The 126,599-nt window shown below is 41.3% G+C and overlaps 4 protein-coding genes across 6 annotated transcripts; 3 read left to right on the top strand and 1 right to left on the bottom strand.

Moving 5' to 3' along the window:
- Positions 1-14,405: 14,405 nt before the first annotated feature.
- LOC124465556 (matrix metalloproteinase-16-like) lies at positions 14,406-77,606 on the bottom strand. Of its 3 annotated transcripts, XM_047017409.1 has the most exons (5): positions 76,957-77,603; positions 27,070-27,195; positions 20,306-20,362; positions 19,947-20,095; positions 14,415-14,689 (listed from the first exon to the last, which is right to left on the bottom strand). In XM_047017409.1, exons 1-5 carry the CDS (start codon positions 77,077-77,079, stop codon positions 14,563-14,565), a joined length of 582 nt encoding a protein of 193 aa, XP_046873365.1. In that variant the 5' UTR covers positions 77,080-77,603; the 3' UTR covers positions 14,415-14,562. The 3 variants fall into 3 exon arrangements, with proteins under 3 accessions (XP_046873367.1, XP_046873365.1, XP_046873366.1); XM_047017411.1 differs by lacking the exon at positions 27,070-27,195 and having other exon boundaries at positions 14,406-14,689; positions 76,957-77,606; XM_047017410.1 differs by lacking the exon at positions 20,306-20,362 and having other exon boundaries at positions 14,418-14,689; positions 76,957-77,602.
- On the top strand, positions 45,339-47,863 carry LOC124465555. The gene is made up of 2 exons (XM_047017408.1): positions 45,339-45,875; positions 46,002-47,863. Exon 2 carries the CDS (start codon positions 47,008-47,010, stop codon positions 47,758-47,760), a length of 753 nt encoding a protein of 250 aa, XP_046873364.1. The 5' UTR covers positions 45,339-45,875; positions 46,002-47,007; the 3' UTR covers positions 47,761-47,863.
- Positions 77,607-83,593: 5,987 nt separating the features above from the next.
- On the top strand, positions 83,594-87,880 carry LOC124465562 (the record flags this gene model as incomplete). Its single annotated transcript, XM_047017424.1, is given in 4 exon segments — positions 83,594-83,607; positions 83,991-85,419; positions 86,386-86,684; positions 86,686-87,880. Coding segments are annotated over 4 exon segments (2,937 nt in total), but the record flags the coding sequence as incomplete, so codon positions are not given.
- A 1,024-nt stretch (positions 87,881-88,904) lies between these two features.
- Positions 88,905-97,907, top strand: LOC124465561 (the record flags this gene model as incomplete). The annotated part of the gene is given in 4 exon segments (XM_047017423.1): positions 88,905-88,918; positions 94,018-95,446; positions 96,413-96,711; positions 96,713-97,907. Coding segments are annotated over 4 exon segments (2,937 nt in total), but the record flags the coding sequence as incomplete, so codon positions are not given.
- Between the last annotated feature and the right edge of the window lie 28,692 nt (positions 97,908-126,599).

Genomic DNA, 126,599 nt, shown 5'->3' with positions numbered 1-126,599 from the left:
CATAATGCTACAAAACATCTCACCTGTCTCTCTATTCAGACTCTGCTGTCAGACTTTCTTCTCTGCCAGACAGATTAATCTCTTGGTTAAGATGGAGTCGCATGGATGACTAAAAAAGATGTATCCAACCCTCAAGTATGTTCTTGTTTAGTGTAAATTCAAAATGAACAGTAAGATGTAACTGCAAGTCTGCGTCTCATAAAGACTATTACTGTATGAGGCTTAAAGTTAAAATCACATATTGTTATCACCCAAGGGGCTGATTAAAAGGTAGTCCCTGCACATACAATTGTGTGTGTGTCTGTATACATGTACAGTACCAGTCAAAAGTTTGGACACATTGAATGGGAAAATGTGTCCAAACTAGTGCTGTCAGTTTAACGCGTTATTAACGGCGTTAACGCGAACCCAAATTAACGGCATCAATTTTTTTATCGGGCGATTAACGTTCTTTTTGGCCTTGCAAACTTTAGTTTTTTTCACATGCTGTTGCAACAACTACTGACGTTGGAAAAACTACAACACCACACCGGATCTAGCTAGACCGGAAAAAAAACTACAGGCACGCCACACACACTTGCTTTAGCGAGCCGGTTAAAGAGTAGTAGGCTAACTTTACGTTTTGAGTGGATGGCCAACGCGAGACGCCGAAATGGATGCCAACTAAATTCTAAATGGAAAGTTTACTTTTAAAAAGTTGCCAAATGGTTCCATTGACAAGACCAAAGTGGTCTATGTGTTTTGTCGTTGTGAACTGAGCTATCATCGCAGCACGTCCAGTCTGAAATACCATTTGATGGCCAAGCACACAGCTGATGCGAATTCTCCGCCCCCTCGTCAAAGCCAGGCGATTGCAATGTTGTTTTCAATAAGATGCCAACAAAATTCTGAATGGAAAGTTTACTTTTAAAAAGTTGCCAAATGGTTCCATTGACAAGACCAAAGTGGTCTATGTGTTTTGTCGTTGTGAACTGAGCTATCATCGCAGCACGTCCAGTCTGAAATACCATTTGATGGCCAAGCACACAGCTGATGCGAATTCTCCGCCCCCTCGTCAAAACCAGGCGATTGTAATGTTGTTTTCAATAAAAAAAGATAGATTGCACTAAGCAATCCAATCCACTTTTCCATGTGCATTAAAACGAGGAAAAGTAGCGGGACAAAAAGAAATCAAGGGACATTTAGAATAGATAAAAATGTTAGATTAATTGTGATTAATCGCGAGTTAACTATGACATTAATGCGATTAATCGCGATTAAATATTTTAATCGTTTGACAGCACTAGTCCAAACTTTTGACTGGTACGTGATGTGAACAACGTGATACTTTGCCAACCTGTGTTTTGCTTGTGTGTGTGTGCATGTGTATCTGTGTGTGTGTATCTGTTCGTGTATCTGTGTGTGTGTGTGTGTGTGTGTATATGTGTGTAGATGTGTGTGCGTGTATCTGTATGTGTGCTTGTATGTGTATCTGTGTGTGTGTGTGTACAGTACCAGTCAAAAGTTAGGACACATGGGAAAATGTGTTCAAACTTTTGATTGGTACTGTATGTGTAAGTGAGTATAGGAACTTAGGGGGGGAAGTTTTAAGGCATTAATGATTTCTGGCCACTATAATGTATGCTACAAGGTGTTATCCTACTGACATGGCGATGGGGACGCTATTGTTAATCAGCAACTGCCTACTGAAAGCATGTACCTTTGCAAACACGAACACATGGTTTGGCAATGGCTTGATAAACAATATCTTCCAAATGCAAACAGAATACAGTCAGTCTTAAACATACAGTAAATACTCCAGAACTTCCGATGCATGCAGTAGCCAAAACACTTATTCAGGTTTGTGGTTTGGAAACAGGGCCTGCTATTCACTAAATATACTGAAAGTATGTGACTTTGGTTTGATTTTTAATCAAGATCAGATAATCTTTTCGGTTGGTTCTGCAAAATCTTGAAGCACCTAAAAAGTTAGGAGCACCAGTGCTACCAGGTAAAAAAGTTTATTTCAAGCCCTGCATATTCTTTGTCACGTTTAATTCGCACTGTGACAATGTGTTCACCTTTCTACTTAATCTTCCTCGTATCTTTTTAAGTAATCCGTGATCTTGCTGTAGTGGGGTTTGCTCATTTAAGAATAAATATACTTGATCTATGATCAGATATTTAGTGAGAAGGGGGCACCACCCTGATAGAGTTAGGACATCAGGGAAACCTAGGTTTAATATGTCATAATCAGTCTTGTCTGAAGGAATTAATTTGTTCGACATGTAGAGCGGATCAAATAACATGAGGGATCAGAATACTTGAGCTAAAATTATACACAATGATTTATTGAAATAAATGGAAATATAATGAAGATATGTTGTTGGCTTCATTAAGAGTTTAAGGCCTTTGTCTAATAACGGGAATGTCTAGTGGTATTCTAACGGGAGTTAGTTTTACACACACAATATAAATTACTTCATGCCAATGTTACAAGTAAGAAATATAGCTAGTCGCCTTTACGTGCGCCGGTGTGATGAAGTTTTGGTTCGAAAGCAGAGTCTGTTTAAATCTTGGCAGTAGTAAACAAATGTGTAATCCGATCAAAAGGTTCTTTCGAGAAAGTATTGCTTTTATTCCGCGGTGAGACTGAGTTTGGTTATCTCAGTGTCGCAATTAGAGTTTGCGTTTGGTTACTTCTGCAGAATCGTCCAGAAAGTGTTGCAATCACCACTATAATGTTGAATGTCAAGACCTTGGCAAGATCCTTTTTGAATGCCTATCCGTTGTCTGGACTTGCTGTATCAATGGATTTAGCAAGTGATTATTTGATAATAATTAATGCACCCTTATTGTAAAGTGTTACCTATAATCTGAATAAAGGGGAAGTGTCGAGGCAGGTAAAGCAGTTAATCGGTCAGGTCCTTGGCCTGGGTGGAGTCCAAACTGGTTCACAGATAAGTTTGAAGAGGATGTAACTTTTGGCTGATGTCCTTAAAAATGTTCATACCTTGCCTATACTTCCTAATATTTCTTCACAACATTGATAAATGGTTTGGTTCGTATAGTACAATAAATTTGATAGCAAGGTTGTTGATCATAACAGGAAAGGAAGTTACATTAAAACATCAAATTAAATCAACACAGCATTAACGGGAAAGCATAAATTGTCACACATAAATTCCAATAATCATTCTAGTGTCCACAAACAGTGTAGTCCTTGAGAAATGTTGTTACATCCATTAAAAGTTAGTTTTGATGGATGCCTTTGTTTGATCCAGTCTTTCTGGAGTAAGGAGAGGCTGAGGAAGGTGAGGCATTTGGCTGGCCCTTCTCCCTTCCAAGGGTAGAAGGAGACACACGGTGTGATGTATACAAATTAACTTGACGTGAGAATGTGCGGGCCGTCCGCCAAGTCTTGTTTGGCTATGTAACGTGGCAAATTTTTACTGAAAAGTGCAGAAACTCACCAAACATAAAAAAATTAATTAAAAAAAAATACTATATTAAAACATTAGCCAGAAATCCCAAGATTCAGTCTTGAAGATAATTGACATGGAAAAACTTATAAATTACAGCAATAGACAGGGCCAGGGAGTTTTCAGGCGATCTTTATGAGGATGGATCAATACTTTTTTGTTAAGTCTGTCAACATTTAATCGACCATATTCGTGAACGTCAAACTGTTGTGGAGCATCTTTGATCCCTCAGACATAACAAAAGGAAGGCTAGCGGAATTCTGCAGATTTTCAGTCTGAATAACCGCAGAAAAGTTGAAAAAAAATTGTAGATTTTGTTTGGGTTTGCTAATACCTGATGACAGGCCTGCCAAACAGGACACATTTCCTCGCCTCCACCTCAATTGTTAAAACCTGGATCACACAGCCTGTGAAATATAAAATGTTTACATGTTTAGCGATTTTAATTCAGACAAAGAAATGACCTCAGGGGGCATTTATAGGCCATCTGCATATTCATTGGGCAAGGCGGGGTTAACGGCTCGTTCACGTGCGGTCAATCCCACGTTGATTATGATTTATAACGGAAAGATTTATAACATTTCACTGTGTCTTGCAGCTGTGTGTTTAGCAAATCGCAGTATTTCCAAGCCCTGATAATTTAACTGCTCAGTTATCTCAAGATGACGCAGTAGATACGACGTGCATATATGTGCTAGACTGGATAGAACTAGCACTATGTGGGATAGACTGTTGCACAGTACTAGTAGTTTAAGTACTATCTATCGTGCCGTGGTGTACTGGCAGCATCATATATTTAAGCAATTCAAGACTTGCATGTGCAGTAAGTATTGTCACATTAAATAATGTTTTTAAACTAGTGCTGTCAAACGATTTTAATATTTTATCGCGATTAATCGCACATTTGTATCTATTCTAAATGTCCCTTGATTTATTTTTGATCCATTCTCAAATTTTCAAATTGTAATGTTCTTATCAACATGGAAAAGTGGTTTGGATTGCTTTGTGCAAATGTTTTTTTTAAATTGAAAACAACATTTCAATCGCCTGGCTTTGACGAGGGGGCGAAGAATTTGCATCAGCTGTGTGCTTGGCCTTCAAATTGGTATTTTAGACTGGACGACGTGCTGCGATGATAGCTCAGTTCACAACGAAAGAACACATTGATCACTTTGGTCTTGTCAATGGAACCATTTGGCAACTTTTTAAAAGTAAACTTTCCATTCAGAATCTTATTGGCATCCATTTCGGAGTCTTGCGCTCGCAATCCACTCAAAACGTAACGTTAGCCTACTACCAGAGAATGTCTAATATCCGTAAACGGGCTCTGCTACTACTCTTTAGCTGGCTCGCAAGCCCAAACAAGTGTGTGTGGCGTGCCTGTTGTTTTGTTTCCGGTATAGCTAGATCCAGTGTGGTATTGTAGTTTTCCAACGTCAGTAGTTGTTGCAACAGCATTTGAAAAAAACGAAAAAGTTTGCGAGGTCAAAAAGAGCGTTAATCGCGCAAAAAAAAATTGACGCTGTTAATTTGGGTTTGCGTTAACGCCGATAATAACGCGTTTAACTGACAGCACTAATTTAAACTCAAGCTTGTGTGGGGTCGTTGTCTTCAATGCCACAGGCTAAACTAGGTTATGTCAAAAGAAACGTTTTTCATTTCCGGCTCATTCAGTGAAGTTTGCTAGCAACATCAGCTAGGCTAGCTGGCTCGTAGCTTCTTCATACAGCTTCTCCATGCAGGGCTCTAGACTGAGACCAAATGGTCGGCTTTTTTTACTGACAATGCATTAAATTAGCTGCATGGTCTGTAGAGATCTTGGGACGAAGCTGCAATAGCATACATAACAGAAAGTGTTTCATTCTGGAAAAATTTTGTAAATAATTTATGTAGTTAGATGGTCCGAGGAGAATGCGTGAAGTTGGTGAAGCGCCCTGGTGAGTTGCAGTCATTTGCCATAGTTTTAGTACTAATCTGAGGCTAGTCTCCATAGATATTTATATTATGTCTGTGGATATCTATGCCTAGTCTCCACGTCTACCCAACGTGACGTCATTACCAAATTGCGCTAATATGCTAATGCTAACACCAAAAACTGGTCTTTAACACCATTTAGAGACACCATTTGGAGATTTTGTTTGACAATTTATCAACAGTGATGTTTAACCTGCAATATGGGCTTTAAGTCACGCTCAGAAATGTGTCATTTGCATATTGAAATCACAAAACAATCTAGCCGGGGGCACGCCTCCCCCACCCCCCGCGACACTGTCACCTTTTTTACTCTAAGGAGTTTGCAGGTCTGTATACAAGTGAATATTTCTGTGCGTAGGTACTTTTCAAGTTTTGGCCGTACGCCATCTTCTGGTATGTAAACGGTGCAATCTTTTATACGTGAGGCCCCGGGTCTACTATCAACCCTTTGAAAGATAGTAGCATTTCATGAGGCATCATAAAATGCTAAGTCGGGGGTTCTTGTGCTCATGTGGTCGACAGTACTGTGTCTTACCTGGGCCGATTGACAATTTTCTGTGCCCTGGGCAACAAGGCTGAAGGCCCCCCCCCCCCTGTGTTTGATGTGATGCTAGTTACGGATTTCAAAAATTAATGCAAGCGTGCAAAGCGAGCGTGCAAATCGAGCGCGCAAAGCGAGCAATTTTTTGGGCCTTTATTTGAGTGCAAAATAGTTTTTTGAGCTTTCTGTCAAATAAACATTTTACAAGCCGTTTTTCAATTGGTAAAATCTTGTCAGACAGTAGGTACCCAGCTAACAAGGGACATCCTGGGGACGTTCGGTGACGTTCCTATTTGGTCCCCTATAGGTTATACTGTGACGTTATCCTTAGGACGTCCCAAACTAACTGATATTTTTGTTTGTGTGTTATTCTGTGATGTGGATTGCTCAAGCTATAGCCTACTGTCACACTGGAAACGGTACAGTATTAAATCAATTGTTTATGTATGGTACCAATAACTTGCATTTGAGGGAAGAAATACATTATAGTCATAAATTATTTGGGGATGTACCATCAATGAAACAAAACATCTAAGCTGGATCCAGCCTATCCAAGCACCAGCTGCGTCTCTAGAAATGTTCCATACTAACCTATTACAGCACATCTCTCGCAGACGTCACAGCTCTTGACGTGAACCCTGTTGTTGAGTGAAGAAGTCGTTGAGAGACAGCAAAACGTTTTGATCCCGCATCCTTCATTTATAGCTATAGCGTTTGATAATCAATTCGTGTAAATATATCTTTAACTTAAGTTTTAGTGTTGATAGTTTAGTACTTTGTTATTGTGTTTTTAATAGTGTTTTATGTGTAGTTGGCTAGTTAAGAGTAATTTAGTGCACTCCTGTGAAGGTGGGCCACCTGAAGGACAGAATTTGAGGTACATATGTTTTAAAGGTCACATGATATGCTGTTTTTGGATGCTTTTATATAGGTCTTAGTGGTTCCCTATTGTACCCTACTGTATCTGAAGTATCTTTCCCGAAATTCAGCCTTGGTGCATAATTACAGCCACTACGAGCAGTCCCTCAATGAGCTTTCCTCAAAACGTGCTGTTTCTGTTTCTGTAGCTTTAAATGCTAATGAGGAGGAGAGGGGCGGCAACATGCGCTAATGTTGACAACGGATGTATCGCAGTGGCTCGTAGCCCCCGTTGCTGTAAGATGCCTCGAATTTAGCCATTCTCATCTGATCACCCTGGTTTGCAAAGGTGCACACGAATAGTCATTTCAATGAGGAGAAAGGCGGATATTGCGAGCCATAACACCAACAACAGAACGGTTATCCCAATAACAAAGAAGTATACAACACTGGCGTTATAACGTTTGTATTCACACACACACTTGATGCCATCTACCTTTACATTAGCAACAGTAACTCAGCTGTTAGCTGCAGAGCTAATGTTACAGCCACATTCTAAGGGTAGCAAGCTAGGTAACCATATACAGTAAAGCAACAAAATGATATAGCATTAGTTAACTTACTTGTCCTAGGTTTGTAGCTTGACCAAGGAGTGTTAGTAATGATTCAGAATTTAATTTCAGCAAGGCCAGCTTTGTGTTGGCTCAAGTTGAGGAAACAGTAGTGGCTGAAATGTTTGGCGCAGACATACAAAACTTTGGGAAGTTGTGTCGGCGCATTTCCAGCGAAAATAAAATTAAGATACTGGTTGTCGAGAGGCTTGGATGAAGGAACAAAAAAAATACTTTTGTTTCGATATGTACATCCATGCTTCGTTCGTTTGCTAGCCATGATGTCTCTCAAGGAAAAACCGATATCTAAGGGGGCATGTAGACGCCGACCAGTATGAATGAAGCAAACTCACGTGGCGGGTAAAAAGGTTTACAGTTAATTAAAAAAAAATGCAGATCAGGAGAACAATGAACAATTTTGGCAGTAATTAAGGTTACACCTTTAGTAACAAAAAAAGATTCAATGTGCAATGCATAATAGATTTTCATAGACATGAATAATTAGAATGAGATGGATCTAAAAAATATTACCTGGAATGTACTAAAATGTACTGAAAATAAATTTGACTGCTTTTGCTGAATAATAATAGAAAACGTACATCTTACCCCAGAGGAAATGTATACAATTTTCTGTTTCTAAGCATACTTCTTAAAAGTGTATCAAAGTGAACTATTTTCAAAGCATACTTAAAAGTACATCAAAAGTTAACTTTTTTCTTAGTACACTTCTTACAAAAGTGAACTATTTTCAAAGCATACTTAAAAGTATATCAAAAGTGAACTAAAAGTGTACTATCCATATTTGTGTATATTTATAGTATACTTTAATATACTTATTTTTTGTAAGGGTAGTTACTGTTGCTGCGTCGGACAAGCTCTAAATCGGATGCCTACACACTACTAGTGTCACTAGTGATGTTGTGTCTTTAAGGATACAGAAAATACAAAACGGCCGAAGCTACTTTTGGACAGGTGAAGGCTACAGCTCTAGCAAGTCAAGTAGCGTTAGCTCTACTGTAGAGTAGCAAGATACCTTTGGACAGTTATCTATAGACTAGAGCTACAATAAACCAAGACATTTTGCAAGGAAAGTATCATAATGATATGCCACGTTGCTACGTCAGACAAATGTTCACGATGAGTAGATGAAGGAAAGTTGATTAGCACTAGCTAGATGGTTGTAAATATCTGGATACTGAAGGTCAGGGAAGCTTTCCGTTTCACTTATTACGGTCCTAAAAATAACTCCAGGAGCATATGGATAAAATACACTTCCACTGAATGTTCATTGCATTTGATCTGCTGTCTAACTGTAGCTAATTCATGTTGCAGGTGTTGATTCCGGATGAACTGGTGGAGGACGAGGAGGCGGAGTAGGGAGAGGATGAGGAGGGGTTGACACAATTAAAATATAAGAAAAATTAATTCAGGCTTTTAAAATGCATTTGAATAAAATGTTTGTTTATACTGTAAATCGTGTTTTTTCTTCTACAAACATAATAAGTTACAATACACAATACTTAGCAGCAGCCTGTTATACTTAAAGTTGATAAAAACAAATAAAGAAGTTAAATTACATTGTTGAATTTAAGTGAACACATTCAGTTTAGGTTTTCACTATAGGCTAATATGCATTTTATACTTTGTATACAAAAAATATCCATTAAATGCATAAATGTGACTATAAATTAAGGTTGAGAAATTGATTCTGCATTTGGTATGCGAAAGTTATCAGGACGTCGCAAAGGAACATTCCCATGACGTCGCAGACAAACGTCCCCTGAACGTCCCCTAAATGTTATGAGGACGTTACATGGACGTCCCAGGGAAGTTTGTCTGCGACGTCCCCGGGACTTTCAGGGGACCCTACAAAAAACATCATGGGGATGTTCCCTTACGACGTCCTGATAACATTCGGTGACGTTCAGGGGACGTCCTGGGGATGTCATCTTGTTAGCTGGGTAAGAAAGTAACAGCTAGCTGGCGTCAGTTACTTGTAAAATGCAGAGATAATGTTTAACAGTAAAATCGTAACTTAGCTTGCACCTAGGTTAAAACATATTTAGTGTGCTAACATAAGCAATAACGTCAGCAAGTTTGAGGTGTATGCATAGGCTAACATTTTGATCGAACGAGTTGCAAAAAAGTACTCACATTAAGGAAAGTTAGGACTGCGTTCATAACATGATATAACATTTTAGTTGACATTATCCAGGGCCCCTTAGATGTCATGTGCCCCTGGGCAAGTGCCCAGTTGCCCAAATGGTTAATCCGGCCTTGTGTATTACTGAGATAATCAGATTATGACCGTGTTGAAGGTTTGACTCTGTGCTACATTGCCTTTTCTCTTGTCCATGAAATGTCAATGGACAAGAACAATCACCTATTCAAACAATCTTTTGGTGGCTAATTGATTTCTTTAGTATTATTGCTGTTGTGGTACATGTTGGCTAGCAGCTTATGCCATCAAATAGCATTACCTTTAGCGTCTTCTTCGTCTCCCACAGTTATTGCATATAACCAGTGTTGGGGGAAGTTAAGAAAAGTAATATATTAGTTATTCCTTATTACTGTTCAGTAAAAGTACTGTGATTAAGTTACATTATTACTTTCTGTACAAAGTAATGTTATTACTTATTATGTTACTTATTATATAACTTTTACTCAGTGTGCAAATTACGGGGGTTTGACCCCCCTAATTATGACTTGGACCCCCCCAAAAGAGGTAAACACAACAGGTCGGGTAGGGTCGATACATTTATATATTGTGCTTACCTGCAATCGTAAATATTCGTTTACGCACTGGAGAAGAAGTTGACCCCCCCGATTGTCATTATATAATTCGCATTGTCATTGTATAATTCGCACTCTGCTCTATTATTACTTTTAGTAGCGAGTTGTGGAAACGGGTCGCCATCTCTCTTATGGTTTAAAGTGGATTTTTCGCTATCTTCCAGCTTTGTTTCTCTGTAGACACTTTCGAGAAGTTTAAAGTGCTGTTTTTTACAGTAGATAATATTTTGTTGGGGCACAGTTTGCATTTAACTTGAATGTTTCTTCCAATATCTTCAATGAAAGCGAAATAGTGTGAATATTTCCATGCCAAAAACGTAACACATTCTGTGAACATGATTGCTGTTGTGTTTGCCTTCAGCGTGAGTCAAAGGCAAACTGTCAGGCTACTGCGCCCAGGGAGTGTCGTTTAGGCAACAATCTGTATTTATGAGGCTATTTAAGTCAATTGTTGAATTAATGCAGTAACTTGGACAAGTAACTCAAGTTACTTAAATAAGTAACTGTAATAATATTACTCAATGTCAAAAAGTAACGCGTTATATTACTTTGTTACTCAGTTAAGTAATAATATTATGTAACGTGTTATATTATAGCGTTACAGCAATAAATACATGGACAATAGTTGATTTTTTTGCAGGGGCGGTTCTACACGGGGGCTTACAGGGGCACTGGCCCCTGTAAAAATGTCCCTGCCCCCCCCCCCCCCAGCTGACTGAAGAATAAAATACAAAATAAAATAAAAAATCTACACTTTTTTCTTCTTCTAGTAGTCATCATAAAACGAGGAAGGGACATTGCAGCCTTTTTGGCCCCAGTAAATAAAAAATTGAGCGAAACATATCAAGGTATTGAGAGAGCTGAGGAGCTGAAAGAGGGAGACACAGAGATGTTTGTATGATTTTAATGTAAAGCAAAATGTAAGTAATTAGTTGTAGAAGCCATCTGTACCTTTGTTGGATTTTCTTTGAACTGAAGGTTAAGCCTATGACCCTGCTGGCAGAACTGTGTATTGAAACATGATTGATTGGTTTCACCTCAGTGTACAGTGTCTAGAACCGCCACTGTTTATTTGCGCAATCTCTTCTAGAAGGCTTACTTCTGGGACCCACTGGTGTAAGTGTGTCCCGCAAATAGCTGCAAAGACCCTGAAAGAGCAGCATTTTTCCTTTAGGCGCCCTTGTCATCAAATTGGACCGGCCACACAGGCTGCACAGAGCCGAGATCAACTCGCGCCACGATCAGCTCACTCTCTGCAGCAATAGTTTCGGCAGCTGGTCAAATGTTTTCGATAGTCTCTTGCAAATTTGGCTGCAAGATGACATACCCAACTTAACTACTCTAGTAACTAACAGCCAACCATGTGTTTACCCCGATAATAACCATATCCAATCAATTCTAAACATTGAAAAATAAAAAACCCTGATTGATGATTGCATTTCCTGTCCAACCGACATAGTAGTCAGTTGTTTCAAACAGTAGACTGTGTCTATTAACAAAGAGCGAGACAGACGAGCTGGCATACACTCAAGCAGAAGAGACACCAAAACCTTACATCACAAAACTAGTAGAGACATTTTGAAAAAGATTGACAAAGCAAAGTTAATCATCAAAGTTGAGAGGTAGCCTAGGCCTACATGGAGTTGTATGACCCACAGGACGTATTTTTCAAAGACTATGGCAAAAAAGTTGCCTATATATAGCCTATGTCATGTTTATGTCCCATCTCAGCTTTCAATGTGAAAAAGTAAAGCTCAGAGGAGGTGAAAGGCTTGATGGCCGGCGCAGAGAAATGTGCGTATAGTGTGAACAGCCTTGCGCCATTTGTGGCGCTTTGCAGCCAGTGTGTCCCAGGTGTTAGGTGGACCACCTGAACATTTTCAAAGCAGGAAAAACCCTGGATTATCTTTCTGTATCATGTTGGTTGGTGGTGCTGTGATAGAATTTTAGGACATAATTATAAAGTATGTGTTTCATAAGCGGTAATCTGTAAGCTCCTTTGTTCATTGATAAAGGATAAACAGTGAATGTATATTTTCCTCTAGTGAATGGGTGTAGAATCTTATATGACTATCTTGTAAGGAAAGAAGTCAGATTGTTTTAAGGTATTTATGATCTGTTGTTTTATGATACTTAACTAAGGAGTCAGAGGCATGGAGGTTGGGGGATTTGAGTTCTCGTGACCTGAGGGATTAGTTTTAGATAGATCAGTTGATCCAGCTGCTCTGATCTTTTGGCTAAGGAGATTGTGTCCTGTCTTCTGTGTTTGTACTATCTCCTCATTTAGAGAGGGAGCTGCGACATCAAAGGACTTTGGGACACTTGGCCTGGGGTTATATTGTCTTAACTGTCACTGACTATTGCTATCCAATCACAGAGACCGCTGCATTGATTGACTGACCATCTACATTTAGACATTTAGTCATTTAGCAAACGCTCTTATCCAGAGCAACTTAAAGTAAGTACAGGGACATTCTCCCCGAGACAAGTAGGGTAGGGATGTCACGAGAACCGATACTTACGATACCTTTCAATGCTAAAATAACAAAACACAAACGATGCCCATTTTTTTGAAGCACAATAAGCACTGTGAGCGCCGATGCCAGATGTTATCATCAGTGTTGCGCCTCTTCTGGAACTGATGTGTTCAGGTGTTTTCCCAATTGACGTTTACATTCAGAAAACCAAGATAGCAACTGCAGCGATCGCCCCAGCTCGACTTGTTAACAAGATAGGCACAAAAAGTTGTGTTTGGAAATACTTTGCGTTTGAGGCAGATGACCGTGGCGTTATAATAAATCCGCAGAAGCCATTATGCAAAAAATGCTACCGTGGTTTTCAGACCAAGAGAGGTAATACTTCCAATTTAGCAAAGCACCTGAAAGATCCTTATCCGGATTTGTATAAAGAATTCAAGGTGAATTCTGATTCAGTTCCAGAAAAGGCGCAGCACTGATGCTAACATCTGGCATCATACAAAATAAATCAATGTTCGTTGTGATCGCGGCGAATTTCTGAATACATCCAAAGAATGCACTTTTTCTGTTTTTTTTAATCTGTCATAGTGAAATACGTTACATGATGTTTGAGATGGTGGGCACGAGTGTTAACACGTGTGCCCACCATATCCATATGTACATAACATATGTACATAGTTTAGGTTAGCTATGCTGTAGTTTTAACGTTAGCCTATCCTACCTAGGTTAGAAGGTAAACTCATGTTAATCGTGTTAGCTGAATGGCTTAATTACACTTTATTATGTTGTGCTATGCTCTATTGCACATGTTTTGTATGTCTTATGACATTTGGCTATTTTTCAAATATTTTAATAAAGAAGTTCATGTTTCAAGTTTAAGGACATGGAATCTTAAAACATCCTTTCTTTTTTTACCGTGGTATCGAAATTGGCATTGAGAATCGTGTTATTTTACTGGTATTGGCACCGACTACTGAATTTTGGGTATCTGACACCCCTAAAGTAGGGTGAAGTGCCTTGCCCAAGGACACAACGTCATTTGGCTCGAACCAACAACCTTCTGATTAATAGCCCGACTCCCTAACCGCTCAGCCATCTGACCCCCAGTAGGGGGTGCAATCTAGAAGACCATTTGTTATAAGTTTATATAAGCAAGTGTGTGTGTGTTGTTCTGGGCCACTCTTCTGAACGACCTGTAGCTTATACATGTCCTTCGTTATGACGGGTCACAGAGTACTCTGTTTTTTTATGTTTTGTACAAACTAAATAAATTGTATTTGAACCGCCATCTTGACTATTCAAACTACACAGCACCGTCAGAATTTTCCATCACAGTGCCCACAAATTAAATCTGAACATCTCTGTAGGTTGACGTACACCTTGAAATAGATGAAGCAACATGATAGCAATAAACTGAGGAAGAGGTTGAAAAATGCATACAAATTTATGGACGAATGAGAGACACCAAGATTTTTTTGTTTCTTGTCAGTTGAACACCAATTGAAGTCAAAATGTGTGAATAAAGGGAAGGAATGTGATTGCTATAACCTGTGTGATTATTATGTGATTTCATAATGTTGTTGCTTATCTGTGTGTGTGCATGTGTTGTTGTGCATATTTAGAGAACACACTCCATGATGGTGTGAGGCTTACTACAGACCCGATGTTTTCCTTGGTGTACAGTAAGATGAGTAATCTCTTTTAGATCTGTGTGCTAGTCTCGTTAAATTGGAGAAGTTAAATCAAACCCAATTCAAGTATCTGAAAAGTACCTGAAAATACTGCATGTACTGTATTTCTCTCTGGGTCTGACACATGCACATTACAGTCCGGCTCAACCTACCCACCTACCTGTATGTGATATGCTTGTGCTGCCACTTCTGCCCTGTGAGGGCGTACCGCCTTTTCCGGACATTGAATTTGGACACCTCCCCTAGCTGGTCTGGGACCCCACACCGGGGCTTCTTCATCCAGCTGGAAAAACAGAATGCCATTTGCTAAGATTTTGGACTGCAACAGGTGCTATGATGAGGACATCATTGTACTATTTACAGCTAATGTACCTATAAAGTTGGTACGGATGGTATGGAAAAATACATTTATAATGTGAGTATGTGATAGACTAATGCAATATAATCACTCAATGAATGTTTTCACACAAGTATACTAATACACACACCAGGTATAATAAAAGATTGCTTTACCTTATCGTGTTATCACTACATCATTATCGATAAGAAGCACAAGGAAACAGAAAAAAAGTGGTATTTTACAGACAATGGTAACAGATTGTAAGCACGGAACCAGACGTTGTAAATATTCTAGCCCAAACCTAGGACATATGGGTTTGATGTGATGCAGATAGGGATTTCCATACAAAATGTTTGACCATTATTTGAGCGCAAAATAGCTTTTGGGGATTTATGTAAAATAAAAAGCCGTTTTTCAATTGGTAAAACCTTGTCTAGTGATGCCATCACTCCGGCCCTGCTCCCATCCATCCTCCCTGACGCGTATCGTTACGGTTGGGCCGCCCGGCCCAGCAATCGGTAGCCTATCTGAGAAAACTTTTTAGAAAAGACGGGCTATGGACCCAACCAACTCAATTTGGGGGAGGAGAACTCCCTCACATTGTACAACCAGAGAGGCTCTGGTACAACCCATGCAGAGGCTGCGATGTCAGAATGCGGAAAGTGTGTAGTCCATTTTAATAGGCTATAACTGACTGTGTTTTCTTCTTTCTGAGTTGTATGTTAGAAATTTCACAAAAATGTATTTGTGGCCGTCGCGGACCACTACAGGGGCACGGACCACACTTTGATAACGACTGGTGTAGACTATCAGATACTTTTTTACTTTGCTTAAGGCTGACAGTTCACAACAGTATGGCATTTACTCCCCTATGATCCAGCTGCTGAGGTCTGCCCCCTTGTAAAGACTCCTTTTATCTAGTAAAAATGCCTAACTTGAATTCTGTCAGGGAGGATCTGTCTCAAATGGGTCGATTTTTTCTTTCTGTTGCAACAAGGCCAAGAAGAAAATTGGGACTGTGTCTGGAATAGCCACTATTGTTTAGGGTTAGAAGGCTTGTGGCCATCCGTGCTGCATAATAACATATAAAGAAAATGGTTTTCTAATGCTCTTAAGGATTGTTTTGCTGATACAGATTCTACCAAACATGTCAAGAGTGATCCTCCTGTAGTGTGGTTTGCACGGTTAAGATTAGCAATACTTAGTTTATAATAAAGTATAGTAGTTCTTGGGGGCACCACCTCTGATTCGTGAAAGGGACAGAGGAAACCTTGTTTAATAATATTGAATAATAGCACTCGTAATAATCAGTCTAATCTTAAGTAGGGAATTCTATGAAAGTAGAGCAGATCATATAACGTGAGAGATACGCGAGTATTATACACAATGATTTATTTAAGAGAATGTAATTATAGTGAACACATACCAGATAAGTTATGGGTTAGTTGGGCTAAAGCAGTACAGTAGGCCTAAATTCTAATGAAAGCGCACTACACAATGGCTGCGTAGAGCGCGTGTGGAGGGGGAGGGGAGAGAGAGAGTGAGGAAGAGGTAGAGAGGAAGAGGCTTCTATAGTAACAATGGACGATCAATAGCAACTGACCTAACGATGGTCAAGTTAAATCATTTGTAAAATACAATCAAACATCGACAATTCAATCACAACATGCCAATATGTCACAAGTAAGAAATATTGCAAATCGCAGTTACTTTTGTCGGTTTAAAGAACGGAGTCAATGGTTCGTTATATCCAACGAATAGGAAACGGAATCTCTCGTCAAAGTTCCGGGCGCAAAGTGAATAGGTGCAGGTTATGAGGTAAAGGTTAGAGAGTGACGCGTTCACCCCAAGTTAATCCTACGAACAAGCGGGGGTGAACGTACGTTTGGGGGTTTTATACTCCAAAGAACAGGGGGTCATCCGTGTGAAGGTGACCTCTCTCACTGGTCAGTTACTTCCACCTGGGCGTCGTCTTGAGATCTGCCCAGAGGTGTGAAGTGGCTGATAGTTTAAATTCCATTATCTCAAATGTCCATGAAATGCTTAAACTTCAGAATAGAGCAATACAACGTTCATAACTGGTTTTGTTAGTATGATACAATTATTTTGATATCAAGATTGACTGATTTAACTATATCTGAAGGGGAGTTATAATCAAACATCAATTAAACACGTTCTAGGTAAATGAGAAAACACACATTATAACACATCGACTACTGTCATTGAATTAGTGTCCATGAGCCACGTAGTCCTTGAGAAACATGTTTGTAAATCCACGAAAGAAAGTTCTCCCTTATACTCCATTGTCTGATACTGTGTGACCATGTGGTCTCTGTTCCTGACCCCATGCTGGGTCAGGGCTTTGAAGCATCTACTTCTGGGAGATAAGGACAAAGGGGAAAGGACCCTTCCCCCTTTTCGGGGGTAGGAGAAAGGTGTGGATGGTACCAAGCTTTGTCTGTTGACTCTCTGCTACACTCCATTGAATGTGATTGTTGGTCCTATACTATGCTTAATCTGAATCCTGGAAAACCTTGGTTACATGAAGAGTAAGGGGCGGATGGTTTTAACGGCATACAAATATACATGTATGAATTTGCCCTGTGGTACAGATATTGACTATACCGTGCTGACCATGGTAGAGCCTTCAGGAAAGAAGATTTGCCACAGCCCCATTCTCACCAGGCAGGGCATAAAAGTATACTTTAACTCAACTTTAACGCAAACATTGCAAACAATCTACGCAAGCAACCTTCCGCATCCTCATTACAAGGATTGCAAAAATTGAGGAGAGAGGGTGTTTAATTACCCAGCTTTAAATTCAGATGCTTACAGAACGTCACAAAAAGCAGCATGGAATAGTGTCACCATGTAAATAAAAGATACCAAAAGAGTTAAATATATGCTTCTGCGTCTCCGTTTACGGATGGGCGGGCGCACGGATACGCACGGATATGGACGGACAGACTGCGTTTATGGTTCTCCGTAGGCTGTGGGTGCTGAAAACAATTCACCGCCAGAAGAGTAGGTGGCGCAACGGTTTTGTGTTTAGACGTTGTTGAGTGTTTATTTACCTAGAAGTCAGAGCAAATTTTAAAATTAGCCGTTTCATCAATAAAATATGCACATTTTCAGCAACTACACTGCCCATTTCTCGTCACATTTTAATTCAGATGCTGATTTACATGTACCGTTAGCTGAAATATGAATTGTAAAAACTTTACAAGCAATGGCGGTCAAAGGATTCTGTTCGTCCTACTATCACGGCAGACCCGCCCCTGATGCAAGCGGTATTTAATACTGACCAATCACAGCCAAGGGGGTCTCCGTAGCTACAACGGATAAATTCAGGAGGTGCACGTCAAGCTCTCCGAGGCTCTCCGAGGGCTGACGGAGAGCTCGTAGAGGGCCTTCCACGGACACGAGGGCTTTCCCATGTGTCCGTTTTTCGAAAAACGCAGAAGCATATATCGGCCTTTAGAATTGTGAAATGTTTAATGTCAGCCTACATAATCAAGTATTCAGCCATGTGATCATTTATTATACCTAGCCATCTACAAATATTGTTTTCTGTCGATCCCATAAAAGTACTGTTGAAAGCTACATATTAGCTCTCATTCGGTGGTAGATCAACTTCCGTTTCTGATGGTGATAGGAATTTGGATCATTTTACTGACTAGGTTCTTAGAATCTTGTTCAGTGAAATTAAAATATATATTTTTGCGTAATTTTGAAATTTTTGTTTCCCACGATTTTCTCGAGAACCGCACACTCTGCAAAGTTCATATTTTGCAGATGTCCTTTTTAAATCCAACAGAGTGCAGTGCCTCGATTGCCGTTGTTTGGATAAGCATTTCGACATTTCCCAAAAATAATTTGCTGAAAGTTTCACAACAGATCTTGTTCAGCCATGTTCAGTTCGCACCATACGCTTCACTAGCACGTGCACTAGGAGGCTGTATATGAAGCTGTATGATAACTTCAGTGAATTTTGTTTAGTTAATGAACTAATGCAATCAGGAATGGCATTCACAATAAAATTCAAGTTCGTAGTAAGGAAAATAGGGAAATTAAGTTACATTAGAAGCAAATTTGCTTATACAACCGATATGGCCAGATTAGTGCTGACTGCTGGCATAACATTGAATCAGCTGCTTTCATAGGGGTTTCTTTATGGATGAAATGCTGGCTAGCTAACATAATTACAATATAAAGTGAATATAGCCTACTTATATATAGTATAGATCTGTTAATTTTGTTCAATAAATTAATGTGTCTACTGATGTCAAAAATACCTGCACATTGCAAATCTGCTGCATCCCGGGCATGGGCACTATTCCTACCACTTTAGCCTCCTTGGTTGTTTTCTTGAGGCACGGATATAGCAATCCACAAATGGCATACGACAGGAACAATGTTCGTATGAACACATAATGCGTGATCATTGTCAGCTGGCAATAGAATGTTGATAATGTTGGGCTACACATTTAAAGACCAACTGCAGTCTAACCCTCAACGAGTGTGACATCCTTTATAATAAATACAATTTTGCTGAATTATTGAAGGGCTACACAACAATCATTGAAATAGTGATGAAAGTAAAAAAAGTCACGAACTATCAACATGGAAATAAATGACAGATTGACGAAGGCCACTTCAATTTCCAACCTTGCCTTGGCAAGGATCACCATCTAGCGATCGTTAGGGGACCATTGACCCCCTATTCACGCAACAAGTAGCCTAGGGAAAACCGGCTCCACCGTGATGCAAATCAAATAACATCATGCATGACATACCCAACTGGAAGCTTAGCATGTGGTAAACAAAACTAAAATTATGAGAATTTTGTTATTTTGTGATGCCAAACATGTGTTTGTTTATATAGATTGACTTGTTCAACACTTTAACTTTTGAAATATGCAAGAAAAGGAAAACTGTAAAATAAAAAAAATACAATGCCAACAACACATTGCGTTGTATACAATGCTTTTCATCAGATTGTGTCACGTGTACTTGTAATACAGTTTCCATACCAGTGCTTTACCCCTTCAGATGCATTTATATAGAAATATTAAGAAAAACAAATATAGCGATACCGTCTGTGCTTTAAACTATACCGTGATATACATTTTAGGCCATATCGCCCAGCCTTAATGAACCTATTAACTGAAGGGCATAGTGATGTGTTTGACAGACTCACTCTACAGTGTTCCTGTCCAGTGAACCTGTGACGTTGAGCCCATAAAGGCGCTGCATGGCAGCGATAGCAGACTGCATGGCCTGGGACGAGCGCAAAACCGACATTCGGGGGTCTGTGGGAGGAAGGTAGCCATACCTCTGGAGCCATGTCTGCAGAAACGAGGGAGAAAAGAAAAAAGGGTTAGAGGTACAAAAACTTTTACAGTGTTCAGAGAGGTTTTCAACCACTCATGGCATATTGTACATCAACAGAGCTCTCTCTTATGGCGTGAAAACCAGTGCCAGGAGAGGAAGCTCTGTAAAAAAGATGTGTGCACTTGCAAAAAAGATTTGTGTCTATGTAGAAAAAGATTTGTGTACCTGCAAAAAAAGATGCGTCTCTGTAGAAGGAGGCGGGAACACCGCTCCCAAAACCATCTAAAACAATCAAATATAGCAATTTCTGTGTCCAGTCAGCAAATAAGAAGAAAACTACAATGCTGATGATTTCAATCGCAAGTCATTTGGTAAGTAGTAAAATATATATGGGTATGTATCTTTAATGCAACATTTAAACATTATTCGGTTAATACACTCTTAATAGTATACATTTATGGATAAGGATCATAATGAGTGGAATCGTTTGTCATCGTATGTTAATATGTATATGGATATTTAAATAGACAACCAGTCATTAACACAATTGAGCACTACATGAACACCACCTTATGCCTATATCCATGAGAATCAACTAATTTACACGATTTGACAACACACATTGTCCACCTAGTGCTAGGTTTAATGGCTGGTTGTCTAATTAAATATCCGTATACATGTTTACATTAAAAAACAAGAAGAAGTTTTGGAATTGTTTGGACCAAGCGTGTCAACGGAGGACAATGGACAGCAATGGTGAGCAAAGCTACGCAGTTGAATGGTATGTGGTTTAAGGACTTAAAATGTTACAATACTGACGGATCTCCAAACTGTTGGGTATTATTTTGTTAGTAATTGGGTTAAGCCCAATTTAGGACCACTATTGAAGTGGATTTGACAACTGAGCCGCATGAATTGTTTGAATAGCCACAGCTTAATGCATTAATTACTAAGTAGAGCTCCTTGGAGCGTATCTAAAATATATCTGTGCATTATGGCTAATGGGGCAACGGACTATGATTGGAGCCTTCCACTGGAGCCATAAACGAAGAGAACACCAGGGAACACATTTTAGAAGAAAATGTTTGTAAAATGCACTTATCCAGAAAAGCTAAGCTCGGGACAGTTAACACTAGCCTGGCTGCCAGCCCAACTTCTCCCCGCCCCCAAAAAAATTTGGTTGGGAAGTTGGGTCTGGAGGGTCTCGTATTGGGGACCAACTACAGAAAACCAGAATCTGGGCGAACCAATGAAATTGCCAGGGCGGGCTTTATACGATGATGGACCAACAGATGGATCAACAGTAGCGTAATCACCCACGACACAAAAGAGCGCTTAAGTTGAATTCGTTTTGAACAAACATGGCTACCGCTGGAGATCTGGGATGTTATGATTCTGCCATCGAGTCTGTTTTAGAAGACATCGACAGCGCATTAATTTTGAAAGAGGAACAGAGACGCAATCAAGGCATTTGTCGATGGAAAATATATTTTTGCCGTCCTTCCTTCGTGATTCGGTAAAAGTTTAATTTATCAGCTGGCCCCGATGGTCGCGAAGAAGATGGGACACAATGAAAACCCAGTGGCCATTGTGGTTTCTCCTTTTCTTTTGTGGAGTTGTAATCCTAAACGGAGAACTTGTTCGTATATGCATTGCCCTTTATTGTTTCGCTCAAAAAGGTTGACCGTGTGAACAAGTACTCCCCCTGCCCTTGCAATTAATTTTACAACACAGGCAAAAATCGTTTGTATTCATTCTTCAAGCATACTTCAAGTCTGCTTGCAGTTTAGTCAGTAAAGATTTAGCTGCCTCTCAGTTTAGTTCTGTTGACAACAACTATGCGGCGCTTAACATACGTCACATACTCTGTTGCTCTGATTGGTTGTGGATCTATCCAATTGAGCGAAGAGGCATTTGTTTTCCAGGCTCATTTGAAACAGGCCCCGTAGTCAAAGCCCAACGGAGAGTTCTCAGACTCATATTCTGACTAGAATTATGAGTATGACAACGTCAGGCTAAGTTAACACGTAGGAAGAATGTAAATCTGGAATTGATGAGGGACAGTATGTAGACGACGAAAAGGACAACATGCACAAATATCATGTTTTGTTGGGAGAATTTATGGACAGGCACATTTACTATCGAATGCTGTTAAATGCAGAGGATTGCAAAGAGGATAATGACACTTGGTTTAAACCTAAAATGGCCCGCATCAATGAGTTTATTGTTGATGTATCCAAATGGTTGTCTGATTCCACAAACAGAACTGTTCCTGAAGTCGCTCCTGGAGACTGAAGTCGCTCCTGGAGAGTGTTTCCTCTGTCTCTGACAGGTCCAATAGGTCAACTGTTTCATCCACTGCCTCTGCTGGCATCCTTGCAGAGGCAGTGAAGGATGCTCTTGAGTCAAGACTAATTGCACTACAGGAAAAAACATGCATTGGAGGAGGAGGACGAAGGACTCAATAAGCAAAAAGAGCTGATAAGGAAACCAAAGGAAGCACTGGAACTTGAATCCGAGTTGGATGCTGCCACAGCTTAAATTACTGTGTTACACGGTATGGAAACCCAAACGAAAGCTTCGCGTGAGGATGCAATGAATGAATACTATGAGGAAATGGTTAAGAAATATGAGACCTATGGAATGAAGACCAGAAAGAGTTTCACACAAAAGGAACCAGTGCAAAGGACATACAAACTGTGGGTCCAAAGGAAGGATCTTGTCTATTATCACTGCATTGCACAGCACCAGGAGAGACACAACACATGAAAAACACCATTCATACATACATTCATAAAGAAAACACCATTAATTTCTTGGCCGTATCAGAGACCCATCTGGATGATACTGTTCTTGACACAGAGATTTCCATTGATGGCTATAATATTTTTAGAAGGGACAGGAATAAGCATGGGGTGGCATAGCATTATATATCAGAAATAACTTTCTGGCAACACTGTGCTCTGGGTTTATCTCAGATAATTTAGAATGTCTATGGGTTAAAGTGCATCTTCCTCACCTTAAGCCGGTGTTGGTTGGCTGCTGCTATAGACCTCCTGGGACTGATGTGCAATATCTGAATGGTTTATGTGTGTTAATTGACAGAGTTACAGATGTGAATGGTGATCTTTTTTTACTTGGGGATGTGAACATAGACTGGTTTGTGAATCAATGTCCAATGAAACAAAATATAGTTTCATTGATTAATGCTTGTAATCTGTCTCAGATGATCTCTCAACCAACCAGAGTCTTTACTAACAGTGCTGGCCATATTTCTGCCACTTGCATAGACCATATTTACACAAATATTCCTGAATGCTGCACTAAACCAGTTTCTTGATCTGTGGGTTATAAGTAAATGCAGCTTTGAATCCATCAAAGATTTGCTGAGATACGACCCAACTTCCTGTTTGCCGGCTTTGCTGCAGATTTTGATTGGCTGTACCGATCAAACCATTTTGAAAATCAAAAATAATTTTGATAGTTTTTGTGAGGATTAGGGATGAGATAAGATCTTAACAATTCCGATTCCTCATCAATTTCTGCTTATCAATTTGATTCCTTATTGATTCTTATTGGGCAGGGGGGGGAAAAAAGAGCATAAACAGGTTTATTGTTGGAATGCTGCAGTTCAGCAATGTTTTCCAATTGAGTTTTTTTTCAAATACTCTCAATCCTCTTAAACTTCTTCAACTTTCAAATCCTTCTTCCTCAATATTTTAGCTACAGCCACCATTTAAACCTTAAAATGTTGACAAGACCCTAAACGATTTTTTTTATTCGGCTTTTTGATATCTACTAAACTTTTTTCAATATCACTGATTATGTTTCATGAGTTTTTCAAATCGTTTCTGAGATTTACAGGGGTGTGTATGTGGAGAGCCTAGAGTGCTGACTGAACCGCTTAGAGCTTCGAAATCTGTTTCAAAAAGTATTTCTAGTTTGCCAGCATTGCAACAATTTTCACTCTTCATGCTTCATTTTTGGATCAATAGATTTTGTGTTGGTCGTACACAGTTGTCTGTGGAATCCAACCGACTTACACATTTTGTCAGAGCCCCACGAAAGCGAGACAAAGTCCAACTCTCGCCCCATAGAGCCCAATGCAAATCTGGTGACAAATTCGTCAGAGAAATCAGAAGGAACACGTTTTTAAAACTGCCGGTAGACTACTATTTCTGTTTCTATAATTTCAGCTACTAAAACGAATATTCTACTTCTTCTACTACTACAGTTTAACAGTTCAGCTTTCAGCTTCTCCCGCATTGTATTTCAGCTCTTAGCATTGTTAGATGATGCAGTTCAGCTTCCACACTGCCTCTTTTGTTTGACTCACACATTTTTACAAAATTCATTTCAGCTTGTGGGTATTTTCTCATTTCTGTATTTTCAGAATTTTTTTAAAATAATTTTAAATTAATTTCAGCTTTCAGCATTCCAACGCATTTTCTACAGGAAATGCACTTTCTAGTTTACATAAATTATAATACTGCCCACCATATACAGTATGTATACATACACATTTAAATTTTCCGTTGCTCTTCTTCTACACTTTTATTACCTACGCTAGCTTAGCTATAGAATCTTCCATTTTCAGCCAAGGTCAAATCATATAATATGACGGTGTCAAACATCGGCCATTCTGTTAAACAATTAAAATGCTAAGTTTAATAATGGAATAAAAATCGATATGCTCAGTTTAATAACGGGTTAACACGACAACGTGAACGTTTGCTGATAACACACGCCCTCCGATAATTAACGTGAAGTGATCAATAATGGGAGCATATACCGGAGCTAAAATGTATGCTTCAAACAACGGGAAAGAAGATAACTTGATCGACCATACACAATAAAGGCAAATTGTTTCACACAGTGACAAGTGGTTGTGATCACTTTTGAAGAGTTTAGCTCTACCTTTGATAGTTAGAGACGATGCGCAAACGCTATGTAGTCAAATTAGGGTCAATAATAGTTTGCAGGAGCAGAAAACGATTAGCAGGAGCAGAAAATGATTAGCAGGAGCTGAAATCGATTAACAGGAGCAGAAAACGATTAGCAGGAGCAGAAAACAATTTGTAGGAGCAGAAAGTTTTGCATCCGTAAAAAAAGTGTTGTATTATGCGAATTATTTAATAGTTTTCTGCTCCTGCTAATCGTTTTCTGCTCCTGCTAATCTTTTGCAGTGTCAAAATCGGGTCAAAAAGGTGTCCTATCAGCACGTTGCTTGTTGAGTAGCCAATCAGAATGCTGATCACCGACCGCAGCAGATATGGACACACAAAGGTTGACTAAACGCTTTGAGATCTTCCTCACACTAACAACGTTTGTAAGATTGCGGAAAATCATTCTCAATGTTACCCACAGTCAAAAATGCAGCCTAATTTCATAATCTAAATTTGCTTTCAAGAATGTACTGAGTTCAAACTTTAAATTGTACACGCAAACCTGTAAAACTGTGCATTTCATGTTGGAAAATGTATGTATTGATGGCTAACGTGCTAACAGGGTTCCTAGAGGTCTCACCAAAGAAGCGTAATGAAATTCATAATGTAAAAAAAATGCTAGAATACCAACAGGTAAAGATGCCTTTTTATTTCGATGTGATACTGTGTTGTGAGCCTAATTTTTGAACAATAGTATCTGAGTTGGTAGACAGTCACTGTCAGGGTGCAGTGTTACTTGTCCATGAAGTACACACTTTTTGCAGATTACTATACCTGTTCAGGATGGACAGGAGACAAAGCTGTGGTACGGTACGGTGTGGTAATTGGTGGTATGGTTGTAGCAGGCATAGTAGCCGAACCGCAGCTTTGGAGCTGCTTAGTGGCGTGTGTGAGCACTATATGGGAATTGTTGCCACACTAACTTAAGTAGGCCTAATGATTGATGTACATCTATTTAAATCTTCACCTTTTAACAAGACATCAGAAAATAAAGTGCATTATTTTCGTACGCCGTCTCCTTCTTCATTAATTTCATTGAATAACCCATAGCGGGGAATACCGAGTCCATGACCCCTTTGTCCAAGCTACCTCTGATTCTTAGCCAAGCTTCAGACTGATCTAGATTACATCAATAAGATCAAACGTTTGATTTGAGTAACTTATTTAGTCAATTCATAACCTTCACATTGCTTTTGTGCTCTGAGAGTGTGTGTTTGTGTGAGTAATACGTTTCTCCTCTTACATACTGGTTATGCAGCATGGATATTGCAAACAATTTCACATAATGCTAACCTTACTCTGTCAAGTAAGACTTGCCCATTAAATGTACGGCCTAGACTGCAATGTTTAAAATTAGACTAGTGATTAATATAGCACCATCTTAAGAGGATTAGTATCGTGTAGTATATAGTATAGTGATTAGTACTGTTATTTCCGTGATTGACCAAATGTTGTTGTCTACTGTTGTTCAAGTTCAAGTCTTTTATTGTCAGATGCACTGAACAACACAGGGTCATACTGGGCACTGAAAAACCTGGCATAACATTACATGAGTACTCAGAACAAAGATTGCACTTATGATAAGCCAAAATATAAAATAAACCTAATATACAAAATAATATACAAAACGGTATACCAGACTTCTAATATACATACAATATAAATCTAATATACAACCTGAGCTAACCTAAGACAAGTGTTACCTACAATTAGTGCAATATTGCTGATGCAACCAGTAGCTGAAAGAGCAACAAGTGACTGAAAGTGACAGTGTGAAAAGTGACTAGTGAGAAGTGTTGACAGTGTATCAATGTCCATATCAATGTTCATTCAAAAGCCAGATGGCCCTTGTTATAAGTGATCAGTGTAGGGGGTGGCACACTTCCGACATTAATTACAGCTATATTTACTTAAAAGGAAAGACATGGTTAGGTTAACATGCTAATCCTTGATTGTCTGAAAGTGGGTTGGTTTAAAGTGTTGTATATATATGCAATGCTATGGTATTATCAAGCCACATGGAACAAAGACCATGAAATCTACCTCAGGTGAGGTTATCAGAGTCATTTCACTTGAACAAATGAACTCCAAATAGTCCAGATCCATGGGCTGTCGTTGAAAGGCCTGCTCCAATCTCGACTGCAGTCGGTTGAGAAGATGACTTCCCACCTGACAAAGTTGTAAAGAAAATACATACCATAACTAGAAAGCATACAATTTCTGGGGAAATTGTGAGGGTGTGCTTGCGGCTGCCCCAGCTGCCCATAGTCTCCTGGTGTTTACATATTTCAAAAAGCATTTAAGCGTATGAATGCAGTTCTAACCATTATGTTACCTTGATAATAATTTTGTAAAAAGTACATGTATCACTCAGATGAAGGAGTGGTGTTACTAGTTGGTTGGAAGAGAAGGAGGCCAAATGTAGTTCATGAAGATGCACTGCCATAAGAAACTTAGAAAGTAAATTGTAATCAGATATAAACAACTTGTTGGTTGCCCAACAAGAGGAAGACATGGCATCTGCTTCTTCAACTCCTTAGCACCTGTTGCACCTGGTTATGAGGTTGTAGGCTATGGGACGTCTAATATTGCATTTGTCTAATTATGTGTAGGACCGTGTTTCTCGGGTGGTAGGACATATTGATTTAGTCTGGCTTCCAGACCAATTTAGCCCCGCCCACAAAAAAAATTGGTCGGGAAGTTGGGTCTGGAGGGGCTCGTATTGGGGACAAACTATATAAAACCAGGAGCTGGGCGGACCAATGAAATTGCCAGGGCGGGCTTTATACGATGATGGACAGATGATCAAGAGTAACTGTTGTATGTGAAAACCATAGATATATATATAAACACTAGATGTCTCGTCCGCTTTGCCGGACAACGGAGTCGAACGTCCGCACATGGCGGCCATCTTGCTACAGGGAACTCGCTCACCCATTACATTGGGTTGGTGCTTCATGTACTTTTTAAATAACCATTACTTGCTAAATTTTCAATTGGTTATTTAAAAAGTTGTTATGTTACGTTATGGGTGAGCGAGTTCCCTGTAGCAAGATGGTCGCCATGTGCGAACGTTCTAGACTCCGCCGTAAGACATCTAGTGTTTATGTATATATCTATGGTGAAAACACTACACGAAACAGGAGAGCCGCATCAATTCAGCCGTTTACTCAAACTCATTCCAACTGACACACCGACCGGAAACACGTCATCGGCTACATCAAAATACAGGCATGTTATCAAAATAAGAGCATGCCGTGAAACCCTGTCATGGAGACATAACAGTAACGTAATCAACAACGTCACGAAAGAGCGCTTGGGTTGAATTCGTTTTCAACAAACAACATATTACGTTGCTCTGATTGGTTGTAGGTCTACCCAATTGAGCAAAGAGGCATTTGTTTTACGAGTTCGGTTGAAACACGCCACATAGTCACAGCCCAACGGAGAGTTATCAGACTCATATTCTGACTAGAATTATGAGTATGACAACGTCAGGCTAATATTGATTCATAAAAGCATCTAAATGTATCAACGTCAGTATATTCATGTTTTCTTTTATTTTAAAGCAAGCTCAGAGACATATGAATGTAGAGTTGCTTGCTATATAGAGTAGCCTACCGGACACCGTGAGCTGAGCTCGCAATGTAGCCTACGTGACCGGGCTTTTTATGACACACTTCACAGATGTAAAGATGGTACCATTTAACCCTGTAAGACCCCATGGTTGTAAAATTACAACGGCACTTTTAACGGTCTAATTGCTTTCTTTTACATTTTGGGTGGCTATTAAAAGAGCAGTTGTTGTGTGTGCTGTGGCTAGCACAGGAGTCGGAGACCGTCTTGGATGTTTCCCAAGAACACATTGTTTCCAACGTGATCGAGGTGGACACCGTCGGGTCGGTACATCCACACGAAACCGTGTAGTATTTGGAGGTGTTGAATGCTCCCCATCCCACGGTCGGCCAGGAAGCTAGACACCGCTGCGTTGACTCGACGTCTTGCCCTGTCAATACCAGAAGCGCTGGCGCTCCTCTGATACCTCCAGACACAGCGTTCCAGGATATCCGAAAACACCAGCAGAGTGTTTGGGAACATCTCCATGATGGCCCCCAGGTCTCGCTTCATCCGCCTCGTCAGGTCTAGCCCGGCCACTTGGCTGAGGTCGTTTACCCTGACATGAAGCACCATTATGTCCGGGCTGGGAAGCATGCCACGCTTCTCACACATGGTCTGCCCACCTCATGCTCCTCACCCCTACCCATTCAATATGGCACTCCAGTGCAAGGTCGGGGTACAGTCCGACCTCCTCCGCGTGTTGCGCAAGCCAGTATACCAACGAGCTGCCAACGATCCAGACGTGCGGACGACTTTGGTTTTCCATGGTGTGATATGATCCAACATCCAACATCTGCCTCTTATATACTAGATGGCTTCCTGCTTCTTCTTTTTCAAACAATGCAAGGCTAACATCTGCCTGTTTATTTGCCATCTGTGTCTGTGTTGTTTTTATTCATAATATTCTCATTGGTTGGCCTTGAAGACAAATAGCTCTATATTATTTCTGAGACACTCGCGTCCTATTTTGTAATTTTACCGCCCTGATCGGCATCATTTGAGTAATGAGGGCAAGCGCAGGCTTAATGATTACTTAAAAAACGTAATGTTTCATCATGCAAGATAGAGAAGCCTAGTTAGAGAAGGATTTAGCAGTTTTATTATTACATTAGCTTATTGTATTAATAATTTTCAGAGTAACCTGAAACCTTTCTTTTGTTTCTTTGACCATACATTTTCTTGAGGGCTTAGTGGTATCGGTTTAACATCATTATTTATAGCGACATCATTATTGATAGCGAAGAAGCCTACCGGACATTGTTAGCTCGCAATGTACAAAGAATGCTCCTGCAACAAAGTTGTTACTTAGTAACAATTAGCCAGCTAGACCATATGCTAAACGCCCAGCAGAAGTTTGTAGTAACAAAGAATACTCGTGCAACAAAGTTGTTACTTCCCCTGCAAGAGGGAATGGTGATCAGCAACCTCATAGGTGATCAGCAACCTCATAGTTGAATCAAAACGAATACATTTGGCAGACCGGTGTAAAAATTGACCTAATCTCTATGACTTAAATGTCATTGGCCAGGATTCCCAGATTCGTTAAGAAGCTCATAAGAACTTCTTAAGAACGTTCGAACGCTCTTAAGAAGCTCTTAACATTAAGCCAATAAACATCATTGTAGGTTTTTCCCTTCTCGTGATATTTTCAGGCATTTAGCTTACTCATATTGCATTCATTTATTAATAAAGAACCCCCTTTGAAGCTTATTTTAACAACGACGTTACCAGCAGTAGCTATCTCAGATGGAATCGCGATTCAAATAATACCATAGGCTAACTGAAAATATGCCCCCCAAAACGTAAATAAGCTTGACATTTATTTAGGGGAAAATCACTCATTCATAAAAATGTCAGTGGTTGCGATCATTGTCAGTAAAAAGGCAAAATGCGATAAAGCCCTGCTGTGTAGAGAAGCTGCCCCGGTAAATTGTAGCATTCTACTACTAGCTAGAATGTCTTGGTAGCGATTGCGTTGGTTGAATTGGATTTAACGTTACTCCCATTGTACGGTCTAGGCTGAAACGAATTATTTTCATGAACAGATTGACAAAGTTTAGGCTGTGGCAATGGAGTTCAGGTGAGTAGTCACTAGTCAGATAGTTTCACCTATTGAAAGACTTTTGATTTAAGTAAGGGTACTACGTAGTGCCAAACATGTGCCACCGTTTGACTTTTACAGTACTGTAACAGCTGTGGAGATGTTTTTGTTAGCTACAGTAATACTGTAGACTAGGCTACAGCGTTGCAGTGAGCTACACTGGTTTGAAACCACAGGTAATCATAATTTCACCCACAAATCGTTTACTTGTAATCAAATGTCATAATAAATCCTACAACGAAAATGTATTTGTGAGGAATGTTTATTTTAACGATTGAAAACAGATGCATCATAGACCGCTGTAGTATGTGTTGCCCGGGCAACAGAGGTTAATGTCATGATGCTAATGCTTCAGCGAAATAGTAGACTACTGTTTCCGAAAGTAAATGTACTTCCTTAATAATATTACCTTATATTGTACACTACACATCACAATTGTGTGTCATATCACGAAGTAAAACTAATGTTAAACTAATGCTAAACTAATGTTCTGCTAGAGATAGTCACGCGAGTTTTCATGACGTTAGTGACGTTAGTGGCGTCAGAGACTGGGGCTAGCAAGTTAGCCACTGTTAGCTTCACTTTTCGCAACAAAAACGTAATTTCTACTAAACCATGCAACGGAACGTAAATCCCAATACAAGCATCTCAATCTCTACCAAGAAGAAACTTTTGACATCTAGGTTGTCTATGTAGTCCAAAGAAAAAAGAAAGTGTGTTTGCTGAGAACAGTTGAAAAGATAAATAGTGAAGGTTTTTAAAAGTTAGTAAAAAAGGTATGTGCTTTTAAAACAAAACTGTGAAAAAGTGTTAAAAGTATGTCTGTCATTGTTATACATTGCAATAATTTCTTACTGTTGAAAAAGGAGAAAAAAAGAGTTATGAATACAGTATCTTATTGACTTTCATACATGTTTAAGCATGAAAAGTATTAAAGAATGAACGACTGAGTAACAGAAAGAAGTTTGGAGTCAGAAAAATTGACAAATATAGTGATTAAGATGTATATTGCATAACAGTTATCGATATCATAGCAGAAAAAAGTATGTCAGCAGTATGACGGTGAAAAAAAAGTGTTGCTTTGAAACCAAAATGGTGAGACAGTGTTAAAAGTATATCTGTCATTGTTGTGCATTGCAATATTTTCTTACGGTTGACAAAGGAGAAAAAATAGTGAAATGAAAAGGGTATCTTATTTAATTTCGTAATTGTTAAAGCGTTATGTTAGAGCTCAATGCTCTTAAGACAGTCACCCCCATTACCCTGTGCAACCCCAGTCAACACTGAGTCCTTCCGCGATTGGGAACTAAACATCAGCTGCCTCAACAAGAAAGCACAACAGAGGATGTACTTCCTACGGCAACTGAAGAAATACAACCTGGCAAAGACAATGATGGTGCACCTCTACGTCTGTTTGAAGTTTCTTGGCGAATAAAACCCATTCAAAAAACGTGTCCGGAATGTTATTTTTTTTAATAATAAGTATGCAGAATAACAATAGTGTTTTTGCTTGCAGCAAACACACTAATAATAAGTATGCAGAATAACAATAGTGTTTTTGCTTGCAGCAAACACACTAATAATAAATATATATGTGAGATAACAAAGGTTGCGCTCTTGCCGAAGGCAAGGCCCCTAAATATAGCTGCAAGCAGCAACGAAGGGGCCAAGCAGCATTCGATATGGAAATTCAGTAGCTAAAGAAACAAAGAAAACCTTGTAATAAAATATTAGCTTTAAAAAACTCGCATTATACTTTTCGGCAATTTGGTGGCGCTACCCTGAAACTTTTGATTACCTTCATGGCTCTGCGCAAAACACATATGCCGAGTTTTGTAACGATGAGCCGATCAGTGTGCTGAATTTCAAAACTCCGCACCAATCGGTTCTATGGGCTGCCATAGCCTTCTAGTCCTAAGTATATATATAAATCCCGACAATGAAACGTTCTCGTTACTATTATGATTATACTGCTGGACAGTTACTGTGGCATAACTGGCTTCGCTAAACAAATAATCCAGTGTCACGACATGCTTTGATTCTGGCTGCTGGGAAATGCCGTGTTTGGTTACTTTATAAAAAAAGGAAGCCGTTTCTCCCGTGGCAAGCTTTGTCAGATTTGACCAAAGAATAAACTGCTATAATTCAGTCATATTTTGACATATCAAGGTGATTGTGCTAGGGAGATGATTAGATGACATTCTCGTGATGACATTATAAAAATGTTGTCTCCATATGGTAAACTGTCGCAGAGACATGGCCTCACGTCCGCTTTGGCGTGCTCTTTGTCAAAATCGTTTGCGCGTTACTCATGAACGGTTTGACTCATCAATAAAATGTTGATAACTTTCTGTTGGCATGGTTTGAAGATGATCTGTTGCAATTTTCATGAAAATCGGAGCAACGGCCTAGGAGTTCGAAAAAGTTGGCATTTCTTAAAATACAAATGACGGAAAAACTTTCGGGACGACAATGACGCCATAGGGTTCAGTCGAATCTTTGCATCCAAGAAATCCACACAAACCTCACATAAGAGAAACGGTCCCAGGATTCAAAAGTTATGGCCGTAAACGCACCTCCAACTTTGACGCTTTGGTGGCGCTACAGTGCTTCAGGGATCGACATGCAACTTGGTGACGATAATCAGGAGACCGTTCCAAATCAGTGTGCCAAATTTCAAAACGTCGCACCAATCGGTTCTATGGGCTGCCATAGACTCCTAGTCCTAAAAATAATAATAAATATAGCTGCAAGCAGCAATGAAGGGGCCAAGCATCATTCGATATGGAAATTTAGTAGCTAAAGAAGCAGCGCAAAACTTTCCATAAAAAACTTTCATGTCATTTTGAGACAAAATGCGCTGGCCAAAAGTTGTGGGCGTAAACGCACCTCCAATTTTGACGCCTTGGTGGCGCTATAGAGCTTCAGGGACCGACATGAAACTTTGCTGACGATAATCAGGAGACTGTTCCAAATCACTGTGCCAAATTTCAAAACTTCGCATAATAAGTTTAATAATAATAATAAATATAGCTGCAAGCAGCAATGCGGGTTCCTCCGCAAAATGGCAAAATATTATAAAAATGTACATTGTAGAAGGTCAAGAGATGGACAACAAGAGAGCAAAACTACTTCATGATGGGCCAACTACATTAGGCTGAATGGGGATTTGAACTCATGAGCATAAGGTTACAAGGCAGCCTCTCTAACCTCTCTGCTACACACCAACTGTTGAGATTGTAAGAGTAGAAAGGGTAACATATTAGCTTTGGTCAGCTTTGGGACAAAGGTTAAGAAGCAGTTGACATTTCAAAGTGGAATTGCGTGAAATTGCGCATGGTATTTCATAATGATGTCATCCTGTTTAACTAAACAGATTTTCCAATTTAAGACAGGCTAAAAGACTGTGGCTGGATTCAAACGTACAATCTTATACTTTGCAGGTCACTGTCCCTGTCCATTGAGTTATTCTTAGTGTTGAATATTGTCATGTTCAGTTACTGCATAAAAAAGTAAACAGTTTCTGTGGTAAGAGTTGTTAGATTCAGCCAAAGGCCCTTTCCTGCCGGACCATTCAAATATGGGTCGAAAAAGACCCATAGATCCCGCCTTAATAACTTTGCCATCCAATAACCGATTTTATTTCTGAAAACTGCCAGATACTCATGACAACTTAAGCTCAAAGCACATATCATTGGTTAAGGGGTTAGTGGGAGGGGGAAATAAATCTATCGTCTGCAACGGCAGCCATTGTTTTCTGAGGCGGAGCCAGAGCGGAGACCATGGGAGATTGCCTACAGTGTTAGATTTACAGCTTCGAATTGAAATCGGAGACAATATTATGAGTAAAGACAAGTTCCTTAATATGTGTTGTCAATATTGTCAATTAAAAGTCTCAACTTTTTACTTACGAAGAATTTGTTTGTGGGAGTGATGCAAGTGTTTTCAGGAAAGAATGACGTGTCCGGCTTGGCCGTTTGTGACAGGCAGCAATGACGGTAGTAGCACTGTTTAGCTTCGATTTGAGCAGATTTCTAAAAAACTTCGAAAAACAACATTAACTAGGTAGATTATGTATACTGTAAGCTAAATGTACATGTCTTGTTTGGCCAATTCAGTCGATTGTGGAAGAAACTCGAACGTTTTTTACTTATCGAGAGGAGTATCCAGCCATAGCGCTAGCTACTTTTGGGACAGGATAATTCCGATTTCCCCCATGTCTCCACTAGTCACAAGAATGGTCATAACTTTTAATCAAAATATGGTATTTCTAATCTGTCTTCTGTTCTACATTGCCCAGACTTGTGGATATTCCACCTACTCAAAGTATTTCTCTATCTTGTAATTAAAGTGGTGACAAATTCAGTTGTCTGATGAGGTATGGTGGATGGAGAAGTTTTTGTAAAAAATGGCTACCTGAAACCACTTTGATAAAATATGATTTGCCTTAAGTAGTCATATATTTATTGACATGATAAAAAAATCCCCTAGTTCTCCTCTTCAAGATGGTATAAACAGTTAAGGTGTATGATTTTATATGAAAATCCATAAAATATGAATATTAATATGAATATCACATTCAATATCATATTCAACAGCATATGGAATGTTCGGAATTTTGTCTTAGGCAGTAAAGGGTTAAACTACTCAAATTCAATCATATTTTGACATACCAAGGTGAAATTGTTGATGGTACTTCAGAGTGATGTCATCCTGAACCCAATAAGGTTTGAAAACCATCAGTCAAAATGATATTTGATTTATTGACACAAATATATTGAGGCAATGTGGACATTTACATAAAAACACCCATTTCAGACATTTTGTATTACATTTCTCATTCCATTTCACCCTATATACAAATACACCTGCCCGCACACTGTCCCAATCCATGCCGTTTACTTCCCTCCCAGCGCAAGTCACGCCAAAGCAGAAATGCTGTAGCGGACGCATGAGGCTTAGATGACGACCAAAAATGGCCTCTTACAGGCAAAACACATTGGTCACAACACTGTTTCCAGAATTTCTCAAAGATGGCTTGAAGACTGCTTTCCAGAACCACAGTAAACTTACTATCAAGAATAGCCTCATTGGCAAAAGGTTTATGGCACAGCCCATGATCATCTCCTTCCCAACATTAACAAACAATGGCCCACTCTCACTTCCCATTAAACCACACAACATGCACTCTTAGGGTGACCAACAAGATTATTTTAACTAACAAACAATAATATTACAAACATCTAACTGAACGAACACAACAACTGAAATCCCTTGCATAGCTGTTGTAACCAAACCATTTTCGACATGCTACACTGCATGCTGGGTACCCAAGAGCGCTGATGCTGATGATCTAGCTGTGCTCCGACTGTGTGATATGACTAGATGCTACTGACGCGCTAAGGTCCCGGCGTCTCCTGAAATGTAACGCGTCTTTCTGCCTAGACTCACGGTGTTCCGTGCACAACTTTTACTCACGGTATTCTGTACACATCACATAAAACATGCCATACAATAAATATTACTGCCGGGATAATTGAGTAATCAATGTTAATTTTCTCCCGCTTCCAGCTAAATCAAATTGACATCAGTTGGACTTCTGCTGTCAACAAGAGCACAGTAAATAGCGTCGAATCAAAATGGTGCCGGGAGAGGAATTTGCATAGCAGTTAGCTAGCCGGAGCCATATTTTCGTAAGGGAAACTGCTCTCTAAGCCTTGTTTTATCAACTTACAAATGTCTACATTAAACAAAAACATAATGAAGTATGTTTTTACGTATCATTTCATGCCATTTTGTTGTTTTAAAATGACTTGTTACAGTCTTGATTACGCGATGGTGTAATGCTAGAATCACCGCCAGAAAATTTACTTTCATGACGCGTCCTTTTGAGTGAAACCAATATAAATCTATTATTATGTATAGAATTACGTCAAACTAATGTTATTTTATTTGATGCCGATGTATTCCTTTACAATCGTTATCAAAACTATCCAATAAGACCATTTATTTAAAAAAATTACCTCAGGAAACGTTAACATAATGGGTGACTGGAAAGTACACCGATGGGCCCCACACCAACCTGACCATCGGAGTGATGGTCAGGTTGGTGTGGGGAGTACATAGGGGGAGTATGAGGAGAAGGAGCTCATCAAGTATGCCCTGTGGATGGCAGACCATGGTTGGCCATCGAGCCGGGCCACCATGAAGGTTTACGCACTGGAGATGGTCAGAGCCTCAGGGAGGGACATAAAGCATATTAACCATTCACTGCACGTGATCGCTAATAAACATATTACACTTGCTCTGCCTGTCTATGTTAGATAGCTTTTAGTGCATTTAAAATGCCTAAGCGAAGCGGTCGAGAGTGTGGCTGTATTTCACAGTCTTGCAGAATGCAAAAAAAAATCTAAACGATTACCTGCAAGCACGTCGAATGTATTGAGACATGCTGCGACACACCGAATACTTCTTAAAGTAGAGAGATGCACCGTGTTCGACAGCTTGCGGACATCAGTCCCTGGTCCCGGGACAGCCTCCCCAATTTGTCTGCCCTTTCAAATTCATACCTGTGTGTACAGGCCTCTTCGACACTATCTGAGCGAGTTTTCTCCTGTGCAGGACATGCCATAAGTCAGGAGAGGTATCTTGCAAGAGAAGGCAAATATGGTCATTTTTCTGCAAAATAACTACTGAAGTTTGAAGCTGGTTTAGTTAGCATACCAATTCAACATGTATTTTGTTGTTACATGTTAATAGTGTAACTGTTATTTATTGTTAAATTATTGTAGTTGTGTGTTTGGTGACTTAGGTTTACTCATTATAGGCTACTTCAAAACGTTAATATATTGTTACATTTAAATCATTTTCCATTTAATACAAAACTATAAAAGAGCCTTTCTTTGATAAATTTTTCAGTTTTTCAAGAATCGGTTTAGGAATCGTGTAGGAATCGAAATAGTTTTAAAAGTACCGGTTCGGCATCGGAATCGTATAAATCCAAACCATACCCAACCCTATCTATTGCAGGTCAGAAAAGGGCTATATGGACAGTGGCCAGTGGTTGAAGTGGCTAGGCCACTTTATCAAACATGCCCCCCCAGAGAGGCCTCTGCTCCTTGTGGTGGACCGGGCGGAACCCCACAAGAACAGGGAAGCCATCCACACAACCACCTCCATGTTCTCCTTGCCTACACCACTCACGTGATACAGCCACTGGATGTGGGGGTGTTTTGTCCTCTGAAGAGGATTTTTGACCGATATGCTGTCCGCCTTGGCCTGGTGAGGGGGGAAACTTAAAAGCCTCCTTAAAAAGGCTTGGCCTAAGGCTGCCAATTCCTGAGAACATCAAGGCAGCCTTCAGGAGGACAGGCCTCTTCCCCTGCAACAGGGAAGTCTATGATAAGACCCAGCTGACCAAAGTCAGACCTGCACCCACCACTGCAACCAACACCGGCCCAGCCCCCGGCCCAGCCCCCACCACGGCGAACACCACCGGCCTTGCCCCCCCTGCAGCAACCCCTTGCTGCCCAACCTGCACCTGCCATCGACCTGCTCAATCCAAACCTTTGGTGCGAGCAGGTCTGGTCTCAGCCAAGTGGGGAGACATTTTAATGCCCCCAGTGATGGCCAACCGCCAAGACCAGCGGCTACCAGTGGTGAGGAGGAGGCCACCACTTGGTGCTCGGGTCGTCACCAGCGACCAGTACAACGAGCTGCTGGTCTGACAGGAGGAAGAGGAGGAGGAAGCTCAGCTTCAGAGGCTGGCAGAAGTGCAGAGGAAGAGGGAGAAGGCACAGAGGAAGAGGGAGGAGGCCCAGAGGAAGAGTGATAGGCAGATTTTCTGTGCACAGAGAAGCTTGAGTCTCTTGCTGTGGTCAAGAGGTCACGCAGCAGGTCTCGGACAATACACATATAGAAAGGAGAATGTGCACTTTAACCTTTGGACAGAGCAACATGCAGAAAATAGTATAAACGATGAGTGATGACTGCACCACCTGTGTGTTGTTCTTCCTATGCCTTAAGTTGTTGAATGTCTACCGTTTAAGGATATGTTTTAGTGGTTACTATATTTGTATGGTCCAGCTCATATATAATGTCTACCTGAGAGACATGTTTGTCAGTCATGCCAACCACTTTGCCTGTCGTGGTGACCTGATCCGAGCAGCTCGATTAATAAACGAAGTCAACTCTTTTTCATTGTGGTGCGTTCCTTGGCTCATCCTCCGACAGAATATCATCATAACAAAGAGGGAGGAAAAGGAGAGGAAGAGGGCAGAGAAGGAGAGACAGATGGCAGTAGTGGAGGAGCTTGGCGTACACTGCGCTGTCTGCCGCGGCCTATCCCCTCCCTAGGGGGATAAAAAAGAGTATAGATGCCATCCACGACTGGGTCCAGTGCAGACTTTGTGAGCTCTGGTTCTACTTCACTTGTTTGGGGATTGTAAGTGTGCCAGCACTAGTACCAGGACTGGTACTAACCCAAGTGCTTCCTCAGTGAGATACAGCACTTTGTATATATGTTTGCTATCTTTGTATATACGTTTGCTATGTTTGTTATATATGTTGGCTATTTTACCCAGTTCTGTTTAATGTTTTTAAATATGTTCCGCGTTTCAACAGTTTAATATTTAATCAGTTTAATCTTTTAGAATCAAGGCATATGGATCAGTGTTCTCGTTGTGCCTCCTGTCAGTACCTGTTCTAATGCAGGGAAGCTAATGGTCCTAATATATTTCTAAACAGTCTATCTCACAGTTCTCTGTTGAAGGCAGGGCTCCAATTAATTTATAATTCTATGTGTATGTGTAGGATATGTAGTTATGCTAGTTTGAGACCACAATAGCTTTGTCCACATATAATTTGTCCATTTCACAACACCTTGTATTTCTAACGCTGAGAAGTAGCCTAACCTAAGGAATAACTTGTCTCACTACAATAGTTGATGGATAGCCAATGGTAATCTCACACCAAACTTTTGAGAAATATTGAGAACCCTGTGACGGACGCCAACTTTCCACCAGCTTTCATTTTGACACTCATATTCAAGGGTAACCTCTAGAATCACAGGAGCTTCCACTGTGTGACCACTGTGTATCCCTGAAAACATGTGTGCCAGCGAATAACTGATACAACCACACAAATACAAGCTCCTATTCCAACTCTCTTGCGATGAAAGAAAGTGTAATGTGTTGCCTTTCAGAAGCAAAAGGAAATCTAAGTGACTTATTTGGTTATTAGAATAATGGGCAATTATAATGGTCCGTAATATACATAGCCTACTTACTTAATGCTAATAATGTATATTGGGTTATTATAAATATTATTATTATTATCCATTTAATATTATACATATGGTTATTGTGTATATTATATTATAAGTATAAACAGTTAAAAATGGTTTGCTGGACCCAATGTTAGTTTCCTTAAGGATCAAAGACTCTTAGGCACTTGTTGGTTAGTGGTAGCTAACTGATTTAAATTATTGTACTTTTCTACAGGTACACTTGCACTTATATCGATTCATGTTGTTTAATTGTAACTTGCTTAACTACATGCTCTTATGCTTCTTCACATTGGCACTTATTTTGGTGCTTCATGTTTTGGCTATACCCGCAGTGTTTTTGGGGCTATCTTGTTGTTATTATCAGTGACCTATGCACTTTGTAAAGCTCTCTCTTGGAAGTCGCTTTGGATAAAAGCTTCTGCTAAATGAATAAATGTAAACACATATAAATGTGTCTGACAAGTGTCTTTAAATGTTTTATCGTTGTGGTTGTCAGTTAAACATTTTTGCATCTGTTGGACCCCTGGTGGAAAGAAGCAAACGTTACACCATGAGTTAAATAATACAGTGCACAGAACACCGTGAGCTACTCATGGTGTGCCGAACAAGGCCGGATGTCGCCGTTTTTTTTTATTTTGACCTATATTATTGGTTCAACATCATGTCAATCATAGCTTAGAAAGTTGCCAAAAAAATTTTGGGCAACAACGATGCTATCAGATTAGCTGTATCCTTATTTTTGACCGTTGCAGCCTCATTTAAAGTCACTATACGTCCGAGTTTGCACGGAACACCGTGAGTCTACAGTAATTACACAGAGGGAAAAAGCTAGTTACATTTTTCGAGTTCGGTTTTCCTTCACTTCAAACTCACAATCTTAAGGTCTCAAAGTGCTCAAACCTTCACCATAATTCAAGAGTAGTGTACTTTCACGAACCCAATCATTGATTCTAGCTTAAAATGTGTAAAAATAGGACTTACCGAACGTGGCTGCCTCCAACACGGTTTTCTGGTGATTCCAGTTGAAAACAACAATGGCCGCCAAAAAATAATTTATATTCGTAACGGCGAGCTGCTATTGGAAGCAAAATGAGGGTGAGGGTGGGGCTTGGTCAGCACACCATTTCCAGAAAGGATGTGTGTGCGTCTCGCCAAGCTTGCGCGTGTCAGTAGGTTGACCACCTGTTCCTCTTTGCGCTGTATAGCACAGCATTTTCAATATGCGACGTGCGGAACAAGGGGTGAAAATGCTGTGCGACACAACGCAAAGCGGGACAGGTGGTCACCCTAGTGTGAGACCAGGATGAGTCTGTGAGAATTTGGAGTGCGCGCGCACTGTGGAGCAATTCAATTTAATTAAATCATATATTGAAATACCAAGGTGAAATTGTTTATGGTACTAGAGATTGATGTCGTCTTGAACCCTATTAGGTTTGAAAAACAATCAGTCAAAATTATATTTGATTTATTAACAAAAAAAATATTGAGGCAATTTGTACATTTACATAAATACACTTCTTTCAGACATTTTGCATTGCATTTCTTATTCCATGTCACCCTTTGTAAAGACATGTATTCTACACATCTGGAATTAATTTCAAGTCGATTGGGTCTATGGTTTATGAGTAGAGGGGTTTTGAAGGTTGTACCAAATTTGGACAATACAATTCATATGTCTGACAATATGGGTCCTTGAGACTGTTTTGTTCCCCATGAGAAATAAGGCATGTATACCAATTTTCATGCATTTTGGAGTAATGGGGCGCTGGGGAAATCATGTAGACTTTGGGCGTGTTTTATAGCGCCACCTATGGGCGCACATGGGCCATTAGCCGTCTGGGAGTAATGAGTGACCTGTTGTATCATTGGGCCAAATTGGCAAAAAATCGGGTCCAGGACTTTTTGAGCTATTGGGCCATTTATCGGAGAAATATAATAATAATACTAACAAAAACATTAGGTTTCCTCCTACCGGAGGAACCCTAATAATAAGAATACTAACAAAAACAATAGGCTTCCTCCTATCGGAGGAACCCTAATAAGAATGCTAACAAAAACAATAGGTTTCCTCCTACCGGAGGAACCCTAATAATAAGAATACTAACAAAAACAATAGGTGCCACAGCAGCCTCGCTGCTGCTTGGCCCCTAAATATAGCTGCAAGCAGCAATGAAAGGGGCCAAGCATCATTCGATATGGAAATTCAGTAGCTAAAGAAGCAAAGCAAAACTTTTCATTAAAAACATTCATGTCATTTTGAGACAAAATGTGCTGGCTAGATGTAGCAGCGTTATATCTACAAAGCACAATAAATCTGACTCTTCTTGAGTATAAATGTCCTGAGAATGAAACAATATCGTCACCATTATGATTATACTGCTAGACAGCTACTGTGGCATACCTGGCTTCACTAAATAGAAAATCCAGTGCGTTTCGAAGGAGCACGTCATATACCAGTGAGCTATTCTGGCTGCTGGGAAATCCTGTGTTTCATTACTTCATTAAAAAAATGAAGCCATTTCTCCCCTGGCGAGCTTTGTCAGATTTGACCCAAGAATAAACAGCTGTAATTCAGTCATATTTTGACACTAATCAAGGTGATTGTGGTAGGAAGATGATTAGTTTCGTCTCCATACGGTAAACTGTTGCAGAGACAGGGCCTCACGTCCGCTTTGGTGTGCTCTTTGTCAAAATCGTGTTACTTGTGAACGGTTTGACTCATCGATAAAATTGACAACTTTTTGTCGGCATGGTCTGAAGATGATCTGTTACGATTTTTATGAAAATCAGAGCAACGGCCTAGGAAGAGTTCGAAAAAGTAGCAATTTCTTAAAACATAAATGGCGGAAACACCTTTGGGACGACAATGACGCCATAGGGTTCATTCGAATCGTCTGCATCTACGGAACGCAATGAAACCTCACTTAAGAAAAACGGTCTCATGATACAAAAGTTATGGGCGTAAACGCACCTCCAACTTTGACGCTTTGGTGGCGCTATAGTGCTTCAAGGATCGACATGAAACTTGGTGACGATAATCAGGAGACCGTTCCAAATCAACGTGCCAAATTTCAACTCTTCGCACCAAATCGGTTCTATGGGCTGCCATAGACTCCTAGCAATTGAAAATTGTTGGATAAAATTCAAAACACTGAAGAAGGCCTTGGTTAACTGCACTTGATGTTGGCTAATAATGCTTTTGTCTTCACATCTTGAACAATATCAGTAAATTACTTCAAAATAACTTTGCCACACGCATTTATTAACTGATAGGCTAAATGCTGAGCTTTAAGATAAAAGGGAAAGATAACCATGACTAAAATAGGGATTCACAGAAATGACTAATATTGCAGAGATCCAGCACTGACTTTTTAGATTAGAAGGTGACCTAAACTGCACACTTTGTTTAGCAGAACAGTCATTTAAAATTGCTCAGCATGACTATCATTATTATATTACAAGTATTTCCAATTAACATAGTCTGCCTCCACAGATCCAGAGGGGGCTTGGACAGTGACAGACTGTGTCTGTGCCAAGAAATATGAAATAACTTTCATAACAGCACCCTACTTCCATTGGAAGTAAGGGCATAGAAACAGTCCAATTTAGGGCACCTTATAGGGTACTGCATCACATTTTCTATACTATAAAGGAACTCATAAGACATGTTTTTACATTTATAGAGGGCACACTGTCATTTGTTGCGTGGGGCATCCTGGGCACTCAAGCATAATGCGTGAATGGCAGACAGTAAGTAGGGCACTTGGTCTAATTTTTGCCACTCTAGGGCATTTAGAAACACGTTCAACCATGGGTGCACCAGGCAGTCACCCCCTGAGTCTTCCAATGGGCCTGGATACACCCATGGGGCCAGTATATTGCACCTATAACATTGTGGAAGCCAGAGGAGAGGTAATATAGAGGCTTGTCAACATATAGGCTACTTTAAACAATGAAAATACTTTATACAATTGAATAAAACGTCTCCTTGATTCTTTGTGTTTCAAGATTACCTGAAAAACTGATCATAATATTCAGGTACTGCTTTGGAGCAAGGTATACCCTTCATATTTTCTGGCATAGTTCAAGAACGTCCCACATGCAAAGACATAGACAGATGCAGACAGACTGAACAGTGTCAAGGCTTGGCTACAGTGGGTTTGCTTCCTTGTGTGTGATTCCAGCAGACTACATAGTCTAGGCCTACCTACATAGACTGCAGTCTAATACCCTCCTTTCTACTAATTTAGTCTACTCTCCTTTCTATTACTTTCTACAAAAGATGGTATGCTGCTCTTGGCCGGGTTTCCCAGATTCGTTAAGAAGCTCTTAACGCTAAGAGCTTCTTCAGAGCGTCTTCGGAGCGTCTGCAATTTAATATGGTACATAATGATGTATTTCTTTGTCAGACAGCAAATCATCAATTAACTAAACAAGTGAAAGTTTTACTTCACATATTAAACAAAGCCTCTGACAAAAGATAAAATAACATCAGGCCTGGACCTTGCCTTAAACCAGCCCTTCTTTCCTGGTGTATGTGTTCTCTGAATGTAAAAAGGGTCAACTATTACTGGCAGTCAAGCTGCTGTAAACACTCATTTTACACCACACACTAAATTGAACTCATGTCCTACTTTAAGGTTTTTCTCAATGACTCAGCTATCTCGTATTACTTTGTAGTACACAACAGGGATTTGTTTCTCGGAGAATAAAGAATTCCTATTCTTGCTAGGGTTACCGGTGGAGCTAGCCACTGACTGTAGCCATAGCTGAATCCGAGGGGGAGGCAGACGTCTCCACACAAATACCATGCAGCCTCTTCAGATGACTACCTAAATTAGCCATGCTGCCTGTGTACTTTATAGCAACACGACATATCTTGCCAATTGCATGGGTTGATAACACTCGCCCGAACACGCCTCTTAACTCGCGCGAAACTTGGCCGGGAGACAAGAATCGGCCACTGACAGCAGTAGAGATTAGAGTGCGCTTAAGAAACAGAGAGGAGGAATCTATCTAACTATAAAATTATTGGAGAAAAAAATGTATTGTGACTTCGTCAACCACCAAAATTTTTGTCTCGTCTCGTTAACAAAAATTATAATATATTTGGTCATAGTTTTTATTTTCAAAGATCCGTTTTCGTCTCGTCTTAGTCTCGTTTTAGTCATGAGAAAAAGGTCGTTAACGAACATTTTTCGTCATAGTTTTCGTCGACGAAATTATCACTGCCTCCCACCTCCCCTCCACTGGACTTCACTACCTCCCCTCCCACCTCCCCTCCACTGGACCTCACCACCTACCGTCCCACCTCCCCTCTCCTGGATGTGTCTGACACCCCTGGACTTCCCCCTCCCAAAGTTCCTCGTCCCTTTCTTCATCCCCTGGTGGCAGCAGGGCTCATCCCAACGGACCTGGCAGAGTGGTTTGGCGCCCTTCCACTCGACTGCCTGCCTCTACCTTCCAACTGCCCTCCTCCATTGTAAAATGGAAAAGATCAGCGGGTAATATATTATTGTAATGTTATCATTATGTTTTGTATTAGCACAGATTTTTTTCTTAGAATAAAAACAAAAACTATTTCACGTCTTGAAACTTATAGGATCTCTAAATCTTCCCCCTGTAGCCAGTACACCTCCAACCCATCCTCCCTCCACAGCTTCAACCCACTCAGATCATCACTCATCTGGTTAAAAGTCTAAATCATTATTTTTCTTAGTGCAAAAAGCTGATTGTTTAAGAAACGTATGGAACTTTTTTGTGTGACAGAGCCAAGAACCCGTTCCCCGCCCTCCTCGTCTTCCCAGGAACCAGCGCTCACCAGGCCCATGACACCACCAACAGGTAAGCATGTGAACCCAGTGTAGCCAATCATGTGTCTTGATCTGTCACAGCTGGTGTGTATTAAAGAGAATGCAATGAATATAGAATTCTGATGTAAAGTGTACTCCCTCTGTTTTGTCTTCTTAGCTGGACCATCAACAGTGGTAGAGGATGGGGTCAGTCTCTGTCGGTCATGTTTGGAAACTGACCCCCCTCGAGAAAATGGCGAGGTTGTGTCATGGGTCCAGTGTGAATACTGTGAGCGCTGGTTCCACTCCTCCTGTGTGGATTGGGAGGACGAGGAGGATGGGGACTTTTACTGTACATATTGTTGTGTTAGAATGAATGAATGTGTAATAAAATATATGTATTTGATTTGCTGTGTCTTATCATGCTTGGTTTTATGTAAACAAACAACCTAAATTATAAATAGACTGTTTCCCAGCGATCTCCCCTCTCATCATACGCATCATCAACTCCTCCCTCAGCTCCGGTTCAGTTCCTCAAATACTCAAACTGGCTGTCATCACCCCCATCCTCAAGAAACCTGGACTCAACCCTGACGACATGTCTAAGTTCCGGCCCATCTCCAATCTCCCTTTCCTGTCAAAAATACTGGAACGTGCTGTCGCCTCAGAGCTGAAAACCCACCTCACCTCCAATAACCTGTACGAACAATTCCAATCTGGCTTCCGCCCACAACACAGCACTGAAACAGCCCTTCTGAAAGTCACCAACGATCTCCTCCTCTCTTCACACTCCGGCCATCTAAACATCCTCTTCCTTCTCGACCTCACTGCAGCCTTTGACACTGTTAACCACTATCCTCCTCTCCCGCCTTCAATCCACCATTAATATCACTGGCACTCCCCTTTCCTGGCTCAGATCGTACCTTACTGACCGACAACAGTTCATCCACATCAACAACTGCACCTCCTCCCCTGCCCCTTTGTCCCAAGGCGTCCCCCAGGGTTCGGTGCTTGGTCCCCTCCTATTCATCCTTTACCTGCTTCCCCTCGGCAACATCATACGCCGTCATGGACTCCGCTTTCATTGCTACGCCGATGACATCCAACTTTACATTTCCACTACCTCCATCACCCCTGCGACAATCTCCACCATCACCAACTGTCTCAGTGAAATTAAATCCTGGATGCAAATAAACTTTCTCAAACTCAACTGTGAAAAAACAGACTTCATCATCATCGGTCCGAAATCCCTCACCAAAACCGCCCACAACCTCACCATCAACATTGACAACTCCACTCTGTCCCCCTCCCCTCACATCCGTATCCTTGGCATCATTTTTGATAGTCACCTCACCTTCGAACGACACGTCCATAACATCACCAGGACTGCATTTTTCCATCTCAAAAACATTGCACGCCTCCGTCCATCACTCTCCTCCACCACTGCCGAGATTCTGATCCACTTGTTCATCACTTCCAGACTCGATTATTGCAATAGCATTCTTTACGGCTCACCATCCAAAATCCTCAATAAACTCCAGTACATCCAGAACTCCGCCGCACGTCTGCTCACTCACACCCGCTCCCGTGACCACATCACCCCCGTCCTTCAGAAGCTCCACTGGCTCCCTGTCCCACAACGCATTCACTTTAAAGTCCTTCTTCTCACTCACAAAGCCCTTCACAACCAGGCTCCCCGCTACCTCACCGACCTGCTTCACCATCACACTCCCTCCCGCTCCCTCCGTTCCTCTGACGCCAACCTCCTATCCATCCCACTCAGGACCAAGCACCGAACCTGGGGTGACAGAGCTTTTTCCATCGCCGCTCCCTCCCTTTGGAATTCACTCCCCAAACCCATCAGAGACTGCACCAACCTGTCAACTTTTAAATCATTAGTTAAAACGCACCTTTTTAGATCTGCTTTTAATGTGTAAAAAATGCTGTGATTTTATATGATGTACTTGTTTTATGTTTATTTTAACCATGTAAAGTGACTGAGTATCCTGAAAAGCGCTATATAAATAAAATGTATTATTGGTGGCCAAGCCGCGAAGCGGCGAAGCCACCTTAAGTGTTTCTACGTATTCTTATTATTATTATTGGTGGCCAAGCCGCGAAGTGGCGAAGCCACCTTAAGTGTTTCTACGTATTCTTATTATTCTTATTAGGATTCCTCCGTCAGGAGGAAACCTATTGTTGGTGGCCAAGCCGCGAAGCGGCGAAGCCACATAAGTGATTCTACCTTTTCTTATTGGTGGCCAAGCCGCGAAGCGGCGAAGCCACATAAGTGATTCTACCTTTTCTTATTATTATTATTATTACACTTCTTCTGTCATTGGAGTCTATGGCAGCCCCTAGAACCGTATGGTAAAAAGTTTTGAAATTTGGCACACTCATTAAGCACAATCCCTTCTTTATATTCACCAAGTTTCATGTCTTCCATTGGAGCACTCTAGCGCCACCAACTGGTCAAAGTTGGACTTGTGTTTACATACGTAACTTTTGAACCGTATGACCGATTTTCAAAAATGAGGTACCGTAGGATTCCCTGGATCGAGACGAGTTCAACGCACACCATGGCGTCAATTTCCGGTTATATAGATTTTCTGCCATTTTGAATTTTGTGAAAAAACGTTTTTTTGCTTCTCCTCCCTCAATTTTTGTCAAATCTTCCCCAGAATTGGCACACATCATCATCAGACCAACCCTCACAGAAGTTATCAAAGGATATTTGATTTTCAAAACCGTTTGTCCAGTACAGCCAATCAAAATTGGCAACAAAGCAACCAAACAGGAAGTTGGATCATATCTCGGCTAATCTTTAAGAAATCAACCCCAAACCTGGTGTGATGACTCGGAACCCTCTTCTGAGGCTGTCCAATGAATTTGGTGTCATGTCATTACTGGGCGTGGCCGCGGGAAGCAAAAATGTGTTTTGGCCAATAACTGTTGATTTGTTTGCCTTTATTAAGGGATTCCTTTGTTTCATGATATCTTGGGACGTCCCGTGTGTGACCCATCATCATTTGTGATAATAGCCGAATTGAAGCGGCCGCCATTTTGAATTAATTGAAAAATGTTTTTTCTCTACTCCTCCTACACATGTTGTCCAATCTTCACCAAATTTCGCAGTGATTATCTTCAGACCAAGCCTCACAAAGGCCATCACATGATTGTTTGATTTTCACAACAGTTTTGCCCGGTACAGGCAATCAAAATGTGCAATTAAGCCATCAAACAGGAAGTTGGGTCGTATCTCAGCAAATCTTTGATGGATTCACACCAAACTTGCTGCATGCACTCGGAACCCTGTTCTGAGGATTTCTAAAGTGTTTTATGGGTCATTTGACTGCTTGGCCACCACATCGCTGCTTGCAGCTATATTTGGTGGCCAAGCCGCGAAGCGGCGAAGCCACATAAGTGATTCTACCTTTTCTTATTAGGATTCCTCCGTCAGGAGGAAACCTATTGTTATTGTTAGTTTTATTATTATTATTAGGATTCCTCCGTCAGGAGGAAACCTATTGTTATTGTTAGTTTTATTATTATTATTATTCTTGTTCCATGGAAGTCAATGGCAGCCCCTAGAACACTTCGACAACTTTTTGTGAAATTTGGCACACTCATTAAGGACAGTTGATTCTATACCTACACCAAGTTTCATGTCTCCCATTAGACCACTCCAGCGCCACCAATGGGTCAAAGTTGGACTTGTGTTTACACACGCAACTTTTGAACCGTATGACCCATTTTCAAAAATGAGGTACCATTGGATTCCCTGGTTCAAGCCGAGTTCAACGCACCCCATGGCGTCAATTTCCGGTTATATAGATTTTCCGCTACTTCCGGTTTTATCAAAAACCTTTGAAAGCCTACTCCTCCTACAATTTTTGTCATATCTTCTTCAAAGTTACCAGAGATGATCTTCAGACCAAGCGTCACAAAAGTTATCGAAAAGAATTTTGATCCTCACAACCGTTTGTCCGGTACAGCCAATCAAATTCATCAGAAAAGCCGCCAAACAGGATGTGAAGTCCTGTCTCAGCAAATCTTTGAGATATCAACACGAAACTTGGTATATCGATGGAAGACACTACAACATGTTACCGTGTGCAAAGGCAACTTCATATCTCCAAAAATGATTGATATAAAGCAAATTGAACTTATCGCTAACGCTAAAATAATGCTTTACACATCAGCCAGTCAAAAACTGATACTCTGATTCAATCACAAGTTCATATGAAGACTCTTGAGAATGTTTATAACACAAATCTGTGAAAAAGTTGACTGTAAGATCAAAGGTCGATTTTTGGTGAATATTTGAAACATGCTTGCTTGGCTAATTTCTAGCCAAATTTCCAATGAATGTCTCCCCTCCTCCTGCCCGCGCGTGCTCCACATCCTCACACACTCAGCCTTAACTTACACACGCGCGGGCTTGGCAAGACGCACACGCAACATTTCAGGAGAGTGTGGGCTGACCAAGCCCCCACTCATTCCTTGGTTTCTAGCCAAGGCCTTGTGGATCTTGTAATCTTGGATCTCTTAACAAAAGCTGATCTTTTTAGTATTGCATTTCCGATTTTGTATGCAATGGTAAAAAGTTATACAAATCCTGAAACATTGATATATATATATGTATTTATATATATATAAATCTTTATTTCAGACGCCAAGTTCCACATAAAATAACAGACATAGAGCTATAAAAAAGAGAGTAAAACGAAAACATAAAACATAGATAATACAGTGCATAAAAAGTATGAAGACTTTTGTGCCAATGTAGTCTTAAGTTCCAAGTAATCGATAGCAGCTCTTTAGAGGGTTGACCAGGGCCTCTACTATTCAGTTCTCAGACTTGTCCAGTCGACACATGAAACCATACATCAGTTGTCTCAGGAGTGCCTTACAGGTTGGTACGTGCTTAGACAGAAACAACTGACCAGCACTATGCCACCTAGGCACATTAAGTAGCAATCTAAAAGCATCATTGAAACCATACATCAGTTGTCTCAGGATTGCCTTACAGGTTGGTACGTGCTTAGACACAAACAACTGACTAGCACTATGCCACCTTGGCACATTAAGTAGCAATCTAAAAGCATCATTGTAGGCTACTTTCAGTATCTGTATACTCCTTTACCTGTACATAGACCACAAATGAGCAGTGTACAATGGTGTTATGTAGGTTCTAAACAGGGAACATTTAACTGAATCTGAGCACATAGAAAACGTCCTTAATAACATACTGGCCTGAGAATATATTTGACAGCGCTGTTGATACATATCGTTGTCATCTGTCCAATCATCAGAAATGACATGGCAGATATTTTATTTCCTCACAAACACCAAGGGGACTGCCAGATAAATAAAAGGTAGGGAAGGTTAATTTCCTGTCCTGATTACTTCTGACTATCATTATGTGGCTTTTCTTTGCATTATATTTTATATCATGATCTAAGCCATACTGAGAGCACACCCATAGCATCTGTTGCAACAGGCTGAGTGGAACCAGATAATCTGCGTACATCAGATGATTGACAATAGATTCACCAACAAGACAGCCTGTATTTGTCTTATTCAGCTGGCTTGATAAGTCGTCCATATCCATATTAAACAAAAAGGGAAATCAAATTCCTCCTTGTCGAACTCCGTTACCAACATGGAAAGCAGCTGATACAACATTGTCCCATTTAACATGAAAAGTTTGATTTGCATACCAGAACACCAAAATCCTCACAAGAGGTTTAGGGAAACCTCTCGCTATTAGCTTCATAAACAGTTTTTCATGACAAATTCGATCGAAAGCTTTGTAAGCATCAATAAAGCATAAAAATACAGATGAATTAAGACTTGTGTACCTGAGACAATCTCCTTCAGAGCATAGATACAGAGATCAGTACCATGTTTTCTTTTAAAACCAAACTGATTTTCTGCAGTCAGAATATACATTTCCAATTTCAATCAAATAATTCTCTCAAACACTTTAGACAAGATACTGGCCAATGCAATGGGTCGATAGTTGTGTAGCCCGGGTGGTAAACATTTCTGTTGAAACAATCCTATTACATAAATATAAAAGTTTGAATACATAATACTTAAGTTCATAGTTTAATAAATAGACTTTAAGGTTTGAGAGTATGATTTTGATTTGATGAGAAATGCATATTGTTCATGTTTTACTGAATACAGCATTTGGAAATGTATATCTGTTGTTTAAAAAACGCATGTTAAAATGTACCGGTTACAAATATGAAGAGAGTAAGATGAATGTTTTGTGAATCTATGTTGTTGCTTTAATTTTGATTATGATGTTAAGCCAATCCGGTTTGAGGTCAAAGGGCAGGGTAACACGGGAAGTTGGGGTAGATGAGGTTGGAGTAGAAAAAGACAGAGCGAGCGGAGGAGTTGGAGGGAGAAGAAAATTGTAGCGTACGGTAAAATACCAAGAGTGAAGATTTTATATTATCATTAGTGGTGTTATGTTTATATTGTTGGGTGAATATCTCAACCAACAACAATAACCCAGAAAGAGGAGTTTGGCTGTTGGCGGTTTTGGATAAAGCACGGGCTTTGCCGCCAGACTAGCGACAGCGAGTGCCAGGTTGGAGCCGGTGGAGGTCGGGATTGTCGTCGTCCTCAGTCTTCTTCCTGAGTTGGTTCGTCTCGTAAATCCACGAGAGTATTTGGTCGGTCTCTCCTTCACCTGCTGCCGCCCTTCTGCCGCAGTGCGTGTGCTACCGCACTGCTGATCCGAGGTACCAGCTCCTTGTTATTTTGTGCCATCCTGGCGAAACAGCCATTTTGTTTACGGCTACAACGCACACGAGCTACACTCAGGCCTGCACCGTAGAACTGTACTGAATTAAGGTATTCGTGTAGTTAGCATTGCCGGCTAGTTTGTATTGTGTGTCCATGTGCATTACGATGTCATGTAAATGTTGAACCAATAACTGAAGAACTGATTTTTTGTCTGAAGTAAATCTTTCCTGTTTTTGTTTAACAGTTGGTTGTATTGTTTTTTTCATATGTTAAATTGGTTTAAGTTAGTAACAATTACTAACGAACTCAGGTTAGCCACCTCTCATTACAAATCCACCAAACTAGAGAGGCGCTACAGTTGTCTATGCTGTTCAGTTTACCAGCCTTATCTTTAACAACAGGCACTAACAGTACTGACATAATAGAGTTCGGTAGAACACCATGAACCATAATTCCAGTGAGACACATGGCTAGAAATGGACTGAGTCTATAACTGGCATTTTTTAGATGCTCTGCAGAAATATAATCCATACCACAAGCTTTGTTGTTGTCTAGCATGTGGATGGCATCATAAATATCTACTGGTCTAACTATCAAGTCTGCAGAGATACCTTTATATTGATTATCAATTCTCACTGTGTTACTTTGAACACAATTATATAGTTTACTGTAGTGCTCATGCCATATATCAGCAATCTTCTCTGGACAACTAACCCCTTTGATAACAGAAGGGAGGGGAGTTCTGTTATTATTTATGATCTTGACCTCCTTCCAGAAGTCAGTAAGATTGTTATTTTGCATCTTTCTGGCCAGCGAGTCTGCTCTCATTGTGTTTTCATTTCTCTTAATGAAACGAGTGCATATTTAAATCTAGCATTTGTGAGGTTTTTGTTATCAAGCAGCACTCCCTGTCTGGGTCTGCCTGCCTCTGACCAGACTCTAAAGGCTTCTCTAGCAGCAGCATGTTGCTCAGACACAAACTCATTCCAGACAGGCCGTGCGTTAGGGACCTTACTCTTGTGATTAATAAAAGGTTCACTGGAAGCATAAAGACATTTGACAATATCATCATACATGGCACAGAGCTTTTCAGCATGATGTTTATCCTTGCAGTTCATATTCGTGCACATTAGGGCATCCCTAGAAAATGCAACATCACTATGTAAGCTGTCAGTTAATAGAGAATATCTGTGCATAACCTCTTTGGTCAATTTTGACCAGTCCAGTTTTCTTGGGGGGCCAGCAACAAGGGTACACTCTCAACATTTAGCAGCATAGCAACTGGTATGTGATCAGTGGTGGCCAGCCCATAACACATCTCTATACTTTCCAGTGAGTCATGAGCATCGGCTGTGGTTACAATATGGTCTAGCCAGGAAGTTGTGTGCCACGTTTCACTTATATAGGTAAAACTTGTATCAGGCAATAACGCTTGATATAATTAATTTAGTTTCATTACAGAACTGCTGCAGATGTTGTGCGAATAAACGCTTATCTGACATGTCAGCATTAAAATCACCCATGACATAGACACAACATGAACTATTGTCCTCTATGAAGGACTGAATAAAAGCTAACCTGTTCTGAAATTCATCCTCATGGTCAGAGGATTCATATGGTGTGTACACATTTACAATAGTCAACTCATTTTCATTGTGATTAAACTCCAACCCAATAGCCCAGTCAACGTTAAGCCACACCACCTTTACCGTTGGGTCATATTTTATGTTCCACAGTATAGCTACACCACCAGCTATCCTCCCACAAACCATTCTCATGCTGAGATCGGTAGTGGACTCTCCAGCACCATGAAAGTTCTTGTGTAGGGAGTTCAATTTGTCCAGATCTTGCTTGGCCATCCAGGTTTCTTGAAGGCAGACAATGTCACTCTCGTCCAGCAATGTGTCCACCACCAAACGTCTTGATCTATCAGCAGCAGTATGTCCTACTCGGAGGCCACGAGCGTTGTAGGATACAACCCGCATTAATGATCTACCACGGACCCATCAGGGCAGCTGGCCGGTGTGTCTGTCTCCCTGGTCTCTACATATAGGCCTACATTCATCCCAGCATCATGACTGAGCTGAAGCTCGGTACCCTGAGATCGGGGGGTATGCTCTGGTCGAGCTTTTTTGAAAGTATAGACCAAGGGTAATTACCACACCACAACTGTCCCACCATTACCCATAGGTGGCGCTACATTCCACGCCCTAAAGCACAAAGGCTTTCTGGAATGGATAGGCTAACCAAGCCCCCTCCCTTCACTCCTTGGGTTGAAATAAAGGCCCTTGTGGATCTTGATGGTATTAGATTTCAGATTTGGTATCCCATTGGTAATTCTGCAGCATAGATTTTTCTATACAGTTCCAATTTGTCAAGAATATACATTTTTCAATGGTTCGCAATGTTTGGAGGAATCCGCCATTACTGCTTGCAGTTATATTTATTATTATTCTTGTTCCATGGAAGTCAATGGCAGCCCCTAGAACACTTCGACAACTTTTTGTGAAATTTGGCACACTCATTAAGGACAGTTGATTCTATACCTACACCAAGTTTCATGTCTCCCATTAGACCACTCCAGCGCCACCAACGGGTCAAAGTTGGACTTGTGTTTACACACGCAACTTTTGAACCGTATGACCCATTTTCAAAAATGAGGTACCATTGGATTCCCTGGTTCAAGCCGAGTTCAACGCACCCCATGGCGTCAATTTCCGGTTATATAGATTTTCCGCTACTTCCGGTTTTATCAAAAACCTTTGAAAGCCTACTCCTCCTACAATTGTTGTCATATCTTCTTCAAAGTTACCAGAGATGATCTTCAGACCAAGCGTCACAAAAGTTATCGAAAAGAATTTTGATCCTCACAACCGTTTGTCCGGTACAGCCAATCAAATTCATCAGAAAAGCCGCCAAACAGGATGTGAAGTCATGTCTCAGCAAATCTTTGAGATATCAACACGAAACTTGGTATATCGATGGAAGACACTACAACATGTTACCGTGTGCAAAGGCAACTTCATATCTCCAAAAATGATTGATATAAAGCAAATTGAACTTATCGCTAACGCTAAAATAATGCTTTACACATCAGCCAGTCAAAAACTGATACTCTGATTCAATCACAAGTTCATATGAAGACTCTTGAGAATGTTTATAACACAAATCTGTGAAAAAGTTGACTGTAAGATCAAAGGTCGATTTTTGGTGAATATTTGAAACATGCTTGCTTGGCTAATTTCTAGCCAAATTTCCAATGAATGTCTCCCCTCCTCCTGCCCACGCGTGCTCCACATCCTCACACACTCAGCCTTAACTTACACACGCGCGGGCTTGGCAAGACGCACACGCAACATTTCAGGAGAGTGTGGGCTGACCAAGCCCCCACTCATTCCGTAGTCTCTAGCAAAGGCCTTGTGGATCTTGTAATCTTGGATCTCTTAACAAAAGCTGATCTTTTTGGTATTGCATTTCCGATTTTGTATGCAATGGTAAAAAGTTATACAAATCCTGAAACATTGATATATATATATATATATGTATTTATATATATATAAATCTTTATTTCAGACGCCAAGTTCCACATAAAATAACAGACATAGAGCTATAAAAAAGAGAGTAAAACAAAAACATAAAACATAGATAATACAGTGCATAAAAAGTATGAAGACTTTTGTGCCAATGTAGTCTTAAGTTCCAAGTAATCGATAGCAGCTCTTTAGAGGGTTGACCAGAGCCTCTACTATTCAGTTCTCAGACTTGTCCAGTCGACACATGAAACCATACATCAGTTGTCTCAGGAGTGCCTTACAGGTTGGTACGTGATTAGACAGAAACAACTGACCAGCACTATGCCACCTAGGCACATTAAGTAGCAATCTAAAAGCATCATTGAAACCATACATCAGTTGTCTCAGGATTGCCTTACAGGTTGGTACGTGCTTAGACACAAACAACTGACTAGCACTATGCCACCTTGGCACATTAAGTAGCAATCTAAAAGCATCATTGTAGGCTACTTTCAGTATCTGTCTACTCCTTTACCTGTACATAGACCACAAATGAGCAGTGTACAATGGTGTTATGTAGGTTCTAAACAGGGAACATTAAACTGAATCTGAGCACATAGAAAACGTCCTTAATAACATACTGGCCTGAGAATATATTTTACAGCGCTGTTGATACATATCGTTGTCATCTGTCCAATCATCAGAAATGACATGGCAGATATTTTATTTCCTCACAAACACCAAGGGGACTGCCAGATAAATAAAAGGTAGGGAAGGTTAATTTCCTGTCCTGATTACTTCTGACTATCATTATGTGGCTTTTCTTTGCATTATATTTGATATAATGATCTAAGCCATACTGAGAGCACACCCATAGCATCTGTTGCAACAGGCTGAGTGGAACCAGATAATCTGCGTACATCAGATGATTGACAATAGATCCACCAACAAGACAGCCTGTATTTGTCTTATTCAGCTGGCTTGATAAGTCGTCCATATCCATATTAAACAAAAAGGGAAATCAAATTCCTCCTTGTCGAACTCCGTTACCAACATGGAAAGGAGCTGATACAACATTGTCCCATTTAACATGAAAAGTTTGATTGGCATACCAGAACACCAAAATCCTCACAAGAGGTTTAGGGACACCTCTCGCTATTAGCTTCATAAACAGTTTTTCATGACAAATTCGATCGAAAGCTTTGTAAGCATCAATAAAGCATAAAAATACAGATAAATTAAGACTTGTGTACCTGAGACAATCTCCTTCAGAGCATAGATACAGAGATCAGTACCATGTTTTCTTTTAAAACCAAACTGATTTTCTGCCGTCAGAATATACATTTCCAATTTCAATCAAATAATTCTCTCAAACACTTTAGACAAGATACTGGCCAATGCAATGGGTCGATAGTTGTCTATGCTGTTCAGTTTACCAGCCTTATCTTTATCAACAGGCACTAACAGTACTGACATAATAGAGTTCGGTAGAACACCATGAACCATAATTCCAGTGAGACACATGGCTAGAAATGGACTGAGTCTATAAGTGGCATTTTTTAGATGCTCTGCAGAAATGCAATCCATACCACAAGCTTTGTTGTTGTCTAGCATGTGGATGGCATCATAAATATCTACTGATCTAACTATCAAGTCTGCAGAGATACCTTTATATTCATTATCAATTCTCACTGTGTTACTTTGAACACAATTAAATAGTTTACTGTAGTGCTCATGCCATAGATCAGCAATCTTCTCTGGACAACTAACCCCTTTGATATCAGAAGGGAGGGGAGTTCTGTTATTATTTATGATCTTGACCTCCTTCCAGAAGTCAGTAAGATTGTTATTCTGCATCTTTCTGGCCAGCGAGTCTGCTCTCATTGTGTTTTCATTTCTCTAAATGAAACAAGTGCATATTTAAATCTAGCTTTTGTGAGGTTTTTGTTATCAAGCAGCACTCCCTGTCTGGGTCTGTCTGCCTCTGACCAGACTCTAAAGGCTTCTCTAGCAGCAGCATGTTGCTCAGACACAAACTCATTCCAGACAGGCCGTGCGTTAGGGACCTTACTCTTGTGATTAATAAAAGGTTCACTGGAAGCATAAAGACATTTGACAATATCATCATACATGGCACAGAGCTTTTCAGCATGATGTTTATCCTTGCAGTTCATATCCGTGCACATTAGGGCATCCCTAGAAAATGCAACATCACTATGTAAGCTGTCACTTAATAGAGAATATCTGTGCATAACCTCTTTGGTCAATTTTGACCAGTCCAGTTTTCTTGGGGGGCCAGCAACAAGGGTACACTCTCAACATTTAGCAGCATAGCAACTGGTATGTGATCAGTGGTGGCCAGCCCATAACACATCTCTATACTTTCCAGTGATACTTTTCATGACCATCGACTGTGGTTACAATATGGTCTAGCCAGGAAGTTGTGTGCCACGTTTCACTTATATAGGTAAAACTTGTATCAGGCAATAACGCTTGATATAATTAATTTAGTTTCATTACAGAACTGCTGCAGATGTTGTGCGAATAAACGCTTATCTGACATGTCAGCATTAAAATTACCCATGACATAGACACAACATGAACTATTGTCCTCTATGAAGGACTGAATAAAAGCTAACCTGTTCTGAAATTCATCCTCATGGTCATAGGATTCATATGGTGTGTATACATTTACAATAGTAAATGTATTTTCATTCTGATTAAACTCCAACCCAATAGCCCAGTCAACGTTAAGCCACACCACCTTTACCGTTGGGTCATATTTTATGTTCCACAGTATAGCTACACCACCAGCTATCCTCCCTCAAACCATTCTCATGCTGAGATCGGTAGTGGACTCTCCAGCACCATGAAAGTTCTTGTGTAGGGAGTTCAATTTGTCCAGATCTTGCTTGGCCATCCAGGTTTCTTGAAGGCAGACAATGTCACTCTCGTCCAGCAATGTGTCCACAACCAAACGTCTTGATCTATCAGCAGCAGTATGTCCTACTCGGAGGCCACGAGCGTTGTAGGATACAACCCGCATTAATGATCTACCACGGACCCATCAGGGCAGCTGGCCGGTGTGTCTGTCTCCCTGGTCTCTACATATAGGCCTACATTCATCCCAGCATCATGACTGAGCTGAAGATCGGTACCCTGAGAGCGGGGGGTATGCTCTGGTCGAGCTTTTTTGAAAGTATAGACCAAGGGTAATTACCACACCACAACTGTCCCACCATTACCCATAGGTGGCGCTACATTCCACGCCCTAAAGCACAAAGGCTTTCTGGAATGGATAGGCTAACCAAGCCCCCTCCCTTAACTCCTTGGGTTGAAATAAAGGCCCTTGTGGATCTTGATGGTATTATATTTCAGATTTGGTATCCCATTGGTAATTCTGCAGCATAGATTTTTCTATACAGTTCCAATTTGTCAAGAATATACATTTTTCAATGGTTCGCAATGTTTGGAGGAATCCGCCATTACTGCTTGCAGTTATATTTATTATTATTATTACACATCTTCTTCTGCCATGGGAGTCTATGGCAGCCCCTAGAACCAATTGGTCAGAAGTTGTCAATTTTGGCACACTATTTGGGACCAGTCCCCTCATCAATTTCACCAAGTTTCATGTCTCCCATTCCAACCATCTAGCGCCACCAATGGGTCAAAGTTGAAGGTGTGTTTACACATGTTACTTTTGAACCATATGCCCCATTGTCCAAAATGAGGTATCGTTGGATTCCCTTGATCAAGACGAGTTCAACGCACTCTATGACATCATACCCAGTTCTATAGATTCTCCGCCATTTTGAATGTAAAGGAAAAGCGTTTTTTCGCTACTCCTCCTACAATTCTTGTCGAATCTTCTTCAAAATTGCCACAGATGATCTTCAGACCAAGCCTCACAAAAATTATCCCCTGGAGCTTTGATTTTCGCAACCGTTTGTTATATACAGCCACATCAAATTGATGTGGCCGCCATTTTGAATATAACGTTTTTTCGCTACCTCTCCTATAAGGTTTGTCCAATCTTCACCAAATTTGGCACAGATCATCTTCAGACCAAGCCACACAAAAGAAATCACATGTTTTTTAGACTTTCTACACTCGACTGGAACAGCCAATCAAAGTCATCAGCCAATCAAAATCGTCAACCAAGCCACCATAAAAGAAGTGAGGTCATATCTCAGCACCTCTTTACTGCATTGACAACAAATTTGGTATAGGGACGAGGGACCCTGTTCTAAAGAAGTCCAAAATAGGTCATGCCATTTCACCTCTAGGTGGCGCTGCAATAGGCAAACATTTTCAGACCAAGGCCCTCTTATTAAGAGGTTTGAGACAGGTAGTGTCATTTGACCTCTAGGGGGCATTACAATAGGTAGGATTGTGTTTTGACCAATAACTGTTGATTTTTTTGGCGTATTTAAGCAATTCCTTCGTGATATTCATGAAATCTTAGGAGATCCCGCGTCTGATGCATGTTAACGCGTGATACCAGACGAATTGATGAGGCCGCCATTTTGAATGAATGAATAAAACTTTTTTCCTTACTCCTACACAATGTATCCAATATTCACCAGATTTGGCACAGATTATCTTCAGACCACAATCACCTTGCCATGTAAAAATATGACTGAATTACAGCTGTTTAAACTCGGGCCAAATCTGACCATGCGTGCCACAGGAGAAACGGCTTCCTTTTTGTATTCAGTAACTGTACACAGCAATTCCCAGTGCTGATAATGGCTCACTGGGATAGACTGGCTCCGTTGAAGTGCAAGGTCGTAGGTTCGAATCCAGGCAAAGTCTCAGGCATGTCATGATACTGGTTTATCTGTTTAGTGAAGCCAGGTATGTGACAGTAGCTGTCGAGCAGTATAATCATAATGGTCACGATAATGTTTCATTCTCAGGGGATTTATACTCATGAAGAATCCGATTTATTGTGCTTTGTAGATATAGTGAATCTACATCTAGCCAGTGCATCGGATTTCTTGCATCATAACTTCTGAACAGATTTGTCATAAATCACAAGATTGGTCTCTTCTGATTCTACGTGGCATACCAAGTCGAAATATATCACATTGTCCCGTGTCCACCATTTTGGGCGTCGGCCATTTGGAATTTTTATAAAAACATACTTTTTTGAACTCCTCGTTTGCCGTTGCTCCTATTTTCATGGACATGTAATCAAATCATTTTCAGACTACAATCACCTCGATTTGTCAAAATATGACTGAATTACAACTTTTTATACTTGGTTCAAATCTGACAACGCTTCCCACAGGAAAAACGGCTTACTTTTTTTTACATAGTAACTGAACACAGTAATTCCTTGCACTGAGAATAGCTCACTGGGATAAGACGGGTTCCTCTGAAGTGTAAGGTCATAGGTTCGAATCCAGCCAAAGTCATCACGCATGTCATGATACTTGTTTATCTGTTTAGTGAAGCCAGGTATGCCACAGTAGCTGTCTAACAGTCATAATGGTAATGATAATGTTTCAATCTCAGGGGATCTATACTCAAGAAGAGTCAGATTTATTGTGCTTTACAGATATGTGTCCTCTAACCTCTAGGGGGGCGATCCCATGTCTGACACATGTTAACTTGTGATACCAGCCAAATTGATGCCGCCATTTTCATTAATTAATAAAACATTTTTGTCCTACTCAAAATGTATCAAATATTCACCAACTTTTACACAGATTATCTTCAGACCACAATCACATTGACATATCAAAATAGGACTGAATTACAGCTGTTTAAACTTGGGACAAATCTGACAACCGCTTGCCACAGGAAAAATTCTTTATATTTTTATGCAGTCACTGAAATCTGATTTCCAGCACTGAGAATAGCTCACTAGGATAAATTGGTGTCCTGGCAACGTCAGAGGTTCAAATCCAGCCAAAGCTGACAAGCTTGTCATGTCTCTGATTCTCTGTTTAGCGAGACTATAAGCCACTGCAAAGAAAGCCAGGTAAACCGCAGTCACTAGATGTCGAAAGTTTCTTCTGGGTCATCTGACCTGCTTGGCCACCACATTGCTGCTTGCAGCTATATTTATTATTATTATTCTTAAATGTATAAACTTACCCTAATATAACTAATGTGTAAATGTAGGACACCAAACACTACTTTTAATAGTTAGAGGGTAAGAGACCAAGTTTAAACAAGGAAGGTATCGATACACTCAAATTGGGAATGATGTCCTCTGCTGTAGATGAGAGAGAAATAAAGGAAGCGTAAACCGGACGATTCACATTTTCGTTGAACAGTGGTTGAACAGACAGAAGGGACCATCATGACTAGGTTAGTTGACGTTAGTTAACGTTCGTCAATGTTTACCACTGACAAAGCTTGCCTAGTCTAGATAGCTAGCCATTAGAGCTGCAACGAATAGTCGACAAAATCACCAAAGTCGATTATGAAAAATTGTTGACGTGGATTTTTATCGTCGATGCGTCATATATTATCTATATATTATAAAAAGATTCAGAGCTACCGGTATTTTTCATTCAGCATTGCAATGCACTACCGGAAGTGCAGGAGGCAGTATCGCTTACACTGTCGCACCAAGGTATAGACATACATACACCAAGGCATAGAAGAAGAACGTGTTTGAATCATGGCGGAAAAGAGTGTGGGAGAGCCGAAACAACTGAGACCGAGAGCTTCCAAAGTCTGGGAATATTTTACCAGCAAACAAAATTAAAAAGTGCAATGCAACATCTGCAAAATTAAATTAGCATTTCATTCCAGCACCACGGCAATGCATGAACATTTGAAAAGGAGGCAAACCACGTCTTCTCCTGCTGATGGGTAGGTTTAAGTTAACTAACTGTCTAAGAAACGTTAGCCTTGTTAACTTATCGTAAGATTTACGCTTACATGTTGGAAAACAGAACGTCTCATGGAGGATGCTTGCTAACGCTATTTCAGTTATTTTACGTGCAATGTCGTTAATCAGTGAATTATCACAACGTCTCATGGAGGATGCTTGCTAACGCGATTTAAGTTATGTTACGTGCATGTAGTTAGTCAGTGAATTATCAGGTAAGCCTGTCTTTTCATTCGTTCTGAATAGTTAACCATCCACTTAGCATTCGTCAAACTAAATATTGTGGAAAAAGTATAATTTCATATCAACACAATTACGAGAGATCTACTCTAGCATTATACAACAATATGATACTATAGCATACATTAATTAAAACTTTGTTTTTTTTCTCTTTCTCTTTTAGTACTAAGCAAAGGCGTGTGGACGAGTTTGTCCTGAAGAGAGGCTCATGCACCCCTCAGATGGCAGGAGTCTTGACAGAGAGCATCCTTAACATGCTTGTCAATGACATCAGTGTTTCCCCTAGGATTTTTTTTTAGCAGTGGGGGCAGGTCTGTCCGCCCCTCGCCCCCCTCCCAAAATAAAGTTCTAACCCTATATTTTGGAGTGAGTTAATGTAAGTCTAATAACAAATGTACTATTGCACATATTTTTGTCCTATTTTCCGTAAAGCAATACAGTTAGGCTACTTAAAGTACAGGGACGTAAACAGGAATTTTGAAGGGCAGTTGCTCTGGCCTGAGAAAAGGGCACCCGCCCCCCCCAAAAAGAAAAAAAATTGCCTGCCTACTAATGATAATAATTCATGCATTACTTCAATCAGTTATTCTTCTTGTTAAAACAAAATGTTATAAACTAACCATCAGACATGTTGCTTAGTTTTCCTACCAAAAAATGTGCATGTGATAACGGGCTGGTTGTCTGGTAGGCAAGCTAAACTTGATGATGATTGTTCGTTTGTTATAAAAAAAATTAAATCTTAAAACTCACCTTTCCTGACAACGTCAAAGCAGTTTTTTATCGACACAGAATAAAACAACCGTGACCGTCTCTTAAGTGAAAGAAAATGCAGGCTCAGGTGGTGGTCGCGTGCAGTACCGCAGAGTAAACAGAGTAGGGGGCATACCCCCTCCCCTTGTGACTTCCACTCTCATTGCCCATAGGCTTATCGATTGGATGTGAATAAGGCTACTTTATGAAATGTTTCGGGTGGCGATTTTTTAAATCTAGGTCTACATGAAATCTGCAGCTGTTTAAATTCACTATTATTTTAAAGTTTTTTCTCGGAGGGGCACTTTGACTCGAGGAGGGCAAACGGGCAGTTGCCTGGGCAACCTTAGCCATAGCCTGTGCACGTCCCTGTTAAAGTATGTTCTAAATGGCAGAAATATGCTGCCAATTAATAATTGACGTAGCCTAACAACTTATTGTAAATGGTCAGTAGCCTAGCCTATCGATCAAGGTACTCGAAAGCATGTACACTGTCGGCTTCATTTGATCTTGATAGGCTAAGCATTTTGTAGCAAATAATAACAATATACCTACCATTAATAAAAACTACTTCAGCATAATAATGCACCTAAAATACAAACGCAATTATGCAATTATGCTAGCTGGGGAAGAATACAAACAACGAAAATCACCAGTTAACTTAAATTTGCAATAACTGTAGACTAATACAATAACAGGCTTTAATGAACTGAAAACATAAGTTACACGACTTACAGTTCTCAAGGAGGCACACACGCAATCTCACCTGCGCTGTGAAGCGCGTTTCCGTGCTATTCTCCGACATGCACTTTAACAATCACTGCTGATAAACGGCCTAAAATCTTGTACAGCCCTATTTCTGATACCGTGGCGGCAGAAATGTTGCCGTGGCGGGCCGCCACGACAAAATCAACGTAGGGTAAACACTGTGACATGAGACCTCTATCAATGGTTGAGGATGAGGGCTTTATGCAGATGGTCAACACATTCCATCCAGGTTACACCTTACCTTCCAGAACTCATTTTACAAAGCTTATGGAGCAAAAGTATGAAACTTCACTTGCCAAGGTTAAAGATGCTCTGAAAGCAACTGAGAACAAGATTGCCCTCACAACTGATGCTTGGACCAGTGTAGCCACAGAGGCATATCTTGGCATCACATGTCACTTTATAAGTGATGACTGGGAGCTCGCTAGCTTCTGCCTCACAACCATGCCACTTGAAGAGAGGCACACTGGACCCAACATTGCTGCATGGATTGAGCAGGCTGTGGAAAGATTTGAGATCCCTACAAGCAGAATTGTGGCAGTAGTTCATGACAATGGCTCCAATGTTGTGCTGGCTGCAAACATCTTGCAAGAAAAAAATGGGTGGGTGTCTGTCCGCTGCACAGGCCACACTTTGCAGTTAGTAATAAATCATGCGCTGAAAAACCTCAGATCAACAAAGCACTTGGTGCTGCAAGGTGTCTCGTTGAGCACTTTAAAAGAAGGGAACTGGCTGCAAGCAACCTGAAAATGAAGCAGAAACAAATGGGGACTCCTGAACACAAACTGGTACAAGATGTCAGTACCAGGTGGAACAGCACCTATCACAAGATTAGTCGCCTACTGGAACAGAGGTGGCCAGTCACTGCAACCCTTTCTGACCCAGCAATAAGAGAGGGAAACAATACCTAGACCTCAAAAGCGATCAGTGGACCCTTCTAGAAGAACTGGCCCAAGCTCTCCAGGCCTTTGAATGTGCCACTGTGTACTTGAGTGGTGAGAGTTATGTGAGTCTCTGCACTGCCTCCTCTGGTCAAAGGGCTGCTGAAGTCCACCCACACTTCTTATGAGACAACTCCTGTGCAGGCCTTCCAGGCAGCTGCTTCAGAGGAAACCACTGCACGGTGGTCAGGAGAAGTCACCTTCACAGATAATAAGCAAAGCAAACAGATCATTGCAGCTGCACTTGACCCACGATTTTAAAAACAAAAATTCCTGACACCAGAGGAGAGGTTCAGTGTTCAGAGTAAGGTACAAGCTCTGGCACTACATCACATGGATAGGAGTACTGTGAACCAGCTCACCAGTGGGAACCAAGGCACATCATCAGCTGACAAGGTATCTCCAAATGGGAAGACTGTTTCAGTACTGGATTCACTGCTTGGATCAGACTCAACGGACAGTGACAATGACAACAATGAAGAGGACGCGGACAACCAAAAGATCACTAATGAGGTACTGATGTACTTTGGAGAGCAGCCTCCTTCAAAGACAGAAAGTCCCCTGTCTTAGTTGAAGTTGAATGAGGCAAGGTTTGCAGCTCTGGCATCACTAGCCAAATCTTTCTTGTGCATTCCAGCTACTTCTACTCCCTCTGAGCAGCTCTTCTCAGCAGCTGGGAACATTGCCTCCAAGAAGAGAGCCAGCCTCACTCCAGAGCATGTCCATGGCATGCTCACGTTTTTACATTGCAATTTGAAACGTGTATGAATTGTGTGTTCCCCTGAAGTCATTTTGATTTACTTTTAAACTCTTAGCACCTTAATTGTCGGGAAGGATGCACTTTCTTTTACTTTTGGACTTTGAATGTAAGAGTTATTTTGCACTTGCAGAGGCTTGATTGCTATTTTGAGTTACTTTTAAAACTTTATTTGCCCTTCACTTTTAAAACCATATTTGCAATTTAATTTGTATTACTATTTTTTTTATTTATAATGATGTTTACACAACTTGTAACTCAAATACATTTTAATTCAAATTTCAACATTTTGTCATTCTTTTTTGGGGGGGAAATAATCGTTAGATTAGTCGATTAATCGAAAAAATAGTCGATAGATTAGTCGATTACCAAAATAATCGTTAGTTGCAGCCCTACTAGGCATGGGGAATCTCTTCCGTCTGTTCAATCACTGTTCAACGAAAATACGAAGTTTGACGCTGCATAATATGACACAGTAGAGCTAGGCTTGAGCTAGGCTAGCTCTGGACGTTCTGCACTGCACATAACCCTATGGTTTGAGAGCATGTTTGAGTATTAGAATAACAAAGTAGGAGGCTGTAATTTGGTATACATGCAATAAAAGGTGTATACACATCGTATACTTACTTTATTTCGTTGATGTGGCAACTATTCCTTTACAAACTAGCTAGAAAAAACGGTCTCGGTCGATAATCGGGTCTAGAAAGTTAGGGTGGACGATAATGGGCTTAACTGCCAAAATGAGGATACATTTTTGGCATATCCTTATTCGTTTTTAAAATTGGAATGTTGTAATATACATGTGTGAGTATATATTAAAGTACAATGCTTTGACTTGATGTTTTTAATTAGTATTTTATCGAAGTTTTCGTGAAATTTCTATCGAGCGTCGAGAGCTAGGTGGACAAAGCTAGCAAAAGTTCAAGTCTTTTATTGTCAGATACACAGAACAACACAAGGTTAGACTGGGCACTGAAATTCTTAAGACAAGACAACGCAAGCACCTGGCGTAACATAACATATAAGTACACGGAACACAATTTACATCAATGCTGAGCTTAAATAAGTGAAACTTCCTACATATACAGATAGCAATAAATATCGACTATACTAACCCTAATACTAAAACTTCCTAAATTACAGATAACAATAGGAAGTTTTAGTATTAGGGTTAGTATAGTCGATATTTACACTATACTAGTGTGCAGAAAAACAATGTCCATATCAGTGTCCATTCAGAAGCCTGATGGCCCTTGGGTAGAAACTGTTGTCCAGTCTGCGTGTGTGACCGGATGCTGCGGTAACGCCTGCCAGAAGGCAACGGGGTAAAGAGACTGAAGGATGGGTGGGAACAGTCTCTTAGAATCCTGCCGGCTTTCCTTAGGCAACGTGTGTGGTAGGTGTCCTGTAGGGCTGGGAGCTTCCTGCCGATGAGGAACTCAGCAGAACGGACCACACTTCGTAGGGCCTTGCGGTCCCGGTCTGTGCAGCTCCCATACCACACTGTAATACAACCAGTCAGAATGCTCTCTATAGTGCATCTGTAAAAGTTAGTGAGGATGACTGAGTCCATACCAAACCTCTTCAGTCTCCTCAGGAAAAAGAGGCGCTTACGGGCCGCTTTGACCACCTTGTCCGTGTGAACAGACCAGGTGAGGTCATTGCTGATGTTCACCCCGAGGAACTTGAAGCAGCTGACCTTCTCCACTTCCGATCCATTAATGAGTAGGGGTGCATGCTCCTCCTCCTGCCGCCTCCTATAGTCCGCAATCATCTCCTTGGTCTTGCTGATGTTAAGAGAGAGGTTGATGTCCTGACACCATGATGTCAGGGTGTCAACCTCCTCTCTGTAGGCTGACTCGTCACTGTCAGAGATGAGGCCCACGATGGTTGTGTCGTCAGCAAACTTGACAAGGAGGTTGGAGCTGCGCGTTGCCGCACAGTCGTGGGTGAACAAGGAGAACAGGAGAGGGCTGAGCACACAGCCCTGGGGGGGGTGCCTGTGTTGGTGATCAGAACGGATGAGGTGCGGTCACCGATTCTCACCACCTGTGGCCTTTGTTTTCGTCAGGAAGTGGAAGATCCACTTGCAGAGGGAGGTGCTCAGTCCCAGGTCCACAAGCTTGGAGACCAGTCTGGAGGGGATGATGGTGTTGAATGCAGAGCTGTAGTCAATGAACAGCATCCTCACATATGTATTCCCCTTGTCCAGGTGGGAGAGAGTGGTGTGCATAGTTAGAGCGATGGCATCGTCTGTAGACCTGTTGGACCGGTATGCAAACTGCATAGGGTCCAGTGTGGGGGGCAGCGAGGAGCAGATGAATGATTTGACTAGCCGCTCAAAGCACTTGATGATGACAGAGGTCAGTGCTATTGGGCGATAGTCGTTCAGACATGTGACCTTGGTGTTCTCGGGCACAGGGATGATGGTGGTCCTCTTGAAGCAGGTGGGGAGTACAGACAGGTTAAGGGAGAGGTTGACAATGTCACTGAAGACCCCTATCCAGCTGGTCAGCGCAGCCCCTACCTGATATGCCGTCTGGGCCAGGTGCCTTGTGAGGGTTGATCTTCTCAAAGCAAAGCCTCACCTCAGCTAAAGTTAGTTTAGGCACACCACTGGCGTGGCCTTCAGGTAGCTCCACTGCAGGGGGGGTCACTGAACTCCTTCTGCGAGCGCAGAAGGAGTTCAGCTCGTCTGGCAGTAGTACAGAGGACTGGGTCTCATTGTAGCCTTTCCCTTTGTAGTCTGTAATGGCTTTAAGTCCACTCCACATGCGCCTGGGGTCAGAGCCATGGTAGCTGGACTCCACCTTGGTCCTGTAAGCCCTTTTCGCTGCTTTGATGGCCTTCAGAAGGTCGTATCTGGCCTTCCTGTACTCATCAGGGTCCCCAGAGTTAAAGGCAACAGTGCGGGCTCTCAGCTTGGCCCGGACCGCGGCATCAACCCAGGGCTTCTGATTTGGGAAAGACCGGACAACCTTCTTGGGGACAACGTCATCAATGCAGTGCTGGATGTAGCTGGAGACAGTGTCTGAGTATTCATTAATGTCCCCATCAGCTGCCTCCCTGAACATTAGCCAGTCAGTGGTGTCAAAGCAGTCTTGGAGGGTCGTCACACACTCGTCACTCCATAGGTGAACTGACCTCTCAACCGGTCTGACCTGTTTAAGCTTCTGTTCATATGCAGGGAGGAGAAGAATGGAGGTGTGATCAGCCTTCCCAAAGGCAGGGCGGGGGAGGGGTTTGTAACTGCCCTTGAATGTTGTGTAACAATGGTCAAGGATCTGGTCTCCCACGTGTGAAGAAGTCAGTCATGTGCTGATAGTACTTGGGCAGGACTTTCTTCATGTTAGCTCTGTTGAAATCACCAACAACAATGAATGCTGCCTCTGGGTGCACATTTTCAAGACCATTGATAATCCCATACAGTTCATCCAAAGCAGCGGCCTTGTCTACCTGGGGGGGATGTAGACTGCACTCATGACGACCGCAGTGAATTCCCGAGGTAGATAGAAGGGTCTGATTTTTACAGTTAGCAGCTCAAGGACCGGAGAGCAGTGAGATGCTAATACCGCTACATCCGTAGCCCACAGAGAGTTAACCATAACACAGACCCCTCCGCCCCTGCACTTCCCTGAGTCAGCTGTTCTGTCCTGGCGATATATGGTGAATCCCAACGGTGTAACCGCTGCGTCGGAGATCTCCGGAGACAGCCAGGTCTCGACGAACGCCAGTACACAGCAGTTTCTGATGTCCCGTTGGAATTGGACATGAGCGTTAAGTTCATCCATTTTGTTGTCGATGGACTGAACGTTAGCCAGTAAGATGGTTGGTAAAGCAGGTTTGAAGCACCGTTTCCGAGTCCGAACGAGGACTCCAGCACGCCGGCCACGTTTCTTCTTCCTTGGTCTGAGCGGCGGAACAACAAGGTCCCAGCTGCAGTCGAGCTCGCACTCCGAAAAGTGGAATAAAAGTTAAAATATAAGTTAAAATAATCCTTGCCAAGTGACAAGTTAATGTCCAGAAGTGTCTGCCGGTCGTTTTGAATAAACGACAATATAACATTGACAAAACAAGTAACGAACACTAAAATGACGAACAAAAAGCTAGGTTTTTGCGGAGCTCTCGTCAGTGCGGCCATCTCTTACAGTGCGTTCACACTGCAGCGACGAGATGCGAGCGACAACATGTTCTCCATTCATTTTCTATGAAGCCAGGCGAATCGCTTCCGTGGTGCATTGTGGGTAGCGACGCGACAGAGTTGAGATTTTCTCAACTTTATGCAAATGAGGAGCGTTTTTCGCCAGCGATGGCCAATCGGAGTGTTTTCTTGTTTCTCGTAACGTAACCATGGCAAACATTTCTAGCTTTCTAGGTTTCAAGGTGGAGGAGAAACTAATCGTTTGTGTGGCTGCTTACCCAGTTGTAGCGTGGTTTGCACGGTTAAGATTAGCAATACTTAATTTATAATAAAGTATACAGTTCTTGGGGGCACCACCTCTGATTTATTTAAGGGACAGAGGAAACCTTATTGAATAATATTGAATAATAGCACTCGTAATAATCAGTCTAATCTTAAGTAGCGAATTCCATGAAAGTAGAGCAGATCAGATAACGTGAGGGATAACGCGAGTATTATAAACAATGATTTATTTAAGAAAATGTAATTATGATGAACAAATACCAAAGAAGTTATAGGCTAGTTGAGAGTGAGTTGAGTTAAACAGTATACAGTAGGTCCTAAACTATGATGAGGGCGGAATACTAGATGGTGGGTTGAGAGCGCGTGGGGAGGGGAAGAGAGAGAGATAGGCTTCAGGAGAACAATGGAGGGAGTCTATGTTAACTAATCCTAATGAAAGTTAGGTTGAATCATTTGCAAACTAAAAATCAAACGTAACAAATTAAATCACAATATGCCAATGTTCACAAGTAAGAAATGTAGCAATATCGCAGTTACTGTTGTCAGTTTGAAGAAGAAGAATCAAAGTTCCGTTTGTCGTTGTCAAACGGTTAGAGCAAAGGAATCTTTCGTTAAAGTTCCTGGTGGTCCAGTGAGTTGCTGATTGAGAAGGATAGGTCAGATGTGTCGCGAACATATCCGGTGAATCCTTGCGAAAAAGCCAGGTTTGCTTGTGCGTCAGGGTTTTATAATCCTTGTGAAAGGGGGGGTATCCTTTTGGAGGTGAACTCTTTGATTGGTCAGTTACTCCCACCTGGGCGTCCATCCTGAGATTGACGTATGGGTGTGAAGTAGTTGATAACTTTTCAGTTTTCAGAGTTCAGCTATTTCAAATGTCCATGTATTTCTAATACTTCAACATATAACAATACAACATTAATAAATGGTTTAGTTTGTAGATTAAAATCATTTTGATATCAAGATAACTGATTTATCATAACAGGAAAGGAAGTTACATTAAAACATCAAATTATATTAACACAGCATAAAAGGGAAAGCATACATTATAACACATCAACTACCGTCATTGAAATAGTGTCCATAAGTCATGTAGTCCTTGAGCATATGTTTGTAAATCCAGAAAAGTTAGTCTTTCCTTAAACTCCTTTGTCTGCATACTGTAAGGCCATTTTGGTCTACCTTCTGACCCCATGCTGGGCCAGAAGCTTTGAAGGTCCTGCTCTGGAGATAAGGACAAAGGGGGAAACCCCCTTTCTCCTTGTCGGGGGTAGGGGAAAGGTGTGAGGGTACGTGGTTTGTCTGTAGGCTCTGCTACACAGTCCTGTACGATACATAACTGTATTTGTACAGAGATGTTAATTTAAAAAAACCAATGCATGGCGCAAGGTTTGCCGAAGTTGTAGTTGCTTGTACTTGTCAGTTTAGTCACATTACGTTACTTCGTTCTGTGGTAACTAGCTAGCTAGCCCGGCTGTAACTCCCTATCGTATCGACAGATTAGCAGAGACTGAGGAATATAGTAAAAGTTTTTTACACATGTCAACGTGTATGTCTATTAAACAGTTTTGTTTGTTGTATACAAGTTGTATTTTGATCGATGTTGCAACTACGTAAACCCAAGTCTGCACACTTGGCCATGACAACTACAACAGTGACTTTAGAGAACTACATTCTACATTTATCTGTTTGAAACGCCCCCGAGCGTGGTGAACTGTGGGAAGGCAAACGATGGCAAGCGATTCGCGTCGCTGCAGTGTGAACGCACTGTTAGGCGCACCAGATGAATCCGAGTGTGTGCGGATTCATGTGTGCTTTTCTCATTGTTTAGAATGTTGTTTTAATTGATGTTTGATCTTGACTTCCCTTCAGGTAGAGTTAAGTCAGTCAATCTTGATATCCAAATAATTGTATCGTACTAACAAAACCATTTGTTGTTATATTTTGAAGTATAAGCAATGCATGAACATTTTAAGCACTGAACCCAAAGTTACCGGCCATTTCACAGGTATGTGAATATCAGGACAACGCCCAGCTGGAGTAACTGACCAATGAATGAATTAACCTTCAGAAAGACACCCTTCTTTTCTTGTGGATTATAAAAACCCACAACGATTGTTAATGCCCTGGCATCCCAATTGAGTCAGTCTGATATCCCCCTTCAAATTGAGCCCCTCAGGTTTTAAGTAGGAGTAAATGTAACCAGAAAGCTATCCTCCTTTTTTTCTGCCAATGTCTCCCCTTTACTGTCCTTTTTAAGTCTGACTTTCAAAGATGGAGGGGCTTACCATTCACTTATAGGTAGGATCGACACAGTTAAAATGAATATCCTACCAAAGTTCTTGTTTTTGTTCCAATGTCTCCCCTTATTCTTACCTAAGCGCTTCTTTAAAACACTTGATCAGGGTATATCTAGAATAGACATCCAGAATAAGTAAGTAAATTCTCCAGAGGTGTAAACTAAATGCTGGACTCCCTCTCCCTAATATCCAATTATACTACTGGGCGACGCACGTTCAAAAACTTTCATATTGGTCCAAACCTACACATTCCCATGGTGCCAGTTAGAGTTAAGTTCATGCGATTCATCCTCTTTGTCCGCTTTGCTTACCTCCACTATCCCTAACAACATCTCTGGTTTCGCAGATAACCGAGTGGTTAATTCCACTCTTAAAATATGGTTCCAACTTCGAAGGTTCCTTAATGGCCTTAATCCTTAAAAACCATCTGTTTCGACCTGCAGTCTGATCCCACATTTTCCACATGGTATGGCAAAGGCCTGAAGACTTTTAAAGATTTCTATAGAAATGGTACTTTCCGTAGCTTTGCAGATTTGTCAAGCGAATTGCAACTCCCCCCATCTCACCTCTTTCCAAATCAGACACTGCGCCAAATCCTTGTTCCCTTCCTTTCCTTCGGCACCCCCACTCCAATTGTGGGAAGAGTTTCTTGCTCCAGACCCCCCTCAGAAGTCTTCTATTTCAGTAATTTATAACAAACTCCTGAATCATGATACCTCATCCACAGCTAAAGTTAGGGCTGCCTGGGAGGGTGAACTTGGGTTGGTATTACAGGACACTTGGTGGGACGCTGCCCTCAGCAAGATCCACTCTAGTTCAACCTGTGCCGGTTTAACTTTGATACAGTTTCAATCAGCACTCTAGTCTACAATTGTGTATAGGACCCATTTCTCCAAAGCATGCCTATCACAAGTCTTTCCCGCTGTCACCGACAGCTGTGACAAATGCCATACCTCTCCCTGTAATCTGCTCATATGTTTTATCTTGCCCGTTAGTTCTATCCTTCTGGCAGTGGTACTTTGATATTATTTCTGAAATATTTATGGTAAACTTAACTATCTCTCCCCACATTGCCATATTCTGATGCCCAGATGATTATAATAGATTTACATCTAAACAATTAGACATCCTTGCTTTCACATCTCTGTTAGCGCAACGTCAGCTTCTTCTTCACAGTCTACGAAACCCCCTTCCACAGCCCAATGGCTAGGGGATGTTATGTCTTTTCTGAAATTAGAAAACATTAAATATTATCCGAGAGGTGTTTCCCACAAGTTTTACAGTAAATGGCAGCCCTTTCTATACTTATTTAAGGCCACGTTTACACATAGCTGGGTATTTACAGAAACAAATATTTCTGCCCCTCCGTTTTCTAAAATAACGTTGTACACACAAGTACGTTTTCAAAAATGTTTCTGTTTACATGAACCCGCATATACGCCCCCGAGCGCCATCATAACTATGCCAAACCTGTAGGCGGCAGTGTAATGTGAAGGATAAAGCCATGCAAACCAATCACAATTTTAAAAATCAACAACTACGACTAACACGACCGACTTCCTTTACCTTTCAGGCGCCAGGTTCATTTGTTTGAATGATTCACAAATGCGATGCACAAATGTATTTCGTGATTCAGAAATGTAACGCAATTCACAAATAAATGACCCTTATGCTAGTTGTGTTCGACTTCATGCACCACCAGCGGTGCCGACAGCTGGCTGCGTTGAAGCTGAGAAAGCCATTGGCTGCTTCAAGTCAGCCGGGCTGCAGGCGACGCCGGCGCTGCATGAAGTCGAACGCACGTGTTACTATAAACAGGACGCTCTCATGACGTGATGCTTTTTTAGTCCCATACTGTGAGCTTTGAGAACCCAAAACTCAGTTTAAGCTAGTGCACACGCAAACACAAAAACAGAGTTTTCAGAAATCTCCACTTTGGCCGGAGTTTTTCGAAATGATCGTTTTCCGTGATAAAACCTGTTTTTGTGTAAATTAAAGGCCAAACCGCATGAAAATATATGCGTTTTTCTTCCGTGTAAACGGGGCCTAAGTCTCTCTTTTCACTACCACCCTGATCACAATATTGTGAATGTAAGATGATATATGAACACTGACATTCTTCCACAACCTTCTTTGTTCATATTTACCTAGGGTGCCAACTGCACTTGAATTTACTAGTAGAATAATTGGACCAATATGCTTTTCTTATTAGTCCAGAGACGTTCTCAAAAGTTAACAAATCTGTTTGTATACCTCCTGAAAGTTCGCAGAGGTAAACAAACTGTTTTTTACGGTGCCTTGGAGATGTAGCGATTGACCTTAACAACGTGGCATCTGCTCGGCAACAAAGTATAACTATAGCTGTAACCTAAACAACCAAATTTGTTTTTTACACAGGTCTGCAAACGCATTGTCGCTTCAACAAAGTTTTAAAGAGTTGCTGTGAAGAGTTGCTTGATATGTTGCCTTGGAGATGTAGTGACGTCACCAGTGCAGGTGCAGCTGATTGCTCTGACAACATGGCGTCTGCTTCAGATTCGCCTTGTTTGATTTGGGATCTTCCCACGTATTGTTGTAGTATATAAGACACCACAAACGTTTTAACAAATCTCTGCTTACAAAGGCGTTTGCAGACCTGTCGAAGAGTAAACATTTGCAGTTTGTTAGATTTAAAAATCCTCGTAATTGATTGACATGTGGTCTACTTATTGAAAACTGAGTGTGGGTGTGGATATTTCAAGATTCTTCTAGCCAGATAAGAAAAGCCGGAAGCATATCATTTTAGGTTTTAATATGCACTTTGGATTGATCCACAAGTAGAAAAGCCCCACCATCAAGTGAGGTTTGACATTTTAGCAGCCACTGCCTCTGTATTATTTTTTTTGTGGGGGGTGGGAGAGCATACCAAGTTTGTAAATCATGTGGACAGAGCCTACCTTTGTTAGCGGAGTTTACTTGTTAAATTGTTGGCAATGACTTGAGTGTAGCCCTGGCGCCCTAGCCCTATGCCGCTTAATTGGTTGAGTTCAGTGCTTGCAATGTCATCATGGGTTCAATTCCTACTGGCCTGTAGTCAACTGTAACAGGTATGTATGCAACAACAGCATGTCATATATAAAGAAGTTATACACTGTTCCATATGGTTGACCATTCACAAAGGTTATTAATTGTGTGTCTTCTGTATATGTATTATGGCTGAAAGTTATGTCTGCAATTTGACAAATCAGACTAAAAGGATGCCCACCAAGGGCCCACACCAAAATAAATATGCCAAGACTAAGTGCATTCTGTGGTTTTCAATTTCCTTAACATGTGTGGATGCCTGCCAAATATTAACATCCTATTCTCCATTTGTGTTTTATTCTTAATACAAAAATCCATATTTTATATAAAAAGTTGCTAAAGTTGCATTGCTAAAGTTTTGGGTCTCTCCATTTCCGGAAAGCCAGAATCTGAACCGAATTTTTGTCCAGAATCAAAATAACATGTCTGTTCTTTGTTGATGCTACACAAATTTCAAGCTAAGACGGATGCAAAAAAAGAGCTATTTAGGTTTGTTGTGAAATTAATTTTGACCTATCAATGTATGCTTAAATTAATTTCGATATGAGTGTGCATACTGGAGCACAAGTCTGCACTCAAGCCCAACACTAAATTACTAGGCTACTATTGAAGTGGAAAACCAACGATTTTACAACGCGCATCGTAGCCTTTAAACTAGTGCTACGCATCGTTCATTTTGTGACAGAAAACGCAAGATTATTGGCACTTCATTGAAACAATGAACAGTCAACACAGTATGTTATGATCAATTCCCACGTCCTTACCTCCACGCTGAACAGCTGCTCCTCTCCGTTTACGCCACATAATATCCACAGCCAGATTTGAAGGAACAATGTGCCAAGGTAAAAGCTATTCAAACATATTTTGGAATATTCTAACAAAATCATAATGAACCCCCTTTTAATGTTCTGTGTGTTTTGTTAATAGTCAATAACGACAAACGAAGTCTAGAAGTACAAGTATCCAGGCGACTCCTCAGACCTTCATAGGGATCATTGGTGTTGGGATCTCTCAAAAACTCGAGAGATTACCATTTTTGCTGCGTTGAAAATATCCGGAGAATTCGCTGTGATTTCTTCGCAATCTTTCGTATTTTTGTCTATTGCTCAGGCCTCCTTGATGGCCGTAGCCTACATATAATGGCGTTTTCAGACACATTTAGCTAAATTCCTGTGCTGCACTGCATATCTTCTTGTTTTCAACCATACTTTCCGCAACTGCGCCTGCGCTCTCCCGAACCCAAAAAATAGAGCCGCATTTTGTATCACTGCCTTTTTTGGACCATGCACGAAAAACGTCATGGAATCTTGATCATCAGCCAAACCATATCGTTGCATACCGTACCCTTTGTATTATAATCCTTAAATATAGCTGCAAGCAGCAATGTGGTGGCCAAGCAGGTCAGATGACCCAGAAGAAACTTTCGACATCTAGTGACTGCGGTTTACCTGGCTTTCTTTGCAGTGGCTTATAGTATCGCTAAACAGAGAATCAGAGACATGACAAGCTTGTCAGCTTTGGCTGGATTTGAACCTCTGACGTTGCCAGGACACCAATTTATCCTAGTGAGCTATTCTCAGTGCTGGAAATCAGATTTCAGTGACTGCGTAAAAATATAAGGAATTTTTCCTGTGGCAAGCGGTTGTCAGATTTGTCCCAAGTTTAAACAGCTGTAATTCAGTCCTATTTTGATATGTCAATGTGATTGAGGTCTGAAGATAATCTGTGTTAAAGTTGGTGAATATTTGATACATTTTGAGTAGGACAAAAACGTTTTATTAATTAATGGCTTGGTTTAATTGGCTGGTATCACAAGTTAACATGTGTCAGACATGGGATCGCCACCCTAGAGGTTAGAGGACACATATCTGTAAAGCACAATAAATCAGACTCTTCTTGAGTATAGATCTCCTGAGATTGAAACATTATCATTACCATTATGATTATACTGTTAGACAGCTACTGTGGCATACCTGGCTTCACTAAACAGATAAACAAGTATGCGTGATGCCTGTGGCTGGATTCGAACCTATGACCTTGCACTTCAGAGGGATCCGTCTTATCCCAGTGAGCTATTCTCAGTGCTAGGAATTACTGTGTTCAGTTACTGTGTAAAAAAAGTAAGCCGTTTTTCCTGTGGGAAGCGTTGTCAGATTTGACCCAAGTATAAAAAGCTGTAATTCAGTCATATTTTGACAAATCAAGGTGATTGTAGTCTGAATGATTTGATTACATGTCCATGAAAATAGGAGCAACGGCGAACGAGGAGTTCAATAAAGTATGTTTTTATGAAAATTCCAAACGGCCGACGCCCAAAATGGTGGACACGGGACAATGTGATATATTTCGACTTGGTATGCCCGTAGAATCAGAAGAGACCAATCTTATGATTTATGACAAATCTGTTCAGAAGTTATGATGCAAGAAATCCGATGCACTGGCTAGATGTAGATTCACTATATCTACAAAGCACAATAAATCGGACTCTTCATGAGTATAAATCCCCTGAGAATGAAACATTATCGTGGCCATTACAATTATACTGCTCGACAGCTACTGTCGCATACCTGGCTTCACTAAACAGATAAACCAGTATCATGACATGCCTGAGACTTTGACTGGCTTCGAACCTACGACCTTGCACTTAAACGGAGCCCGTCTTATCCCAGTGAGCCATTGTCAGCGATGGGAGTTGCTGTGTACAGTTACTGAATACAAAAAGACGTTTCTCCTGTGGCACGCATGGTCAGATTTGGCCCGAGTTTAAACAGCTGTAATTCAGTCATATTTTAACATGGCAAGGTGATTGTGGTCTGAAGATAATCTGTGCCAAATCTGGTGAAAATTGGGTACATTGTGTAGGAGTAAGGAAAAAAGTTGTATTCATTCATTCCAAATAGAGGCCTCATTAATTCGTCTGGTATCACGCGTTAACATGCATCAGACGCGGGATCTCCTAAGATATCACGAGACATAGGAATGACTTAAATACGCCAAACAAATCAACAGTTATTGGTCAAAACACAATTTTGCGTATTGTAGCGCCCCCTAGAGCTCAAATGACACTACCTTTTTTGGACCTCTTAACAACAGGGTCATGAATCCATACACCAAGTTTGGAGTCAATGCATCAAAGATTCGTTAAGATATGACCTCACTTCCCTTTAACCGTATCAGTTGCTGAATTTGATTGGCTGTACCGGACAAAAGTTTGTGAGGATCAAAATTCTAATCGATAACTTTTGTGAGGCTTGGTCTGAAGATCATCGGTGGCAATTATGAAGAAGATTCGAAAAGAATTGTAGGAGGAGTAGCGAAAAAACATTTCTCCTTAACATTCAAAATGGCGGAGATTCTATATGACTGTGTATGACGTCATAGTGTGCAACTCGTTGAACTCGTCTTGATCCAGGGAATCCAACGATACCTCATTTTGGACAATGGGGCATATGGTTCAAAGGTAACATGTGTAAACACACCTTCAACTTTGACCCATTGGTGGCGCTAGATGGTTGGAATGAGAGACATGAAACTTGGTGAAATTGATGAGGGGACTGGTCCCAAAGAGTGTGCCAAATTTCACAACTTCTGACCATGTGGTTGGGGCTGCCATAGACTCTCATGACAGATGTGTAATAATAATAACTAGAGAGCATACAATTTCTGGGGAAATTGTGAGGGTGTGCTTGCGGCTGCCCCAGCTGCCCATAGTCTCCTGGTGTTTACATATTTCAAAAAGTATTTAAGCGTATGACTGCAGTTCTAACCATTATGTTACCTTGATAATAATTTTGTAAAAATTACATGTATCACTCAGATGAAGGAGTGGTGTTACTAGTTGGTTGGAAGAGAAGGAGGCCAAATGTAGTTCATGAAGATGCACTGCCATAAGAATCTTAGAAAGTAAATTGTAATCAGATATAAACAACAGATGGTTGCCCAACAAGAGGAAGACATGGCATCTGCTTCTTCAACTCCTTAGCACCTGTTGCACCTGGTTATGAGGTTGTAGGCTATGGGACGTCTAATATTGTATTTGTCTAATTATGTGTAGGACCGTGTCTCTCGGATGGTAGGACATATTGATTTAGTCTGGCTTCCAGACCAATTTAGCCCCGCCCACAAAAAAAATTGGTCAGGAAGTTGGGTCTGGAGGGGCTCGTATTGGGGACAAACTAAATAAAAACAGGAGCTGGGCGGACCAATGAAATTGCCAGGGCGGGCTTTATACGATGATGGACAGATGATCAACAGTAACTGTTGTATGTGAAAACCATAGATATATATATAAACACTAGATGTCTCGTCCGCTTTGCCGGACAACGGAGTCGAACGTCCGCACATGGCGGCCATCTTGCTACAGGGAACTCGCTCACGAACGTTCTAGACTCCGCCGTAAGACATCTAGTGTTTATGTATATATCTATGGTGAAAACACTACACGAAACAGGAGAGCCGCATCAATTCAGCCGTTACTCAAACTCATTCCAACTGACACACCGACCGGAAACACGTCATCGGCTACATCAAAATACAGGCATGTTATCAAAATAAGAGCATGCCGTGAAACCCTGTCATGGAGACATAACAGTAACGTAATCAACAACGTCACGAAAGAGCGCTTGGGTTGAATTCGTTTTCAACAAACAACATATTACGTTGCTCTGATTGGTTGTAGGTCTATCCAATTGAGCGAAGAGGCATTTGTTTTACAAGTTCGGTTGAAACACGCCACATAGTCACAGCCCAACGGAGAGTTATCAGACTCATATTCTGACTAGAATTATGAGTATGACAACGTCAGGCTAATAGTGATTCATAAAAGCATCTAAATGTATCAACGTCAATATATTAATGTTTTCTTTTATTTTAAAGCAAGCTCAGAGACGTATGAATGTAGAGTTGCTTGCTATATAGAGTAGCCTACCGGACACCGTGAGCTGAGCTCGCAATGTAGCCTACGTGACGCAGCTTTTTATGACACACTTCACAGATGTAAAGATGGTACCATTTAACCCTGTAAGACCCCATGGTTGTAAAATTACAAAGGCACTTTTAACGGTCTAATTGCTTTCTTTTACATTTTGGGTGGCTCTTAAAAGAGCAGTTGTTGTGTGTGCTGTGGCTAGCACAGGAGTCGTCGGAGACTGTCCTGGATGTTTCCCAAGAACACATTGTTTGCAACGTGATCGAAGTGGACACCGTCGGGTCGGTACATCCACACGAAACCGTGTCGTATTTGGAGGTGTTGAATGCTCCCCATCCCACGGTCGGCCAGGAAGCTAGACACCGCTGCGTTGACTCGACGTCTTGCCCTGTCAATACCAGAAGCGCTGGTGCTCCTCTGATGCCTCCAGATGCAGCGTTCCAGGATATCCAAAAACACCAGCAGAGTGTTTGGGAACATCTCCATGAATGCCCCCAGGTCTCGCTTCATCCGCCTCGTCAGGTCTAGCCCGGCCACTTGGCTGAGGTCGTTTACCCTGACATGAAGCACCATTATGTCCGGGCTGGGAAGCATGCCACGCATGTTAGCTACTAGACTAGGCTACAGCAATGCAGTGAGCTACTGTGGTTTGAAACCACAGGTAATCATAATTTCACCCACAAATCGTTTACTTGTAATCAAATGTCATAATAAATCCTACAACGAAAATGTATTTGTGAAGAATGTTCATTTTAATGATTGAAAACAGATGCATCATAGACAGCTGTAGTATGTGTTTCCCGGGCAACAGAGGCTAATGTCATGATGCTAATGCTTCAGTGAAATAGTAGACTGTTTCCGAAAGTAGATGTACTTCCTTAATAATATTAGCTTATATTGTACATTACACATTACAACTGTGTGTCATATCACAAAGTAAAATGAGCAAATAGTTATCACCCAGGTCTCTTTGCTTGTGGCGTTTCTGCAGCTGCCTTGCAGTAAAGCAGTTAGCCTAGCCATCTCCCAGAAGTTAACAAGCTGCTAAACTAATGTTCTGCTGGAGATAGTCACGCAAGCTTTCGTTAGTGACGTTAGTGTAGCCAGTGATTGTGGCTAGCAAGTTAGCCACCGTTAGCTTCACCTTTCGCCACAAATTCTTAATGTGTACTTAAACCGTGCAACGGAACGTAAATCCAAATACAAGCAACTCAATCGCTAGCAAGACAAACCTTTTGACATCGATGTTGTCGCCGAAGGCAAGCACACCCCAATAAGAATACATAGAAACCCTTAAGGTGGCTTTGCCGCTTCGCGGCTTGGCCACCAACTAGAGAGGGTACAATTTCTGGGGAAATTGTAGGGTGTGCTTGCTTGCGTCGGTTGCAGGTGGGTCCGTTTTCCCATCTAGTGATATTTTCAAGCATTTAGCCTACTCATATTGCATAATTCATTAAGAACACCCTTTGAAACAAGAAACCCCCTTTGAAACAAGCTAGTGTAACAACGTTGTCACTGGTAGTAGCCTATTTCAGATGGAATTGCGATTCAAATAGTACCGTCTGCTAACTGAAAATAACCCCCCCAAAATGTAAATAAGTTCGATATTAATTTAGGGGGACATGGTTAATTCAAAAGCAGTTTGCTAGAGGCAAGCTAGCTGCTGTTGCTATCCACACTTAACTGATTGTTTGAAAGCGCCGGAAATGAGATTGTTTCTGGATAATGTAAAGAACGCCGGTCATTATTGGGAAAATAAGCCCCGACAGGGCGAACAGCACCCCGACGCGAAGCCGCTTATTACACGGCTACTTGCCAACAAAAATAACTCAACACTTATCTTTTTACAATGTATTTGTTACTATTCGTATTGAACGTTGTCAATATGAATCGTTCACGTTCATAGTTCACCATTTAAATTCTGAACGCGTTCATAGTTCAGTTTATTTCATAGTTTTAATGCGGAAATTGCAAATTAAAGACTTAACTTGTTTTTTAACACATAGGGTGACCAGACGTCCTCTTTTACGCAGACATGTCCTATTTTCAAGATCAAAAAAATGCGTGGGGCAGGGATTCCAAAATTGTCTGTGATTTCGTCTCGTTGGATGTTTGTGTTTCTCTGGGTCTTGGCCACCGTACCATCGACATATATAGGGCCTACATGTCTTTAAAAAACTATGAATTACGCCCTTACAAGTTTTGACAAGTGTATCTCCCTTACGTTCCACCTTCTTGCGCGAGCCAGAAGTGTTGCCAGATGCACGATCATAATTTTGAGCCTTTGGTAGCCCCACCGGTTTCACCTTTGCAGCATGGTGGGAGTGGGACTCCTCAGACGTTAGTGATCGGTGACTCCATCACTCGTAACATTAGATTCGAGCAACCAGCGATAGTTTACTGTGTACCTGGGGCCAGAGCTACCGACATAGAAGCTAATCTTAGGGTGCTGGCTAGCACTAGGGCTAAGGCAAATGCCCAAGCTAAGGCACATGGCGCACACACTGACGATAGGTATGAGAATATTGTCATTCATGTCGGCACCAATGATGTTAGGCTGAGGCAGTCAGAGGTCACGAAGGTTAATATAGCTCGGGCATGTGATCTTGCTCAAAAGGTGAGTCGGCATCGAGTAATAGTCTCTGGCCCACTACCTGCTAGGGGGACTGACGAGATCTACAGCAGGCTTGTCTCTCTCAACCGCTGGTTGGCTCGCTTTTGCTCAGAACAGGGTTTAGGATTTGTAGATAATTGGTCTCGTTTCTGGGCCAAACCTGGCTTGTTGAAAAGTGACGGGCTCCATCCTAGCTGGAGAGGTGCTTTTCTTTTGTCTAGGAATATTGAAGCTATTCTAAAGCAGACCTATCTTTCACTAGAACAAGCCGGGCCACAGTCTCTTAGAGAGTTTGATAGGTATGTCGATAGGCATGTTGTGAGCTGTTGGGGCCCCAATAGCTCAGCTTGTAGTGTAGCCAGGGTGGTTGCTGATGTCGTTTTTCCCATTGAGACGGTGTCGATCCCCCGCCCTTTTTCCAAATTCCGGCCCTCAATTATTAGGAATTATACCAATTTAATATGTATTCAACCTTGCTCACCTGTTGCTCTCCCTACTAAGTTTTCTGATAACAGTGCCACCCTTTCAGAAGTATTATCTACGTCTAAAGCTGCCAAAAACCCATACTGGAATGTTGGGCTCCTAAACATCAGATCTCTATCCACAAAGGCCTTATTGATTAATGATCTGATGTCTAAATGCAGCCTGGACCTGGTTGGACTCACCGAAACCTGGTTAAAACTTGACGAATATTTCCCCCTGAATGAAGCATTGCCTCCGGATTTTGCGTACTCACACATCCCTCGTGTTTCAAAGAAAGGTGGTGGTGTTGCTATGATATATAAAGCTAGCTTCAACCTCAGCCTAAAATCTGTAAATTCCTTTAAATCATTTGAGATAATTTGCATGAAACCACTAACTACTTTAAAAAGGACTAATTCTACTACTGTTGCCCCCCCTCCCTCATTTTGTATAGTTACTCTATACCGGCCCCCTGGCCCATGTTCCCTCTTCCTAGAGGAATTTGCTGATTTTAGTGCTGATCTTGTGACATATACTGACAATATCTTAATTATGGGTGATTTTAACATTCATGTGGATGACCCAAAAGATCCTCTAAGTAAGGCCTTTACTGCTTTAATGGATTCCACAGGTCTCACTCAGGTGGTTTCTAAACCTACCCATCTTCACTCGCATACATTAGATTTAGTTCTCACGCGGGGAATCAAGATTAGTGATGTCATTGTCCACCCCCACAAACCTATTTTATCAGACCACGGCCTGGTAACATTTAAAATGGATCTCTGCCAGAGCCTTGGAGGCACCCAGAATATTTATATTAGCCGCTGCTTAACCCCAAACACAGCTCTGGACCTGGCTAGTATTCTACCCGCTGCACTAGAAGCACTTGACGTCCCAAATAAATCATTAAATACTAAAACAAGGGATCTGAATTTGGTTCTTCAGCAATCCCTAGATTCTGTTGCCCCACTCAAACCAAGGAAAAGAAAAGACAAGAAATTGGCTACATGGTATTCAGAGGAAACCCGCACTCTCAAGAGGTCCACTAGAAAATTGGAGCATAAGTGGCGTACCACTAAATTAGAGGTTTTCCGCCAGGCCTGGAAGGACAGCCAAATAGAGTACAAGCAAGTCCTCATCAGGTCCAGATCAGAATATTTCACTAAGTTGATTAGTAAGAACAAACACAACACTAAGTTCTTATTTGATACTGTTGCAAAACTCACTAAGAAAAGTACACTCTGTGTTAGTTCAGATCTCTCTCCCAATAATTTCTTAGATTTCTTTGAACAAAAAATCTATGCAATAAGGGACAAACTACAGACTAGTCCTGGAGGAGTGGCCATCACCACTGATTTTCCCTCTGTACCCAGCATGCTGCATGTTGAGGCTCTCACTCTCACTGTCTCTGTCTGGGACCTGATTTAGGCTGTCTCCATGGCAATACAATCTGCGAACTGAGAAGTGTCTAATTGTGGCCTAGGCGATGGTGACAACCCAGGCCTACTCATACACTAACTTTCACTTGTGGATTGCGTCTCTGTCTTGGGTCATGATCAAGGATATCTCCATGGCAATACTATCTGCGAACTGAGAATCTGACTGATTGTGGCCTAGGCGAAGACGCCAACCCAGGCACACTCATACACACCCCTTCCCCCATCCAACGCCTTCGCCTGCTTGTTCCCCCGCTTGTTCCCCCGGTGTGGCTGGCGGGTCTGTGACCAGCGCCTAGTATGGCTGCAGGTCCAGATGCTGCTTGTCCATACCCCTCCCCCCCTCCCCGTTGCAAGTCATGTGGTTCTGTAATGTTGTACAATGTATGTGCTTATGTGCTGAGGTGTTTTTTGCCTGTTCCCACACTGTACTCCTCTAGGAGCATAGTGTGGGGGTTGCCTTTTTTTCTATCCTCATGTTATGCTGAACATTTTTTCTTGTCCTGTCTACCCCCTTGTCATGTTTGTGTATTAGAAACTGCAAGTGGCAAATCGGATATAAGACGGATTTGAGAGACCGCAGATAGAATGCGGCTAGTTCGATCAACACTTGTATTATTGTTTTTGTTGATTTTATGTAAAGCACTTTAAGCTGCAATTCTTGTATGAAAAGTGCTATATAAATAAAGTCTTACTTACTTACTTACTTACTTACTTAAACCCTATTTCTATGGAAGCGTTCATCAAGCTGATAGATTCCTCGAAACCCACTAGCTGCCTTCTCGATCCCCTCCCTGCCAAACTTTGTAGGGAGCTTCTCCCTATTATTGGACCACCCATGCTTAGTATTATTAATGAATCTATTGTAACTGGACAAGTCCCTGACGATTTCAAACAAGCTATTATTAAGCCCCTTCTTAAAAAAACAAACCTGGATCCAGGTTGTCTTAGCAATTACAGGCCAATTTCAAATTTGCCATTTCTCTCCAAAGTTTTAGAAAAAGCTGTGGCAAAACAGCTTACTGAGCACCTCTCCTCAAATCAGATCTATGAACCTCCAGTCTGGATTTCGTCTTTACCACAGCACTGAAACTGCATTAGCCAAGGTAGTCAATGATCTATTATTAGCCTCTGACGAGGGCTTCAGCTCTGTCCTGGTTCTTCTAGACCTAAGTGCAGCTTTTGACACTGTGGATCATGAGATTCTCCTGGAACGTATGGAGAACTATGTTGGGATTTCTGGTACTTCACTTCAGTGGTTTGGATCGTATCTATCTGATAGATCACAATATGTCCACTATGATGGTTCCTCATCCAGGAGCTCCACTGTAAAATACGGAGTACCACAGGGTTCAGTTCTAGGCCCTTTGTTATTTTCACTCTATATGTTGCCTTTAGGAAACATAATTAGAAGTTTTGGGGTACATTTTCACTGTTATGCAGATGATACTCAGCTATACATGTCTATAAAGCCTGGAGAATTTCCACATGCTATGGAAAAATGTGTTTCTGGGTTGAAAACTTGGATGACAGCAAATGTCCTTCTTCTAAATTCGGATAAAACCGAGGTTCAAATTTTTGGCCCAAAAAAGCACAGAAATAATCTATCCAATCGGACATTAGACTTAGACGGCGTCAATGTATCTCAAAGCCAGCTGGTAAAAAATCTAGGAGTCACATTGGACCCAGACCTTTCGTTTGAGTACCATATTAAGCAAATCACCAGAACCGCATTTTTCCATCTACGTAATATTGCCAAAATACGAAAATTCCTCTCGAAGGATGATGCTGAAAAACTAATACATGCTTTTGTTACATCCCGATTGGACTACTGCAATGTGTTGTTCTCTGGCCTCCCAATTACCTACCTAAAAGTTTTACAGCGGGTGCAAAATGCTGCTGCTAGACTATTGACTAAAACAAGAAAGTTTGATCATATAACATCTACTCTTATCTCTTTACACTGGCTCCCTATCCAAGCCAGAGTTGATTTCAAAGTTTTACTACTAACTTACAAATCTCTGCATGGATTGGCACCACTGTACCTCTCCGGTCTCCTTGCACCCTATTGCCCCGCTTCGACACTAAGATCGCAAGATGCCGGCTATCTGGTAATGCCCAAAGTTAAGAAAAAAACAGCTGGAGGTAGGGCGTTCTCATATAGACCACCTCTTCTCTGGAACAAATTACCCATCTCAATTAAGGAGGCTGATACTGTTTCGACATTTAAAACTAGATTAAAAACGTTCTTGTTTAGTCAATTCTATGGCTGTTAAAAGGAAGTATGTGTGTACTTTCTATGTAAACCTGGGGTGTGTGCTTGCCTATGTGTGTATCACATGTCACTTTTAAATTGTAATTTTAGCTTATGTTCACATTGCCCATCTAGATGTTACAAATAAAGTAAACCGGTTACTGTATCTTGTTACTATTATAGTTTTTATTACTAGCTGGAGACAACAGGGGACTGGTTGTTTTCATCCTTATTCGTATAAGTATAACCTATTTTAGAGTTCTTTCCCCTGGAACAGATTTCATGTTCCAACCGAGGGGGGCTGTCGCTGTTTTGGTGTGTGGGGCTGCATCAAATACCCTTTTTAGCTCTGTTAAATTGCTGCACTAGTCCACACTTGACCGGTGGGGATCTCATTCTATCATGACTGTAACTGTTAGCTGCTCCTGGCATTCTCTAATCCCTGCTCTCCTCTCTCTGTCCCCCCCCCACACATTCCCTGTGGTGTGGGGGGTTGGAGCTGTCAGGACCTGCTTGGTCATCGGTCTGCCAACGTTGGACCAGGTCGTCACCCGGAATCCAGTCTCCATGACTGCCAACAGCGAGTTTCCCGGTCCCATCCAACGTCTATAAAGGCGAACAATGGGTTTTGGTGTTTCAAAACCCATTGACACTGTATGACTATGTTTAGCTTGTGTTCTGCTCTTCTCTCCTACCAACCGTCTCTGGAGGAGGGGATCCCTCTCTGAATTGCTCTTCCCAAGGTTTCTTCCATTTTTTCTCCCATTGGGAGTTTTTCTGGGAGTTTTTCCTTGTCTTCCTTGAGGGTTTAGGTTGGTTGAGGGGCAGTTCTATGGGCGCATGTGAAGCCCTCTGTGACATGCTTGCGTGTAAAAAGGGCTATACAAATAAATTTGATTTGATTTGGTAGCTACAGTACTTCGGCATTTCCAATCTGGCAACACTGAGCACCTTACCGCCGAACCTACGACCTTGCACTTAAACGGAGCCCGTCTTATCCCAGTGAGCCATTGTCAGCGATGGGAGTTGCTGTGTACAGTTACTGAATACAAAAAGACGTTTCTCCTGTGGCACGCATGGTCAGATTTGGCCCGAGTTTAAACAGCTGTAATTCAGTCATATTTTAACATGGCAAGGTGATTGTGGTCTGAAGATAATCTGTGCCAAATCTGGTGAAAATTGGGTACATTGTGTAGGAGTAAGGAAAAAAGTTGTATTCATTCATTCCAAATAGAGGCCTCATTAATTCGTCTGGTATCACGCGTTAACATGCATCAGACGCGGGATCTCCTAAGATATCACGAGACATAGGAATGACTTAAATACGCCAAACAAATCAACAGTTATTGGTCAAAACACAATTTTGCGTATTGTAGCGCCCCCTAGAGCTCAAATGACACTACCTTTTTTGGACCTCTTAACAACAGGGTCATGAATCCATACACCAAGTTTGGAGTCAATGCATCAAAGATTCGTTAAGATATGACCTCACTTCCCTTTAACCGTATCAGTTGCTGAATTTGATTGGCTGTACCGGACAAAAGTTTGTGAGGATCAAAATTCTAATCGATAACTTTTGTGAGGCTTGGTCTGAAGATCATCGGTGGCAATTATGAAGAAGATTCGAAAAGAATTGTAGGAGGAGTAGCGAAAAAACATTTCTCCTTAACATTCAAAATGGCGGAGATTCTATATGACTGTGTATGACGTCATAGTGTGCAACTCGTTGAACTCGTCTTGATCCAGGGAATCCAACGATACCTCATTTTGGACAATGGGGCATATGGTTCAAAGGTAACATGTGTAAACACACCTTCAACTTTGACCCATTGGTGGCGCTAGATGGTTGGAATGAGAGACATGAAACTTGGTGAAATTGATGAGGGGACTGGTCCCAAAGAGTGTGCCAAATTTCACAACTTCTGACCATGTGGTTGGGGCTGCCATAGACTCTCATGACAGATGTGTAATAATAATAACTAGAGAGCATACAATTTCTGGGGAAATTGTGAGGGTGTGCTTGCGGCTGCCCCAGCTGCCCATAGTCTCCTGGTGTTTACATATTTCAAAAAGTATTTAAGCGTATGACTGCAGTTCTAACCATTATGTTACCTTGATAATAATTTTGTAAAAATTACATGTATCACTCAGATGAAGGAGTGGTGTTACTAGTTGGTTGGAAGAGAAGGAGGCCAAATGTAGTTCATGAAGATGCACTGCCATAAGAATCTTAGAAAGTAAATTGTAATCAGATATAAACAACAGATGGTTGCCCAACAAGAGGAAGACATGGCATCTGCTTCTTCAACTCCTTAGCACCTGTTGCACCTGGTTATGAGGTTGTAGGCTATGGGACGTCTAATATTGTATTTGTCTAATTATGTGTAGGACCGTGTCTCTCGGATGGTAGGACATATTGATTTAGTCTGGCTTCCAGACCAATTTAGCCCCGCCCACAAAAAAAATTGGTCAGGAAGTTGGGTCTGGAGGGGCTCGTATTGGGGACAAACTAAATAAAAACAGGAGCTGGGCGGACCAATGAAATTGCCAGGGCGGGCTTTATACGATGATGGACAGATGATCAACAGTAACTGTTGTATGTGAAAACCATAGATATATATATAAACACTAGATGTCTCGTCCGCTTTGCCGGACAACGGAGTCGAACGTCCGCACATGGCGGCCATCTTGCTACAGGGAACTCGCTCACGAACGTTCTAGACTCCGCCGTAAGACATCTAGTGTTTATGTATATATCTATGGTGAAAACACTACACGAAACAGGAGAGCCGCATCAATTCAGCCGTTACTCAAACTCATTCCAACTGACACACCGACCGGAAACACGTCATCGGCTACATCAAAATACAGGCATGTTATCAAAATAAGAGCATGCCGTGAAACCCTGTCATGGAGACATAACAGTAACGTAATCAACAACGTCACGAAAGAGCGCTTGGGTTGAATTCGTTTTCAACAAACAACATATTACGTTGCTCTGATTGGTTGTAGGTCTATCCAATTGAGCGAAGAGGCATTTGTTTTACAAGTTCGGTTGAAACACGCCACATAGTCACAGCCCAACGGAGAGTTATCAGACTCATATTCTGACTAGAATTATGAGTATGACAACGTCAGGCTAATAGTGATTCATAAAAGCATCTAAATGTATCAACGTCAATATATTAATGTTTTCTTTTATTTTAAAGCAAGCTCAGAGACGTATGAATGTAGAGTTGCTTGCTATATAGAGTAGCCTACCGGACACCGTGAGCTGAGCTCGCAATGTAGCCTACGTGACGCAGCTTTTTATGACACACTTCACAGATGTAAAGATGGTACCATTTAACCCTGTAAGACCCCATGGTTGTAAAATTACAAAGGCACTTTTAACGGTCTAATTGCTTTCTTTTACATTTTGGGTGGCTCTTAAAAGAGCAGTTGTTGTGTGTGCTGTGGCTAGCACAGGAGTCGTCGGAGACTGTCCTGGATGTTTCCCAAGAACACATTGTTTGCAACGTGATCGAAGTGGACACCGTCGGGTCGGTACATCCACACGAAACCGTGTCGTATTTGGAGGTGTTGAATGCTCCCCATCCCACGGTCGGCCAGGAAGCTAGACACCGCTGCGTTGACTCGACGTCTTGCCCTGTCAATACCAGAAGCGCTGGTGCTCCTCTGATGCCTCCAGATGCAGCGTTCCAGGATATCCAAAAACACCAGCAGAGTGTTTGGGAACATCTCCATGAATGCCCCCAGGTCTCGCTTCATCCGCCTCGTCAGGTCTAGCCCGGCCACTTGGCTGAGGTCGTTTACCCTGACATGAAGCACCATTATGTCCGGGCTGGGAAGCATGCCACGCATGTTAGCTACTAGACTAGGCTACAGCAATGCAGTGAGCTACTGTGGTTTGAAACCACAGGTAATCATAATTTCACCCACAAATCGTTTACTTGTAATCAAATGTCATAATAAATCCTACAACGAAAATGTATTTGTGAAGAATGTTCATTTTAATGATTGAAAACAGATGCATCATAGACAGCTGTAGTATGTGTTTCCCGGGCAACAGAGGCTAATGTCATGATGCTAATGCTTCAGTGAAATAGTAGACTGTTTCCGAAAGTAGATGTACTTCCTTAATAATATTAGCTTATATTGTACATTACACATTACAACTGTGTGTCATATCACAAAGTAAAATGAGCAAATAGTTATCACCCAGGTCTCTTTGCTTGTGGCGTTTCTGCAGCTGCCTTGCAGTAAAGCAGTTAGCCTAGCCATCTCCCAGAAGTTAACAAGCTGCTAAACTAATGTTCTGCTGGAGATAGTCACGCAAGCTTTCGTTAGTGACGTTAGTGTAGTCAGTGATTGTGGCTAGCAAGTTAGCCACCGTTAGCTTCACCTTTCGCCACAAATTCTTAATGTGTACTTAAACCGTGCAACGGAACGTAAATCCAAATACAAGCAACTCAATCGCTAGCAAGACAAACCTTTTGACATCGATGTTGTCGCCGAAGGCAAGCACACCCCAATAAGAATACATAGAAACCCTTAAGGTGGCTTTGCCGCTTCGCGGCTTGGCCACCAACTAGAGAGGGTACAATTTCTGGGGAAATTGTAGGGTGTGCTTGCTTGCGTCGGTTGCAGGTGGGTCCGTTTTCCCATCTAGTGATATTTTCAAGCATTTAGCCTACTCATATTGCATAATTCATTAAGAACACCCTTTGAAACAAGAAACCCCCTTTGAAACAAGCTAGTGTAACAACGTTGTCACTGGTAGTAGCCTATTTCAGATGGAATTGCGATTCAAATAGTACCGTCTGCTAACTGAAAATAACCCCCCCAAAATGTAAATAAGTTCGATATTAATTTAGGGGGACATGGTTAATTCAAAAGCAGTTTGCTAGAGGCAAGCTAGCTGCTGTTGCTATCCACACTTAACTGATTGTTTGAAAGCGCCGGAAATGAGATTGTTTCTGGATAATGTAAAGAACGCCGGTCATTATTGGGAAAATAAGCCCCGACAGGGCGAACAGCACCCCGACGCGAAGCCGCTTATTACACGGCTACTTGCCAACAAAAATAACTCAACACTTATCTTTTTACAATGTATTTGTTACTATTCGTATTGAACGTTGTCAATATGAATCGTTCACGTTCATAGTTCACCATTTAAATTCTGAACGCGTTCATAGTTCAGTTTATTTCATAGTTTTAATGCGGAAATTGCAAATTAAAGACTTAACTTGTTTTTTAACACATAGGGTGACCAGACGTCCTCTTTTACGCAGACATGTCCTATTTTCAAGATCAAAAAAATGCGTGGGGCAGGGATTCCAAAATTGTCTGTGATTTCGTCTCGTTGGATGTTTGTGTTTCTCTGGGTCTTGGCCACCGTACCATCGACATATATAGGGCCTACATGTCTTTAAAAAACTATGAATTACGCCCTTACAAGTTTTGACAAGTGTATCTCCCTTACGTTCCACCTTCTTGCGCGAGCCAGAAGTGTTGCCAGATGCACGATCATAATTTTGAGCCTTTGGTAGCCCCACCGGTTTCACCTTTGCAGCATGGTGGGAGTGGGACTCCTCAGACGTTAGTGATCGGTGACTCCATCACTCGTAACATTAGATTCGAGCAACCAGCGATAGTTTACTGTGTACCTGGGGCCAGAGCTACCGACATAGAAGCTAATCTTAGGGTGCTGGCTAGCACTAGGGCTAAGGCAAATGCCCAAGCTAAGGCACATGGCGCACACACTGACGATAGGTATGAGAATATTGTCATTCATGTCGGCACCAATGATGTTAGGCTGAGGCAGTCAGAGGTCACGAAGGTTAATATAGCTCGGGCATGTGATCTTGCTCAAAAGGTGAGTCGGCATCGAGTAATAGTCTCTGGCCCACTACCTGCTAGGGGGACTGACGAGATCTACAGCAGGCTTGTCTCTCTCAACCGCTGGTTGGCTCGCTTTTGCTCAGAACAGGGTTTAGGATTTGTAGATAATTGGTCTCGTTTCTGGGCCAAACCTGGCTTGTTGAAAAGTGACGGGCTCCATCCTAGCTGGAGAGGTGCTTTTCTTTTGTCTAGGAATATTGAAGCTATTCTAAAGCAGACCTATCTTTCACTAGAACAAGCCGGGCCACAGTCTCTTAGAGAGTTTGATAGGTATGTCGATAGGCATGTTGTGAGCTGTTGGGGCCCCAATAGCTCAGCTTGTAGTGTAGCCAGGGTGGTTGCTGATGTCGTTTTTCCCATTGAGACGGTGTCGATCCCCCGCCCTTTTTCCAAATTCCGGCCCTCAATTATTAGGAATTATACCAATTTAATATGTATTCAACCTTGCTCACCTGTTGCTCTCCCTACTAAGTTTTCTGATAACAGTGCCACCCTTTCAGAAGTATTATCTACGTCTAAAGCTGCCAAAAACCCATACTGGAATGTTGGGCTCCTAAACATCAGATCTCTATCCACAAAGGCCTTATTGATTAATGATCTGATGTCTAAATGCAGCCTGGACCTGGTTGGACTCACCGAAACCTGGTTAAAACTTGACGAATATTTCCCCCTGAATGAAGCATTGCCTCCGGATTTTGCGTACTCACACATCCCTCGTGTTTCAAAGAAAGGTGGTGGTGTTGCTATGATATATAAAGCTAGCTTCAACCTCAGCCTAAAATCTGTAAATTCCTTTAAATCATTTGAGATAATTTGCATGAAACCACTAACTACTTTAAAAAGGACTAATTCTACTACTGTTGCCCCCCCTCCCTCATTTTGTATAGTTACTCTATACCGGCCCCCTGGCCCATGTTCCCTCTTCCTAGAGGAATTTGCTGATTTTAGTGCTGATCTTGTGACATATACTGACAATATCTTAATTATGGGTGATTTTAACATTCATGTGGATGACCCAAAAGATCCTCTAAGTAAGGCCTTTACTGCTTTAATGGATTCCACAGGTCTCACTCAGGTGGTTTCTAAACCTACCCATCTTCACTCGCATACATTAGATTTAGTTCTCACGCGGGGAATCAAGATTAGTGATGTCATTGTCCACCCCCACAAACCTATTTTATCAGACCACGGCCTGGTAACATTTAAAATGGATCTCTGCCAGAGCCTTGGAGGCACCCAGAATATTTATATTAGCCGCTGCTTAACCCCAAACACAGCTCTGGACCTGGCTAGTATTCTACCCGCTGCACTAGAAGCACTTGACGTCCCAAATAAATCATTAAATACTAAAACAAGGGATCTGAATTTGGTTCTTCAGCAATCCCTAGATTCTGTTGCCCCACTCAAACCAAGGAAAAGAAAAGACAAGAAATTGGCTACATGGTATTCAGAGGAAACCCGCACTCTCAAGAGGTCCACTAGAAAATTGGAGCATAAGTGGCGTACCACTAAATTAGAGGTTTTCCGCCAGGCCTGGAAGGACAGCCAAATAGAGTACAAGCAAGTCCTCATCAGGTCCAGATCAGAATATTTCACTAAGTTGATTAGTAAGAACAAACACAACACTAAGTTCTTATTTGATACTGTTGCAAAACTCACTAAGAAAAGTACACTCTGTGTTAGTTCAGATCTCTCTCCCAATAATTTCTTAGATTTCTTTGAACAAAAAATCTATGCAATAAGGGACAAACTACAGACTAGTCCTGGAGGAGTGGCCATCACCACTGATTTTCCCTCTGTACCCAGCATGCTGCATGTTGAGGCTCTCACTCTCACTGTCTCTGTCTGGGACCTGATTTAGGCTGTCTCCATGGCAATACAATCTGCGAACTGAGAAGTGTCTAATTGTGGCCTAGGCGATGGTGACAACCCAGGCCTACTCATACACTAACTTTCACTTGTGGATTGCGTCTCTGTCTTGGGTCATGATCAAGGATATCTCCATGGCAATACTATCTGCGAACTGAGAATCTGACTGATTGTGGCCTAGGCGAAGACGCCAACCCAGGCACACTCATACACACCCCTTCCCCCATCCAACGCCTTCGCCTGCTTGTTCCCCCGCTTGTTCCCCCGGTGTGGCTGGCGGGTCTGTGACCAGCGCCTAGTATGGCTGCAGGTCCAGATGCTGCTTGTCCATACCCCTCCCCCCCTCCCCGTTGCAAGTCATGTGGTTCTGTAATGTTGTACAATGTATGTGCTTATGTGCTGAGGTGTTTTTTGCCTGTTCCCACACTGTACTCCTCTAGGAGCATAGTGTGGGGGTTGCCTTTTTTTCTATCCTCATGTTATGCTGAACATTTTTTCTTGTCCTGTCTACCCCCTTGTCATGTTTGTGTATTAGAAACTGCAAGTGGCAAATCGGATATAAGACGGATTTGAGAGACCGCAGATAGAATGCGGCTAGTTCGATCAACACTTGTATTATTGTTTTTGTTGATTTTATGTAAAGCACTTTAAGCTGCAATTCTTGTATGAAAAGTGCTATATAAATAAAGTCTTACTTACTTACTTACTTACTTACTTAAACCCTATTTCTATGGAAGCGTTCATCAAGCTGATAGATTCCTCGAAACCCACTAGCTGCCTTCTCGATCCCCTCCCTGCCAAACTTTGTAGGGAGCTTCTCCCTATTATTGGACCACCCATGCTTAGTATTATTAATGAATCTATTGTAACTGGACAAGTCCCTGACGATTTCAAACAAGCTATTATTAAGCCCCTTCTTAAAAAAACAAACCTGGATCCAGGTTGTCTTAGCAATTACAGGCCAATTTCAAATTTGCCATTTCTCTCCAAAGTTTTAGAAAAAGCTGTGGCAAAACAGCTTACTGAGCACCTCTCCTCAAATCAGATCTATGAACCTCCAGTCTGGATTTCGTCTTTACCACAGCACTGAAACTGCATTAGCCAAGGTAGTCAATGATCTATTATTAGCCTCTGACGAGGGCTTCAGCTCTGTCCTGGTTCTTCTAGACCTAAGTGCAGCTTTTGACACTGTGGATCATGAGATTCTCCTGGAACGTATGGAGAACTATGTTGGGATTTCTGGTACTTCACTTCAGTGGTTTGGATCGTATCTATCTGATAGATCACAATATGTCCACTATGATGGTTCCTCATCCAGGAGCTCCACTGTAAAATACGGAGTACCACAGGGTTCAGTTCTAGGCCCTTTGTTATTTTCACTCTATATGTTGCCTTTAGGAAACATAATTAGAAGTTTTGGGGTACATTTTCACTGTTATGCAGATGATACTCAGCTATACATGTCTATAAAGCCTGGAGAATTTCCACATGCTATGGAAAAATGTGTTTCTGGGTTGAAAACTTGGATGACAGCAAATGTCCTTCTTCTAAATTCGGATAAAACCGAGGTTCAAATTTTTGGCCCAAAAAAGCACAGAAATAATCTATCCAATCGGACATTAGACTTAGACGGCGTCAATGTATCTCAAAGCCAGCTGGTAAAAAATCTAGGAGTCACATTGGACCCAGACCTTTCGTTTGAGTACCATATTAAGCAAATCACCAGAACCGCATTTTTCCATCTACGTAATATTGCCAAAATACGAAAATTCCTCTCGAAGGATGATGCTGAAAAACTAATACATGCTTTTGTTACATCCCGATTGGACTACTGCAATGTGTTGTTCTCTGGCCTCCCAATTACCTACCTAAAAGTTTTACAGCGGGTGCAAAATGCTGCTGCTAGACTATTGACTAAAACAAGAAAGTTTGATCATATAACATCTACTCTTATCTCTTTACACTGGCTCCCTATCCAAGCCAGAGTTGATTTCAAAGTTTTACTACTAACTTACAAATCTCTGCATGGATTGGCACCACTGTACCTCTCCGGTCTCCTTGCACCCTATTGCCCCGCTTCGACACTAAGATCGCAAGATGCCGGCTATCTGGTAATGCCCAAAGTTAAGAAAAAAACAGCTGGAGGTAGGGCGTTCTCATATAGACCACCTCTTCTCTGGAACAAATTACCCATCTCAATTAAGGAGGCTGATACTGTTTCGACATTTAAAACTAGATTAAAAACGTTCTTGTTTAGTCAATTCTATGGCTGTTAAAAGGAAGTATGTGTGTACTTTCTATGTAAACCTGGGGTGTGTGCTTGCCTATGTGTGTATCACATGTCACTTTTAAATTGTAATTTTAGCTTATGTTCACATTGCCCATCTAGATGTTACAAATAAAGTAAACCGGTTACTGTATCTTGTTACTATTATAGTTTTTATTACTAGCTGGAGACAACAGGGGACTGGTTGTTTTCATCCTTATTCGTATAAGTATAACCTATTTTAGAGTTCTTTCCCCTGGAACAGATTTCATGTTCCAACCGAGGGGGGCTGTCGCTGTTTTGGTGTGTGGGGCTGCATCAAATACCCTTTTTAGCTCTGTTAAATTGCTGCACTAGTCCACACTTGACCGGTGGGGATCTCATTCTATCATGACTGTAACTGTTAGCTGCTCCTGGCATTCTCTAATCCCTGCTCTCCTCTCTCTGTCCCCCCCCCACACATTCCCTGTGGTGTGGGGGGTTGGAGCTGTCAGGACCTGCTTGGTCATCGGTCTGCCAACGTTGGACCAGGTCGTCACCCGGAATCCAGTCTCCATGACTGCCAACAGCGAGTTTCCCGGTCCCATCCAACGTCTATAAAGGCGAACAATGGGTTTTGGTGTTTCAAAACCCATTGACACTGTATGACTATGTTTAGCTTGTGTTCTGCTCTTCTCTCCTACCAACCGTCTCTGGAGGAGGGGATCCCTCTCTGAATTGCTCTTCCCAAGGTTTCTTCCATTTTTTCTCCCATTGGGAGTTTTTCTGGGAGTTTTTCCTTGTCTTCCTTGAGGGTTTAGGTTGGTTGAGGGGCAGTTCTATGGGCGCATGTGAAGCCCTCTGTGACATGCTTGCGTGTAAAAAGGGCTATACAAATAAATTTGATTTGATTTGGTAGCTACAGTACTTCGGCATTTCCAATCTGGCAACACTGAGCACCTTACCGCCTCCACTAGTTGCATTGTTTACAACAGACATCTGCAGCCATGCCGAAACGTAAATGTGTCTTTATTTTCTTATTTTAATATGTGGCTATATAAATAATGTATTATTTGTTATATTTATTGCTTTAATATATGGACAAGCCACATAAACAACCACTGAAAGCCACAGAAGCACTGGACTAAATGGCACAAAAAAGATTTGTTTACATTAGCATTTTGCAATTTTGTTAAGGTTTAAAAAAATGATCATATAGCCTATGTCATTTGTGTCATTTCATTTGTGACATTTATGCATTCACATGGTCATGGTGCATAGATCGTGAGTTCTAAATATTTCCGACGCTCCCAACAGAGTTAAATTTCCGAAACGGAACCTAGCCAGCTTTAGTTGGCTTCCGTTACCTAGCAACCAAGCGTTGCTTGTTTGGTCTACATGTGTGTGGAATGAATCATGGGTATACGTAGTGCGAAGTCAAGTTAGTTAGTTTAGGTTAGTCTACATAGCAAACATTTTACGGGCACTGAGCAACTACATGGTGCAAGCATTCGTTTTAGACAGCGTCAGTCCTTAATGTCTCTTCGTCATCTACGTAATCATCATCATCCTTTGATAAAAAGCATTCTGTTGAGGGAAACTGCTACTACAAGTTAATATAGGCACCAATTGATATTTAAACTTCAGGCCTGATGAGCCACATCTGTGCCCGGTCTGGTTATCAAGACTACTCTTCCAGTTCGGGGGAGATCCCTTCCCGGTTGCAGACGGCTGTTTTTCACTTGGATATTGACTTTGGCTATTCGTTAACTTAGTGTTATAATAAATAACTGTTATTTTGGTCATTCCTCGTCCGTCTCCCTCGTTTGTTGACAAAGCTTAGAGTCAGGCTGCGTCACAAGCCTTTCTGGAACCAAATTTTTTGGGTTCCCATGTTAGAGTAACTCAACTCAGAGTTCAGGGTTAATCTCAGAGTTTGTTAAACCCACTACCAGAGGGCTATTGCACGAAACCAGGATAAGGGATTAAGTCGGGATATTTAAGTTATCCTGGATGAATTTAGCTTTGAGTTGGTTGCACGAAAACAGGTTGAATTAAACCCACACGTACCGTCACACGTGTGATTCTGAACATTCCAACCTACTATTTTCCGATCGACAAAAACGATATGACAAACTCTATAGGACATCTCAGCCTGACGTCACAACAACATATATCTTACTTCCGGGTGGATAACGTCATTCTTGGCTAGCGATAGTTAACCTTAACAAGCCATTGAAGCCAACAGGATTTTCCATGTCATTTAACTACGAACACGTTTTATGATTTCTTTATTCTACTTTTGTGCAATAACCCCCTGGAATGCCCCCCTGATCATCTTTCATATTCCTGTAAATACTGCACATGCCTGTGTGCATGCTACATTTTGGATGTGTCTGACCCCACAAAGTTCTGGAAAAGTGAAGTTCTATTGTATTTGCTATGGCTTTTGCAGTCACTCAATCTCAACCACAAATATGTAATGTTAGAGAGGCAAGACACAAGGTTGACTTTCAGGGCAGATTCAAAATATACATAGTTTATTTTGAATAATTGTCAAACAATGACAATAACCCCTCCATATCACTCCATCCCCTCCATATCACTCCATCTAGACCTCCATACAAATTCATCCTTCAATGAGAGATAGAAGCAAGAAAAACTAATATAAAAAAACATTATGGATATTTTAATTTTCCTGACCTTTCAATATTCAAACGGTATTTGATGGGAGGGCATGAGACGGGAGCTCAGCCTGCAACCATACACTCTTGAAATGTTCCTGGGAAAAAACACTAGCTTTTCCCTTTTTATGGTATGCTCATTAATATTTAGATGAGCTGCCTGCTGATTGGTTGGTTTTCAACAAGTGAAGCTGGGGTGCAGACTTGAAATAAAAACGCGCAAATAAATCTATTGTGTCTACACAACACTGTTTTCAACAGATTGACTACATTTCATTTGAAATTATAACGTTAGTTGTTTCCACTTCTGTTGTCGAAGCAAACTGGATTGACTTATGCTCTTTTGTAAAGCTCTCTCTTGGAAGTCGCTTTGGATAAAGGCGTCTGCTAAATGCATAAATGTAAATGTAAGTCAATGACCATACATGAGCCTGATGGCGAAGTACAGTGAGGTACAGTAGTGTAATGTTACTGAATTCTCTTTACCTTGCATTCTAAAAGCTGGTCCCGAATTGGAAAAATAACTCACTCGGGTGGAGATTTAGAATTCATTATTTTAAAAACGGCGGGTATGGCCATGGATCCCGAAGGCAAAAAGAGAAAAATAACTGAGAAGAACAGAGGATTCAACATTTCTTGGACCGAATCATTTGCCTTTATTGCCAATGCAGAAGGATTGCCGGTATGTTTGCTCTATAATGAGAAATTGTCTAACAAACAAAAAAAGTATCGTGGAAAGACATTTCCAGGGAAGGCAAGCTACATTTGCAGCCGAGTACCCAGTAGGGGGTGACGAGAGAAAAAGTGCGATTGCATTACTTTTGGAGAAATTACAGGAGCGCAAAAACAGATTTAAGAAGTGATTTGCATCTCCAAACTGTTTGTTGCAACCCGGGAGATAAGAAAGCATGGAAAACCGTTCACAGATGGCGACTACATGAAGGATTCATTCATAAAAATATCAGAGCACCTACAGTGCCCTCCAAAAGTATTGGAACAGTGAGGCGAATTCCTTTATTTTTGCTGTAGACTGAAAACATTTGGGCTTGACATCAAATAATGAACGTGAGACCAGAGATCAACGTTTCAGCTTTTATTTCCAGGTATTTACATCAGGATCTGATGCACAACTAAGAAAATATCACATTTTGTTTGAATCCACCCATTTGTCATGTGAGCAAAAGTATTGGAACAGATATACTTAAAACATATTTAAGTGAATAAGACTTAATATTTAGTTGCAAATCCTTTGCTTTCAATAACTGCAGCAAGTCTGTGACCCATTGACGTCACCAAACCTTTGCATTCTTCCTTTTTGATGCTTTCCCAGGCTTTCACTGCAGCCTCTTTCAGTTGTTGTTTGTTTTGTGGGGTTCCTCCCTTCAGTCTCCTCTTAAGCAGGTAAAATGCATGCTCTATAGGGTTTAAGTCTGGAGATTGACTTGGCCAGTCTAATACCTTCCATTTCTTGCCCCTGATGAACTCCTTTGTTGTTTTGGCAGTGTGTTTTGGGTCGTTATCTTGCTGCATGATGAAGGCTCTGCCAATCAGTTTGGTTGCATCTTTCCTTAAATTGGCAGACAAAATGTTTCTGTAGACTTCCGAGTTCATTTTGCTGCTGCCATCATGTGTTACATCCTCAATGAAGATTAATGAGCCCGTCCCAGAAGAAGCCATGCAAGCCCAAGCCATGACATTACCTCCACCGTGTTTCACAGATGAGCTTGTGTGTTTGGGATCATGAGCAGTTCCTTTCTTTCTCCAAACTTTAGCCTTTCCATCACTTTGGTAAAAGTTAATCTTTGTCTCATCAGTCCATAAAACTTTGTCCCAGAATTTTTGAGGTTCATCTCTGTACTTTTTGGCAAATTCCAGCCTGGCCTTCCTATTCTTCTTGCTAATGAGTGGTTTGCATCTTCTGGTGTAGCCCTTGTACTTTTGTTCATGAAGTCTTCTGCGAACAGTAGATAGTGATACCTTCACTCCTGCCATCTGGAGGTTGTTGCTGATCTCACTAACAGTTGTTTTAGGGTCTTTCTTTACAGCTCTCACAATGTTTCTGTCATCAACTGCTGATGTTTTCCTTGGTCTACCTGTTCGACGTCTGTTACTTAGTACACCAGTAGTTTTCTTCTTCTTCAGGACATTCCAAATGGTTGTACTGGCTATGGCCAATGTTTCTGCAATGGCTCTGATTGATTTTCCATCTTCTCTAAGACTCACAATTGCTTGTTTTTCACCCAAAGACAGCGCTCTGGTTTTCATGTTGTTTTCACCTCTGAATACAGTCTGCATAGACAAAACCTATCCTAACCTGGGCAACAAAACACACCTGTCAGTCATATGTTCCAATACTTTTGCTCACGTGACAAATGGGTGGGTTCGAACAAAAAGGTGATATTTTCTAATTTGTGCATCAGATCCTGATGTAAATACCTGGAAATAAAAGCTGAAACGTTGATCTCTGGTTTCACATTCATCGTTTGATGTCAAGCCCAAATGTTTTCAGTCTACAGCAAAAATAAAGGAATTGGCCTCACTGTTCCAATACTTTTGGAGGGCACTGTATTTTCAGACTTCTAAAACAAAACCGAAATCATACAGAAAATTAAAGACATGCCTCTCTCCGCAAAGACCGTGAAGGACATGGCCATTAAAATGGCAGGCAACATCACCAATCAGCAAATCAACGACATAAATTCAGCTCCAGCTTACTCAATTGCCTGTGATGAGTCGTGTGATGTGGTCGATATTGAACAGGCAGCGCTGTTATGCAGGTATGTGACCTCTAATGGGCCGCAAGAAGAAATGATCAAATTAATACCACTGAAAGGCCAAACACGCGGGAAGGACACATGTGAGGCTGTGCAGAAGTGTTTAAATGACAATGGAATAAACACCAACCACCTGATTTCAGTGGCTACAGATGGGGCACCCAGTATGAAAGGATCACAAAAGGAGTTTGTGACTTTACTACAGAAAGCGTTGGATCGAAATCTGCTTGCATTTCATTGCATCTTGCACCAAGCACTGTGTGCACAAACATTCCCACCGGAGTGTATGGAGGTGATGAACCTCGTCATCGAGATGGTGAACAAGATCATTGCAAAAGCATTAAAGCACCGTCAGTTCCGTGCATTGCTAGATGAAGTTGACAGCGAATATGCCGATCTCCTGCTACACAAAGACTGACGGCTGTCCAGGTGTGAGGTTTTGCGTTGCTTTGTAGCTTGTTTAGAACATGTGAAAACATTCCTGAAAAGCAAAAATCGGAACTACCCGCAACTGGAAGATACAGAGTGGATGGAAAAACTACTTTATGGTGGATATGACAAGTCACCTAAACATGGCTCTCGACGAAGGCGGTCGCATTTCGCTCCTCCCCTCCCTGACCTTCCCTGCTTGGCTCTGTCTTGTCTTGTCTGTCTCAAGATACTCTCTCACCATCACTCTCTGAAGCATGGAAATAATTAACTGGTCTCTCAATGCAATTGACACCATCTTCTAGAAGAGAAGCTCGGGTTCCGGGGAACCCAATTGTCCTGACGGGACGGTCGCAGCTGGCTACACGATGGACGCGCGGGCTAATTGGCGTGTCGTGTGTCTAGCGGCGCTTTCCGTCGGAACTGTGATTACAGGCCTTCTGCTGTTTGGAGTAGGCGGTTGGTTTGTAAATCATCAAAAGCCCCGTTAGGCTGCCCGACCTGGTTGATTCGGTGGGCAGAGCTGTTGGAGCTCAGACTGTGAACTTACAATGCAGTATGGATTACAACAGGGATAAGTTTGCGGCTCTGCAAAGGAAGATGGAGTTGGAGACCTTCCTGAAGGGTGGACGTGAAAATTGAGTCGCGGCTACTCGTCTAAACAACTACACCAATCTTATCTACTTTTGGCCCCGTGACCAGCACAGGCCTTGGCCAAGGCTGTTGCTGGAAAACTACTCCCCCGGAGAGCGCTGAAGCAAGACTATCTTACTCTTCCCTTCCCCCCCCCCCCCCCCCACCGACATCTGTGGTTTGGTCTCTGCCCAGGTCATGAACAAGGATGTCTCCTTGCCAACACAATCTGCATAGGGAGAATCGGACTGATTGTGGCCTAGGTCGAGGGCGCCAACCCAGACCTAGGCCGAATCCCAATACTCCCCCTTGCCCCTTCCCCCTAGCCCTTAGTTTACCCCTAACCCTTGGCCCTCGAAACTGGGGGGGAAGGGCTACATATCCCTAAGAAATGGGACGCCACTTGGTTACAGGTACGTCATCTAGCACGTATCGATATCTCCAAAGCAAGTAGTGTTATGCACTGATATTAAACGAAATTCGCTGCTAATGGAGTTTACTTAAAACTGTAGACATGCTAGTCAAAGAAATGCGGGACTGTTGTGCAATTCAGCACTGTAACATTAGCGTACCAAACTAGCGATTTTTAGAAACGTTTCAATTAGGAAAATGGTTGCAAATATATATGTTCATGACTGTATATAACACAAAACAAGACTGTCATAATTTTGGTATCAATTAATTCAGCCGAAAATATTACATTTATCGGACTCTCTGGATGATCTGGACAATTAACAATGATCTCTTTCATTGTTGCCGGTTGCGCAGTTTTCACATAGCCCTAGGTTTCAAGTAAGCTCCCGATCTTACTTGGTTTTAACGGGTGTATACCCCTTAGTCTTACCCTACCCCTAGCTCAAAGAGTATTGGGACACGACTAGCTCTCACAGGAACGCGCAAAACTAAGGGGAAGGGGTAAGGGGAAGGGGGAGTATTGGGATTCGGCCCTACTCACACATTAACTTTCACCTACTCCAGATATCACCACCCCCATCCACCGCCTTCAACTGCTTGTTTCCCCAGGGTGGCTGGCGGGTCTGTGTCCAGCGCCTACCATGGCTGCAGGTCCAGATGCTGCTTGTCTACCCCCCCCCCACTCCCCGTTGCAAGTCATGTTTGTAAATGTTGTTAGGCTTATGTGCTCACGTTTTTGCCTGTTCCCACACTGTACGCCTCTAGGAGCATTGTATGGGGGTTGCCTTTTTCTCTCCTCCTCTCTCCTCATGTTATGCTGTAACTTTTCTAGTTGGCGCCGAAAATGGCTGCCTAGGTAGGCTCTCCTGCCAAAGTAAATTCCTTGTCTGCGCAAACTTTCATTGCGAATAAACAAAAATTCTGATGCTGAACAAAAGTCTCCAGGGGCGGGGAAACACTGCACTGCAAATGCTGGAAGCTGTTTTGTCATCCGAGCGCAAGCTGACTGTATTCGCCAGAGATGTACAGCGAGGCACGCTCTCTCACTTCCCATCCCTGAGAGAGTTCAAAGAAGCCCATCACGATCACACACTCAATGGTGATTATTTACAAGGTGCGATCGTTGATATGCAAACTGCATTTGGGAGCAGATTTAGCGAGTTCCGAAAGGATAAAATGACACTATCTTACCCTGTCACACCCCTGGATATTGACCCGTCCTTATTGAACACATTCCCAGGAGTAAATCAAGCTGACCTTGAAATGGAAATGGCTGATATAGCTGACAAAGATTTATGGATGTCCAAATTAAAAAGTCTGACAGCCGAGCTTGAAGACGTCACTCGCCAGAAAGCCCAGCTTGCCCAAAGCCACAAATGGAGCGAAATCGGAAGTCTCCCAACACCCGAGAAACTTGTTTTTGAAACATGGAATGCTGTTCCTGACAGTTATAGGAACATGAAGAAATATGCATTTGCAGTATTATCCATCTTTGGATCAACATACCTGTGCGAGCAGATATTCTCAAATATGAACCACATAAAATCCAAATACCGCACCCGCCTCACAGATGAGAGCTTGCAGTCCTGTGTGAAGATTAAAGTTACATCTTACATGCCCGATGTTGACAAGCTGTCCAGTGATGTCCGAAAACAGAAGTCACATTAAACGGGTAAGAACACAATCCTGTCATAGGCACATATTCAGTAACAAAGTGGCTGTTTTTATAAAGTGATTCTGATTTTCGTCAGTATATTTGGAATGACACATAGCGATATTATTGTGTTTTGTTGATCAGGTCAGAGGATGGCTGCATTGTATTGTGCGAGTCAAAAGAGAAGAGGGTACCGCTGCATTTTACCTTTGCACATTTGCAGAAAACTAAAGAGAAGAGGATAATGCACAGAAAACGATTATTTTAATTTCTCTTTACCTCTACTTCTACAATCTACTTTACCTTTTCAAAAGGCTGCTGTTTTATTACACTGTTGCCCAGATAAGGGGGGAAAGAGCAGAAGATTGTGTTGTACTATAGAGGATTTTATATACTTTCCCTTTTCAAAGGGCTGCCGTTTTATTGCACTCTGTATGTTGCCAGATCAGGGGGAAAAGAGAAGAAGATTGTATTGTATTATAGAGGATTTTATATATTTTACCTTTTCAAAAGGTTGCTGTTTTATTGCACTCTGTATGTTGCCCAGATAAGGGGGAAAAGAGAAGAGGATTGTATTGTATTATTGAGGATTGGAAAGCACTGCATTTTATTTCCATGGGGCGGTCTGAAATTACAAGAGGCCTATTATGCACGTTGCATATTTAGTTTTTGTTTTTTCAAATCCTGAAATAGAAATGACATAAAAAATCTGATTTCTGTATTGTATTTCTACAATTGCATCAATGCAACGAAACATAATACATTAATATTATAATGGAAGTAAACTTAAAGCACCATGTCACAGCAGAGTGTCACGTGGTGCGTCATTAAGTACGTTCGACTTCATGCAGCGCCGGTGTTGGACCGAATTCTCACTCCCCCGCACTCCCCTCGCACTCACGCGTAGGGGAGTGCGTTTTTTTTTTTACGCGATTTTTTTAGCATTTAGGCTGTCTACTCTTTTACCCCGGTCCCTAAATATAACACGGAGCCTGAACAAAGTTACAAATATGAATGTCTGTTGAATCTCCAATATAAAACTGATTTCACCTCGGTCTCAGTCGGCGCAATGGGGAGGGTGGTTGGAGTCGTTTAGTGCTGCATTCACTTGCAGTGGGATATAAGCAGGCCCAAATTAGCTGGTTTTACGAAAACCCGCGGAATTTCAAATAGAATGCATTGGTCTGAGGCAAAATTTAAATAAGCTTGTCAACTCATTATGTCTGTATTCTTTTCGAAATGTTTAACCTGTCTTAACAGAGACCATTTCCACCAGTGTAGGTAGTAGCCTAGGTCTGTGATAGCAATCAAAGGAAGTCTGTCAACCCTGATACAGTAACGTTTACGTTAGAATATGGCCAATATTAAAACGTTAGTCAAATATGCTCAGATTCAGCCCTGAAAAACGTTAGTCAAATATGCTCAGATTCAGCCCTGAAAAATTTACACGGAAACACTTATCAACCAAAATTACAGGAATAGTGAGTGTTCAGGCGATCTTTATGAGGATGGATCAAAACTTTTCTGCAAAGTCTGTCAACATTCAATCGACCATAGCATATTCCGCGTCAAACTGTTGTGGAACATCTTCGGTCGCTCCGACAAAAGAACAGGAAGGCTATCGTAATTCTGCAGTTTTTTTGTCTGAATAACCGCAGAAAATGTAAAAAAAAATCTGCAGATTTTTTTGATCTTGTATAGAAATTCTCTCTCTCAAATGTACGAGTGGGTAGGGGGGTTTGAGTCGTGTAGTGTTGCATTCACTTGCACTGGGATATTAGAAATTCGCTGTGGCAAATGTCCAACTCGGCGGAGTGGGGAGGGGGGCTGAGTCGTCTAATGCTGCATTTGCTTGCAGACGGATATTAGAAATTCGCTCTCGCAAATGTCAGATGAGCCACAACTTTTCTTTGTTTTCAAAGCTGCCAACTGGGGTGGCAGCTGGGGTGGCAAGGATATTTTTAGGGTGGCAGTTGCCACCCCATGCCACCCCGGTAGATCCGCCCCTGAGACAGACACTGCCAGGTTCAAAAGTTTCTCCGGAAACAGAAACCAGACATAAATGCACTGGCATTTAGGCAAAGGTAGGAACATTTTAGAATCAGCTTTCTTGGGCCGGTATGTTTACACATACAAGCAATTTCACTCCGGTTAAAACTTTCGCTACACTGTCATCTCCACAGTCTTGAGGGTTTTGGGGGGGTCCGGAATGATAGTAGAGGATTTGCATAGTAATTGTGTGCAAAATGAACAAACACTGTGTTAAAAAATCTTTGACACATATTCTAAATATTTTCTAGCACTGTCCAAAAAGGTGGATGTGATCTTCAAGGAGAAGGACTGCAAAAAGGTGAAATTGTGGCAGAAGAGCATCAAGAATCACCTTTATTGGTCAGCAGCTGGATCTTCAAGTGGAGAGGAAACAGTGGCAAAGTGGACATCTCTTCTGAACCACATCCAGAATGTGCATGTCCATGAAAATCCACTCTTTCCAAAGTGGCTCCACCTACCTTCCACTGACAAAAACAAGTGGCTGAAGCCTGGTATGCCACTACTCAATATGAAATATGTAAAATAAAATGTAAGTCCTATCATTAATTTGTCAACTGCAATTCACTCGTGTTCTATATTTTGATTTCCCTCTTTTCCCCTTGTAGCATCCAAGGATCTCTACAGGCTTGAGAAAGGTGCTAATGAACAAGAGAGTTCTTGGTGATTTGAAAACATTAAGCCCATTCTACCAAACATCTGCCTTGGAAGGATTCCACAGTCTGATCCTGCGCTTTGCACCCAAAAATGTGGTTTTCTCCTACTTGGGGATGACATGCAGGGAAATGTTATGGTTTTGGTGTTGTTAAGACACAGTTGAGTAGAAGAGTAAACATTGTATTTGCTGGTGCAAGTATCAGTATATAAAATTACAGCTCCGGTTCCACCAATCTAGCATTTTAGCCTCTGTCCCATAGTGAGTTTTTGAGTGCTCATATACAAATTCCTCTCATTTCAGGTTTTACATGGCTGCCCTGCACTTAAATGAAAATGCTGTGCGCACTCAGTCGAGGACTGCAGCAGGAGAACTGCAGTTCAAAATGCATTTTCCCATGGCCAGGAGAGGGGAACACGTGTCCATTGTAAAAACAAACTACACTACAGGTTAGATCATTCTCTCTTTCTCACTCTGATTTAGGTTGTCATCTCCAGCTAATTTCTGCATGATTCAAAACACGTTTGACCTGCTGAGCCTGATTAGCACCACTTGAGCAGCATTGTGTTGGACTACTTTTGCCAGCGTAACAAAGTAATAATAAAATGTGAAAAACTGTGTTTCTCATAGCCGTAAGTTTAGTAAGAATTTGTCAGCAGTATTCAGAGTTCAGAGTATTTGAATTACTACAACTATATATAATGTTATTTGCTCTCCTTTATTAAGAATATGTCCGTGAGCTCATGGACCTTCTTTTTAATGAGGTCATCCATGATCCAGCACAATATCTGGCAGGGCTAAAAGCCATGTGTGTTCCGGACTTCCTCCGTTCACAGTATGAGCGCCTGTGAAGCAGGATGCCATTGGCCGTCATGTGTCAGCAGTCCAGGTGAGATGGGAACAACTGCAACACCTGGTGAAGCTACAAATGAAGGTGCAGTGTTTTCGGGGGTGACACAATAAATGTATTAAGAATGTTCTTTTTTATCAATCTAAATTGGTGGTTTAAATCCAGTATACTCCCCATTCATCATTGGCTACCTGTTGTATTATATTTAGTGTTTCTTTAACAACCCATTATGCATTTACTGTGCTCTATCAAACATTGTGTTCATTCTGTAATATAAAAGCAACGTATGAATGCAAGCTGTTTAGTAATAGCTCAGAGGTGGTTTGTCATTAGTCGAATATCATAACTTTGTTTGCCTGTACATGAAAAGCAAGTTATAGAGTTTTGGTATGTGTTAATCCATAACTAGTGTAATGAAGTCCTCTAATACATTCTTTTTTACACTGATTATTGTATGTGTGGTGATTAGTCAGCAACACAAATATGATTGTGTGAACAGTTGGACTTGGTTTTGAGTCATAAAACCTTTACATTTTTTAAAAGACAGTCATACTGACGCTAGCCTGGTCCTAACCAGACCCTCGTACATTTCATTTGTATAGAGGGTCTGGAATCGCTCCATTGACAAGCGTTAACTTCCTTGAAGACTTCCTCTGTTGAAGTTTAAAACTATTGGATCTGCCCAGAGCCACTCTGATCTGCCATAACCAATCGCAAGCGTTCGCCTTAGCCAACTCCTTCACCACTACTGTAACGGAGCTAGCTGCCGTAGCTGGAAAACCAAACTTTTCCCGAACCCCTTGGGGAGGAGGGCCACAAAATCATGGCCACCAACAAAACTCAGCAAGGAATGTTCTTGCTCCGGCTTTAACTTATGGATATTCGGCAGTGTTGGCACAACTGCAGAATAGCTTCGCTCGCATCTTTCTCCGCCGCCATTACTGAACTACTCAAACTAGTGCACGACATTAATGTCATCATTCTCAGCCACTCCCTCCGTTCGCTGATTAGACCTACAAAAAATTTGTTTCCGAAAACCGACTTCAAAGTCAAACTCCCAGACCTAGTACAGAAGCAAGATCCAAATTGAGTGGAAGTACGTAGGAAGGCAGAGCCAGGCTATACTGGTGCAGCCCTTTCCTTCATCCTTAGCGTCCCGTGGTCTGCCTGGTAGATGTTAAGAGCATTCTGCAGGGAGTAGGGGTTCAGGCAAACTGGCTCTAGTCCTGGATGGAGAGTCATGCATCGTGGTACTTCTGGAAGCTGTTCACATCTATTCAAAAGCTGTTAAAAAATAAAAAATTTCAGTGGAGAGATTTCATATTCTACTAATTGTAAATGATCATTGTGGAATGTTTTTTGTACATACTACATTAATCTCTCTGCAGCAGACATTTTTTTCCTCTGTGGACATCATCCTGCATTCCCCACAGGTGCACCTGTGCATATACAGTTCAATTAGTGGAGTGACTAAAGATATTACGTTTTTAACGATTTAGCTTGTTTACAGCATTTTGTTACTCAGCTGGTACGATGCACAGACAAAGTAAATAACACATAAAACACTCAGAGACTGCAGGTAGGTAAGTTCTGATATCTGCCCTTGATTTAGCTAGTTGTTGCTGTTGCTAACTGCAATAAGTGAGAGAGAAAACGTACCATTCTGATGCAGATTGACAAGAACGTAGTTCGTTGTCAGGTTGGTCAATGTCCTGGTCAGAACTTGGTTCTGGTGGCTCAAACATATAGGGCTGAACGAGTCCGATTTCATTGCTCAAAGCGCTCATTGTTTGGCTTGCTGTAGCGTCCATTATCTGGTTTGTAGGTAGGCTACTTCAGAGAGGAGGCGCCTTCGAGCGAGGGGGCGTACATTCAGCTCCTTCAGACGACACGCCCCCCCTGTCTCAAACAGAGACGACTGCTAATTTTCTCACGATTTCAAAGCCTAATTTAACATACGTGTCTGTTTTTTTTTTCTTCAAATTTGGATGTGTAGTTAACAACACATTATTCTGTGGTGTGACGAACTTAAAACTCGTTTTCAATTCCACTTTACGGGATCTTTAATACTTTCTTTTGGTCATTCTGCCACTATGCCATTTAGCAATAGCAGTGAGTAATAAATATGATTGACATGATTTGACCAGCAGCAGCTGATTGGACAGATGCGACCCAAGTCACATCTTCCCAATCACTTGCTTATAAAAAAAGAACAAGTTTCTTATGGGCCAATTAGGGTGTTTATTTTGTTCCGCTGAAGTACATTTAAAATATTGAAAAACAATCCGGCCAATCCGGTCCCCCCTGCACACGTGGGGCCTCTAGGCTACAGCCTAGGCAAGCCTGTGCATTAGTGATGGGAAGTTCGGTTCATTTTACTGATTTGGTTCTTTGAATCTCGTTCAGTAAAATGAACAAATCTTTTTTCGAGTCATTCGTTCATTGCAACGGGGGGGGGGGGGGGGGGGGGGTATACGTATACGTCCACTGCAAACACGTATGATATTCTCATGTAGGTTAGTGCATGACATGTGCACCAGCAGATACTATTTCAAAATAAATTCCTGCATGAAAATAATGTATCATGAGTTTGTATGATTTGGTCATGTATTATCACACTAACATTTAATTATCACGTCAAACTATTACACCGCACTAAACTGTAAGTGTAAATGTAAAGTGAAAATAACAAAACCAGTCAGTATGATGACTTCAGCAAATATCATTCACGTCTTACTAAAACAACACGCGAAAGGGAATAAGGAAATTGTTTCCTCTACTAAAAAATACAATGCAGGTCACGTGAAAAATGATCCAAAGACTCGTAGAAAGACCGAGTCGGGAAATAAACGAATCGTTCGTTTCCCCTAGCTACAGAGCCTATGCAGGTCACGTGAAAAATGATCCAAAGACTCATAGAAAGACCGAGTCGGGAAATGAACGAATCACTCGTTGAGAGGACTCGTCAAGGCCGTAACCATAATACATATTGGGGGGGGGGACATCCCCCCCCAATATTCAAATCTGGTCAAAATGTCCCCCCCAATATGTTGATATAAAAATATAAATGTGCTACGCTAGGACAGGCAACCACGCACACTGTCCGAAATTATCATTTAATAAAAAAAAAATTGTCCCCCCCAATGTTGACTCCATGGCTACGGCCTTGGGACTCGTTACTCCCGAGTCCTTATAGGGATTCGTTCAAAATGAACTAATCGTTCACGAACGACACATCACTACTGTGCATTAATCCGCGCCTGCTCTAAGGCACTTTTGCAGCCGCAGTGTATCCATAGACTTATATATTAATAGACACAGCTACTTCTGTTTTCCAAGATGGCGTCCCCATTCATTTCTATGAAAAGTGCTCTTTCCACTTCTGACTCTTCCAGTTTAGCGTTAAACAGTGGCTCGCTTTTTTCTTACTCGTGCACGCTTGCAACTAGCTGTACACGTCATACTTTGCGACAACCTGTCGCGAGCAGAGACTTATATGGTCGCCAGCATAGACATAATAAAGAGTACACGCCGCATTGGCTGCTGGGTGCGAGAAATGCAGCCGCCATCTTGGAAAGGGAAAATTCCTAGTAGCTTAGCATCAGAATAAACAAGATACCAGCACTGTGAAGCATATTCCTGCTCAAATCGGCGGACAATTGCAAACAGGACTCGGGGGATTACTTTTCACAAGTAAAATTTTACATTACCATACTATTGTTCTTATTTTGTGAAAAGAATAACCATGTCCTGTATCATACCTACATGTATGACCTTTGCAGCAAAGCAAACCGTGTGAAAATCAGTTCGGTATTCAGTTCGGTATGATTAATTTAATGCGCTGACAGCTCATTGACACAGCCAAACAGATTACACTGAGTGGAGCGGTTGACCTTTCCAAGACGGCGGCCCCACGGCTCGTCAGCGCCAGTAGGCAGTAGCGGTCGATGCGGCGTCTACTCTTTATTATGTCTATGGTCGTCTGCGTGTGACCTAAGGCATTGAAGTGGCAGAATGGGGTACAAGTCCGAAAAGAATCAGAGACATGATGCAAACTTTACGGAAATGTATGCTGTCACTGTATAGTATTCCTCTAATCTGGTTTTTAGAAATGGGCTATAGGGCTAAATATAGGGCTATTTTAGATGGAACTCATCACATATGTAGCTTTTTTTCTTTGTGATATGAGTATGATTTCCAACGCATTGTATCGGATGAAATAAACTGTTAACATGAGCAGCTCCATCGTTGTTCTTGCCAGGCAAAGAAAGCTTAATAGTTATTTTGGTAACAGAAATCTTCCATAATGCAGACTTACCATAGCTTACTGTCAACTTTATATTCAAACGAAATGCAACGAAATTCACACTGCCTTCAATGTGGCCTGTGTTTTATATGTTCATCCTACAAAACCAAATACCTATTAATGGATGTAACGTGATCTAACAAGACTTGGTAATAATCTAATAAATAAAAGCTTGAGAACTGTGTCTATGTAATGCTATGTATGCTGTCGAGCCTTCAGCTCCTCCAGTAGGTGGCTAGGCAGCAGCTGCTTCTGATAGACAATCAAGGCCAATTAATTAAGGACCCAACCCTTAAAAAAAGGGCATGTTGGCACAGCAAGAGAGTGGGTGACGAATTTGAGTGAACAGCGGGACGAATAATGTGGACTGGTGAAGTTGCGATCTTTGTTCTTATTTGTATCTTTTAAATGTTGTTTTATTGTTGGTTTTAACCGTGGATGTAGGGATGGGCGAACGATGCCTTGTGAAGCTTTGGTGGTTTCTTCCGGATTGTGCCAGCCCAAAGAGCCGAACTATCGGCGCATTGAAAATGAACAGTGTAATCTAGCATCCGTTTAAACTGGCTGAATGAGGCGTAGTGGTTGTCTCCGACGGTAGACTACCCTACGTTATTTAATATTTTAATTAAGGCTACATGTGTTCATTTTGATCTGATATTAGTGCTCACACATTAAAATGTTGTGGTACATCTGTAGGCCGTTAGAATTATGTCATTTTCTCACAGTAAAAGTTAAAGAATATCGTACGAGGGTCCTATCACTGGGGCGCAAACTTAGGATACCAGATTCGCATTAACAGTATATTGTCGTATAACGCTTTGACCAACCACACCACCGACAAAGCTGTTACTTGTTGATGCGGGTGGATGGAATTTATACGATATGGTCTTCATATCAATTAAACTAGGTAACACTGTTCAAGTTCAAGTCTTTTATTTGTCAGATGCACAGAACAACACAAGGTTAGACTGGGCGCTGAAATTCTTAAAGGGGCAATTGGGGCGAAACCGATTTTACCTTGTCATTGTTGAAAAACGACAGTTCGGAGGGTAAACTGAACATACCGTGAATATCAAAGTCCATTGACACCTCTTTCCTATTCAAATCTCAAAAATAAAAATTTGGCTGTAAAACGCTAGCTTTTCAACAAAGCCACCGGTCCTACGTAGGACCGGTGATCGCCCTCTTATTGGCTCTGGTCTATCTTTGTCAAGCCCCAGAATTTACATCCAGACCAGCCCGAGGTAGCGTCAATCTCCGATACTAGTTTAGCTGCGCGCTGCTCTGTGTAGGCTACTTATAAGGAATTACAAAGAAGAACGTTTTGAATTATAGCAAGGATATTGAAAATGGACCATGGTCGTATATGCTGTGTTCCAGGCTGTACAGGGAAGGCTAACACTCACAGTCTTCCCAAGGAGCCAAACATTCAACAGGCATGGCTGCTGTTGTCTATGAGAAGATCCCGGCGAAGTTCGACACTCAATCATTCATTTGCTCTGAACATTTCACCCACGACAGTTTTGACAACCTTGGACAATTTCAAGCAGGATATGCTAGGAAGCTGAACCTGGAAAGAGGTGCTGTTCCAACCGTATGCTCATTGCAACCGCAAGCTATAAGGACAGTATTATGTTGTGCTAACAGTTATTAGCAATGCTAACGTTTCCTGTATATAGCATACCAGGTAGAATGCTAAATACGTTTCTACACACATCAAATGACTCTAGCTAGACTAGCTGTAGTCGGCATTAGAAGGGAAGCTTCCGAAAAATAGCCAGAAAACGAACTACAGTCTGGCTTATTGCTAACGCCTGTCTAGATAATCTATTTGAAAGAACTGGAGAAAGGCAGGTTCTAGATACAGGATACGTTAGCATTGCTAGTAACTGTTACTAGTAACACCTAGACTGTAGGCATGATGTAAACAAGTTTAGCTTGCTAGTTAACGCAAGAGCATAGGTAGAATGTGTGATAATTTAGCCTAGTTTATTGGCAATGGAGCTAACGTTGATTCATGTTCCTGACTGTGTTTCATTCAAATAAATAACCTGTGTAATGAAAATCTACAATTCACGATGCATGTTTGTCCAGATCTTTGTCATTTTATTTTACAGCAAGATATCTAGAGCTAGCCTAGCTAGCAAACTGAAGCCGAGTAGAATCACGATATGGTTTGGTTGCTAAGCTGTAGCCTAACGTTCTACCCACCTAAGTCAATCCAGTTTGCTTCAACAACAGAAGTGGAAACAAGTAATGTTATCATTTCAAATGATATATAGTCAATCTGTTAAACAGTGTTGTGTAGACACAATAGATTTATTTGCACGTTTTTTTTTCAAGTCTCCAACTTCGGTGTTTCAGCGAGTGCTGCTGTTGGCCGTGTTGCGTTTTTGCTCCCAGCTTCACTCGTTGATAACCAACCAATCAGCGCGCAGCTTATCTAAATATTAATGAGCATACCATAAAAGGAGAAAAGCTAGTGTTTTTTCCCGGGAACATTTCAGAGGATCTGTCAGAGGGCATAGAACAGCACCCGGGCCATTTTCAACCCAACCAATGTTACATACCCTATTCGGAGACCTTAAGGAACAGTGTGAAATACCCAAAAAACCCAGTCAATTGCCCCTTTAAGACAAGACAATGCAAGCACCTGACATAACATATAAGTACACAGAACAAATTTACATCTATGCTGAGCTTAGATAAGTGAACTTCCTAAATATACAGATAGCAATAAATAAACGACTATACTAACCCTAACACTAAAACTTCCTAAATTACAGATAACAATAAATAGTACGCTATACTAACCCTAATGCACAAAAAACCTGTTTCAACCCTATAACCTATCTAACCTAAGTGGAGTACAGTGCAATAGTGCAAATTTGCAGATCAGTGACTATGTCAATGACCAAACAGGATCCTGGTGGCGAGGTACAGTGAGGTACAGTAGTGCAATGTTACTGAAAGAGCAACCAGTAGCTGAAAGTGACAGTGTATAAGTGACTAGTGTGCAGTAAAAATGTCCATATCAGTGTCCATTGAGAAGCCTGATGACCCTTGGGTAGAAACTGTTGTCCAGTCTGCGTGTGCGCGACCGAATGCTGGGGTAACGCCTGCCAGAAGGCAACGGGGTAAAGAGACTAAAGGATGGGTGGGAAGTCTCTTAGAATCCTGCTGGCTTTCCTTAGGCAACGTGTGTGGTAGGTGTCCTGTAGGGCTGGGAGCTTCCTGCCAATGATGAACTCAGCAGAACGGACCACACTTCGTAGGGCCTTGCGGTCCTGGTCCGTGCAGCTCCCATACCACACTGTGATACAACCAGTCAGAATGCTCTCTATAGTGCATCTGTAAAAGTTAGTGAGGATGAGTCCATACCAAACTTCTTCAGTCTCCTCAGGAAGAAGAGACGCTTACGGGCCGCTTTGACCACCTTGTCCGTGTGAACAGACCAGGTGAGGTCATTGCTGATGTTCACCCCGAGAAAATGTTAAAACGCTGATGTTTTCTTAACATTTGTGATATGTAGGTCTATTGTGAATTGGGGGGACTTTATTTTTACAAATTACTATTACTGTTGACAATGTTGACGAATCAACAACATTTGTTTTCTGGGCACCGTATAGACCTACCTAGTCCTATCATGTTACGTTTCATTTCAATAAAATAACACAACACAAGTGCACGGATTTATAATTATTACTATACGGATTTGGCTAAATAATAATGACTGATGGAATAAACTCGAGCGATGCCTGGTGCTGCTTCTTTGACAATGTGAGATTTGTCTTTAACAAGGAGCGGTGGCTTTGTTCCTTCTATGGCTCTGGTTCAGAAGAGCGGCAAAACTTCGAACCAGTTCGTGACGTTTGAAGCATTGAACGTCATCTATCACGTGGTTTCGTAATTTGATACAAGATCAAACACTTTTTCGAAACTGTGCGTATTGGTTTTGCGACACAAGCATCAATGCGTCAGTGCCATACGTCCCATCCCTACGTAGATGTACGATCAGTGTCCTAAGCAGTGTTGTACCTAAAGCTAGCTATACGTAGACCTCTTTATTGCCGTGAAACCTCACTGCCGTTTGAAGTGCGTGTGCCTGTGTTGTGTGCTCACCTAGAGTATCGTGTTAACACTTTAACGTGTATAATTGCAGTGCTTATTCCACCGTGGTGTATGTGAACTGGTTTATGAAGCACATGCTGTATTAGGGTACCAAACCTGCGATCTGCTGTTTTTAGATGTATTCAATAAATTAATTATACTCAAGTTTGTGAAGTTTACAGGTGGTCACTGAAGTCCCATTCCAGATCCTTAGTTTAGAGCAAGCAATCGAACCATTACTACATCTAAAATATACTTTATTGAAGATTTGCCTTTGATTGGGGCATATTAACAGAATACCTTACCAGAATACCAGAATTCCTATATAGGCTACATGACGTTTCCATCAGATATAAATGGGGGTGAAACATAGTCACTGAGGACCTTCATTGTCCCACAAAACCAGTCTGGCTTGATGAAACGATAAAAACAGAATAATGGGTGTGTTTAACAAAAGCTTCTGAAGGCAAGACTAATATTATTGAAATATACATCATTTCCTATTGTGGTTATCAGTTAAAGTATTAATCTTTGTCTTTGCTCCAGATAGACATGTCAACAATCTATGCTCACGCTTAATATAATATATTTGCCATCATGTCATTAACGTTTTTACGAAAAATCAAATCTGTTTTAAAATAACAGGGAATAAACTATATTAACAACATTTCATGTATGTGTGACAACCATTTGCTAAACTTGCTACAACAGGGCAGGCAACTCGAGCCATTTCTCCCTGTGCTCATTCAATATAAGCGTCAATGACGTGGCATGTCAATTCTGGTGTCCAAACCATATTCATGATATAAAACACATTTACATTTTTAAATACACTACATAAAATGACTCAATCTTCCCTTCTTAATTAGTCATGAATATTCAATATAAATAAAACAATCATAAAGGAATTATTTAGCTCAAAAGACCCAAAATGTCATTCTGGGTAACTGTCCCAGCTTAAAATCTGAACTTGTAAATGAAAATGTAAAATATATCAATAAAAGTATTTCAAATATGCTTGGGCATAATAGTATTGATGTTTTCAATGATACCTAAACATATAGTGATAATACTAAACTTATAAACAATTTTACGACAGAAAGACTTCTGTCTCCAAACTGTGATTTTTTTTAATGTCAGTCCTGGATAACAGACACATATGACCATTTTGGACCATAATGCAATCTGAAATGTCATGTGACATATTGTATCAAAAAGAAGACCCAAAGGAGCCCCAAAACATGTGCCAAAGTAAGTAAGCGTCTCTTCATATGTTGATTTTTTGACCTTTTCAGTCGCTGGTGCACTTTGTAGCAATAGCAAGTGTCCTTTTGGATGACACTTAGGCCTACTAAACATTTATAATGTTTTTATATAAAAAAACTATCTATTTGATCTAAAAGATTACCTCAAAGTGATGATAGCTAAGTAGTGATTTTCCATAGGTGGTTAAGTTTGTGCCTGATTATAAAGAAAAAATTGTAGCTTTGTCATTCCTGCATAACAGCTTGTCATTCTTGGATAACAAAAATTCTCTGTTAGCCAGGACATGTCATTCGTTATCTAGAATGTCATGTATAACAATCTAGTTTATTAGTATTTGTAAACTTTTAGGCATAGTTATAGTATCATATTAACATTATTTACATATTTGTATGTTTTCACCCCATATTCTTTCCCTAATTAATCTTGATTTCATATGATTCCATGGGTCACATGGGTCATCATAATTTATTTTAATGTTGTAAGTCAGTCAAACATGAATAATGTACGGTGGCCCTGAAGTGCAAATGACACCCCCTAATATGAGTACATCCCCCAAATGAAAATACTCCCCCCCAATACGAGTCAACTCCCCCCAAATCGGACGACTTGTTCACCTCCCCCCAAAAATGAAAATACTCCCCCCCAATACGAGTCAACTCCCCCCAAATCGGATGACTTGTTCACCTCCCCCAATACAAAAACGCGCTCCCCCCCCAATACGAGTCAACTCCCCCCAAATCGGATGACTTGTTCACTTCCCCCCAATACAAAAACGCGCTCCCCCAAATGGAAAACGACATTACATTAACTCAAAAACACATTACATTAACTCTGAACGGAAAGGGTAGGTACTACACTTTAGCGCTGATTGGATGCAGTAGGCTAACTAACAAGAAATAAGAAATTGATCGACAGAAGTACAAAATGCAATAGCCTGGCAGAGTTACGTGCACCAGAACATTTGTTTGGCTATCGAAGAATGTAGCAAATAGTAGGCTTCTTAGGCAAAAGTATTTCAAGTTAAATGTAAAAATCGATAGCCAAACAACTATCCTGGTCCACGTTACTGTCATTGTGGCATTTCATTCTTCTGTAGTGGACTATTAGTTTTTTCTTCTGAAAAGTCCTGCTTCCTTCAACTGCGTTTTTAGCGTGCGTAGGCTACTTATATTGTGAAACGTTAACAGCAGATCTAAGATTATTTCATAGGAATGACCCTGATTAAAATAGAGTAGTGTAATAACTCTGAATTGTAAACATTAATGTTTCCTCTTTCCTTCAAATCAAAACGATTAATTTCATGATTATGACAGAGTTACGTGGACTAGTTGTTTGGCTATCGATGTTTACGTTTAACACTGCAATTTATGCTTTTGCATACATAGCCTATGCTACATGCTTCGATACCCAAATAAATGTCATGGTGCACGTAACTCTGTCAGGCTATTGCATTTTGTACTTCTGTCAATCAATTTCTTATTTCTTGTCAGTTAGCCTACTGCATCAAATCAGCGCTAAAGTGTAGTACCTACCCTTTCCGTTCAGAGTAAATGTAATGTGTTTTTGAGTTAATGTAATGTCGTTTTCCATTTGGGGGAGTGCGTTTTTGTATTGGGGGGAGGTGAACAAGTCATCCGATTTGAGGGGAGTTGACTCGTATTGGGGGGGGAGCGCGTTTTTGTATTGGGGGGAGGTGAACAAGTCATCCGATTTGGGGGGAGTTGACTCGTATTGGGGGGGAGTATTTTCATTTGGGGGATGTACTCATATTAGGGGGTGTCATTTGCACTTCAGGGCCACCGTAATAATGTAATCATTTCTTAATGTCGCAACATTTGATTAAAGCCTTAGTATATAGTTTCTGATATTTTAAGGTCAATTCTGTCCTTCCAGATGCCTCTGTCTAATAAAGAGAGGCAGAGACGGTTCAGAGCCAGGAAAAATGCAGATGCAGAAGCTAGGGCTGAGTATCTTGAGAAAAAGAGAGCAAGGTATTATAGTGATAAACAAGTGAAGTGAAGTGATTGTATGTAACAAGCAAACTTGAAATATTCTTAAAAATAGGTTCACACTAATTAGTTTACTAGTTTAATTTGTCAGACTATACCCGTGGCCATTGTTTATGAAGCCATATCATTTTAGAGTTACTGTCATATTTTGAAAATAAGATTGTAATCAAATTGATGTGATTACAATCTAATACTTTTATTATTATTACTGTTTGTAGCTACTACAAATCAAGGCCAGTCCCCAAAACACCTGTACGGCTGATGAGCCCTTCAGCTGCAAAGAAGAAAAGGGAGCAGTGGAGGGTAAACCAGAGGAATCGGAGGGAGAGAATAAAGCAAGTCAATGAACTAATGAACAACACTCCAGTCTCAATGAATGGGTCTACTCTTGGAGAACCCCAACCCAGACCACTGGATGACCCTCAGCCACACTCACCCAGAGAGCCACAAGAGGATGTCCAGCCACTTGCTTCGTCTACCCCAGAAAGAAATGATTGGAACATGGCAATTAAAAGCCAAAACAACAATAAACTAAAGAATAAAATTGTCAAACTTAAAAGGCAACTTGCTCTGTCCCCCCCAAAATTGGAGAAACTAAGAAAACGTCTGCAAAGGGTTAACAAAACAAGTGCTGCACGCGTCAGTGAGAAACACAAGCCACGTGGAGTCAAGAAACTCTCTGCAGTAAAGAAGGCAGAGGTTACTCGCTTCCTGTGTAGGGATGAAAATAGTAGACTTTTACCTGGAAAAAAGACACAGTAACAAAAAAACAAGAGAAAGTTCAAAGAAGAGTCCTACAAAAAACCATGAAAGAACTACATTTACACTACAATAAGGAAACACAAAAGGAACTGACACTGTCATATAGACAGTTTGTGCGCTTGCGCCCATTCTACATCACGGAACCAATGATCGCAACACTTGCGCCTGCATTGACCACGAAAACGTCCAGATGCTTGTGGAGAAACTATTTCAAAGTGGCTTTGTAAAAGTGGCAAGTGTTTCACAGTTGTTGGCATACATTTTGTGTGATCCTCTTAGAAAAGATTGTGTGTATCGTGTTTGTGCTAAGTGCTGTTACAAAGATGTGGAAATAGCTCCTCAAGAACAGAACACCACCACCACATGGCTACAGTGGGAAAGGGTCAAGACCACCTCTGGTGAGAAGGAATTCACAAACTTTGTGAAAAAAGCTGAATGTGTAACATGGCAGGACCTACAAAGAATACTAAATGAAAACCTTGATCTGCTTGTCAAACATCACTACAACTGGATACACCAGGTTGAGCAGTGCAGACAAGTGAAATAAACCATCAGTGACACAGAGGTAGTGGTCCACATGGATTTCTCGGAAAACTATGCTTGCAAGCTCCACACAGAGATTCAAGCTTTCCATTTTGGTGGAAGTCGTAAACAGGCCACAATTCACACCAGTGTGGTCTACACATCCGATGGGAGCCAATCATATGCCACAATCTCGGACAACCTTCGCCATGATGAAAGAGCAGTGTGGGCACACATTGAGCCAATTTTGAAGAAGCAGAAGCCCACTCTTACATCCATCCACTTCATGAGTGATGGGCCTGTTACACAATATAGAAATAAGCGCAACTTCTATCTCCTGACAACGCTGCCCTTTATTTGGGGGTTCAAGGAGGTGACCTGGAATTTCTCTGAGAGAGCCCATGGTAAAGGTGCACCTGATGGGTGGTGCTGTAAAGCGCATGGCTGATCAGAGGGTGAAAATGGGAGCAGATATTCAGACACCAAAAGAGCTCTGTGAAACTTTACAGACCTCAGCCTCTTCTATCAAGTACTTTTGGGTGTCAGAAGAGGACATCCTGAAACATGAAGCTGTACCAGAGAAGCTACCTGTTGTGAAGGGCACAATGAAAATTCACCAGATTGTGTCTCTTACCCCTGGAAAGTTTAGTCACAGAGAACAGTCCTGCTTCTGCAGCCGAGGGAAGGGTAACATTTGTGACTGCTTCAGTCCCAATGAAGTGGACATGAATGTGTGTGAATTTCCCACCAGTGCTCCAGCAACAATACCACATCATACTATGACAACAGATATTGTTGGAAGGTTTGTCATAGTTAAATATGATGCCCAGCCATTTGTCGGCCAAGTCCTAAATCTGGTTGGTGATGAACTTGAAGTGAGCTGCATGTGACAGACAATGGGCAGAAATGCCTTTGTGTGGCCAACAGCCCCAGATGTAATATTTTATTACGTGTCTGACATGCAAGCCATCCTATCGGAGCCTGAGCCATTAACAAACCGCTCATCACAACTATGTATCCCTGACTGGGAAACATTCCAAAACATGTGGTAGTCATGTTTGCTACTCAAATGGTTAGATGAGGTTATAAATGTAAATGTTACTCAAACAGTATCATCTCTCTTTAAATGTATTCTCTAGCCTGGCTGCCAGCCCAACTTCTCCCCGCCCACAAAAAAATTGGGTCGGGAAGTTGGGTCTGGAGGGTCTCGTATTGGGGACAACTACAGAAAACCAGAATCGGGACGGACCAATGAAAATGCCAGGGCGGGCTTTATACGATGATGGACAGATGAACAACAGTAACGTAATCAACAACGTCACGAAAGAGCGCTTGGGTTGAATTCGTTTTCAACAAACAACATATTACATTGCTCTGATTGGTTGTAGGTCTATCCAATTGAGCGAAGAGGCATTTGTTTTACGAGTACGGTTGAAACACGCCCTGTAGTCACAGCCCAACGGAGAGTTTTCAGACTCATATTCTGACTAGAATTATGAGTATGACAACGTCAGGCTATGTATTCTCTACATTCAATATGAAATATGTTAATTCCTAAGTGTTTTATAAAAACTTTATGTAATGTTAAGTGAAATTAATCACTTAACATTTTAATTAAAACATTTAAAAATCATTAAACAAACTTGTCAATTTCTCTTATTTAGTTTCAACTTTGAGTGTTGGTAAGAGAAATTATACAAAATATGTTTTTTATGGTAATCATAAAAATTATTGCAGAATGTCCTTCTCATTCCGGTTAACAATGACAGAGCCAAGTAATTTAACTCATATTTTTGTGTTAAATTACACAAATCTGTTATTTGTTGAGTTAAGGATACATCAATAGTCTTGTTTTTTTTTTTTATTCCCCCCAAAATTACGATTTGATTTTGAATTATGAGTTGTCGATAGCCAGAAATGAGCCCATGTCTATATTAAATTACAAATTGATTATATTAGTTGGGAGTAAAATGTCGTTTTTTGAGCGCTAATTGTTTATTGAGCTCCAATTATAAATATTAGTACATTTGTATATTCCAACAGTGGTAGTAATATAACTAATTTCAATTACCCAGGAATGACATTTACTTTGGGAAAAATGTGAATCACCAAAAAAAAGGTTTATTACATTCTTAAAAGAAAAACATGTAATTGCATTATATACGCAACACTCTAAAAAGTATAGAAAGTCCTTAAATTTGATATTATTGTCAGTTTTGTTTTCTCCAATTTTAAAATCCTTATCCGTCATTCACCCATGAGTCTGGCTAATTCAGCTCTATGTAAATCGGCTATCTGCCAATGTGAACTCTTGTGCTCGTGCCCTGTTAGTATCTGCGAGCACAGTTGCAGGCAACTTTTATTGACGTAAGCAAATAAATGGGGTGCTAGTTTACCCATTTCGGTTTGGTGGAAAAATCAGTCTATGAAAAAGCTAGTAGTATGAGCCAGGTTCAAGAATCGAACAAAAATTATTGGGGGAGATAGTTTTGTAAATGTTGATATATGCACTATATATATTGTTAATAGAATAAAAACGACCGGAAGAGTCGGAAGTCAAACACGAAATGTCCCACCTACATCCACCGGGGCCGTTGCTTCAAGCCGAGGGGCAAGGGGTGGGGGCTTGAGTGTATCACATGCAAAACACTGTCAGGGGCCGGATTTCTGATAATCCAGTGACGTGCCAACCATATCCATCCATCGTGCCACTCTGTTGACAAAAATCAGCTACCTTATTGGTATAGAACGATCACGTGTCGAACCGTGAATCGTGAAAAAAAAAACGTTGCAACCGTGAAACAATCGATTGGAATTTCAGCAACAAACTTTTTTTGGGTAGCTTAGCACGACTCATTCTTTTTTATGAGCTAAAGATTGTGTAGATGCCAGACTGTGGAGCAGGAATCATTTTGTAAAATACTTTTCGTGGTTCACCTTGCGGCCTATAATTACGTGTGGTTGACACACGGGGGCGTCTTATTACTTGCCCACTAGGCCTTCCATAGATAGCAAAGTTTCCATCTTTTGACGACTCCACATAAATGGAATTGACCGTTCCCCAGGGCCCCGCCCCCTTAGTTGCTGTTGCTACTTCCGACACAATTCCCTGAACTGTCAACCCAAAAGCCATAGCGAGTACGGGGATAAGCACTATAGCTGTCAGTGTGAGTGATGATTTTTGGAGTAATACCTCTGCGATATCTTCCAGATCCAGGCAGAAGTGACTGCAACATGCAGTGGAAGGATATATTAAAAATATTAAAGATAGCAACAAAGGGGAAACAACAAAAATCGAAGCCAAAGCATACAGGTCTCAAGTCGCCTTGTCTGGCCAGGCACTTCACAGCAAACACAGGGTTGGGATACTCAGACGTAGGTCCCCCACTCACAAAATGCTACAAAGATTAAAATAAAATACGTTTATAATGACCTGTTGGGACGTTTTGTTCAACATTGATAGTTGAATCTGCATTGAAGAGTATGTGCATTTGTGAACAGAATGTGCATTTCATTGAAGAGAATGTGCATTTCAGTCAGTGGCGTGAAGGTCTGGAATTAACTTCAAAAAGAGCTGAA

The sequence above is a fragment of the Hypomesus transpacificus genome, unplaced genomic scaffold, assembly GCF_021917145.1.
Source record: "Hypomesus transpacificus isolate Combined female unplaced genomic scaffold, fHypTra1 scaffold_60, whole genome shotgun sequence".
Taxonomy (NCBI): Eukaryota; Metazoa; Chordata; class Actinopteri; order Osmeriformes; family Osmeridae; genus Hypomesus; species Hypomesus transpacificus.
This window is presented reverse-complemented; position numbering and strand designations above follow the sequence as displayed.

Coding starts and splice junctions, on each gene's coding strand:
- LOC124465555 (XM_047017408.1), top strand. CDS start 47,008: ATGCAAATAAACTTTCTCAAACTCAACTGTGAAAAAACAGACTTCATC.
- LOC124465556 (XM_047017409.1), bottom strand. CDS start 77,079: ATGATTTTGTTAGAATATTCCAAAATATGTTTGAATAGCTTTTACCTT. Junction 27,196..76,956: donor AGCAGCTGTTCAGCGTGGAG/GTAAGGACGTGG, acceptor CAACTTTGTCAG/GTGGGAAGTCATCTTCTCAA. Junction 20,096..20,305: donor AGACGCATCTTTTTTTGCAG/GTACACAAATCT, acceptor TCGTTTCTGCAG/ACATGGCTCCAGAGGTATGG.